General features: G+C 39.1%; 1 protein-coding gene across 1 annotated transcript; it reads right to left on the bottom strand.

Moving 5' to 3' along the window:
* Positions 1-48301: 48301 nt before the first annotated feature.
* On the bottom strand, positions 48302-99020 carry Scsalpha1 (Succinyl-coenzyme A synthetase alpha subunit 1). The gene is made up of 7 exons (XM_067136070.2): positions 98897-99020; positions 97876-98096; positions 71763-71984; positions 71580-71684; positions 68974-69153; positions 68748-68882; positions 48302-50388 (listed from the first exon to the last, which is right to left on the bottom strand). The coding sequence occupies exons 1-7, from the start codon at positions 98931-98933 to the stop codon at positions 50308-50310; spliced, it is 981 nt and encodes a 326-aa protein (XP_066992171.1). The 5' UTR covers positions 98934-99020; the 3' UTR covers positions 48302-50307.
* Positions 99021-144179: the final 45159 nt, after the last annotated feature.

Here is a 144179-nt window from a genome sequence, read left to right as displayed (position 1 = left end):
ATGGATTCAGAATTACTTGGTAAGATAACCAGCTATGTAGGAAACGACATGGAAAGAAATGTGATTGTAGCAGAAGATCTTAATTTACCAGATGTCAATTGGGAAGGAAATGCGAACGACAGGAAGCATGACCAACAAATGGCAAATAAGCTGATTCAGAAAGTGATGGAACCAACGAGAGGGAAAAATATCCTGGATGTCGTGCTGGTAAAACCAGATGAGCTCTATCGAGAAACCGAAGTAATAGATGGTATTAGTGATCATGATGCTGTTTTTATCGTAGTTAAAAATAAATGTGATAGACAGGAAGGCCTTAAAAGTAGGACTATAAGGTAGTACCATATGGCTGATAAAGCAGGCATGAAGCAGTTTCTAAAAAAGTAACTATGATAGGTGGAAAACGGTAAATAAAAATGTAAACAGACTCTGGGATGGGTTTAAAGCAATTGTTGAGGAATGTGAAAACAGGTTTGCATCTTTAAGGTGGTAAGGAATGGTAAAGACCCATCTTATTATAATAGAGAAATAAAGAGACTAAGAATGAGGTGCAGACTGGAAAGAAATAGAGTTAGGAATGGCTGTGAAAGTCAGGAGAATTTGAAGGAACTTACTAGAAAATTGAATCTAGCAAAGAAGGCAGCTAAGGATAACATGAAGGCAAGGATAATTGACAGTCATACAAATTTTAGTGAAAAATGGAAGTGTATGTATAGGTATTTTAAGGCAGAAACAGGTTCCAAGAAGGACATTCCAGGAATAATTAATGAACAAGGGGAGTGTGTATGTGAGGATCTTCAAAAGGCACAAGTATTCAGTCAGCAGTATGTAAAGATTGTTGGTTACAAGGATAATGTCCAGGTAGAGGAGGAGACTAAGGCCAAAGAAGTAATAAAATTTACATATGATAACAATGACATTTACAATAAGATACGAAAGTTGAAAACTAGAAAAGCGGCTGGAATTGATAAGATTTCTGGGGATATACTAAAGACATTGGGTTGGGATATAGTACCATATCTGAAGTACTTATTTGATTATTGTTTGGTTGAAGGAGCTATACCAAATGAATGGAGAGTTGCTATAGTAGCCCCTGTGTATAAAGGAAAGGATGATAGACATAAAGCTGAAAATTACAGGTCAGTAAGTTTGACGTGCATTGTATGTAAGCTTTGGGAACGCATTCTTTCTGATTATATTAGACATGTTTGCGAAATTAATAACTGGTTCGATAGAAGGCAGTTCGGTTTTAGGAAAGGTTATTCCACTGAAGCTCAACTTGTAGGATTCCAGCAAGATATAGCAGATATCTTGGATTCAGGAGGTCAAACGGACTGTATCGCAATTGACCTGTCTAAAGCATTTGATAGGGTAGATCATGGGAGACTACTGGCAAAAATGAGTGCAATTGGACTAGATAAAAGAGTGACTGAATGGGTTGCTATATTTCTAGAAAATAGATCTCAGAGAATTAGAGTAGGCGAAGCTTTATCTGACTCTGTAATAATTAAGAGGGGAATTCCTCAAGGCAGTATTATTGGACTTTTATGTTTTCTTATATATATAAATGATATGAGTAAAGGAGTGGATTCAGAGGTAAGGATTTTTGCGGATGGTGTTATTCTGTATAGAGCAGGGTCAGCCACCTGCGTGTACGTGTGATGTCAGGTAACACGTCACACACTCTGCTTGGGCAGCGAAACGAAGTACTTAGTACTGTAACTGAGAAGTGATGGCTAGAGGGGCGAGGGGAATCACAAAATCATTCCTAAGGGGAGGCCCAAGGGCTGCACGTAGTACAATGCGGTTATGTGTAGTACATATTTATCTCCACATAATTAATTGTAACGTAACTTTGTTATGAATTAACATAAAAGTTATAAAGCAACTTTATTTCTACATGTACAAACTAAACTAGCTTTTTCCGGTGAATTTCGGAACTGATATTGAACACAAAATTGCTGTGTTTTACAATATCACCCACTGTAAAAAATAGTGCTAATAGTGACAAACAGCGCAGTTTTACAACAAAAATAGTACAGAGAGTAATCTGTAAACTCAAAACATACGACCGGGCGAGTTGGCCGTGCGCGTAGAGGCGCGCGGCTATGAGCTTGCATCCGGGAGATAGTAGGTTCGAATCCCACTATCGGCAGCCCTGAAAATGGTTTTCCGTGGTTTCCCATTTTCACACCAGGCAAATGCTGGGGCTTTACCTTAATTAAGGCCACGGCCGCTTCCTTCCAACTCCTAGGCCTTTCCTATCCCATCGTCGCCATAAGACCTATCTGTGTCGGTGCGACGTAAAGCCCCTAGCAAAAAAAACTCAAAACATACGTTTTATATCATGATATCGATACTCAGTTGCCACTTGTGGGTTTCCTTGATTTTTGTAATCTTGTTTCGTTTACTAGTTTTGCAATATTTGGAGTTAATGTTTGAGGAAACACTAAGTCTAAGAGCACACTTCAAATCGTGATCTGACGACTGGCTTCAATGTCTTGGTTTTGTTGATTTAAAATAGAAAATATTTGTTCACTGGCATACGTGGAACCGAAAATACTCAACATTCTCGCTGCAAACCTATGCAATCGGGGAAACATTTTTTAAAATATTATGAGCCCAACTACTCCAAAATTGCGCCCTAACATATAAGGTGCACCATCTGTTGCTATTGAAACTAGTTTGTTCCATGGCAAAGAAGCATTTTCAACAACATTTATAATGCAGTTGAAAATGTCGATGCCTTTCATGGTATTCTTCATAGCCATTAAATCCAGTATTTCCTCCCAAATTGTAAAGTTTTTGTCAACCCCTCGTATGAAAACGGCTAGCTGGGCCGTGTCAGAAATATCTGTGCCCTCGTCAATTGCTAAGGAGTATGCTCGGAAGCTTTTTGTCAGTTCTAATAATTGTAGGTGGACATCATCAGATAGGTCTTGAATATTTGTCGACACTGTGTGCGCGGACAAGCTGGTAGCTTCCAACTCTTGAATGATATTTAAACAAAACTCCTCACCTGCTAGAATTAAACATTCCTTTACGAATTCACCACCACTGAACGGTTTAAGTTTCTTTGCAATTAAATATGAAATTTTATAACTCAGTCGAACTGCTGACTCACTGATCGAATGCTCGACATGGTTATTTAATTTACCTTTTTTAGTTCTGTAATTACACGTACCCTTTCGTCGCCTTGGTACTGATCATAATCTGCAGCGTGATACAAACTGTAGTGGCGTTGTAAATTATATATTTTTACATACTGTAGCTCTTTTCTATAAACTAAACATTTAGCTGTAGCAATCCTATCATTTTCAACAAATAAATATAGATCTTCCCATAAAGATAAAAAGATCGGAGGCGTAGATAGCTCTCGCACCGTGGTGTGCCCGGTTCGTCCATACTTAAGTACTGTACCACTAACACCATACGGCTGAGGATATTGATAGGTATGTCAAAATCATAAAAAACTTTTTTTCGGAATTTGATCTTAGATTTAACATTTTGGAGTGTCTGGAAACTTATATTCACATTTTAACCACGCCATTTTCAGGTGTTGAAGATAACGTTTATCTGGACCTACAGTTAGAGTTATTAGATTTACAGTGTGATAGAGAACTAAGAGATAAATTTTTAAATAAGAAAGATTTGTGTGGATTTTTGTGAAAAGTGTCTATAAAAGCCGTAGCCGTCAGCATGTATGGCACTTCACGTGTTTACTACAAAGCGAGGCTGTCTCTTCGTCTCCAGTCTACGACAGCGGCTCCCTACCATCTGTGCTCTTACGTCACATGGTCTCTCCGACGTCACACGGTCTCTCTTACATCACACGCTAGCCAGTTGGCCGACCCTGGTATAGAGTAATAAATAAGTTACAAGACTGTGAGCAACTGCAACGTGACCTCGATAATATTGTGAGATGGACAGCAGGCAATGGTATGTTGATAAACGGGGTTAAAAGTCAGGTTGTGAGTTTCACAAATAGCAAAAGTCCTCTGAGTTTTAATTACTGCGTTGATGGGGTGAAAGTTCCTTTTGGGGATCATTGTAAGTATCTAAGTGTTAATATAAGGAAATATCTTCATTGGGGTAATCACATAAATGGGATTGTAAATAAAGGGTACAGATCTCTGCACATGGTTAAGAGGGTGTTTAGGGACTGTAGTAAGGATGTAAAGGAGAGGGCATATAAGTCTCTGGTAAGACCCCAACTAGAGTATGGTTCCAGTGTATGGGACCCTCACCAGGATTACCTGATTCAAGAACTGCAAAAAATCCAAAGAAAAGCAGCCCGATTTGTTCTGGGTGATTTACGACAAAAGAGTAGCGTTACAAAAATGTTGCAAAGTTCGGGCTGGGAAGAATTGGGAGAAAGAAGACGAGCTGCTCGACTAAGTGGTATGTTCCGAGCTGTCAGCGGAGAGATTGCGTGGAATGACATTAGTAGACGAATACGTTTGAGTGGCGTTTATAAAAGTAAGAAAGATCACAATATGAAGATAAATTTGGAATTCAAGAGGACAAACTGGGGTAAATATTCATTTATAGGAAGGGGAGTTAGGGATTGGAATAACTTACCAAGGGAAATGTTCAATAAATTTCCAATTTCTTTGAAATCATTTAGGAAAAGGCTGGGAAAACAACATATAGGGAATCTGCCACCTGGGCGACTGCCCTAAATGCAGATCAGTATTGATTGATTGTATTTCTCCACAATCACAAAGTTCTGCATGTTTTTCTGAATATCCCCACTTCTTGAGGTTGTCCCTAGATCTTCCAACAATACTCGTCAAACGATTAAGTGACCTCCTACTTCACCGCATATCTCGGCGCACTGTTGCTGGTGATTTTATTAAATGGGTGAGAGTTTAAGGAAGTTCTTTCATGATCTTAATCTTTTAGGAGGCGGTGAAATACCAAATAACGGCGGACTCCGGTTGTTCTCCACCTTTCTCCTCTCATACCTTGCCGCCACTTCGCTCCGAATATCAGGGGGAGCGATCCCAGCGAGGCAGTAAAGTTTTTCAGTAATGGTTTCTGTCAGCTGAAGGGTCTATACTGCGATACCAGTTATGTGCAAAAATATATAATACCAGTTGACAGTTAAAAGACTCATTTTTCAGTATCAACAAGAAATTTAAAACTCTTGTTTGTCGGATGGCACAGAGCAAATAACCTGGAAGTGTGTGACTGGAACAATACGTTTAAATAATTGTACTTCTATATTAGTTCATACAAAAGAGTTGTGTTGGTGATCAGTTGATAAAACACACATCACTGAAGGTAGAACAGAACTGATGAGGGAATATTGTTGATGGGGACAACTTGATAAGAAGAGATATTCTATATTAAACAGAAAATTCCATTTTTACCACCTGGTTAAAAATCTCCTCTGTGAGAAGTTACAAGAGCAAGTTACAACATACAGCCTTAAATCATTTTCTCTAACTACAGAAATATCAGCAAACATCAAGCTGTGGTGATGAAGTTCCTTAGAGCAGGAATCTTCTTCTTCTTCTTCTTCTCCTTCTTCTTTGTCGTGTTTCCTTTGCTGTAACTGTTGCTAGTACTAGCTAATCCCTATGGGGTTGGTGGATCTGAACGGAGAATGTACCGGTACTCATTTCTTTGTTATACAAAATCTTGGGGTATGTTTCTGTTTCCGAGAAATCTTTCGCAGAATCTCCTTCATGTTCTTGAGTCTTCTTCTCCTTCTTCTGATTACAGATGGTTGAACAGAACTGACGAGGGAATTTTCTTGAAGGGGACAACTTGACAAGATGACTTTAATCTCTGCATTGGATGTCTCCGATTCGTATCAATTGTTCTTCGTCCATCTTGTCTGTTTTCACAGAGCTTCCAAATGAGCCACGAAGGTGATCATTTTTGATCCAATACTCCCTTGTTGATGTCATTGACCAATAAAGCATCTCACTTCAGCAGTGTGCTGGTTCTGAATACACTTAGCCTGCCTGCCAATGATTCTGAAGTCTAATATAGAGATGGGAAGATTCATTCGTGGACTTAAACGTCGCTCTGAGTGACATGCATTACGACTGCGTGTGTTTGGCGGAGTCCTGGCTCGACTCTTCAATCGACAATAGTGAAATACTGCACGGCAATTATGTTATTTTCCGCCAAGATAGGCAGAATATAATTACTAGTAAGAACAAGAGAGGTGGGGTTTTAATAGCAGTGAACTCTGCGTACGGTCCAGTGCAATGGCCTGACCTAACGGGAGACTGGGAGTGTGTTGTTGTGGCCGAGAATACGTTAGATTAGTACCAATCAGTTGCGGCTTCACGAGGTGAAAGTACGGCTCACAGACTTCCGAGAAACTCTGGCTCGAATCAGTCGTGTAGCAAAACAAAATGACACTATTATCGTGTGCGGTGATTTCAATATAAGCCAATTAGCCGGGGCTTCAGACGATTCGGGACCTATTAATCCTAACCTCACCCATGTCAACGAGGAAAGCCTGCTTTCTTTTAGCGAACATCAATGAATTTAACCTTCGCCAAGTTTGCGGTTTTCCAGCACGAGGAAATAACTTCCTGGACCTTGCTTTCGTGTCTGAAAAAGTCACTAATAATACCATGTGTGAAGCAACAGAACAGTTAGTACAATCAGATCATTCTGCGCTTGAGCTCAGACTTCATATTTCCCGTCATCCTCGTTTACCACAGACTACAAAATCATTATTCGTTTGGACAAAAGCAGACTTTCCTCATCTACGAAATATCTTATCCCGCTGTCCGTGGAACTTGCTCGAATCCTGTCCATCTCTTGATGCCGTAGTTGACTTATTTTATGACTTACTGCACAGCGCTCTTAAGGACGTTGTACCTTCCCGCATAATGAAGACTAGGCATCTTCCCTCTTGGTATGATTCCGAACTTACACACAAAATGCGGCAAAGGAAAGAGCAAGGAAACGAGCTGCAAGGTCTTCACTTCCTTCAGATTACATCGAATTCGCCAAGCTAAGAAAGGAATACAAACAAATGCAGCGGATAAAGTACAGGGATTATGTCGGGTCTGTTGAGGAGGATATTATCAGATATCCACAGAGATTTTGGAAATTTATTAATTGCAAATCAAAATCTAGGCGGCTACCCTCTATGATGATTAATAAAGACAAGGAAATTAGCTCACTGAAGGAAATTCTGGATAATTTTGCTGACACTTTCAAAACATTCCATCCATCCAGTGTTCCCTATAATTCTCACACCGAACAATTCGGGGAAATTAACTTATCATTGGTAACTTCGGCATCGGAAGTCTGCAACATCTTGAAGTCGATGGATTCGAAGAAGTCTTGTGGTCCAGATCACTTTCCAGGAATTGTGTTACGTGAGTGTGCTGAGGAGCTGGCAACCCCACTATCCATGATAATCAACTGGTCTCTTCGCACAGGCAATTTCCCGTCCGAATGGAAGAAAGGATATGTTATTCCAGTCTTTAAGCAAGGTGACAGATCTTTATTTGTCAATTACAGACCAGTAGTTCTTCTTTCACTCATTTCCAAAGTAGCGGAAAGAGTCGTATACAAAGCCTTGTACAGTGCAGTCAGTGATTTACTTAATATTAACCCGCTTGGTTTTGTCCAGAAACGCTCAACTACCACCAATCTTGCTGTGTACTCCCACTTCGTATCTAGCGCTCTGGACAATTGCAAGCAGGTTGATGCCGTGTACACGGACTTTTCCAAGGCTTTCGACTCTGTGCAGCATAATGCTCTTCTGAAAAAATTGTCAGCATATGGTATTCATGGAAGCTTGCTTGAATGGTTTAAATGCTATCTTTACCACAGGAGGTATTCAGTAAAATACGAGGGTATAATTTCTCGTCCTTATCAGCCTATGTCTGGCGTTCCACAAGGTTCACTACTGGTACCTTTATGTTTCCTCTTATTTGTTAATGATCTGCCATCACAAATCCATTCGAGCAACTACCTGCTCTATGCTGAGGATCTTAAAATCTACAGAGTGATTGAAAAGATGAGTGATTGTGTATTGTTACAGTCTGATAGAAATAATATTAATGATTGGTGCAAAAAGTGGCATTTAACCCTAAATATTTCGAAGTTCAGTGGAATATCCTTCACGAGAAAATTGCAAGTTAATGTATTCAATTATCATATACAGGATCGAGAAGTGAAGCGTGTTAATAAAATTAACGATCTTGGTGTTATTTTTAGCAATCAAAATGCTTTCTTTTAATGAGCATGTGTTAAATATCGTTAACAAGGCATTTAAAACGTTAGGCTTCCTCAAAATAAATTGCGAGAGTTTTAAATCTCTTGTCCCATTGAAAAACCTATACTTCTCACTTATACGATCTAGTCTAGAATACTGCTCTGAAGTGTGAATCCCCTCACAGCAATACTTAGTTAATGCCTTAGAGCGAGTACAAATCCGATTCTCAAAATGGATCAATAAAAATTGTTTGGGTATCAAGCTGCCATCGACAGATTATGATTTGTTTTGTACAAACATGTGTATTGAGTCTCGTAGGACTAGGCGCAGGTGTGTCAACGCACGTTTCATACATAAATGTATCGGTGACTTCCTTGACTGTCCCAATTTACTCCAGTTGCTACCAATTCATGTTCCTTCCCGCAATACCCGACAGGCTGTCACCTTTCACTTACCCAGGTGCAGAACGGAATCACACAGGAACTCCTGGTTTATGCAGACCCTAAGATCCCTGAACGAAATTGTCGGGATAGTGGATATATTTCACTCTTCAGCTAGTGAAATTCGCAGACATCTTATGGTCGCCTCATAGACAGAGCGATCCTTGTATCTTGTGCGAATTTGGTAACTGAAAGTTATACTTCCTTCCCTCGGTCATTTCAAATGTATAAACACTTTCCTGTTTTCATGTCTTTTTTTCTTCCTTACGTTTTTGTAAATATGTATATATCATATATTGCTTAGTTATAATCAGTAGTAGTAGGTGCTGTTAATATTGTTATTATTTGAATATATTATATCATCTGTAATTGGAGAATTAATAACTCTGTTGATGATAAATAAACAAATCAATATAGAGGATGGTTGCCTAGTTGTACTTCCTCTTAAAACAATAATCACCACCACCACCACCACCCCCTGTGGGTGGGGGCGGTAGAATAACACCCACGGTATACCCTGCCTGTCGTAAGAGGTGGCTAAAAGGGACCCCAGAGGGTCTGATCTTTGGGGGGGGGACTGGGCTGGCGACCACAGGGCGCTGAGCTGAGTCCTGGCATCGCTTCCATTTACTCGTGCCAGGCTCCTCACTTTTATCTATCCTATCCGACCTCCCTTGGTAAAATCTTGTTATTTTCCGACTCTGACGGTACCGTATTAGAGCACACGAGACCTAGGGAGTTTTTCATTTTCCCGCCCTTCGTGGCCCTTGTCTTCATTAGGCTGATACCTTCATTTTTCGAAGTGTCAGATCCGTTCCATTGTTTTTCTCTGATTAGTGTTATATAGAGGATGGTTGCCTAATTGTACTTCCTCTTAAGCAATAATCACCACCACCCCTCTTGTTCTAATATAATATGTTTGGCTGCATACGCCTGCCATTTTAATGATTCTTAAATCTGAGGCAGTATCGAGAATGAAAGCAAGGCCCTGAGGGCGACAGTCAATAGTGTTAACTGTTATGGAGGCGGACTGTTTAAAAACAGTCTTTTTCAATGGCAACGATCCCACATCATAAGAATGGTATTGCCACGTGACTTGGCTTGCTCTGTCACTTTTGTGACATCTTTACGTGTTTGTACTCCGGATATTATTGTTACTTAATCAGTGGCTGGTTTACAGTAGGCTATTCCTAGTTTAATTCTTGATGTGTACCATTAACAATTAGTGTGAAATAGTACAAATAACAATTTGGGTAATGTTCTGTTTTATAACACTACTTCCTTATGGCTGGCTTATGGATATTTCCTGACTGTAGTTTTTTTTTGTAATGTTGTGCATTTGTTGATGTAATTTTCAGCATTTGATGATTTTGTTATTGATTATGAGATCTCATAATTTTTGGCAATGAGGTGTTCTGTCTTAAATGCTGAAATTATTAGCATGAACTTAGGAACGAGTCAAAGTTTATTGAACTACATTGTTCTTTTTAACACTCAACCTATACTGAACGATGATATGAGTGGCTCAACGTTAGAAGTACCGAGGGGTCAAATTATTTTGCTTTTGTCTTCACTCAAGCATTACTCTGCAGACCATAAGATTTCATGACTTTTCAACGTTTTATTAATGTTGAAAACATGTCTTAGCAGGCAAACCGTAAAACATAAAATTAAGCAATTTCCTCAATTGTGCTAAAAGATGACGGGCTAAAGTACCTGGAAAGGTTTCAAATTGAGTCTTGGATAGCTCTATCAAACTAAAAAAACAAAATTCGAAAAATCACTTCCGACTTAAATACAGTTCAAGGAAAGCAGCCTTAAACCGCATGTTTCTTTACTACATTTCTTTGTTATTCAAATCCTAGGTAAATTAACTTATTTACATAATTATTTCTGCAACGTGTTCCTTGGTTCAATACCGTCAGGTGTTCTTTGATTTTTTGAAAAATATTCACACTGAATGTACTCATAAGGGCTTAAGTGAAACTCTGCATTGACTCACATTAGCGCTCGTAGTGGTAAAAGAAGGAAAATTGCTAATCTAATCGATCAGGTAACGATGATTAAGAAAAGGATTGTAATTTTTAGGAATAATTAAATAATATATTCTCATACTGTATTATGTTTTATTTACCTAAAATTCGTAGCTCATATCTCTAGAATGTTTTCGACATTGAGTTGCTTACCTAAAGGATTTTTTACTTTGTTGTTGTTTTGTAAGTGGTAGATCAAAGTATGATCTAAAACAATGGGTGCATCGTCAGCATATCCACACGCTTTTGGTGGGAAATTTGAATTTTTGCTGAGCCAGCAAACAGTTTTGGTGCAGGCAAGGTCATTGGCCCCTAGTCAATGCAAACAGATGAAGACAAAAGGCAGACACAATGGATACAAGAAATTAGGAATGCAGTGGGAAGAAAAAAGAATACCTTATCGCTTTCTAGCTATGATCATGAAGGCTCATTTGTCAAGAGCAGATCTTGTTTCTTTTAAAGGGTTATGAAAAGAAGGAATGGTTGCGTGAGTATCTACCATCAACATGTGGAATTATTGACTTGCATGAATTAGGATGTCCATCATTTAAAACTCTTCTGAAGGAGCACAGCGGAGAAACGAACAGTCTTTACGTCATGTGTGCATGCCGCAAGGTGAGCAACATATGTAAACTGCAGTGTTCAAATGACGACAGTACGAAAGAAACATTTGTAAAGACATCGTGTCATTCCTGTCTGATACTAAGTGTAACACAGTTGAACAGGCTATTGTAAAGTTTTATGCTTGCAATAAAAACTAAACACTTTTACTGAAGAAGAGTTAAAGGTATTACCAAAAGCATTTCTAGTAAATGTAGCTGCAAATGCTCTGAAGAAGGTTTGAGAAAAAGTGCCTCGTGAGTGGACGCAAGATCCTGTTTTGCCAGAGCTTCACACGTGTAGTCTACATCACGAACAAGTAAAGTTCGTCTAAGAGACCTTCAGAGAGACAGTGTCGTGCGTGTCAGCTGATTAAACTGTATCACGGACATAAAACTAACGAGTTGACTTTACTTATGAACACTTACCATGGCCGTGAAGAAAGCAGACAAGCAGACACAGAAACACATGAAGTGACATGCTGGGAGAAACATGAAGAATCACGCTGAGCATGGGCTCATTAATAAAGCGATTGATCTTCTTCCCCTTGAGCTTCATCTTCCTGCCTACCGATACTGTGGTCCTAACACTAAACTCGATGTTCACTTGGTGCGTGGTAATACGTAAGACAAAAGCATTAGTAATACTTAAGATAAATGGTCGATAATTTGTAAGTGTGACGGTGGCGACACCTATGAATCGATTAGTAATGAAATGCTCTTTGAAATGAAATGTTATATCTAAGTTTTTAATATGTTGGATGTTGCTTGCAAAGACCATGATCTTGCTTACCATGCTAGTAAACGTAAAATAAACCTGAACTTAGACGTGTAGCTGATAAAAATCTGCTTCGTAAAGCTATGCAGCGTGTGACCTCACAAAATTCTAGTTTTATGCAGCAGTTTTTTTAATATAGAGTACTTCATTTCTTATGTCCATTTTAATTTTAGAAATTTTAGTTTTATGTACCATTGTTAATTTAGTTTGTATACTGATTAAGAAAATTTGTGTTCTTTTGTTATGTTGTTTGTTGTGTGTTGTAATGGCAAATAAATATAGTATGATACAGTAAAATATCATAAAAGCATCAAAAGAAGCCTAAAACAAAACAAAACATTATAGAAAAGCAACAAATCAATATTCAGTCAATTTTAAGTGATGTTTCCCTCAAGCGTAATTGTGCAAGACAACGCGCGCGTCTTCACGTACCCGCGAGTTAAAATATCATACACATAAAAATAGGCTAAAAGTAGACAATATTGTGCCGTTTCCATGTGGAACGAGGGCGACAGCACGAGTGCCGATGCAGGATTCTAGACCCGAGAACATAGCGCTGGAACGGTCAGGACCTGTGTTCATCTATACATTTCGCACACGCAAGAAAGTGAAAGTGAAGGAATGGACTTTATATTCATTTTTAAGCGTGAGGATGTAAAATACTAGGCACATAAGGTTAATTGTAAGTAGTATGTAGTTTATAACATGTATTGTATGAGACGAAACCAAAGGGAATACAAATAGTTTAGTAATACGTTAGATAAATGGTCGATAATTTGTAAGTGTGACGGTGGCGGCACCTATGTATCGATTAGTAATGATATGCTCTTTGAAATGTTATACTTCTGTTCCATGTCTTTGTTATAATGAGAAGGCGGGATGCAGATCATTGTCATTGTTGTTGGCTTGTTGTCAGTGTGTGTGAAGCTTGAAATGGTGGTTGTTAATTTAGGAAGATTTTACGAAAGTATTTGTAGAAAATCGAGTGTATATTGTCAGAGTATTGGAAAGAAATTGTAATATACGTCGGGTATCTTAAACCCGTGTCATAACTGACAAATATTGAGTAAATATTGGAAGTTCTATGAAAGCCAAACCATTACATAAAATCAACGACGCATATAAGTATTTCAAGTCGGTATCTTGTAAAGAGGTATTTACAGCAGTGTCGGTTTCTGGTATAGCGCAATGGAGCAATGAACCTCCAGTTTATATCAAATTTTATTCAGCTACTTAATATTCATAACTCCCTTGTCAATCTCGAAGCTCTTGCTTAGCCTATCTATCCGTAATATACTCGTACTGGCTTTCAATTAATCTGAACTGCGCACGTTCCGTGGCTGGATACTTGTCTGGAATGAACCCCCTTCGAAGGCGCTCTCTCCGTCCGTACCTGGGCGAAGGGAGTGGCGAGGTGCGGGGGGGCATCGGCCGGCACGTAGACAAGACCAGGATATCGCAGAAACAGATATCCGTGGTTTATGCATGCGCAATATGCCACTCTAGTCGTGTTGTCGGGGGTGTTGGGGCAAGGTAGACTGACCTTGTGTTGGGGTATGTGCCTGCCATCTGTTGCCCTTACAGGAATTCAACTACGTAGCAGAAAATAGTGCACATAATTAGCGCTAGTGTTGAAGAGCATCATTACTGCCAGCAGTCACATTAAACTGCCAAATTCCAATTGATGTATTTTCCAAAATGTTGCCTTCTTTGGAATAATTACTTTTTGGAGGGAAAATTAACTTAAAAATCACCGAGGCAAAGAGTAGCGGGAATGTAATACCAAAGAAAACGCTAATTGCCTAGCCACAGGAGTTCTTAAAATTAAGTTACCAACATTGCGAACATACATCCCTAAAGTTTACTCTGTTTTTCAAGTGTGATGCTAGTGTTTACAACAGTTTGCAATAGTTATCATAATTCGTAATACTATTGTACGCTGTGCAAGCGTGTGAGTGTTTTTCTGCACTGTTGTGCCGTTCAGAAACTTAATTTTTAGGACATAAAGAAGTTACAATATTTTCTCCGTGTGTGTATTTTTGTGCACTGTAGTTGCGTCCATAATTTTTGTTGCCGGGAAAGGTAAGGAGCTACATAATGAGTTTGAACAGTGATATGATACTTAAGAAGACAACCTTTCCTTCTCTCTCCCTCTCTCTCTCTCTCTCTCTCTTGAGCGTAAACTTAAGATTAAGATTAAGGATGCCGGACGCCCAATGTCTGATCTTGATATAACGAGGCATCCTAAAAGTAAAAGTAATGAAATCGTGCGTAAATTCAGATTGGATTTATACCGTATAAAATAATCGAGTGGATCTGTAGGTGCGAAATTACTAACATGTTGATTTGTTTTCCTTTTTTATGATTCATGAGTGATGAAAGCGAAGGGACTTGGACCAAAGTCGGAGTGGTAGATATAGGATATCTGTCCAAAAAATAATAATAAAGAAACACAGAATTTCTAAATCTCATATGCTTGCCCAGTTACAATTCGATCTCCAGGGAAGACACGATAACCGTCATTAATTTGACTGTGCTTACAGGCAGTCTGTGGAAAGAGACAACGGCCAAGTACGGAAAATTCGTTATGTGCTGTGTAAAGTATGTGGCGCGTTTGAGATAGCATTGCGCGGGCATGACGAAAGAAGTGAATCATCGAATCCTGGCATATTTCGAGGCCTCGTCAATTTTAATTCTGAAATTGACGTTGCATTAAGAGACCATCTGTTCAAAGCTACTGTTTTCAAAGGCACCTCGAAAGACATTCAGAATGATTTGCTTTCGTGCATGTATGAAATTTGTCGTGAGAAAAAAATCACCACAGCGCACTTCATTTCGGTAATCGCAGATGAGACCACCGATATATCAACTACAGCACAATTTGTTATCATTCTTCCCAACGGTAAGCCAGTTGAAAGATCCTGGGGTTTCCTCTACCCTCTAGTCATGATGCTAAGACAATAGTAGAATGTTTAAAATTTTCTTTGAGCGAAGTTGTGGATAATAGAGATAAGTTGATTTCACAAGGTTACGAGGGAGCAAATGTAATGAGTGGTCACCATTCAGGGTGCAAGTTCTCATCAAGGAAGATTTTAGGCATGCACATTATGTGCACCGTAATGCCCATTTTCTGAACTTAGTCATGGCACAGGTGACATGGGGGAGAGGAGATATTAAGGGGGGTGGGGATATTTCCTTCTGTTGAACCTCTAGTGACGAAAGTCACGCGCCGCCACTGATTTACAGCAAGGAGTGTGTGTTATTGCTGAGCATAATAATGGTATTGTGTGAACTTGTTGATCTAATACTAGATTATTTCAGGTCTGATCTGCTTGAAAGTAATATGACGGGTTGGAAGATGTATTTCTTTAACAATATGCAAGGCAAAGATGTGAAAGTGGGCTCCGGCCGTGGCAATGGCGTGGTTACGGGGAGGATTTCCTGGACCATGCGTATCCACATACCCTGGTCTGCAAGTCAGTAAACCACTAGATTATTATAATGCTTTTTATTGGTAGATTTTATTTTCTTTCTTAGTAGTAAGATGTAATTTTATAGTGACAATTGATGTCCTGAGGTTGTTCGTTGAAACGTGTGGGTAAGCACACAATAAGCAATTGGGTTTATTGAATTATTTTGACATTTGGTGATCTATATACGCGTTTGACGATGAGATATTGGAATCCACACGGTAATACGTGCGTGTGTGATTGTTTATTGAAGCGAGTCGACTTCGATGTTGTTCATCTCAATTTGTATCATAACTGTAGCTTGGTTAATGATGCTACGCGAGCATATGTGACACGTGTTAGTGTATAATTTACGTACATTTGTATTTTGAAGAAAATGCTAGCTACACACAGGTAATAGTAATGTAGTTTGTTGCGTGTGATGTTGTAAGTGAACGTCGCGAATCGAATGTTGAATTATCAGTTGAATATCAATCACGGCATGGTTTCTAAGGATAATTAAGCAATTATGGCATATCGTGGTATTCTGAGAAGATAATATGCGTCGTGGTATTATGAGAAGATAATATGCAGGTAAGTAATGCATTTAGTGTGAATCTACGAGTGATAATGAATATATGAAACGACGTTACATGAATCAATAAGTGATAATGTGCATGCCAAGTGAATGTTAATGGGATTGGTACAGTAAACAACCTTCAACATTTGGACATTTTAAATAATTTTTATATCAGCTTCTGCTGCATGTTCGACAACGAAACTTTCTAACTGAAGCATACTACATTTTTACTATGCAAGCACATATCTCAGAATTGATTTTGGCATTATCCAATTCATCAATTAATTATTCAAAATGGCGGCTCTTTGTGTTTCTGTGCTCACTCTTTCCTTCATAGCTGGGCCATTTATCAATATACTAGTGTTCTGCTTTTTTTAAATGTACTGATTGAAGTTACAGGTACAAAACTGACCACTTCAAGAACTATATTTGCAAAATTAGTATTTAAATTTTGTATGACTTAAATATTGCATATTTAGGTCATTTGTTTTGCATGTAGATATTTTTTTCCAAACAATTATCAACCCTAGGGACATAAATTTGCTCAGTTTTGTAGACACCATAACTAAGATAATGAGAGAAAAGTGGCATTGTAATACACCGTATAATTTAGGAGTTACAAGGGAAATTGTTTTGAAAAATATAGTTTTGAGAAAATGAGCTGCAAAGTTATATGACCCCTGTAAAGACACAGCAGCCTTTCAGTGGCTACTAAAGTGCTCCTGGGGCATAGGATGTTCCCTCTAATGCAGTTTTCTCAGCTTCATTTTCCAGTCTTAATCTTCTTCTGCTTTTTCTGGCCTCTTTTGTGGCTTCTCGTACTCTTTTTCAGCAGACTCTTTACGCATCACGTCCTCTTGCAGCATTGCACGTTCAAAAGACACCAGGATTCATGCCAATATTTTCAGCCCAGCCAACCTACTCTTCACTCCATCATTACATGTCATAACTGCAACATTTGTGGCAACCTTCACAATTGTCTTTCCACAGATACCAGTTTTTGGGCACATTTTCCAAATCCTGGCATTGAGAGACTCATTGGCATTCTGTGTATAACCTTCTAAACACTTTTTAACAATTCAGTAGCAACTAAATCCTTGAAAACAGGCTTAATCACATCCTTAACAGCTGAAGGTAATGTGTTTTTGTGTTTGTATTATTGAACTGTGCCTGCAGTGACAGCTCGCTGGTACGGGCACCAGGAATTTTCTCTTTCTGGGCAGAAGTAATGAAGGGATTTTCATCAGATGAGTTTTTATGGTACCAGCTAGTCCATATAGCAGTTATCATATCATTCACTGATGTTGAATTACTTCTTATGGCATTTCCACAGTAGGACATCAGAGTATTTATTGCAGAATCTGTCAGTCTGTTTTTTTTCAGATAGTAATTTGCCATCTGAACGCTTTTCCCCTTGAATTCTTTCTTCAGATTTCTCAGTCATGTGCCCATACATTTCTGAACATGATCAACACATTCAGCTTTGGTGACTGATACACTAGGACCATACGGTTGCATATCTGACACAGCTTTTAATGACTTTGTGTCACCATCAGCAATGTATGTTATAAACCGAACGTCATATCTTATCTCAGAATGTTCAGAGTTCTCTAAATAGCCTATGCAATCTTAACTCCTAAACCAAGGCAGATATTCAAATAATTCTTTCACCAAAATAAACTAGAGGAGTGCAGTTAAACATTAAAAACTACTTTGAAATATTCAATTCTTAAAGGTTGTTTACTGTACCGATCCCCTTAGTGACAGTGATGCTGATATTTGTCGTGATAGATGATAAGTCAGTGCTTAGTAATACTATGAGATGCGACCGAAACTTGTGGTGAGTTTGAGTATATGTAACTTGTCTTTGTGTTGAGGTGTGTTGTGTATTAAGATTAACAGAATTCGTGTGAGATGTGCTGATAGTTCACTAAATAATCCACCATGAAGCACTAGCCGTTCATGTGTGAGGTGTGTACTTTAGAGGTCATGCGGCTTAACGGATGTGTATGTCAATATGCAGGTGTTTATATTGGGGTGATGATGGTGATGGTTATTAACTACGAAGCTGCGTCGACTATTATGGTATGATTTGTTATCACGACGTCATGATTGCCGTATTGGAGTTCCAGACCACGTTTGTTTATGCTTTACGACTGGTTTTGAAGCGGTGTACATGCGACATTTATGAAATTCACCACACACATAGAGGATGTGTACCATGGTACCTTGTATAGGTTAAGAATAGCACTTCATGGACATATTAGTTAATTAGTACGTAGATTAGATGTCATGTGATGCTTTGACTTTGCTATTTGAATGTGATTATGCTGTGTTGATATTGTGTCATGTCATTTCATTTTCCATGTCATCGATTGTTTGTTATGTTAGAGAGATCCTCGTAGGTATGAGTGAGGATTGTTGTGCATTTATTTTCGCGTTGATGCAGGCGTTTTCAGGACAGCATAGTTTACTCAGGATGTAGTCGTTATCATTTAATGTCATTTCATTTCAGTAGATCCATGAAGAAGCATTATTATCGGGACCAAACCGACGAGAATATATGTTAAAATTCATAATATGTACGACATGTATGGTATTGAGTCTGACACATATGTATCAACGACAGCACAATCAGAAATGAGTATTATCTCGTAGGTTATTTCACTCAGACAGATTGTGTTCAATGAGATCTCATGATGTTTGTCAATCTCTGAGATTGTGAAGTGGTGTTCGTATCCACGATTATATTTTGAGATATGAAAATTACGCAAAGCTATCACTGCATTACATTGAGTCAAATTTGGATAAACGATTGGTTGTGATTGCAATAGACATGTTTGGGATATTAACGCACGCTTTGGTTTCGTCTTAATCTAGTTAGGAGTTCTATCTTGAATAAACATGATCCAATCCAGAATATCTCACTTCTCTTCATTATTATTTAGCTGTAAGCAACCATATTTGTGAATTAGTTCCAACTTCGTGTTCATTATGAATCATAAAGTAATACCATCGTTAGTAATACGCTCAACTTCAATGCGAGCATCATATGATCTATAATAATAGGGCATATCAATAGGATATCGATGGACGTGAAGCCGTATAACATAAGCAATTCATGTAATTGAATTAATACTTCATATTTTATATCTGAAATCTTGGTCGCCCAATAGGATTCCCAACTCGACATCGTGTAATCGATGTAGTTCACCACCATTCGAGATCGGGGATGCGAAACATCATAATTATGCACCAACCAACCACCCTAGATAGCTGTGGCGTCGCGGTTCTCTGAAGTAGCCCCATAACGAGAAAAGCCCGTCAAGATCCTGAGTGTAGAGGGCTCGTGCTGACATCCATCCCGGGCACACGCATGAAAGGGCGCAATATAATAAGAAAAAATCATATAAAATGTGAGGCACTTCTGAATAATTGATCCACATCATACACAGCCTTCTAGAGTAATATACAGTACTCGTAAGTGCAGTTAGGAATTGTAGTGTAGTTATTAGACATGGTATTATCTTGCTTACATTCCGTACTGTTGTGCAATTCTTGTGTTTTCCTTTCAATATTCAGTAATTAACAGCAGTTTACATTTCTGTTAGGACGTAAGTTTAGTAGGATAAAATAATACGAAGGCGGATTAATTATAAACGGGAATTTGAATAAACCGCTGCTGTTGGTAATAATTCTGAGGCGGTGTCTTTGCCGGTATGTTAGTGGGGGTGTCTGGAGAAGGGGTTTGCTTGCGCAAACGGCGATGGAGAGCTGGGTTGCTTCAGTACGCCATGAATGAGCAAGAGGTGCACACGTCTGTTGCGCAGCGCATCATTATCAAATTTCTCGCAGAGGGCACCAAACCTTCCGAAATTTTGAGATGGCTACACGTACAATTTGGGGAAGAAACACTTTCGCAGACTCGACTGTATGAGTGGGCTAAAAAATGTGTGGCAGGAAGAGCTGTGGTAAATGAACCTCAGGAAAGGAGACCATGGACAAGCATCACTGGCGACAACACTGTTGCCATTCGTGACATTATTGGTGGAGATCGGCGAATAAAAATTTCGCAAATTATTTTAACCGTACGAATAAGCTATGGAAGTGTTCAAACCTTCACCTGAGGTGAACTCCATTTCAGAAAGTTATCTGCCAGAAGGGTTCCTCGTCTCCTTAACTAGGAACAAAATACTTTACGCCAGGAAGTTTGTCAGAGACTCCTGCGTCACTACAAGGTGGAAGGAGAGGATTTATTGCGTCGTATTGTGAGTTGTGATGAAACTTGGGTGTATCATTATTACACTCCAGAGTCAAAGCGAGCAAGCAAGCAAGCATGGGGTCGCGGCGAAGAGACGAAGCAGGTCCGGTCAATGCCAAAACACGCCCATCTGCTGGAAACGTGTTTGCAACTGTTTTCTAGGATTCCACGGGCGTTCTTCTGATGGATTTTCTTCACGAACAAAGGAAAATTAATGCAGCCTGTTACTGTCGCCATTTTGGATGAAGCAAAAGCTGCGTATCTCAACAAGCGACGCCGGCAACCGATTCGAAACGTTATTATTCTCCATGACAATGCAAGGCTGCATACTGCCGCTTTAATGCGGTAAAAACTGGAGGAAATTCACTGAGTACCTCTGGAACACCCTCCGTAAAGTCCAGATTTATTGCTCTGCGACTACCATTTATTTGGACCACTCAAACAAGACCTAGGTGGACAGTGGTTCGATGATGATGGAGGTGTTGAAGAGTTCGCGTGCAACTGGCCCCGCACACGTCCCTCTTCTTCCTATCAGGGCGGCATCAAAACTTACCAATCGGATGGAGAAAATGTGTATCGAAGGCAGGACACTATGTAGAAAAGTGATTTCCATACGTGTATTTTTTGGCTGATGCAATACATTTTTACAAAATAATTCCCGTTTATATTTGATTCGCCCTCGTAATATAGTACGCTTCAGTAGTATTGTAGTCTAGTTATTTTATTAGTTGGTATTACGCCCTTCCCGCGTCCAGGATAGGTGACGTAAAGATATCTCGACTAGATCTCAGAGTTCATTATTTCTATCTTCTTAAATATTTTTAACGTGGGATTCAAACAATGCTGATAAGCTATATAGATCTATCTATCATCGGGACTGATGAACGTCTCCATCTAACGTATCATGAAATTGTAAGAAAATGGATACCTAATTCTACAGCTTAAATCTAAGTTGACCTTTCTTATAATGGAAAACATCAATTAACACATCATATAAACCTTAATTAATGGCATTTATTCAAGGAAATAATAATTACATAGATAAAAAGGTAAAATTGTGAAAATAATTAATGTTCGTTCGTTCTTTTGATATGTAATGTTCATCTGTGCTCATATTATTTGCATTGATCATGCTATTAGGTTCATATATCACAACTGAAATAGGTTATTGATTATATTCAATGAAATACTCACAAAGGCAAATAATAAATTACATCTTAGCATAGGAAGTTATTGATTATATCGATCTGAAGGATAGTTCTATACATCATTTTTCGTTAATTTTTGCTTAGGTCAAGCTTTGCTAATTCAATATTGTTATTTTGGTTTCGTAGCATTTCAATATACGCTTCTGGAAAAGATAAGTTTCTCACTCGACAGCACAAATCTGCTTCTGTTCAAATCAAAATAAACACCATCATATTTTATATTAATTCATTTTAACGTAAATTATCATTGGGTGTATATAACAAGGTAATAAGATTCTCAAATGTGACCAAATACATCGATAAATGACCTAATGGGCGAGTTATTTTAAGTATTTTGCCTAAGGAAAATAATTTTTGAAGACACTATGTTATATCTATTCTCAATTATATTTATCACACACCTATGCCATCATTATTTGGAAAAAAATGGATTTAAAAATAGAAATATTTAAGTTAGAATATCCAAGTGCATAACTAGTCAGTCTTATAAGAGTCCCTTTGGATGATCTTAATCTACAATAACATTTCACGTATGTATAACCACGTCACCATTAATACAGGATATGGATTATCAGACAATACGCTGTCACTGCATAATAAACTTATGTGATCCTACTGTGCGTCAATATTGCTTTCCTTACTCTTCAAATAAATCATTTATATCTCATATTTCGTCATAGCATTAGGCCTACATATTCATTCAATACATTCTTCTTCATTCTCAACATATAACATCGTTATGTCTTCATCATAACTCATTTTACCTTACATCACTTCATATTCTTTCATGTATTTCATCTATATAGGCTATCTTACCTGACGCTCAAATAACCTTCCAAATATTCGTGGTATCGGATCAATATCTTCTCAAATAACATTAACATGTCTTCAATCTGCCATTATATCCATATTTAACACATATCCTAATTTATTACGGTAACATATAACCTCTACATATCATAAAATCACTTGGCATTGCGCATCGAAGATCCTAAAATTATCCCTCTTACAACCATTTCACATATTATGGTACAGAATGGCATGGCTAATTGCCTTCATAGGAACATCATTATCACTTTATTACACTCCCTAACTGGGGTTTGTCTCCTTTTTGATGATGACTATATCATTGGCATAAGCAATCACTCGCGAGAATCTAACTCATTCTCAAGACTAAACACATATCTATTAATGTAGGATTTAACTACAAACGCTCTAATCTTTGTTACTACTTACCAATATATCATTTTATTACAGAAACGTATTTTTCCGTCGCTTTCCGGAATGATATCTATCATTTGGTCATCATCTGCAGCTCTGGATTCTGGTCATTCTGCTTGGCCGGTCATCGTGATGTCATCGGGATCCAGGGGTCACCTTTGTAATGTCGGCCTAGCTCGGAATTATCCAGATAGTCGACTTCAAATTTTCTTAGCAAGCCATGGTTTCCTTCAAAAACTCGATTGAAAATACAAAATACAATGATGAAATCAGCTGTGACATAATAACATTTTAAAAACCTTCTAACATGATTTATCTACTTGGTTCCGCTTAATATTGCTTCATATAATATCAGTGTCACTATTAGATCTCCAATATGTCTGCAATTATTTCAATTTGTTCTCGTACAGAATGGCTTTACTAGTTGTTAATTGTTTATATTGCGATATGTTGAGAATTCTTCCTTTTAGTCACGGCCTTGTCATTACACTATTGATATGCCGCTGCGAATCAATTTACAAGTTGCGTGTTTTAATAATCTTTTATATCTTCTATTGTGTGCTTATTTATATGCAATAAATAGCTTTCCTTTCTTAATTTCTTCTTTCGTTTAATAATTTTACGCGTTTATATATATATATATATAGGAACACGTCCACTCCCTTGAGTTAGACTTTCATTTGTGATTTTAAACAGTGTTGAATTTAACAATTTGAATATCTATTTTGTCTTGATCACTACCACCGCGATCTTATTCATTCCGACTTTGCTTTATTCTGAACTTCTTTGATATTTTATATGATTTATTCATTGTGTCTAACTTCATTACTAGTAATTGCGTTCGTTTTAATTCGATTGAGCTTGATTACTGGAATGGCACAGTATATAGCTTAATTTATTGGCATTTGACCCTTGTGTAATATTTCTGTTAGCTTCTAGGAGTGAAGAGACAGAATTTTCTTTTTTTACAAGTGGCTTTACATCGCGCTACACAGATAAGTCTTATGGCGACGATGGGGTAGGAAAGGGCTACAAGTTGGAAGGAAGCGGCTGTAATCTTAACCATATTCAGGGCTGCGAACAGTGGGGTTCGAACTCACTATCTCCCGAATGCAAGCTCACAGCTGCGCGTCCCTAACCACACGACCAACTCGCTCGTAAAAGGAATTTCTAATACAGATTAAGTTTTAACTACATGTCTGTTGTTTCAGTAACCTATTGTATTCAGGATACGCAGTAATTTAGTTGGAACAAAATATTTGCAGGAACTCACCTTATTAATTCAGCAATTTCCAAATGGACTCGTATTGGGTGTCAAAATCAGCGGTCTCATGTTTCCGACAAGTTGTTTCATCAGCTGAACGTCTCCCCTTTCGTAGCCATGACTTGACATATGGTTGTGGGTTAAATATATGCACAGGAGGTCAAACGCTGCTTATAAAAATAAGTCCGCTTGATCTTGCAACCAGCAGCCTATTTCTGTTTTCGGTGTGAATCTCATTCATGGTACTGAAAGCTCTTTCAGCTTCTGCTGAAGAGATGGGAATGGTCTGTATTGTCTTGATTAAAGGCATCAGCTCCACTGGAATTTCCTTGGTCTTGACATACTTTCTAAAAGCATTAATGTACCTTCCCTTGTATGACATGTGGAAAAAGTCACAAAGGTTGCCAACACTCTCATCACCATAGCAGATATCAAAGTAGAAGTGGAGGGCCAATTATTTTTGTATAGTACCTTTGAATCACTGATAATTTTTGTCATTCTCTCATGTCTCTGCTGACTAGAGCTGGGGAACCAAGATGAGATGATGTGGACAATTTTCCATAAGCCTCTTATTTAATTTGTTCACAAGACTTCTGAAAAACTGCTTTCTGTCAATTTTTACAACTTTTTAGAATCACGTAATCCTATGTTTCTAAACTTTTTGTTTTCTGCTGCTTTAAGAACTGCTCTGTAGTATTCTTCAGAAGCTGAGTTACACATAGATTCAAACACTTTTATAGTGCGCTCGACTGCATTTTGAGCCTCTGTCAGACTGGTCTCGCTTTTCTGCAACTCTGATGACAAATCAGTTAACTCAACAAGAGCATCATACATAATTGCAATATTTTCTAGAAATTCTACACATGTTAACATATTTTCTAGACCTTGGAATTTTGCCCTTTCTTTGGAGTCTCTCTGGTGGTCATTTTTGGCCTCACTAAAATGTGCACTATAGTTTTCCCAAACAGCTGTTACAGTTCTCTGGCTTGATGCTACTCACCTTATTGTAAATATTTTCCCAATCTTCTTAACTCTTTGTTTCAGTGAAGCAGCACAAATGTTGAGTTCCCTTTGATTTTTGGGAGACATGCTGTATAAACAATAAAATTTGTCAAAGAAAGAATGGAAATGGTTAACACCTGTAACTTCATTTCTTGTATCAGAAACGGCCAATTCCAAGCGATAGTTTAAACAGTCCCAGATTACTATATCTGGAAATAACTTTAAAAACTGTGCTCCAACTCCATTTTTTCCACCTAACATTACAGAGACCCCATCACATGCAAAAAGCAAAGTCACCTCCGTACAGGCCATGAAGGCCCTTGGAGGAGTGGAAGGTAAAGGCTTCCACCATTGTTAACCTCGGCGTGATGGGGTAGAGCGGTTAGCTTTACGCCCGGCCGCCTTTGCCCCCAGGAATTAACCTGGTACTCATTTTTTGGTGTAGGCTGAGTGAACCTCGGGGCCATATGCACCTCCGGAAGTGGAAATCTCTTTTCTAAAATTTTACGACTTCCTGACAGGGATTCGAACCCACGTCCTTCCGGGCGAGCCGAGCACGCCTTTACCGCCTCGGCCACGTAGCCCCTCCCCATCACATGCTAGACCAACTAAATGTTCTGCCAGAAAGTTTTCATTCATCCTATATGAAAAAGATTCTTCAATATCTCTCGAGTAATAACACCTGCTGTAGTTGATTCAAGTTCTATCAAATCCCAGAAAAAAGAAACAACTTCAGAATTATCTGAAAGAGCACATTTCAAACACAATACTAAAACAGATTTTACACTAACTGTTGTTGATTCGTCAATCATAATACTGATTCTCCTCTGATTTTCTGTCATAGATTTTGCTATTTTATTTCTCATTTCCTATGAAATGTGTTCAATAATATTGGCACAACTAAAATTTGTATGAAGAATTCGTCCCATATCTATACCATTAATTGTTGAAGTTCAACATAAGCCTGTAGGTCTACGAAGGGTCTATTTCTTTTCGCAATTGAGTATGCTGTTCAAAATACTTGAACGGTGGTTTCTAGGTGTTTGATATTCATATTGTTCAAGCTACTTTCAAATATCTTTTTATTAGATTCTGATTTTTGTAACATAGCTTTTGTGTGAGATTCTAAACTTTTGTGCTCAAATATTTTTTTCGGAAGGCTTGTTTGTTGTTGATTAATATTATTTCCGTTGGGATGAACCTTGCATTCTACCCATGACTGCATTTTGAGCCTCTGTCAGACTTGTCTCTATTTTCTGCAACTCTAATGACAAATCAGTTAACTCAACAAGAGCATCATACACAATTGCAATATTTTCTAGAAATTCTACACATGTTGCACCATCCTGAGGGGATTTCTTTCTTGCACCATATTAGGCGACCCAACAATTGCACCGGCTATTTTCCCCTCATCCAACCATCACTTCTACGGATCATTAAATGGATCAATGCATTTAAGAAGAACGATGCTAAGTGTCGGTAGCTATGCTCGCTTCTAACATTCATTGAATAAACAGTGCCCGCATTATAAAATTTAAGCGATATCGCACTCTTCATTTCTTATATCACATTTATCGATAGGATAATCCTTAAATTGCCACACGACACCTCTCAGGGATAATTAAAATGCATCTGTGAATAGTATTATTTTTACGTGAGGTCAACTGGGAAACCGCATTTCCTTTTTAATAAATTACCATCGATACCATCCATCCATCCATCCATCCATCGGAGTCAATGTTAAGTTGTCCAAGTCCAATCATTCGAAGAAAAGAAAAGAAAAAGAAAAGAATATAATTTTTTAAAATTAATTAATTCAAAATCATCTATACCATAATGATATTAGCCTATCTTCAATAATAACCTCTAAATTGGAAAATCTATAATTTATTTCATGATTCTAGAATCATAAAAGAAAATCTGATAACATTTATTTACATCAATTATCTTCCTCCTCTCTATATAAAAAAAATAAATTTATTCTTCCTACAATCTGATTCAACTGATCCTCTTGCACTTATTATCCGAATCATTAAAATAAAGAATAAATTCTCTTAATCACATAAATCGTAATTACATATTCTATCTGTTGAAAATGTAGCTAAATATTGTCTGAAATTAATTATCTCATAATAATAATGACAAAGAATTGTTAAGCAGAGAAAAAAATAAATATGGGTTAAAAAAATCTAAGTCCCTAAGCCTTAGTAAACTTCATAACAAATATGCTTAATCTGAGTCCATCAGCTCTTGTTTCTTTCTAAAAAAATAAAATGCTTATTTTCGTCGATATTAAATTAATATTCTGTCACTAACACATTTATTTCTTCCAATATTATAACGTCAGCAGTTGCAAGTAAGTTCCAAGTATATAACAGCTCAAAATGGCTATTTCAAATATATATCGATCATTAAATGAAAAATATTGGTCACTTTGACCATGTCATTTGGTTAAAATATTCAGATAACATCCTAAAATTAAATGTAGGTATCGTATAAAGAACAATTATTATCGTAATTCAAATAGAAAATATACCTATCATGATTTATGGTTTCACCAATGTCCAATCAAGTATCATAAAATTCGTAGGAAAGTATTTAGTAACCTATTTTATTTAATTGTGGTAGAGATGTCCGCCTCTGTGGTGTAGTGGTTAGCGTGATTAGCTGCCACCCCCGGAGGTCCGGGTTCGATTCCCGGCTCTGCCACGAAATTTGAAAATTGGTACGAGGGCTGGAACGGGGTCCACTCAGCCTCGGGAGGTCAACTGAGTAGAGGTGGGTTCGATTCCCACCTCAGCCATCCTGGAAGTGGTTTTCCGTGGTTTCCCACTTCTCCAGGCAAATGCCGGGATGGTACCTAACTTAAGGCCACGGCTGCTTCCTTCCCTCTTCCTTGTCTATCCCTTCGAATCTTCCCTATCCCCCGCAAGGCCCCTGTTCAGCATAGCAGGTGAGGCCGCCTGGGCGAGGTACTGGTCATTCTCCCCAGTTGTATCCCCCGACCAAGAGTCTGATGCTCCAGGACACTGCCCTTGAGGCGGTAGAGGTGGGATCCCTCGCTGAGTCCGAAAGAAAACCGAACCTGGAGGGTAAACAGATGATGATGATGATGATGTGGTAGAGATTCAAATTATGAAATTGCTCTATCAATTAAAGACATTCTCGATAGCAAACTTCAAATAACATTCAGTACAATGTTGACATATTCTCTATGAAGACAACAAGTTTCCCCTTATTTATTTCTTATTTGGATATTTAATCTGAAGACAGTTTACGGTAACCCACATACGAAATCTACGATGTATTTCATTGTATTCATGTACCACTAACCCAATATATCTCGCATTACCATTTTAATATCTTGCCGCATATGTCAAACATCACCATTGGCCACTAATACATCGTATTTACCACCAAAATTATCCATAAGCATATCTATCTCTCCATTTACCAATATTAATTACCATAATATCTCTTTATTCATTCCCATAAATATATCTCAGCTAATAATTATTCGTAAAACCATATCAACATGTCACTCAAATCCTAACTTCCCTACGTAAACATTTATCATTTCCAACTACGCGGCAAATCATCTTAACATATCATTAATGTACTGCAACGGTACATTTCTGGGTTAAATGTCATTTGTAATACACATGAACACGTTATCCTGTAAATGAAACACATGTATAAACTAAACAAGTTAATATTTACTCATGTGTCATCGCGTCGTAATAGTAACCAGATCTAAGTTACTCAGAAATCAACTATCTTCTTTTAAACATTACGTCTGGGATATGTCTTTTTGTATACGTTGTTTCAATCCCGTAATGGTTGAAAACATCACTTTAAATCTCTCCTTGTTCAATTATAAACATTCCTATACTATGACATTGATTATAAACTCTGGAAGAAATACCTATTCCCATAATGATAAATCAACTAGGATAATCTCATTGCAAAGATAGTATCGACTGAGATTTCATCACGAAGAACTCTGTAACAAGCAACATACCAATGTTCACTACAAATACATAAATACTACGTCTACGATACATTAGTCTCAAGATAATAAATTAATTCTTTGGAACTTAGCTTGCGGCTGCTGATGTTAGATGACTGGGTTATAGCTCCGATGTTGTCATCTTAGGGCTGCGTAGGAAGTCCCCAACATCCGTTACGTCACCATCAGGTTGTAGTCTCAAAACCCGGGTTAGCAGGAGCAGCTGGGCGGTCTACGTCGGAAAGTCGGCTCCATCTCCGATTTAGCCTCTCATGTTGTAGCCGTTAGTCATATGTGAAAGAAACATTTCCAATATGGCAATTAATATCACGTCCATATCCTTCAGAATGTTCTACAAAGAATCTAGATTATATTTCTGTTTCAGGTTATTATGTCAGAAATTCAATGTCAATTCCTTGTGACAGATTTTAACAGGTAAATTATCAAGTTTGCTTTAATTTTTTTATCCAGCCAATCAACCTATAATACTTTAAATTTGACTTGGTATTTCGTAACGGCCTTCGGTCTTTATTCCGACCACTGTCCGGATACTATTCAACTTCTTCTGAATTTCCGCCTCGATATTTGATCAGATATAGGCGTAATTCTAAAATCTCTTCACTGTGCAGGTTCTTCAGCTCTTATTAATTAAAATATCTCCCTTCTTCTTTCCGCGAGGATTTTTTTTCGTAGATAAACTTACTTCGAAGTTTTGCGTACCAAATGTTTTTATTGTTCACACTCTTCCTTTTTTTAACAATTTTAAAAAACTTTCTATTATTTTTTATCACGGCCGCATGGATCCTTTATAACTTTACGTCTTACTCCATGACCTAGGCATACTTAATTCGCCAAATGAACATCTTTGCCGTCACATGCATGGCCTCCTTGATTTTATGCGTCCGTATTATATATACTCTGAAATCACGGCCTATTTCACTTAATATATTCGTTCTTTTTTAGATGTATGGCTCAATTACATGATCTTTGCGATCTCATTACCGTGCATGGCAAACTTTAAACATCGTATGACATCCTTTATTCCGTTATCAGGACGATGAAAACGGTACAATGTTAACATATTTTCTAGACCTTGGAATTTGGTGTCTCTCCGGTGGTCATTTCTGACCGGTAGCTTAAGTCCTGCCCCTTTAAAAACTCCTAATCCTAATTTACTTTCCTCTTTACATATATTGCAGCCTAAATTTTTATTTTCTGCAAATAACCACTAGTTCCCTGACAAAAACAATAACGGTACTGAGACTCGTTCCAACAGTCTGGAAAATCCTGTTTTCGGTAGCTGGGTCCATGAATTTCACAGTCGATGGTAGAAGGTGTAGAACCATAATCTAGATTCTCCCTTGAATCTGCATCACACGTTTCAGCAACATTTAACCCAGGCTCTGTCTTTATACTCACGTCTTTAATGAAACTAATGTTCTCGGAACGCCATTTAGTTTCGTTTTCACTTGAGCCATCTCACACCTTTTTAGTATTCTTTGATTCTTCATCTTCATCCCCAGCAGGAGCGATTTCTCCGAGCATGCTACGCTTGCTGCGCAATCGCAATATTTTTCTAAAGCAGGCGAGTTAAAAAAATTACGATATGTACCGTATCTGTAATAGACCTGCATTATACAAATCGCATGATGCGTATATCTTGGCGAGTCCAGCGAGGCTTGCTCGTGTCTTAGGAGCTTCAGCGGAGCTGTCGACACAGCGAGAAATGTATGCGCGCGCAGGTTTCTTCTCTCCAAGGCCGGTTGCAAGCTGTCAGGCCCCATTCACAATGCAAACGTAACCGTAAACTTAACGACGTAACGTAACCGTAAAATTAACGTAAAATTTGTGGTATTCACAATGGAGAAACGTAACATTAACGTAAAGAGTACACAGCAGCCAATCAAAACACTGCCATGTTATTTAGTACGGAAGTCAGGTTTTGGGCTATCTCGCAGTTTTATATTTCAATACCTCGATGGAATCAAACAACGTGGTAGCGGAATTCCTATTACTTCAAACATCTATTGCTTTGCTCCTGGGAGCTGTGTAGGCCTACGGTACCTGAAAAAGCGATCTAAACAACGGTGCAGAAAATGGGTTCATCCCTTGAATCAAAGAAGGTTATCTCAGGGCGATTTCTGTAATCTACTGTAAGAAATGACCCTCATCAGTTCGTTTTGGACATGCGGATGAAACTTGAACTGTTTGCCTTTCTTACGATTTGCTTCCCCTTTTGTAATAAAAAGAAATGTAAGGTCTCCTTTACCGACATCTATGACCCTATCTATCACACCCCGATAAGATGTTTGGATCTATTTGTTTGGATGATATCGTTTTCGTAAAATAGTAGTCCGTCATAATGTTAAGAAATATGCAGGGACACTGTTTTATTTATGACAGGGATTGTCTCTCGTCCGTTTGCCAGCGCTGCGAGCTTGTCCCCCGCCATTTATTGTCAGATTTCATTACTACAGGATATTAATTTCCACCTATTATTTTTCGGTACAGCGTATTTGTAATTCTTTTTCCTTCTATCATACATAGCCTATAGACAAAGACTATTTTGAAAGAGAATTACAAGTGTTTCGTCGAAAGAAGTCATTATATCGTGCACAACACACAATGTTTACCTCTGCTCTGATTGGCTGGTTCTTAAAGTTAACGTAAAATTAACCGCAAGAGCTTGGAATTTGCAATCCCTTAATTTTACGGACTCGCAGTTAAGTTTACGTCGGCGCATTGTGAATGGATCCATTAGATAAGATGGCCGCTAACTTCTAAGTTAACGTTAATTTTAAGTTTACGTTACGTTACGTTTGCATTGTGAATGGGGCTTCACGTTTATAATGTGTAGTTGGAAGTTCTGGTCTGAGAGCTACAGATCTAGTGTGTTGTGTCGGTGAGTAGTGTACTGTAAGTTCCTGATCATCTATTCTGAATAATTTGACGTGCTGCAATGGGTTCCGAACCGTGCATTATTGACAGCTTGTTATCAAATCCATTTTCTCGGAGGACTATCCAAGAGAAAACAGACATTATTAAGAATGGCAGGCCCTGTCCGGCGCTGCTAGATTTAAAGACACAGCACAGGGAGGAAAATAGTGAATATGTACGTTAGTTCTCTGTATCTCAATATAAATACGCACTGGTTGACAGGGTCCAAGAAACTGAATAGACTTTTTTGCTGGCCGTGTTCACTATTTTCTGCTGATAACGGTGTAAGGTGTAAACGTGGCTTTGAAAATTTGAACACCTTGACACTGTCCATTACAAGAAATGAGAAATCTGCAAACCATATGAAGTGTTTCTTGCAGTTAAATAGCTTTGGGCGTTCAAGGTTCGACCACGAGCTGGATGAACAGAAACGCATCAGTGACCAACTTCATAATGAAAAGGTAAAGAAAAATCGTGACATACTTAAACGACTGATCGATGCAGTGTGTTTTTTTAGCAAAACAGGAGCTACCATTTCGCGGACATGGCGAGTCTGCAACTTCCGTAAACAGAGGGAATTACATCGAACTTCCACAAATTATAAGTGAATATGATCCTCTTGTGGCAGCTCATTTGAAAGACTCCACCATTCTTAGAGGGACGTCGTCTGCAATCCAAAATGATTTAACAGCAGAAATAAGTTCAGTAATTGTGAGAAGAATAAAAGAGGAGCTTAAACAAGCAAATTTTGTGGCAATGATGTTGGAGGAAACGTCCGATATTATTAGTAAGTCACAACTCTCTACTTTACTCCGTTTTGAAGACGAAAGTGGTGAAATTCAAAAGAGGTTTGTTGATTTTGCTGACGTTAGTAAAGATCGCACTGCTGGAGCCCTCTTAAATCATGTTCGTGCTATTTTAAAAGGGTTCAGTTGTGAGGAAAAGATTGTGGCTCAAACATATGACTGTGCTGCTATCTTAGCCGGTCATGTGAATGGGCTTAATAAACTACTTCAAGACCCAGTATCCATATGCGACATTTGTGCATTGTTATAGCCACCTATTGAATTTAACACTACAGTAGTCTGCTTCAAAAATCAAAGAATGTACAATTTTCTCCCAAACAATGTCAGGACTTGCTGCTTTTTTCTCAAAGTCTACAAAGAGAACGGCTGCTCTTCGAGATTTTGTTCAGAAGAAGTTGCCAGCAGTAGCACCAACGAGATGGAATTTTGCTTCACGTCTTATTAATACTGTGAAGGAATATTATGATACGCTGGTGAAATTCTTTCAACATGTACAGGATACTTCAGACGACTGGGATGAAGACACTACATTGAAAGCACAAGGATTTTTGTTCTTCTTACTTAAGTTCAACACTAGATTTCTGCTGGCAGTGTTCTCCAAGAATTTTTCATTCTCCGATACTGTGTTCAATATTTTACAAACAAAAAGTCTGGATATTCAGTACTGTGGCCAGAAGGTTGAGGAGCTCTTTTTAAATATCCATTCTATGAGAGATGAAGATTTTGATAGTTTGTATGGACATGTTGATACTGAAATTGACATTTATGGAGGACAGCCGTGCTCTAAAAATCGAAGAATTAGTGATGAACCAGAAAAATCAAAATACAAACGTCTATTCAATGAAATTATTGACAATGTACTTGTCCTAATAGGAGAGCGTTTTAAATGCATAAAGAAATTTGTGTTCTTCGCGCTGTTGGATTGTGATTTGTTTGAGAAGCACAGAAATAGGTTTCCAGACACTAATGTTACTGCCCTAGAAAAGACCTATGGGTCATTTTTCGACATTGTTCGCTTAAAAACCGAATTAAGTGTGATGTATTCATTTTCTGATTTTAAAGAGAAAAGTGTTTCAGACTTAATGCAGTTTATGCATATTAATAAATTGTACATGAGTATGCCAGAAATTTTCAAGCTCATAGAACTTGTAGCAACTATTCCTGCTACTACATCCTCTGCAGAACGTTCTTTTTCAACACTGAGATGCATTAATACATATTGCAGATCGACTCAAGGTCAGGAGAGGCTATCATCATTAGCTATGTTGTCGATTGAAAAAGGATTGCTTGAAAAAATTAGATTACAGTCCTCTTTCTATGATTAAGTTATTGATGGTTTTGTAAAGAGAAGCCGCAGAGTAGAGTTTGTTTTCAAGTAGGAAGATCTAATAAATAGTTGCAATTTTTCTGTGTAAGTTATATAGTTTGACGTTTACTTGTTTAAATTATATAATCACTGGCTTGTCATGATTTGTTAATGATTATAAAATGTGTCTGATTGTTATTCTTTTGGCCATTCTTGAATGTGTGACGTAACTAGTTTGAATGCATGTTCATGTGATTTAGCGATTATTGGGTTTATAAATTTTATTCATTCAGAACTATGCCTGTCCCACCCTACCAACTTTCACGAATGGAAGAGCAAGCCTGACTTTCATGACCAGCATTCGCCCCTGATTCCCAGCACGTTTCTTTTGAACCCAGCCAGTTCAGTAAACTCATGGTCACACTCACAACTCACTTCCACAGCCACTGGAAAACTTGGAAGGTACTAAGGGGCTACTGATGTTCATTAACTGCATCAGTAACAGCATCAGATTCCATAATATCTGCTTCATAGCAACACATTGAGCAAAACATAAAATAAAACTTGGATTCACACAAACATAACAAGTGGAAGAAAGTTGTGCTCACTTCCCACTCTCCGAATCCAATAGCAGTGTAGCCAACTTTAGAGAACCAGAAAACCGGCCAAGAGTGTAAAAGCCACCGAATCTTATGACCATAAAACACCGCCGTCTCGATCCTATAAGAGGATCGAGACGGCTGTGCCATAAAACCGTAAGGTTCGATATTAGTCCGCTAGAGTACACCCATGACGTTTCAGCGCTATGTATAGATTAAAAGATTTTCTTACTGAATGTAAAAATGTTACGTAATTCTAAAGCGGGAAAATATTTTCCGGAATAGCATTCCGGCCCGTTCCGGTCCAACTAAACCACTGAGGATACGTCTAACCACCGTTTAGAATTTTGTAGTGTACAGTACCGGTAGTTATTTTATTAGACATTATCGAGTTTACTTTGTTACTGCAAAATATGTCTGTAGTAGTGGAAAGATCTCTCAAGGAATTTAAACTCTTACTATAATACTATTGTTATAATTAGGATAGGCTTAACTACAGTTTAGAAGTGTAGTGTAACTACTGTATTATTATTAGATAGCATCTTGCTTGCTCTTACTGTTTGCAAATAATGAAAAATAACGCCTCTGTGGCTCAGGTGGCAGCGCGCCGGCCTCTTACTGCTGGGTGCCGAGGTTCAAATCCCAGTCACTCCATGTGAGATTTGTGCTGGACAAATTGGAGGCAAGACAGGTTTTTCTCTGGGCACTCCGGTTTTCCCTGTCATCTTTCATTCCAGCAACACTCTCCAATATTTAATTTCATCTGTCAGTCATTAATCATTGCCCCAGAAGAGGGTGACAGGCTTCGGCAGCTGGCACAGTTCCTATCCCCGCCGCTAGATGGGCTTCATTCATTCCATTTCCTGACCCGGTCGAATGACTGGAAACAGGCTGTGGGGAGGAAAAAAACTGTACATATACTTTATGTATTTAGTACAGTTACACGTTTGTATAGTTAGGCTACTATTCATAGTATTTTAAAATTAATATGTCTAAGTAGAATCATGTAGTGTAGTGATTTTATAAGTTGGTTTCTTGCTTGCCTTATTGTCGTGAAATCTTTGTGTAGTATACATTTCTTCCTTAAAACAAAACTGTCTATACATATACTGTATGTATTTAGTGTAGTTACACGTTTCTATAGTTAGGCTATTATTCGTAGTATTTTAAAATTAAGATGCCTAAGTAGAATCATGTAGTGTAGTGATTTTATAAGTTGGTTTCTTGCTTACCTTATTGTCGTGAAATCTTTGTGTAGTGTACATTACTTCCTTCTTCTGTCCAACTCGGCTGAATGGCCAGCGTTCTGGCCTTCGGTTCAGAGGGTCCCGGGTTCGATTCCTGGCAGGGTCGGGGAATTGAACCTTCATTGGTTAATTCCAGTGGCCCGGGGGCTGGGTGTTTATGCTGTCTCCAACATCCCTGCAACTCATACACCACACATAACACTATCCTCCACCACAATAACACGGAGTTACCTACACATGGCAGATGCTGCCCACCCTCATCGGAGGGTCTGGCTTACAAGGGCTGCACTCGGCTAGAAATAGCCACACGAAATTATTATTACTTCCTTCCTCTGACATATGTACTTCTATTCGTAGAATACGCTATATTATTTGTTGTTATTTGCATATTATTTCACAATCTTTTAACGAGATAAAATTATGGCTGAGAAGGCAGATGTAGGGATTTTGAATGCGAGTGGGAACTAAGGAAAATGAGGGAAGAACTAGTGAGTTTGAGGGAGATAATTATGCTTTTAATGGAGGACAGGAATGAAAGTAGGTCTCCCCCAATCAGTATAATAAGTAGGCAAGGAGGGGAAGTTGTGGAAAACAGATGAGCTAATGTTTTAAGAAGAAGGAAATGAGGGCTTAGGGTTTTCCTTACGGAGTGGGGCCAAGAAAGGAATCAGTAAGGCACTACAGATAAAACAGCAGAGGGAAGCTGGAGATCAGGGAAGTGTTACAAAGGAGGTGTGGGGCAAGAGGGAAGGGAAATGTAGAGTAGATAGGGAGATGGAATAGAGTAGTAAGAGGGAGAGAAGGGATGAGGAAGTAGGTTCTGCAAGTGTCAGGGAAGTTAAGGGAGATGAGGAGAGGAGGGGTCTAATGAGAAGGGTGGGGTTGAGATTCTGATCACGGGTGACTCAACTGTCATGGGGAATGTGTGTGGACAAAAGAGAACCATGATAGTGTGTTATCTAGGAATTGTCCGACTGGTTGGCTGAATGGTCAGCGTACTGGCCTTCGGTTCAGAGGGTCCCGGGTTCGATTCCCTTCATTGGTTAATTTCAATGGCCCGGGGGCTGGGTGTTTGTGCTGTCCCCAACATCCCTGCAATTCACACACCACACATAACACTATCCTCCACCACAATAACACGCAGTTACCTACACAAGGCAGATGCAGCCCACCCTCATCGGAGAGTCTGCCTTACAAGGGCTGCTCTCGGCTAGAAATAGCCACACGAAATGAAAAATTAATTAAATCTAGGAATTAGGTTAAGACAGATGTTGAGGAAAATAGAAGGGAAGAAGTAGTTTGTAATTTTCCATGTAGGTACCATAAAACGATGATGATGATGCTTGTTGTTTAAAGGGGCCTAATATCTAGGTCATCGGCCCATAATGGTACGAAATGAGACGAAGTGTTATGACAATTTAAAAATCCATAATCCTCCACTGACCAGAATTCGAAAACGTGAGGACGAAGAATGAATGGATGGATATGAAGTTAAAACAATCAGTGGATCCGACCCGCAATGCTCCACATTCCCAGAAACTAGTGTCAAACAATAGTATTACTGACCAAGGGACTGCTTCTAAAGCACAATACTGAATTGATGATGCTTGTAGTCGAAACGGGTCCAAAATCCAGGTCATCGGCCCCTCATAATGGTACTTATTGCTAGGAAAAAAGAACCATGCTATGTGCCGTGTTGCGGTACTAATCAAGAGTAGCGTAGACTCGTGGTAGGTATTCCACACATTATGGTACTATTCACAGGTAATGAAATTTGCACATGTAACACAGGCGTATGGTGTTTCGCACACTGCGGTACTATTTACAGGCAACGCAAACCTATGGCGTTCCTCACATACTGGGTGAGTTGGCCGTGCAGTTAGGAGGGCGCAGCTGTGAACTTGCATCCGGGAGATAGTGAGTTCGAACCCCACTATCGGCAGCCCTAAAGATGGTCTTCCGTGGTTTCCCATTTTCACACCAGGGCAATGGTGGGGCTGTACCTTAATTAAGGCCACGGCTGCTTCCTTCCCACTCCTAGCCCTTTCCTAACCCGTCATCGCCATAAGACCTATCTGTGTCGGTGCGACGTAAAGCAACTAGCAAGTTCCTCACATAAGTGGACTAACCGCAGGGATCCGCACTATCCCGTGGTGTTCCTCACATAGTGGGTACTAAGCATAGGCAAGGCAGAACCTTGGTGTCGCTCATCCCATGGTGTTGCTCATATAGAGGTACGAATCGCAGCTACTGTAAAATGCATTCTGAGCCACACACCGTCGCTACTAATTACAAACCTTTTTTGTACCTAACATAGTGGTACTACGCGCAAGTAAAAGCGACCCGTGGTGTTCCCTGTGTGATGGTACTAATTACAAGTAGTCTCATGGTTCTAATTTGATAATCCGCCCCTTTTAGTCGCCTCTTACGAAGACAGGGGATACAGTGGGTGTATTCTTCATCTGTGGCCCCCACCCAGAGGGGGTACCATAAAAAGCAGACAGCACAACCAAGGAAGGCTTTTCTTAAGAAAATAAATTTGCTCACTTCAAACATTGTTATAGGAATTAGGATGTTTTTGAAGACTTTTGTCTGGAGAGTAGCAATGTATGGAAGTGAAACATGGACGATAACTATCTCAGAAAGAAAGAGAGAGAGTAGAAGCTTTTGAAATGTGATGTTACGGAAGAACGGTGAGATGGATAGATCGAATTATGAACGAAGAGATACTGAATAGAATTGGTGAGAGTAGATTTATTTGGCTAAATTTGAGAAAAAGAAGAAGAGACAGAATGTTAAGGCATAATTTAAGGCATCCAGGCCACGTTCAGTTAGTTTTTGAGGGAAGTGTAGGTGGTAAAAGTGGTAGGGGTAGACAGGCAGATTAGAGCAGATGTAGGATGTAAAGTTATGTAGAACTGAAATGGTTAGCAAAGGACAGGGTGGCATAGAAGTCGCATCAAACTAGTCAATCGACTGATGACCCAACAACACTACCAATAAAGCACAGCAAACAGGAATGGGTACTAAAATAATTGGGGATGTGCTGATCTAGTTACGGCAGCACGAAAGATATTTAAGGAAGCAGATATTATCAGTGGGGTAATGTGTAGGAGGGATTCTGACTGGAGGGTGATTGGGGATTTATACGAGATTATGGAATGGGTATGTGAGACATTGGGAATGAGATTTTTTTATCCTAATGGGTGGGTAGGAGATAGGAATCTTGTCTCATTTGTTTTCATTCTTTTCTTCATCAGGTTTTAACACTTTTTAGCATCAATTATGTAAATAACTTTAACCTTTTTCATTGAAGATGTCTCAAACGAATTGATTTTTACTCCATCTAATGATGGAAATGTGTATAATTGAATTGTTTTTTAATTCCATCATGTCTCTTTTGTTTTTCATCTTTCCTTCATTATGTTTTAACACATATTTTAGCATCAATTATGTAAATAACTTTAACCTTTTTTCTTTGAAGATGTCTCAAACGAGTTGATTTTTACTGAAGATGGCTCAAGAGTGTTGAAACATGTTTGATTATTTTTACTCCATCTAGTGAGGCAGATTGTATGTATTGAATAAAGAGGACATATTATATTTCCTTTGTAAAGTGATAGAAATCTACGTTCAAATGACCTTAGCTTGAACTGCAATGGTACGTATAAGTTAGGTTGTTTGTTTAGAAGAGTTATAGGGAGGTACATTTGGGGAGACAGAGGTGGACTAAGGAGCGGCAATGGCAGGATAGGAAGCATTAAGTCAAGTAAGGATGACATAAAATTGTTAGTGGTAAACTGCAGAAGTATTGTAAAGAAAGAAATAGAATTAATTTATGCCAGATACTGTAACAGGACTTGAATCATAGCTGAGAATTCATATTATGGATGCAGACATTTTTTCACATAACTGGAGTATTTACTTCGGAACAATAGGAGGATTTGACTCCCGTAGGCGACCTGCGCATCGTAATGACGATGAAATGAAGAAGGCGACACATACACCCAGCCCCCGTGTCAGCGAAATTAACCAATTATGGTTAAAATTCCCGACCCTGCCGGGAATTGAACACGGGACCCCTGTGACCAAAGACCAGCCTACAGTACCTACAGCCATTCCTTCCTGGTGACTGCTTTGAGGTTATTGGAATATGATCCTGATATATATTAAAACCTCCTATTTGTCTAGGATGTTTAAAACAGCCTACTGTAAATTCTTCCAGTGTACATACAGCTGACTTGAATGAATGTAAGAATGAATAATAATACAGTAGAATCTCGATAATTCAAAATTGGTTAATTTAAAATCCCGCCTAATTCGAAGAAGCTCTCGTCCCCGGAAACATAAAGTACGGTTTTGAATGTTATTTAAATTGTTTAATTCAAAATACGGATAATTCATAATTCGAAGAACAATGTCGGTCCCATTACCGAAATTCAGACTTTTAATTCAAAACTGACTTTACATTTAAAAAACACTTCTTTCAGAGCAATTTAAATTTGAAATTTATCGGCGTCATGATAGCATGCGTATTCCGGAGCATGATGGTGTAGATTTCAGTACTTTCACTATCGGTGTGTCTACAGTGTGCTTCATATTTGCTAAGTTCGAGTAAAATCGTAATTCTTTTATATTCAGCGTTTTGCGGAACACCATATCACGTAGCAGGCACTGTGTGGATTACCAGAATCCGCAAACACCGGTGATGCTGACAATTGGCGAAAAAGCGTGGCTCATATAATCAGTTCGTAAGCACCGAATAATATTGTCAACGCCGATGGAACTGCATTTTTTCAATGCCTATCCCAAACGGTCTTACAGTTTTATAGGAGGGAAGTGACAGCCGGGAAATCGTTCAAGGGGTTCATGCACTGTGTTGCAATGCACATGGAAGCGAGAGACTTCTTCCCCTCGTCATAGGGAAGTTTAACAAGCTACGATATTTTAAGGGCGTCGGGCACTTTCCGTGCAAGTACGGGACATCTAAAATGCATTCAGTACAGTAATTCAATGAATGAAGGACTTGTACAAGGGAGCCAGTATAATTTGTCCTCGTCTTTGAATCGTGCGTTTTTTATTTCGATGCGTGAGGTTATGTGCATTATTTGATTACTGGTAATATAAATGCACCTTGTTGGATACATCTCGGGAATAGTTTTTTCCAAGGCAGTTGAAAGGTTTGAACCATGAGTAAAGGTGATTGTGCGCATTAATGCGTCTTAGGATACTTTGTGACGCGGCAAGGGTTCGCATTTCTGAATTACGAGAGAGAAGTACCATGGCGAGAAATCGTACAAGGATAGAGTCACTGCACTGTGTTCTAAGGCAGACGGAAGCGAGAGTTTCTCCCCTCGTCATAGGAAAGTTCGATAAACCACGATGTTTTAAGGGCATCGGGTACATTCCGTGCAAGTACAGGACATCTAAAATGCATTCAGTTCAGTAATCCAATGAATAAAGGACTTGCTCAGGAGAGCCAGCGTAGATTTCTACTCGTCTTTGATTCATGCTTTTCATTGCGTGAGGTTATGTTTGCCAGTGAGTTATCCAAGTGAATACTGTACAGTAGAACCTCGATAATACGTTCCCTGAAACTACGTTTTCTCGCATTATTCGTTCAAATTACGTGGTCCCGCGAGCATCCCAATTAAATCACGTTGTAAAATCCTGCATTATCCGTTCCTCGAAGAAACGATTTCCCGGATCAACCGCCCAGAAATTTCAGTCCCATCAACGCTAAATCCTCGATAACGCGTTTTTCAAGAAACTGTATCTTACGAAAGGACGTCTACGGCATACTTAAGGATCTTGGTGCTGACGTTCCGTCATTGCAGTAATTTGAAGAAGTAGGCCCTACTGTACTGGAAAAGCGATCGGCGGTGAACTTGCATAAGGGATCATCTTAGCATCGCATTAGGGTAGTATTGTTTAGAGAATCCTCGGAAATCATAAAGCAGAGAGTGCCCACGACAATTGGAAGGAGACAGAGCGCATTTCGACAGCTGTATTTGAAGACGGAACGAGTTTCGCCGAATGTTCGTACTTGCAAAACGTCTACATTATGTCCAGGGTTAGATGTTTATTTCTTTACTTTTTTCGAGTGTACCGCCGAACAAGTTTTCGGCATTTCCCTCAGGGCACTGTGTAGTCACTGGGCTTCCAGGCAGTAATCGAAACTGCTCCTTCGTAAATAACATAAATTTAGTATTTTAATATTATCGTATACGATTATGTTATCGAGACCAGAACAGATGTTGCACCTTATATGGATAAAGCCACGGGAGGTTTTGGGATTGCCTATTACTGTTTTTTTCCTAATATGACTGGGAATTTGATGATTTCGTGTTAAATTGTTAATAAAGCCGCAGTCGTTTTATTTGCGCACGTTACATATGAAAACTTTGTATAATTTCTCACTCATACCGACTTCTACAGCTAGCGCGCTTTCCAGCTGAGCTCAAGGTCGTGAATAATCGTAATTTCGGAAGTGTTAATGATATTTTTTCTCTTTCCAATTTGATTGTGGTTAGTGACGAGCAGAACTAAATATAATGCATTCGAGAACTTGAGAATTGATACTTTCGAAACCATATTCTCGAGTTCAACATAACCTTTAAAAGTCGATGTAGGCCTAATTTACGCGGTACAAGATTTCCATGAACGGACTGCGAACAGTATACCGATGACCAAATAACAATGGCAGAAAAAAAAGATTTTGCCATCATGTTGGACGCTTTTGTATCTAATGTGCTTTATTTTATTAGATTAGAGAATGAAAAACTACTTGTGGTCGATTGTTGTTTGGCTTGGCGTTACGGGTATTAGATTTTTCGGAGAGTTTGGCTGATCAAAGTTGCTGAACTGAAAGAAGTTTTCAGAGGAAACTGACGAAGTTTCCCCGGTAAAACTGAATGTAAAGTTTCGAGATTTTTAAGTCGCGTACCGGTAATAAACGTTTGTAGCCTGCTCCGCGGTCTAACTTGCCGCCTCTCACCCGGAGGGCCCGGGTTCGATTACTGGTCAGATCAGGCATTTTTACGTGAATATGAGGGCTGGTTCCAGGTTCAGTCATTCTACGATTACGGCACCTTTAATTGAGGAGCTATTTAATGGTGATATGGCGAACCCGGTCTACAGAGCCACGAATAACGGCCGAGAGAATTCGTCACTCTGACCATGCGTCACCGCGTAATCTGCAGGGCTTCGGACCGAGGGTGGTCGCTTGGTAGGCGGAAGTAGTGACGGGCAGTCTGAGACGAGGTCTCGAGATTTCTCGAGACTAGCGCAGGCATTATTTCTCGCGAGAAATTTCGAGAAATCTCGAGAGCGTTGTCCTCACAATGTGCGGCGAGCAGCGTGTCGTAGGCCTGCAGGTAATCGGAGCTGAATGTTGTTTGTTCCGAATATGCGAACAGCCAACCACGGACCTTCTCATTTTTGTAAATACGTGTCAACAAGCGACTAGGGCGTTCATTTATACCGAGGTCTATTTTGACGCAGTATAACATAATTATAAAGGATACGCATTCTGGCATTATATGCACTGGTGGGTACACGAATGAGTGGTTTAAGTACAGAACTTGACGGCTACTGTAGGTACACGTAACTGGATACTACTGTCGGATTTTTTATTATGGATACTCGAGTTTAGGCTTTAATTACAAACGAACCAATAGGCCTATTGCAATGCGAGTTATACCAGTATTTTCCTTGTTTAATTCTACATTAGCGTATATAAGACACATTGTTTTTGACGTCCATTAAATATTTTTTATTTGTGGTTGTAATAAATATTGCCCGTGTTTTTGGCTTCTTCTCTAGGAAGCGCTCACTTAGGAATATATACAAGGAAAACTACTTGTCTGATGGTAATGAAATTTTTATATGTTATAACCACATGTATTTGTAGTGTAATACTAAAGTTATAATTTTTTTCAATCATCCCGAAAAAAGTTCTTATCATTTTTCTAAAGCAACTCTTTCTCAGCCCAGGATAAACGTACAACAGCAAAGTTGGGCTTGTTTTGAAGCACTCAGTCATGGTTATCAGAAACTACAACAACTGTAACCGTACAGTTTGGTACCGAATTTATGAAGAGTAATATTGAAAGGAGGTTTTGTGTACGCCGGACCGTGCGATTAACAGCAGGCCGGGTGGTGAAAACGGGCGCAGTGTTGCCGCGTTCAGTAGTAATCACGCGCGCAACGAACACAGTACACTCGCCCCGGGCAGTTGTGGAACGGAATGCCCATGACCTTGGTTTATCCGCAAGCTATTTTCAGTTTCCTATGTTCTGCATGTTGGCCACGTCACTTGAAGATGCCTCCAAGACCGCTGTTATCAGAGGGTGAACTTGCAATGATTTTGAGTGCTATTTGTTTCTTTCAGTGTGAGGGGGAAAAAGTAGGGGACAAGAGGTTCCCTGTGTACCAGAAGGTGGCAGATTGTCTTGGATTATCGCTGTCGTCAGTGAAGAGAGTAGGAGCCGCTTCAAAGGAGAATGATGGAAATACGTCATCCAGGCCAAGAAAGAAGCAGTGTGTGAGACCGGGGCGTCCGAAAATCCATCTAGATCATTTTACTTTGGGCACAATACGAAGAAATATGCACGATTTTTATATGAATAAGATATTTCCCACAATTAAAAGCCTCCGCATGAAACTGTTAGAAAATATGCTGGATTTTCCCGATATGTCAATTTCTACGCTTTTGAAAGTAGTTCGAAGCTTGGGATTCCGATTCAAAAAACTAAACAGGAAACCAGTGCTAATGGAATCTGTGACAGTTGCTGCATCCCGACCTACCTACCTTAGACGAATTAGAGACTTAAGAGCACAGGGCTACAAGATCTTTACAGACGAGACGTGGTGCGGACAGAACCATACTATGAAATATGGGTGGCAAGAAAACGTGATTGAAGCTTTAGAAAACAACTTTGACAACTATAATCTGTACAGAGAGTACATTCAGCAAATTTATGGATGACGTGGAGGGTTCAAAACACCGTCTGGAGCTGGGAAACGCATCATAATTTTACACATCGGAAGTGAAGAAGGATTTCTTGACGGTGCAGAACTTTGTTTTATTGGCAAGAAAGGCAGTGGTGATTACCACAATGAGATGAACTCGACTCATTATGAAGAATGGTTCACGAAAGTCCTGAGTTTATTGCCTCAAAAGTCGGCTGTCGTTATAGATCAAGCTCCATATCATACGATGGTCAATCCTTCATCTAAAAACCCGAACATGTCATGGCTGAAACCTGAAATTATATCCTGGATAACATCAAAGAATATTTCACTACCACCTGGAGTTGACGATTATAACAAATTAACGAAATCAGAGCTGATTGTCCTTGCCAGGCCTTATTTTCAAACACCGGTAAAGAAGCTGGAACAACTGACTAAACGACTTCGACCAGATGTACAGCTTGTTTGGTTACCAGTGGCCCATTGCGAGCTTAATCCAATCGAGCTCATTTGGGCTTACGTAAAAGGGAAAATAGCAAAAACAAATATGGCTAACACATTAGAAAATGGTAGAGGTATGGAAGCAATTAACGCTTTATGCCGAGAAGCCTTACGTACCGCCACCCCTGAACTCTGGAAACAATGCATTAAACACGCTAAGAAAATTGAAGACCACTACTGGGAAAAAGATGGACTGTCTGAAAACGTCCCTTATTTCGAGCCAGTCATAATCAACATGAATGACAGCAGCACCGATTCATCGGAATACAGTGATTTTTCAGACGAAGAAAATTGATAGAATTAAATATTGTAAATATATGTAAATAATAATGCAAATAACTCTTGTAAAAATTGTACAGTGTGACATTTCTAAATAAGTCAACCATTTTTAAACCTGCCTTTGAAGGTCCAAAGCCCTTATGAGAAAAGGTGATGGGAAGTGGAATTTATAAGAGGAAATAAAATTTAAGGTTGAAAGTAAACGAAAAGCTGTGTTCGTTGCGCGCGTGATAATACTGAACGCGGCAACACTGCGCCCGTTTTCACCACCCGGCCTGCTGTTAATCACACGGTTCGGCGTACACAAAACCTCCTTTCAATATTACTCTTCATAAATTCGGTACCAAACTGTATGGTTACAGTTGTTGTAGTTTCTGATAACCATGACTGAGTGCTTCAAAACAAGCCCAACTTTGCTGTTGTACGTTTATCCTGGGCTGAGAAAGAGTTGCTTTAGAAAAATGATAAGAACTTTTTTCGGGATGATTGAAAAAAATTATAACTTTAGTATTACGCTACAAATACATGTAGTTATAACATATAAAAATTTCATTACCATCAGACAAGTAGTTTTCCTTGTATATATTCCTAAGTGAGCGCTTCCTAGAGAAGAAGCCAAAAACACGGGCAATATTTATTACAACCACAAATAAAAAATATTTAATGGACGTCAAAAACAATGTGTCTTATATACGCTAATGTAGAATTAAACAAGGAAAATACTGGTATAACTCGCATTGCAATAGGCCTATTGGTTCGTTTGTAATTAAAGCCTAAACTCGAGTGTCCATAATAAAAAATCCGACAGTAGAGGCGTGCATTATTCGAACTCGAGACGAGGCAAGATGCGCCTTGCTACATATGCAACCACCATTACGCATGAGTGGAATGTGCAATCTAAATTGCTAAAGAGTATTCGCGTCATAATTAGGTAGGTACTTCGATATACGACGGTGCAATGTGAACTGGGTCGAATTGTACGCGACACCTTGAAGACGATGTCCGAAACGCAACGTAAGTCTTGGATGTCAGTTATTTTGAAGAGATGTCACATAGCACAGCCCACTGTGTTGCTTATTCAAAAGAAGTAAAATACATCGGCAGAAATACTTCTGGGATGATCCGGCACTTACAAACACATAATATCAATGAAGAGGAATCGTCACAGAACACCTCCGGCCCGGTCTGAATCACACGAAGCTACCCTGCCGACAACGATTGTGCGGCATCCAGATAGGTTTACATCTTAATAACAGTTATTAACAAATTATACTGGTTATTCAGCTGAGAAGTCCACCTGACATAACTCGTGAACAGTTTAAGATACTGGCATTCTGTATTCACTTTTGTTAATGGTAAGGACCTCATAGTTCAACACGCAGTGCTCTCCTAGGCTTTTGACAAAATTTATCGTCACACACGTTTCCATATGAGAACTGCTGATGATAACTATCAAGCTTACACTCGTAGTTACTGGGACGTCGCACAGCTCGCAGCACACGAGAATTGATCTCGAGAGCGTTGCCCATCACCCCTGCTGAAAGAATTGGTGCAAACTCGGGCATTTTAGATTACACGTTCCACTCGTGTGTAATGGGGGTTGCATATGTAGCAAAGCACATCTTCCCCGTCTCAGGTTCGAATAATGCACGCCTCTAGTATCCAAGTACGTGTACATCCTATCTACAGTTATTCACAAATTATGCATGGTTATTCAGCTAAGATGTCTATCCTAAATAAGTCGTGAACAGTTCGATATACAGACATTCGGTTTTCGCTGTCGTTAATGGTATTAAGGGGTTCATAGTTGAACATGCAATACTTTTCCAGGCCTTTGACAAAATATATTCTCGTTTTCATATGAGAACGTTATTTCACGCAATAACTGCCAGTGATATACTATCAAGTTTACAGTGGTACAGTAGTTACTGGTACGTCGCACAACGTTTACTACAGGAGGATCAGTCTCGAGATCTGCGACGTCAGTCTTGAGAGACCGCATTGCCCATCACTAGGCGGAAGGCCCATTGGGGCTGTAGTTTGGTTTGGTTTAGGGGCGTTTGTAGGATTATAAGCATACACATTTCATTTCTGTGATGTTTAGCCAAATTGTTGTCGGTCCATTCGTTCCCGGATTTTCAGTTTTCCCGTATTGTACGTTTTTTCCCGTGGTCCCTCCAAAAACGGAGAATCGAGGTTCCACTGTATTGTGAATTTGAATACGGCAAATACACCTTGTTGGATACATTTTGGAAATAGTCTTTTTTCAAAGGCATTTCAAAGGTTTAAACTGTGAATCAAGGTTAATTTCATGCAGTACGGGTCTTAGAATATGTTTTGATGCGGCATTTCTGAATTAAGAGTTGGCGGTTAATTCGAAATCACGTAATTCGAAGTCCGATTTATGAGTCCCAACGACTTTGAATTAACGAGGTTTTACTGTAATTACCACTTGTCCTGTTCCTTTCCCACAGTGACTTTTCTTTGTGTTCATCCTCTGTGTTCCTTTTCATTACAGCATGCCACTTGAGAACTGGAGAAAAATTACATGAGACAGGAATATCTGTAAGGAGGAATCAGGAAATCCAAAACTTACAAAACAAAAACGTAACTTACGGAAAAAAATACTTTTATTATCAAGCCAAGATATAATGGTAAAGTTTACAATGATTTATATACATTTATGTGGGAAGGGTATCACAAAACCATACTCAAATATTGGACAATAACTTCCAGATACATTGAGCGATCCACGAAAGATTCCTATACATTCTCCAGAACAACTCATTGGCATGGAACTTAACATAGCCAGGCACCTTGTGAAAAGAACACGTTGGCAGAAGAACAAAGCATAGCAATGAATCAATGAGTCGATAAGTGCCTCGTCTTCACGCCTATGAAACTTATATTTCTGTATCACTCCAACATGACGCACAACAAGAATTAATCTTGAAGTTGTTGCATCTTTCATAAAACATAACGTTGCTATTCTATATCAAAATATGATTTTTAACCAATGATGATCAGTCAATAACAGGAACACACATTTATGGCCAGGCTTGGAACCTTCTTCAGATTTGTACTCAACCACAAAAATACTATAAATACAAAACATGAAGCATCCCATCATAACAGGTATCATTAAGATACCTGAAGGGCTGCCATCAGAACATTTTGCGAATACTTCAGTCTGAAGACTTCTCTCATATTTTGGGGAGATATGCCTAACCAAAAAGGAAAGGAAGAAATCTCACATTTAAAACTCTCTATCAATAATTGTGTCATCTCATATACTATAGTTCTTCATCTCTGTAAGAGAAATACATTTAAAAGAATGTATAATTACATATGGTAATTAGTTTACATTGACATATAGACTGTTGATATCATGTTCTTTAAGTTGAGGAAAGAAATGTTGAAAAACAAGCTTATTTAATTGTTTTGTAACAATGACTTAGATGATTATAGAGTTTCAGAATGCCAAGGTGCTGGAAGATCTACTGAACAGAGTTTCACACAATGGCAGTACCTTTATCTATAAAAAGACTACCAATACAATGAAAACTACTTAACGTATCTACATGTTAACATATAGTCACAGGACAACAATACACCACAGCTGATTTCTCTCATACCTTTTACTTCAAAAGATCGGAAATTTAGCACAGTAGAAGAAAATATATTTGTGAAAGAATAGACAAAGTTATTGTTTGTGTCCATATCATTGCACAGAGGGTCAAATTTATGTTTCAAATGCTGAACGAAAGCAGTAGATTACAGCCATAGTATTGCACCAAAAATATCCCTGATAGGATTTGCAAGCTGAATGAAAGGTAACCAAGATGTACTTTCAGATTCAGAATAGGTATGAGAATCAACGGAAATTCATGTAAAGATACTAGAACTCAGAAATTTAACTATTTTAGGTTGGAAGAGAAGTTTACAAATTATGAACCAAGATCAACTTTGGATCTACTGCTATTTACATTTTAGTGGTCCTGAGTTCCTGAAGAATGAAAATGGAACATACGATGAAAAAGAATAAAGATACCTATGATGAAAATGAATAAAAATAGTGAAAGATGAGAAACCAAGATTACATCTAAAAATTCACATGTTTTAATCTTAACAGAAGTGACAAGGCTGCTGTAAATAAATATATTTTATTTTTACAGGATAAAATGCTCAGAATGATTTACCGCTATTCAACAGAGTTAAAGAAGTAGATTAGAAAAAAGAAAACACAGCAAATAAGCAACATACAACCTGACAGGAGGTCAATGTAAGGTTGTTAATCAGTTCCAGGGACGGAGATATACAAGACCGAGGTTCAGGATGTCTTCTACTTCCCTGTCCCCTGATAGTAGCCTTTTCAACACACTTTCCAGTATTCTCAAGGATACATGATATCAAAACAGGGTTTGCAAGAAGATATGTTCCAACCAGTTTTATTAACAAGTATATTAAAAGGATAACCAAACGGGGTCTTTCTAAGTCTATATTTCTGATGGCAATGCCTGCTAGAACTACACCACAGACGACAAGGGTTAAGACTTGAAGTGAAGTCACACTTCCATGGAAAGAATACACAGCAGCAGACTACAAGACAAAATGGAGCCTAAGCCAGGTTCCGTCGTTTCATCTCCTTCATCAGCGTCACGCCCATTTGAGCTGGACTCTTGGATATGACCACACCAGCCTGTGAACAAGCAAGAACAGAGAACTTCACTCAAGAGACACACACATACCTGCCAAATTTTAGAAATAAAAAAATAGTAAGGTATTTTAATTCTTGCATTTGATCAAATATATTGCGCCACGGTCTGGGTGAAAAAAAAAGGACAAGATAAAAGGCATACATATCTTGTTACAATACAAAATGACCGTTAAATTTAAGATCTTAAAGTAAGAAAACATACAAATTGTTACAAGAAAATGTAACGAACATGGAAGAAAATGCATAATAGTTTCGTTTATTAGACTGTAAAATGAAAGGAAATTCAATTTTATAGATTTTGTGGCCATAATGTGAAGAGAAAATACCAGAAATTGTCACAGAGACAACTCTCTGAAATACGTGAAACTACCACATACAAAACAGATCAACATGTTTCATACATTATCAACATATGACCAACAGGGGGGAAAAGCACAGAACCGCAAGAAAAAACACGTGAACTACGCAGAGAAACAATGTTATTGTGTGGTTTGCGCGCTGTTAAACTAATTCTTTCATCCCGATAAATGGAGTCCCTAGCGCACGCTAGCCTCTCTCATGTGTAGGACGATTTCCATCCCAAATTCCCAGCTGTAAAGCACACACGCTGCTGTAGTGAGTGCGATACACGATACCCTGCCAAATAAAGCATCAAATAAATACTCTTAAAAATTACACAGGCGCGTAAGAATTTAACCTAGAGGAACTAACCGTACTGAAGGTTATATTGGTCAAAAATAGGAAGTAAAAATAAATCAGAAAATCACAAGAGTAAAAAAAAAAAAACAGAACGTTTCCAGGTAAATCGGAAGGGTTGGCAAGTATGCACATATGAATACGAAACATCAAGCTTATTTGCAGCAGGGCTGGTGAAGTACAGAAAATTTTCTGAACGATCAAGTCAGATTTTGATTTACATCAGGTTCTGCAGCTACTGATACTTTTCTCTTTCACCATTAATTCCAATTTAACCTGTACACTGGGTACTGTATGCTTGTATATTTTTAAACACGACTTTTAAAAAACCTGACCATATTGCTCTTCAATGAAATGCACCAAAAGTACATAAAACGTTTCACATCTGATGCTGCTGTGAAATATTGTCTGTTTTCAGTTATCCTATTACACTAACAACACCAGTACTGCAAAAAAGACAAACCAAACAATCATAACCATTCATAGTGCTCACAAAGTCAAACAGTGTCCCTTTAACAGTGGTAGATTAGCTTGGAATTTAAAAATCATATTGAACTATTGTGAGCTGATATTCAAGCCCTATTCAAGGTGTAGTTACTATACTCTTTGCTAGCTCAACATGGAAGGACTCTCAAAGAAAGTAATCAAATGACATTTAGATACTGTTCGCATTTTCAAATCACTGAAGGAATGCTCTTGAGACACTGCACAATAGACTTAAATACTGGCTGGAATAGAAGTACCATCATGATATAAGATTTGCCCTTACTTTGTTATTAGTCATACAAAAATATAACAAACAGGAAATAATTGTCTACTGAACCAGAAGAAGTTTTGTGTCTAATAGTGTTAGACAATTCTTGAATCTGGATCACTATTTATTTATTTATTTATTTATTTACTCGTGTCAGAAGCATACTTAATCATACAGTTAAAATAAAGTGATAATTAGACTATTTACAAAACTTACAAAAATGGACAAACAAAGGAAAGTTGACCAAATTTACTACACATCTAGATGGTGTTTTTCTAAAACTGAGCCACACCTATGGCATTGTCATCAGCAAGCATTAAATCTTACTCTGAACATGAAAATGGGCAGAGAGGACATTTATACATGTCGATTACTACTGTTTGTTCTTCACTGCAGTCGCACTTGCTGTCCTCTGATGTGAAGCCCCATAACTTAAGTGAGGACTTAGCCCTGCCGACACCAGTTCTTAATCGGTTAAGGGACCTCCAAACACTCCACTGACCTCTCCTTTCATCATAAATGATTTCAAGTACAGACAGTTGACGTATGCATTTCATATATGTGTACCATTTACAAAGCCTGGAGAAGTATTTAAATTTCTAAATGAAATTGCTGCAGCACCATTTTTTAACTGTGAGGGTACACAGCAGCAAACCATGTAATTACAAACTGTTTAAAATGAATATTCTACAGGAAAGTAAAGACCTTCAGTTATTCAATTGTTTAAACTGATGTATGCCTTCGGTGTTCAAGGAAGATGTTCAACACCCCTTCAACTTTAAAGAGGTGCTGAAGTACCAGAATTTCACTCTGAAAATGGGCAGTTTCCCAACCTCATGTAAGGGAGCAACTGGTTAACCTATTCACCATGGATGAAGAGGCAGGCCCATCATCCAAAAGTGATAAATTATGAAAATGTGCAAAAAAGGATGATCCTGACATGACAGTATAAGTGGGAAGCTGATTCTAGTTTGGTTCCAAATAAATGTTTGAATCTATTAGTCTTCTGTTCATAGTAATTTCTGTTGTCTATTTTGCTCACTGTCAGTTTAAATTCTTTCAATTTTATGTTCCAAATAGTCATTTCTCCTTCTTTGGTTTCTTCTCGTATCATACATTAGCGGCAAACACCAAGATGTTTGCTTTATTGTCCATTTCCTTCACAGATTTTGCGATCCAATCCATTATTATATTAAATATAAATATTTACCATTTCAGGCAGCTACAATTCACAGCGAGAACCTTCCACTGTATAAAAATTATTTTTTTACAGTATTGAGCCTATGAATATGATTTATTCTCATTTTACTTTAAACTATAGTTGTACTGGTTTAAACGGAGCACTGAATGAGCTCTCTTGCTTAAGATTCAATGGAAACATTTTAATAAATTGTGTTTGTGATGCAAAGACATGTGGCAATAATGGTCTAGCCCACCGTATCCAGTGGAATTAATGTTTCAAGATTGACAGTTTACAAGTAATTCTATTATAATGGAAACAAATGTGCCATATCAGACAGAAATGGTTCCTGTTGGATGTTAATGCTCCATTATGTTTCTTAACAGTGTCACTGGGTCTTAGATGCACCAACTCATGATTAGGGCACTTATTTGCATTAAACTCAGAAACAAGATACTCCAGCTTTAACCTTTTGCACTCCTATGTTGAGTGGGGCTCAACATTAAAATATTAGACTTCCGCTCCAATGTTGAGCCCCACTTGTTCTTTCAGCGCTTGTATGACAGTATTGTAGAGCTGTCTAATGATCTCAGAGAACACCTTTCCCTATTTACTATAATTTTTGGGAATTGTAATGACTTTGTAATCTCTGTCATTCTCGAATGTTTATGACAGTTTACTGATGACAAAGACTGAATGTAAACGTGGCTCCTGTTTTATCTTTGCTCACAGAAGTGGATATTTGAGAACAGTTAGTGGACAGTACTGATGCTTGCAATAACTGGAAACAATTCAACTTCAGTATTTAACAGAAGAAGAGAAATTGTGTTGAACTATTTGAGAAACCAAATATTATTGACTATACATCAAACATGGGAGGCGTTGATCGCCTGGACCACTACACATCAATCTATGCTTTTGTAGTGAAAAGCTTTAAATGGTGGCAAAAATTGTACTTCTGACTATTGGATGGCAATAGTCAAGAGCTTCTTGCTCTGCACCAGGAATCGCAGAGACATTTCTGGAAACAGGTGATTGAAGAGTTGGTTGGGGAAGTACGCAACAAAGTTCAAACGCGAGGAAGACCATCTACATCTGATGTACAACATTAGGACTGTGTTGTCTGTTCCAACAGGGACAAGAAAGGTGGTAAAAAAGAGACAATTTACTATTGCAAAACGTGTTCGAGAAAACCAGGTTTCCACCCAGAAAACTGTTCTGAAAAGTACCAAACACTGCGAAACTACAAGGATTAATGTAATGTGTGTTTAAACCGTAAATATCGATGGCTTAGTGCATACATGTGGTAAGTAACAATTCGTTCATTTTATGTGAATCAATTCTTAATGTTTGATACTTTGCAGCAATACAATTACAATATAATATCAACAAATAGAGATAACACCCAAATGACACATTGATTCTTGTAAGAATTCAATTAAACAAGTGGATCTCCTAACAATTGTTAAGCAGTAATAATGAATTAAAATTATTGTTGCATGCACTTAACACTTTTGGCATCAAGACTGGTGTACTTATCACTTTTGTGCATCATTAAGACAGATATGAAAACGAGTGTGTCTAGCTGGAGGAGGGAAATAAACACAAATATGGGCAGAAAGCTTATCATCGTTAAATGAAATTTATAAGTTCATCATTAATATCAGTCTTCCTCCTCAGAAATTTCACACGAAACCCTTTTGGCTGTCGGAAGCTTTTCGAAGAAATGCCTGTATTCCTGAGGGATCACTCCACTTTGCAGCAATGACAGGAAATCTTTTTTCTTATTTTTACTTACAGTGTCCACAGAATGTTCTCTCAAGTTTCCCCGACTTTCCCTGACCTACTAAGAAAAATTTCCCTGACTCACGTAAACTGAGTGACAAGTTAATTCACTGAACACCATGTTTTACACGGAAATAAAAGGAAATCCCAGCTTCCACCATGCCCATAGCTGGCCTAATTCTCTCTCTACTTCCTACTTTTCAGTTATATATGGAAAAACAATTACATTGATGAAATTTTACATATAAACACGTTGTTTAAATGTAACATGTAGACCTAACATATACCTTTATTTTATAATTTCCAAGGAACAAAGTAAAACTAACTTATTAATAGAGTAATTCAAATATGAAAATAAAATTATTTTACCACCGCAATCTAATATCATTTCATGTGGATTTAAAGCACTCTTGAGAGAAAAAAGCGATGAACTTATATTTCTAATGTAGCTCCAATTAGTCTAGGTCTATATTCAAATTTTTTTTCAAATTTGCTGACAAATCAGCCAGGAAACATAGGAATGATAAAGAAAAGTTTGCACTATATCAAAAAGATTACTGCTTTTGTTTTGTGTTTTCCAGAACTACTTTCTTCCTTTCAATTTCAGCAACCTGCTTTTCTCCTTCAAGTTTCAACTTTTTCTGTTTTCCTCCAAATTCTTCAATTGTAATTCAATTTTCCTTTTCTCCATTTTCTTCTTTTCTTTTTCCAGGTATGATCAATACCTTCTTGAAGCTCAGATAGAGGTCAACATACTTCTATTGATAGTAATATTCCTCGAACCACCAATGTGTTTCAAAGTGTCAAAAATTATTCTCAGGGACACAAGTGGTTCTTCTAAAAAAATTTCAACTCGTAAAGGTTTATTGTCAGAAAAGCCTGTCTCAACAAATGCATTACCATGGAACAAAATGAATCAAAGTTTCATTACAGACCAGAGATCTTCATATTTATCATCCTCTCCTAAAAGATTTTAGTAAAATTCATCCAATCCCAAGTCATCCGTTCTTTTAGAAATGAAGTCATTAATTTGTTGATTCCTGCATTGTTTTGAGCTTCCTCGGTTAGCAGGCAGAACTGTCATTTGCACTTTCAGCACTTCACATATTCTTGTATGGCTGTGAAAGTTATCAACAAAATCAATCCTTTTCATTGCCAGACTGGATTTGAGCAATATTTAGCGAGACCCCTTGCTAAATGTGAGTTTTTCTAACATGGTGAGTTTTTAACTCATTTTTACAAGTAACTTTTTCCTTTTCAGAACATTTAACTTGTTTGAGAAAGCTCTTGGCAGCATAACCAATATCTACTTTATCTACTAAAGCAGATTGACACTACCTTGTAAGTCTAAATATTTCAACTTTTAGGAAGCACTTGCTTCAGCCATCTTTTCAGATGTCCTTCAAGCGATGTAAAAAGGTAAGGCACCATAGGTTTCTGACTATGAAATCTTCTGAATAAAGGTTCAAGTGAGAAAATACTTCTAAAAGCACTTAAATTTGCCTTAAGTAGTAGATTCTTCACAGCTTCTCTAAGGTATTGAAGGTTTTTTTACTTCACAAATTTGTGTGTGATCATATATTTTAAAAGCTAGATCAACACAACGTCCATTTTCCAACCATCTTACTGCAGTGAACTTTTAAGGAAATGTGGTGCTTGTAGTTATGTCTGTATATTTAGCATGTCAAGCAGGTTTTCATCTCGGTATGAACGAAACGTGTTTGATTTTCCTTGACATATGAAAACAGTTCTTTGTTTTTTGACACAATGTCATTAAGTTCTTTCAAATTCTTTTGCAGGACATCACCAAACAAATTGAATTTATGAGCCCAGCAAGTGATGTGAATTAAATGTTCTCCCATAATTCACTTAAGCAGTTTACAACATATACATTAAAATAGTGCTTTCCGAAAAGTATGCTTTATTTTCCCAGGGTTAGTTTCAAAATTATGCAAAACATGCAGGATTGCTTGAGAACATGTTCTGTTCGCAGCATCTAGAAATGCACATTCTAACAAAAATATTTCCTGTTCAGATACTGGATCTTGAGTTTTGACCAAGATTGCAAACACACAGCGGCCTGAAGAGTCGGTAGTTTCGTCGCAGATAAGAGCCAAGTCCATTTTCTCTTCCAAAGACTGTTTGATGCTTGTTAGTACTTCGTTTGAGCAACGGGGGACATATTGTGTCCTTAGTTGGTTGGCTGTGGGAAGGTCTCCAGATCCTAACCAACAGAAAAAAGAAAAATCTTTATCAGGTCTTAGTAAACCTAGTCTTACTATCACTGATTGTTGATTGTGTAGGTTTAATTGATAGGTTGTACATACCTGGTACATACTTTTGAAGCCATTTCCGGACTGCAGGGTCGTCTACCTTCTCCAGAGGGATGTTGGCTTTGAGTAGCATCGCTGTTGTTTCATGAATAAATTCTTTTCACTCTAAGCTTTCTTTTGTATATCTAATGAGAGTTCTGTTGTTGTCTGCCGTTTCACTGTTGGAGTGCTAAATTTAAGTTCTGAATGTTCCTTATCTTTAAAACAATTGGAGTGCTAAATTTACGTTCTGAATGTTTCTTATTTTTAAAACAATGTTTTGAGACAGTATCTTTTTTCTCCCACTCGATACGAACATTACAAAATTTACACATTGAAATATTGCTTTCCGAAATGTATAAACCTTCACTCACAAACAGTTTAGCTCTGCTGTGCACCGTAACACTTGTCGAGCGACCCATCTTCGCTACTGTCTGCGATCACTTTCTTAATTTTACCTGACCACGAAGCTGAAATACACCAGTCAATTGTGCTGCTTGTAGATGTCATTAGGGATTCCAGTACTGCACAATGCTGTGAGGAGACAGGCTGGCGGGGGGGGGGGGCAATACCAGCCACCACAAGAACAATATTCGAAATATTTCATTCGGCAAGAAGCCTGGAGCCAACACCTTTTCTTTGATGTCATGTCTTAGATTTTCCAGAACATTAATGATAACACATTTCTTTCCTAATGATGAATTTTTATTAGCTCTTCCTTTTCTTTTCATACATAATCTTGGACCAAATATCAAGTTCGTTATTCACTACAGATTTCTCTGTAATATCACGCCATAGCGTATCGAAGAGGAAGTGCGACATCTTCTCTGGTCCTCAAGAAGTTGGTGGGACACCCGCTTGGTGGCGGCACGGGCGATTGTGCTGTCAACAGAGACCCTTGGCCATTAGCCCGCGTTATATTCGCCTTCAGTTGTAGTAATTTTTACTGCTCATTATTGTCGCTGTCAGAGATGTTTCAACAGTTCGCATTATTATTCTATTCACGATTGAGTGATGTGAGAAGTGGTATGTTTTGAATACCTTGGTCTTTGTCGCTATTGTACTATGAGGCAACATATATCAGTGCGGGAGGAAAGTACCACATCATGCCCTCATGTTTTGTACCCGGCTGCAGATCTGGATATGACCGATCGTCTTCAGGTAGGTATTTCTTTAGACCCCCTAAAGAGAGTGGTGTTTTACTGAAATGGGAGAAGGCTATCCATAGAAAAGATCGAAAATTAACTCATAACTAGACCTGGGATTTTAAGGCAAATGCCTATTTCATTCCTTACAAAATAACATGATTTAAAAAAAGTATGTTGACGTTTCATGAAAAATCCCTTACATTAAGAGAGTTTCATTGTGCCCTAAAATGCCTATTTGGAACTTTGGAGCCTATTTTACTATTTTAGTGCCTAAAAATACCTATTTTCTACATGGAAAATAAAATTCAACTTCTGTCATTTTTACAATCGCACATTGGACATCCTTGGAACGAGCAGAACAGAAGAGGCGGGTTTTTCACAGAAATGTGCTCTTCCTAGACAACTGTCACCAAAGGAATGCTGAGTGAAGGGTGGAGGTGGAGGATTAGCTCAGAAGAACGAGCAGGTAGTGAAGGACGTACTGTGTTGAGTGACGGGGTGAGGGGGAGGATTATCTAGGAAGAACAAGGAGCAGGTAGTAAGAAGATCATCTGTTTAAGTGAATATAGTTCATCATGCCTAAAACGAAATCATCTAAGAGTGCACTTATACAACAATGGCTTGTACAACTTCCAGGGATGACTTCTGATGGCAAGATTATTTACTGCCAGTACTGCAATAAACAGGTATGTGCATATATCTTAAATTTAATATTAATCTAAGACTAACGTTTTGATAATGGCTCCTCTTATTAATTGTAGAGACCTAGTCCAGGCGACCTGGGTTCGATTTCCAGTACCGGCAGTAATTTAGAAATCTATATGACGTCTCTGGAATGGTGTTGATCCAGTATTGTGAGGACAATTGAGAAGCTACAGTGGGCAGGGGTCACGGAGGCAAGACAATACGGCTGAGGGATGTATTGTACTGACCACATGCCACCCAATATTTGCAGGCCATGAGCTGGGCAGCAATCGTTAATGAAAGCCAAGGCCTTTCGGGGACTGTAGAGGTCTTGTTCTTCGCACGTTATTTGCTCCGTTAATAGGAGCGATTAGGCACGCGTGATGTCTTCCGTTATCGATATTTATGCACCCCAGCGATTATGTTACATGCAATCGATTATCTTCGGTATCATTTCCTCGCTATGTCCACTAGCGAATTCTCTCGTCGACATTCGAAGGCGATGTCGGAGTCTGTTAGTAACACGCGTCGACTGCTGTTCCGTAAAGAAAATTATAATGAAAGAGAACATATTTTCATAACAAATGCGTAAATAACGTGTCCGATAACAGTTCTTAACTTGTTAAAAATAAAGGCCGACTAAACGGTCGCGTAATTTTAATGCTAAATACTGTAATTAAGTAAAAATGGGATACACCTGGAGATATGGCAGAGTGCATACCGGTAATTGATTTCACAGGTTAGTTAATATTATCTAACGTCTGGTTAAATTACGGAAAGGCTATTATCATGTAAATTTATAGCGAGTAGTATAGTGGCGTTTGAAGTATGTTTTCATCATATGTATAGTAGGTTAAGTTAGGATAGGTGACGCTGTTCCAATAAGGAACCTGAAATGTTTGCCACAAATTGCAATCCATCATCTTTGGTATGGTATAGTTTTCTTGGTACGTGCATTTGTGAGCTCTCTCATCGACATTCGAAGGCGATGTTTGAGTCGATTATTAATACCCAACGACTGCTATTCTCTAAAGAAAATTCGAAATGAAAGAGGATAACAAGTTTTCGTAGTAAATGCGTAAGTTACGTGACCGAAAGCAGTTGTTAACTCGTTAAAAATAACGCCTGAAGTAAAGGATCTCTTAATTTTAATGTTATTTACTGAAATTAAGTAAGAATGTGATACACCTCAAGATATGGCAGAGTACATCACTGATTTCAGAGATAGTTCATAGTTTCTCGCGTCTAGTTACATTTCGGAAAGGCTAGTCACATGTAAATTTTTAGCGAAGATAACTCATTTCTCTGCATTCGTTTCAAATATATTTTCACGACATACGATTAGGTTAGGTGACACCATTTGAAGAAGAAAACTCTGGAGTGATACCGTATTTCTCCGAATCCAAGATGACGTTTTTTCCCCTCAGAATCTCATGCGAAAAATCAAGGATCGTCTTGAATTCACAGCCTAACAGTAATGAATACCACTGGCAACTCTCGCGGTAACCACGCTGCTTCTTTTCACCCCCGCATGCGCACGCACACACCAAAATTCGTTGACAAACGACCACCTCTTTGAATGTGGCTTTAAATGTTGGGGAGCGCTCGCTCATGCATGTAGCGGGGAATCTATATGCCAGATGATCGATTGCATTCCATATAAATGCTGGAGTAGCATATGAATATTGATAATGGAAAAACTAACACGCCCAAATTTCCCCATAATAACAGATAAATCAGTAAAAGGGTTTTTACTGTAATTGAAGAATAATACTCTTTATTATACATCGCTGCTGTGACAACCGATTGTACAGTGCCTGTGTGTAATGTCAACAGACCTTGGGAAATAGTGAAGAGAGAATAACATTCCATTAGCTTCTACAAAAATGTTTCTCTAATCTGCAGAATGGAATCAAAACATGCGAGCCTTCGAATTCTTAGAAAGGCCACGGTTACCCAGTGCCAGAATTATAATGTGTCTACTGTACCTGACTCTTAGTAAAATTAAGTTTTATACATAGCAAGAGTATTTTCGTGATGGATAGTCATAAAGATACGTGGAACAGGTATTGCCAGCAAATTTTCAACGAGTTCTCGTCGATATCATGGTAAAATTTTAAGTTAGTGGTTGTTAGCACTAGAACAGCCAGAGCGGTCATTTTGACCGTTAGCGAATTTCAAAGTATTTACACGCTCGTAATATTTTATGCACGAGTTTGTGCTTTTGTGACTTTTAATCTTTTAGGTTTATGTACATTCATGCCAAAAATTACATCCGTAGATGATAAGGGAAAACCAACATTGTCCCTTATACCTAGGAAGGCCATAAGCGGTCATTTTGACCACTTCACTTCCTTGATACGGAGGGCTCTATTCTGCTCACTGCTTGCTTCCTGTGATATGTTTACAAGTAGTGCTATAGGGGCATATGATGTAACGAAATAGTATGCCTCTAGCAGTGGTTGCGAGTGGACGAGTTAGTGCCTGTCCCTTGTGTCGTATAGTGCGTAATAACGGCTCCGCGGCAAAAACTTACTCCTTAATTAATACTTTATTAACGGTAATACCATTTTACATAACAGTAGAGAGGAATAAACAAAACACACTAAAAAGAAAGTTCAATGGAGTATATGTAGAAAAATATGTACAGATATATACACAGGTTATATTACAAGTAATCACAGGAAAGTAATAGTCAATTCTGGAGATTATGTAAGTGATTTCTCAATTTTGACAATGAGCAGTTAAATATATCAATATCCAGTTTGTTTAGAGATCTTGACATTCGTTTAATTGGCCCACTGAATGCGTAGTTAGTTCTATGCCAATTTGTAGACAATGTATTGTTGAACCTTGTGCGTCTGGTACATGTACGTTAATTTTTGCAAGGAGTTGTGGACAATTCATCAAGGAATGAAGCAATTTAAAAATGAAGAGCGTATCCAATAATTTACAGCGTTGTGACAGGCTATGCATATTTAAGGACTGTTGTAAGGATGTATAATCAACATTATCATATGAGAATCCTGCTCTAAATGAATATAAACGAAGAAATTTATGTTGTACTGAATCTAATCTATGGATAGAGGTCTGATGAGAAGGGTTCCAAACAGGTGTACAGTATTCTAGTATAGGGCGTACCATAGACACATACAGCAATCGATAGGTAGCTAAGTTTGAAAATTCTCTAGAATATCTAGTAATGCAACCCAATCTTTGAAATGCTTTCTTACAAATATTTTCAATACGTTCACTAAACGATAGGTTATAACTGAATAAAACACCAAGGTCATTAACTTGTGAAACAGGAGTTACAATGTTGTTATTACTAAATTTGTACTGAAATGATATTTTCTTCTTGTTTTTAAAAAACTATACTATTTTACATTTCTCATGATTAAGTTTCAACCCATTTTGAATGCATTACTTTTCCAGATGATGTAAATCTTCTTGAAGTTTTAAACAATCAAGTGGACAATTAATTTGCATAAAAATTTTTGCATCGTCAGCAAACAAAAGCAATTCAGAATTCTTAAGTATATTTTTAATGTCATTTATGTAGAGAGTAAGAAGTAAGGGATTGAGGAACTCCTCTGGTAACAATAATAGGTGCAGAAAAATGATTCTTTATTTTAACAACCTGCAGGCGATTTTTAAGATACGATTCAAACCATGAGAGGAGAGGCCCATTAATTCCGTAGCCTGTTAGTTTTTGCAGCAAGATATCGTGGTCTATAGTGTCAAAAGCTTTTGAGAAGTCTGTATAAATGCAGTCCACTTGGGAGTGGTTCTCTATTGCATCCAAGAGGAACTGATAGAATAAAAGAAGATTGCTACAGGTTGACCGTCCTGAAAAGAATCCATGTTGCTCATCAATGATAATGTTTCTAAAGGGAGGTGTGATTTTGTCAAGAATTATTGAGTCAAACATTTTAAGAAATTATAACGGGTCTATATGGTTTTATGTCAGTTTTATCACCATTTTTGAAAACTGGACTAACAAATCCTTTCTTCCATTCCACTAGAAAAACGCCTTGGTTTAATGATAAGTTGAACAGATAAAAGAGTGCTTCACATAAAATAAATGAGCAGTACTTGAGCAGGTACGTTGAAACACCATCAGGTCCGACAGTTCTTTAATTCCAGAGATATCAGTTTGTTGTAAATTTCTGCCTTACTAATGTTTATAACTGATAGATTGACAGAGAAAGGATAATCATATGACATACTACTACTATTCTGATAAGAAGAATAAACGGATGAAAAGTGGTTAGCAGAAAGACTGGCAATATTTTCTCCAGTATCTGCTGTAACTTCATTAAGATGCATTGTTGAAGGAATATTATTACATGACCTTTTAGAACTGTGTGTCACTTTAGAGGATACTATCAAAATGTAAATGGACTTCGAAGCAAACTAAATGATCCTAAAATTTCTTCATGTTTAGCTGACTATGACTTCATGGTATTAACCGAAACAAACTTAAATGATGAAATTAGTGATGTGGAACTCGGACTCGAAAAGTGTTCAATTTTCAGATGTGATAGATCTTCTTTAACGAGTATGAAGGCATCCCATGGGGGGATAATGATCTGTATTAACAAGAGGTTTAAACCTACCCTGATATCGTGCATTAACACAGTTGAACAGTTGTTTGTGTTCCTGACTTAACACCACAAAATTAATCACTGGTGCTGTATACATTCCACCCAAGTCTCCTGTCCAAAAATATTTCGAACATTGCAGAGCTGTTGAAAAAATTATGTCAAATCTTGACAACCATTTATTGCTCATTGTTGGTGACTACAATCTACCACATCTTAATTGGATAGTAAATGAAGAAACATCTTCTGGCCTTATGTCAGAAGGTAACCACACTATGCAGTCCAGTTTAGTTATAGACACTTTCTTATCTCTGTTTAAATCAGTTTAATGCTATCCCAAATTTTCTAAATCACTTTCTTGATTTGGTTTTCAGTAACTCCAGTTCCATTGAAGTAAAATCTAGTAATGAAAGCATTGTCCCCCTCAACAGACACCACCCAGCATTAGAGATTTCTTTACCTATAAATGAGCTATACAATTCCTTGCCTGCTGATAGTTTTTATTTTGACTTTTTAAATGGTGACTATAATGGACAAAATTATTATCTGTCGCAGTTCAGCTGGGAGGAGATGTTTCAAAATGTATCAATTGATAAAGCAGTAGAAATCTTCTATTCAGTACTACATTATGGCATGGAACTTTACATCCCTATACGGAATTTTAAGACTCCCAAATTCCCAAAGTGGTTTAATCATAAATTGAAGTCCCTGATTATTGAAAGAAAGCACACAAGCGATACAAAATATCAGGTCTCAATGGTGATTATCAGCATTTCTCGAAATTAAGAAATTAATGCAAGTCTAAATCTAAATCTTGCTATACAATGTATGTCTCCAACTGAACGAAGTATTACTTCCAATCCACAGAAATTCTTCCATTAATTGTGGGCAGGAGCCAGTTGGGCTTAGGTCAAATTTACGGCTTTCTGGTCTCAAGGCTCTTTATATATCACTATTCTCCCATACCAATGTCAAGGGTCGCCTAACCACAAGAAAAAACAAGACTATACCTAAGTGAAAATAACTAACCCTCTCCCGCCCATAGCGCAGTAATACGTAACGTGAAAGCTTAGGGGCTCCCGCCCATAGCGTAATAAAGCGTACTTGTACTTCTAGTCGCATGTATGAGCCATCTATCGGCCGATAGACAAATATAACTTACTGTTACTAGCATGTGCACTTCCTAGAGACCAAAGATATTAGTTTTCTTCTTTTAAAACCTTAGCAGGCATATTAGAACACGAAAAATGGAAGGCAGTGACACATTGTAAACAAACATGTCGACGCTTAATTCGCGTGAAAATATTTTATGCGATAACGACACTGAACGTTTGGTGAACGATAATTCTAAATGTGAAACTGTTAGTAGTGGCTTAAGTGAACTCAGTGAAGTGGAAAGTGAAAAATGAAAGTGACGATATTTCAGGAAATGACGACGTACACATGCGTGATGACGTAGATTGTAGGCCTCACTTTCAGTGGACAAATACATTGTCTTACGTCGAACCGGCAGACTTTACTGAAGAGGTAGGACCTTGCTATTCTCTTCCTGTGGGTAGTACAGCATTAGAGTATTTCTCCCTTATATTTGATGAAAACATTTTCGATTTAATTGCCCAGAAAACGAATGAGCATGCTGCTTACATGTCTGCATTATCATAATGATAGCTGAAAAGAATTGCTTTAATTCTGGGGAAAACATGCATTTTAATATGGGCGGGAAAGGGCTAAACATCGTTATTTTGAAATTATAAGCAAAATTATTTGCACTGCCATACAGTTTGTATCCGATAAGACACTAACTTCGCGGATATCCGCATCCATGCAGGGCTCTATCCATGGGGACTGATAATTTGTTCCATGTGTGATGGCATTGACACGTATAAGGCACAAATGGCGTCCTGGGGTATAGCCATCCATGCTGCATTCACGTGGTTCCACAGTTCATCTTTGGTGGTTGGCATTGGGTCACAGCGCCGCACCCATCGTTTCACCATATCCCACACATTTTCAATTGGCGTCAAGCACAGTGATCGGGCAACACAGGGCAACAATCTGACATCCCGTGACAACAAGAAGGCATGTGTTTGTGCAGCAATATGTGGTCGTGCATTGGTGACATGCACAAATGGTATGGTTACGGGTCGCAGGATGTCATTCACGTAGGTCAAACGGGTCACAGTGCCCTGGATACACGCTGTGATTTGTGGTTGTACCCAATAGCAACCCACACCATAAAACCTCAAGCTGGCGTTGTATGTCTTGTGCGAATGCAGTCGATGTGATACCTCTCCCCCTCTCTGCGGCGAACCAAAAGGCGGCCATCATTTTCAAACAGTTTTGTCTGAAAACACTATCTGCTGCCATGCCTGTCCCCAGTGACGTTCCATACACCATTGCAGTCTAGCATGTTTATGCACATTAGTCAAAGGTAGGCGGAGAAACGGATAACGCGCTGGTAACCCAGACCGAAATAAATGGCGACGGACTGTCACTCCTGATAGTGTATGATGTGTTACACTGTTTCGCCACAGCTGAGGAGGAAGCAGATCTGTCCTGCAATGCCATTTGGATGAGGTGCCGATCTTCTCGGGGAGGGGGGTTGGTTGGTTGGCGGTGCTGGTGGTCTGAGCTTACATCTTCATTGTACACTGTTATGCCTTTTAGCATTCAGTTTGCAAACCTCTGCAAATTAACTAAGTGTTTCCATAATCCTCCATTTGCAACCAGCTCTGTAGCTTCTTAAAATTGCACACCTCTTAAAACTTGGTCTATCTCTCTCTTGTTAAGAAACTGTTTTCAATGTTATTTAGGAAAAAGATTGCTATTATTCCTAATAATGGTGAGCCCATGCTTAACCCTTCGTTTTGACAGTGAATGCAAAAATGCTTTGATTTAGGTTTTTTTTATAAGGTTATACACAATTTTTCATAAAAATCAGAAGAGATACCAAATTCGCACAAAAACATTAAAATCTGTAGGAAACAGCAATCAGTTTTATTTAAAAATTTTAGTGGATGTTTTCCAAACAAGGGCTTATGCATTAGCACAGTATTTTCTAATTCCAATAGTCTGAACACACATGTTCAGTTTCATTCTTAATAGTAACACTCCAGAGGCTTGTGGCAAATTACTTCAAACAGCATCACCTAACCTAGGTTTACGTGCACGTATTATGAAAACATATTTCGAACTCCCTGGAGAGTAATGATAACCTTTTCACTATAGACTTACATGGGAACAGCCTTTCTGAAATTTAACCAGACGCGAAAGTGCATAACCTAACCTCCGAAGTTAGTTTTGCACACCACAGTATCTTGAGAAGGAGAAGTATCTCATTCGTATTTTATTTCAGTTCCTAGCATTAAAATGAAGCAATCGTTTACTTCAGGCTTTATTTCTAAGAAGTTAACAACCGCTGTCAGTGCACTTATTGCGAAAACATGTTCTCCCAATGTTTGTTTACATAGGTAGACAGCAACTTGGATTTGAATGTCGGGGAACGCTCGCTCATGCATGTAGCGGGGAATCTATACGGAAGATGATTGATCACATTCCATATAAATGCTGGAGTAGCATATGAATATCGATAATGGAAAAACTAACACGCCCAAATTTCCCTGCAATAACAGACAAATCAGTAAAAGGGTTTTTATTGTAATTGAAGAATAATACTCACTCACTCTGTAGGCTTCTGAGGGACGTGAAGTTTCTGTGCCGATCTCACAATCCTCTTCCATCATTTTCGATCTTGAGCCCGCTCTTCCCCGTCATCAATTTTTGGTTTTTGCTAGAGGCTTTACGTCGCACTGACACAGATAGGTCTTATGCATACAATGGGTCAGGGTAGGCCTAGGAGTTGGAAGCGGTCGTGGCCTTAATTAAGGTACAGCTCCAGCATTTGCCTGGTGTGAAAATGGGAAACCACGGAAAACCACCTTCAGGGTGAGCGACAGTGGGATTCGAACCCATTATCTCCTGGATGCAAGCTTGCAGCCGCGCACCCTTAACCGCATGGCCAACTCGCCCGGTAGAGTTATCAATTTGGAGGGTCCGGCATACCTTGTTGATCTCCTTCTTCCAGGTGCTTCGGGATCTTCCTGAAGGTCTTTCTTTATTAAGAGATCCCTTGTATAGATCTACCAGTGCTCTGTTATCCTGCATTCTCAGTACATGTCCAACCCAGCGCAGTCTGTTAGATTCTATCACACACATTAGTGTGTTGTTGAGAGAGGGTGTAAATCTCATAATTAGATCTTTTCTGCCAGTTTTGAGAAATAGGATCGAACCATGGGCCAAATATTTTTCTATGAACTTTATTCTCAAAGACTTGCAACTGCTGCTGCTCTTTCTTGCTTATACTCCAAGTCTCGGAACCATACTGAAGTACTGGTTGAATGATTGTATTGTAGATAATCATTTTTGCATTCCTTGTTAAAAACTTGGAGCCTATATAGGGCTCATAGAGTAAAATACCTTATTTGCATTCTTAATTCTAGCTTGGCGTTCCTGTTGCCTTCGTTTTGCTCATCAATAATACACCAAGGAATTTAAACTCCTCTACTCTTTCCCAATCTTCAAAGGCAATCTGTCAACCTCCTCATGATTCGGTCTCTATACAACCATGTAATGTGTCCCTTTTATCATTTATCTGCAAGTCAATTTTTGCTGCCATTTCCTCTAATTCCACAAATAATTGCCTAATTTCTAATTCATTGCGGTCAATAAGAACAATATCATCCGCATATGCCAGGACTTTATGTTGTCTCTGCAATATGATGCCAGCAGGTACAAGAGCTAATTTCCTGATCGAAGAATAATGCACAGATTAATATAGGAATTTTCGAAGGGCATAATATCGTCATTATCATGTCTTTTCCATAGGTAACAAACCGTAACAAACAGAAATAAATACTTGAAAACTTTAACATTCCCTTACACTAAATGCAGGTTTTGTCTAATTTGAATTTACGTTAAATCAAGATAAAATTGCATTGCTCTTATGGAATAATTTTTGGGACTTGAAACTTCTTCCGTTAAATGCGGGTTAACACAAAATTGGGGTAATGGTGTATAAGAACTACTACAGATTTTGTAGCTATCTTTTTTTTAACACAGCAGAACAGCAGCTTGCACAGGTCTCTAGTTTGTCAAATAATTAAAATATAAATTTTATACCTTCTCCAGAGCATTAATTTTGTCTTGTGCTCCACCTCGTCCACCAGAAATGATTGCACCAGCATGTCCCATTCTCCTGCCAGGAGGAGCTGTGAGGCCAGCAATAAAGGAAACAACTGGTTTCGCTTTGTCACCCTTGAAAGAGGTAAAATAACATGTTACTAATGCAAATGGAATAGGACAGGCCTTCCATGGTGAACTGAAATTACTGCTTAAATAAACTTACAGAGTTGTGCTTAATGAGGAATTCAGCTGCATTTTCTTCAGCTACTCCACCAATTTCTCCAATCAGGATAATTCCCTTTGTTTCAGGATCTTCAAGGAACACTTCCAAACAGTCAATGAAGTCAGTTCCATTAAAAGGGTCTCCACCAATACCAACACACAAAGTCTGCCCCAGACCAACCTACAATAATGAAGGATGCTTTAAAAGGTTATATTAATGGTACTAGTTTAACAAGAAAAAGGAAACATATACTAGCACTTCAACCACAGCTTCCGAGACTAATAAAGCCAAAAAAATACCCAACTTGAAGAAGTATCTGTAAAGTTAATCAAACTTTTAATATGCATTAGTCTGCAAAGATAATTCAATTCTGTTTATTTTTAAGATGATAAAAATCTTGTAGATTTCAAGGCTAGGTTGTGACTAAGATTAAATATTATAACTCACAGTGAAGGTACGTAAATTAGTGAGATGCCAGGCGATATTGCCCATGCAGATCGCTCAGTATATGCCGCAAATTGCGATTCCAAATACAGCAGAGTGGAAGCTTTTGCTTAGTGATAACGAAGACGAAGGTAACATTCATAAGAATATCCAGCAAGCAGACTACCTGGTCCATTGTTTAAATTCTGTACAGTATCCTCAACAAAATAAGGTCTCAATATTCCATGACCAGACATGGCACAGCAAACTGTAATCAGCACAAAGTGTAGTGGTTTCTGCATAGTGATATCATATTTGTTTGTCGGTTGAGATAGCCATCAAGAAAAGCATGTTGTGAAAGAAATCTGGATCCTCATACATAACAGACAACACACTGCTGCAATACTGTGATCAGGCTTGTTTATTCCTTTCTGCTACATACTGAGCAACTTTAATGCAGTGTACAAATCCACCCAGAAGCTTAAATGCCCACCAAATAGACCCATCACTCAAACCCAGTTTCAGCGATGTTCATCGCAGACTGCGCTTCAGGAACTGTAAGATACGTGTACAAGTCATCCACTTTCTGTTGTACAAGTTACCTACGATTCTAGTTTGTGGTTACAGTTCTTGTGTGCCCTGTTGTCCTCTTTCTTTCCAATAAGACTGCTCCCGTCTTGTCAACGACACTTAACATTGTTCTGTTCTTTGGTGCCACCATATTAACACTTACACACCGACCTCCATATGTCATATAAACCACCTTTCCTTTACGTGCTGCTGACCTCCATGCGTGGTATAAACCCCTGTAGGCCTACCTTCATTTTGTTATAGCTTGTAAAGTTTTAAAGTTGTTGAGATGGAAATGGTATATCTTCCTATCTTCCTCTTATGTATAAATCAGCCCAAATGTGTTTCTTTTTTTTTTTTTTAACTAGTTTGAAAAAGTTTCCATGTGAGAGCATTATAGACTAAAATTTCTGCTGCATTCTAGCAGATGTATGTTTCATTACAGAATGTTTCTTTATGTAGATTGATAGTATAAATCACCACCTTTCCACTGATATTAATGCTGACATCATCTGGTGAGAATTTCTATACTACTTTCAACGCTTTGAAACCTCTTACGACTCTTAATTACTTGACTCGCTGTCACTTTGAAATACGATGTTGCGTGGTGCAGAAGCATGGCACGATGCAGTCTGAATAAAGGAGAATGTAATTAAGTTTTAATAAATCAGACGATAACAGCACTACACCAGACTGAACTGAGCAAAGCAAGGGTGGAAGGATAACATAAGGAATGGGAGGGCATGGTACGCAATACCAAGTAATGGGCAACAAAACACGTCAAAGTATAAGCTCTCTTTCTCATGAACTAATCGTCCCATTAATCTGGGATTTATGTTTAACAAATCTTTGAACTATTGTTTCTGATTCTTCTGCTAAATATTCCCGAGGCAACAATTACCCTAGTTTTCATCGCATTGTGAAAGAACCCATGCAAATACAAGAACATTACTTTCATTCCGTATAAAATGTAAAAGATCTCTTCTCCATTACTATACTATAAGGTAAATATAAAGTCAATGAATGTTGACTACATTCTTTTGAGTCTCTACTGGAAACATGTGAAAATAATCTGAGCTAAACTGTTGTAACAATGAATTCTTAAAGAGACCTCTGTATTTTTTTTAGTGCTCACTTCTGAATCATCTCTGTCCGCTGGGTAAAGCGGCATTCAATTGTTCCTTCTCGCTGAGGGGTTAAATAACTCCTCGTACTCTTCTTTATCACAAAGCAAACTTTGCTCATTATGATGCTCAACTATATATGACTAGAAACATTGTTCCACGATAAACAGCTTCTCCTCTATTGAAGAAATGAGAACTGAATTCACAATACATCAAACTAATGTATACAAGAAATAACCACTTTGCTGCTAGGGAAATATGGACAGCAGTATTGTTTGTTTTGCTGTAGACCATAACAGTACCTCAACAGAACATTGTGTAATGACTAGGAAGCACACATGACCAACGCTGCAACATAAGATGAGGCCTTGTTTAGGCGGGGTTAGGAAGACATAACAGTTGGAAACCACTGAAGTCACATATCCCCCACTTCACAAAAACTTCATACTACACTAAATTTCTCATATGAATACTTGCTATGATTATTACCTGCGTTGTCTGATGAACGGCTTCATATGTTAATGTGCCAGAGCGGGACACAATACCAATACGCCCTTTTTGATGAATATGACCAGGCATGATACCAATTTTACACTGCAAAAGAGGAAAGGAAATAAATCTTGCTTACTAGAAACCAACATAAAACAAATACGCGAGTGAAATGTAGTTCACCTGTTCTGGGGCAATAATTCCAGGACAGTTGGGACCCACCAACCGAGACTTGTCCTGTCGTAACAGGCGATGTTTCACACGCACCATGTCCTGCTGGGGAATACCTTCTGTGATGCACACTATCAGTGGCATTTCGGCATCTACTGCCTCCAAGATGGCTTTGGCTGCGCCCGGAGGAGGAACATAGATCACCGTAGCATCTGCTCCTGTAGCTGCTTTGGCCTGAAAGAATCAGAATTTGGCAAGTATATTACATATCCAAAGATTAATACTGTAATTTTAACAAAAGTACATCTTCATAATAGAGTTATGCCCTTCCGCATTCAGCCTGGAAGCCACTGTGAATTTACTAATGTCTCCACAATCCTCTGTGGCTTCATTTAGTTCCACAACTCTTACCTTTTAACACTTTCCCATGGATAATCTGCTTGTCAGGTACACATGGTGGTTATAATTAAACTTCCACTACTTGAGAGAGGGCCCCATGAAAAACGAGTGATCTTAGGACAATGAAACTTCATGGAAACGTTTGTAAGGATATGCGGAAGAGAAATAATAAATAAACAATTGAAGTAAACACATTTTAATTTCGACAGGAGAGGATAACATTTGTTAATTGCGTACCATGTTTATGTTCCAGGTTACAAACGTTGCTCAATGTGACAACCATCTGTATCCATGACATCCTGGACCAGACTACAAACTTATCTACTGCTGCCCAAAATGTCTCAGGTGGGATGGTGGCTACCTCCCTCACTATGCTCATCTTCAACCTCCAATGTGCTTTAGTACCCTGTTGACAAACCCCTGTCCTTCAGGTAACCCCACAGCCAGAAATCACTCAAGTTCAAATCTGGTGATCTTGGTGGCCACGCAGTTTGGAATGATCAGCCAATGATTAGGTCTTCTCCAAATGTGTTATGGAGTAACCGAGTGACCTCAAGAGCAACATGGGGTGGAACTCCTTCGTGCATCAAAGGCACCTCTCTCCTGTAGAGCAGGGATCACCTGTTCGAGAAGCAGATTACAGTAACTTGTTCTGTTCACACTGCATGTCCTTGGTGTCAGAGTTCCTCGAAGAGAAATGACTATTATGAACTGTGCCGTGAAGCCACACAACAGAGTGATGCATTCACTATGCAGAGGAAATTCATGAACATTCGTTGGTTGTGACAATCCCCAAATGTGGCAATTGTGAGCGTTCACTGCTTCAGTGAGCGTAAAGTGTGTTTCATCACTTCACAAAATGTTCCATGGCCACATGTCAACTAGAACCCTTGCACAAAACGTAAGAGCAAAGTCTACTTGAATGTGTGCATCACGTGGTAACAGTTGGCAAGTAGGGTGAAGTCTGTATGGATACCATTTTACAATTGATCGCAGTACTCTTTGAACGGTGGACCATGGAATGTTCAGCTGTCGTGACACAGTTTGTGCAATGCATGAAGATTGTACATTGCATATAGCAATCACAGCCATGGCAATAGTAACTTCAACAATCTGTGGTGCAACTGGCCATCAGACTTTCCCAGGAGCAACTCCCAAATCGCCAGTTAATTTGAGCTTCACAATCATGTTCTTTAAACCTGGTGCAGAAAGAGGACCTCTTCATATTTTCCTAATGCGTTGATAGTTGTGAAGAGCACCAAATGCTGTTGTTTTTATAAGACAGCTTTACAAGTAAAGCCCTGCTCACCTTGTCCAGACCCATGTTGACTGTCTGCAATTGTAATACACACTGATGCTATGTCATCTTACCAGTACGGCGTATAACGGCAAGTCATAACACTAACAGTATCAATACTAACACAAGTCCTGCAGCACAGTCTGAACATCATTCCTATAAAGTTGGGTGCCCGTACAGTACATAGTTTTCCGTCGACATTGGCTCAAGCAGCAAAAGTTCAATTATAACCATCCTGTAATTGCAGAATACCTTCACCACAAACTTTATTTTGTAAAAACCAGTTAAGATATTAGTTTCAAATTTTGCAACAATTGAAAATATACTATACTTTAAAACTAAAACGATACAATGAATACACCTCTTTACATGAAAGAACCCCCAATTCAGTATGACACGTCGAAAAGCATCGAACATCGTACAAGGTCACGTCACAATACTTGGACTTAAAAGTCAGTCTGAATTCCTCGACTCGATGGGGTAATGCAGAGAACACAGGACTCCACCCTAAATCCCTCCGATTCTTTCAACTTCAGGGTCTGTTGGACGAAGGTGTTTAGATAGCAAATCATACCGCCTCTCAGACATACAAATTAAAAACTAAGAGGGCCATCTGATAAATAAGTTTCGCTATTAAAAACAAAACAAAACACAAGCGGGTTATTTACACCTGTGAAATACTTTATTTTCAATCTACAACTCGTACACTACTTCTCAACATAGTCACCGTTTCTGTCCAAACACTTTAGGTATCTTGGCAGCAGTTTTTTGATACCTTTATGACACCAGGTCGGGTTCTGGGTCGGCGGTTGCAGAGTCGGCTTCGGCTGGTCCGATGGTTCTGCACTCCGACCGACCAACCGAGCAGAGGACGGGTGGCCGCAGCTCTACGCCTCTGCATTCGAGAGACGGAGAGGGAGTGGTCCCCACCATCGGCTGTCCTGAGAACGGTTTTCCATTCTCCTGCACTAAGGGTGAATGCCAGGACAGTTCCTAGTATAGGCCACGGCCGCCAACCCTCGCACCTTCTCCGTAACAAATCTCCTGGCCTGAGAGACTGTGTCACTGTCCAAGAGGTCTGCCTCCCCCTTCAGAGGAGGAATGCAAAACATTTTAGTAGTAGTAGTCGGGTTCTGTTTCCGTAGCCGGTGGTTCACCTCCGCTTCCACCTCTTCATCAGCCGCAAACTGCTAACCTCCAAGGTGCAACTTGAGTTATGGAAAGAGATGGAAATCACTCGAGGCAAGATCTGGAGAATAAGGTGGATGGGGAAAAAGGTCCCATTTGATGTCCTTTCAGCTGAATGGGGGTCCGCTTGTCATGAATGAGCAACACTTCCCGAGACAGAACAGCAGGATGTTTTTCGTTTGATTGCAGCTCTGAGCTTCATAAGGACAATGCAGTACCTCTCAGCTGTGACCATAGTGCGTTAAGGCAGGTATTCAACCAGTAGAACACCATTACAGTCCCAAAAGACAGCAGCCATAACTTTGCCCGCAGAGGCTGAGGATTTGGCCTTGCTTGGTACAAGTTCACAAGGTTTCTTCCATACCATGCTTTGTCATTTTATTTCTGAAGATGAATGATGCATCCAGCTTTCATCTTTAGTGACAATGAAGCATTTGCAGAAAAGCTCAGGCCACCTCGATCCGTTGCTGCTTGTGAGCATCAGTAAGCAAACATGGGACACATCTTGCACAGACTTTTTAATATTGCAAGACATCTTGACAAGCTCGTCGCAATAGAGCGTCCAATATCCATATCAGGAAGCAGTCAATTCATTATCTATCAGTGCTGATGCGTTGATCTTCACCCACCACATTCCAAACTGCAACAGTGGCTGCATTGTGTAACGGACTCTTCACTTCATCGGCAACTACTGTTATGAAACTCGCCACGCACATAACCTTTTTTCTACGATTAGTATGGACTTACCGTCATCATGATATAAACTGCATTTTTTCTCCAGCTGGAACTTGCATACTTCATACTTTGCATGAACTCTATTCATCTTCACCATCTTCGATAAACTAATTTCCTTTTTGCCGGCTGAAGTCATGTGACCGCCTGGTTTATTCGCGCATGCTTCACTAATCTCTGGAATCTTCTAGATATATTTCTCATTCTACTCCACACTATAAATACCTGGCCTTCCTCTGGAAACATTGAGATGGACTTAGGCCTGTGTGGAGGGAGCAACATCCTACGACAACTTCGTCCTTAATTACATGTGCCCAGAAGTCTTCATTTGCGGGCGGTTCAATTTGCTTCAAGATGAGGTATGACAAACTGATTTCTTTACTGTAAATACTTTTAATTGCATTGGGATAGATTTTCCCTGCAAAATTAAGCTGGAAGCATGGCATTTCCAGGCCGAAATTTCACTTGCCCTTTTTGTATTTAAAACTTTTCATTCACGATCTTCGTAACAACTTTCTTTTGAAATGTGCGTGTGGTGTATTGGCAACTGTGCGACTTCTACTGTACACGTACTTCTATTCGTTCAGTGCTTCAGGATATTGTGAAACTGGTTCAATGAAACTACATTGTGATTATTCGGCTGTAGAACTACGTTACCTAGTGTTAATCTGTGGGATAACAGAAGTGGTGGTGACCTGCATATAGTATTTGCATTTTGTTCAGATAATTTTTTCTGCTGGTGTACTCGAATTTGCTAACTGAACATCTTCCCTTTCTTGTCGTTCTGGATTTCTCTTTTTATTGCAGTATTCATCCTTTCCTTGTTTGCCCTTTTCCTTTCCTGCGGCATCTTCTCTTTTTCCTTTCTTTCTCTTGGATATCTTATCTCTTTTTTTTGACATAATCAATTTGTAATCCGTGTATGTGGTTGGGAAAATTTTATATTTGTATAGTTCTCATTTCATGTAAATTGTCAGAGGTTCGATTTATGTTTCAATATATATATATATCTATTTTAAAATCTTATACTGGTTTCTGATCTATTTTCACTTATGTCCCTTATTCCTCTGTATATTTCTCCTTTCCAGGTTATGTAGCATACTTTCCTTTGCCCAATATCTTGTTACTCTGCAATGTTTGATGGAGATTTCTAAGTCCACGGCCTCCATTCTTAATTTGATAGTTACTCCACTGCATAAATCTTACTACTCGAGGGGAAACTATTCTTAGATTTTCCATTGGCACTATTATACACAATATTTGTGTATTACTCCCATGGGCCCAGTTACACATGGTAGCAGAGTATATATCGCAGCATAAACCCGAATTGTGTAGTCCATTACTACTTTAAATCTCCACTTTGTTACGGCCTTAGTTGCTTAATATTTTTTCTTGGGTGGTTTAGTATTTCACCTCGCTAGACTTTGCCTTTCTTTTTCTCCTCTTTTTCAACATGGCTTATTTCTCCGACAATTTTTCTCCCTATGCTTCCGATACTTCTGATATTTTGTTTGATCCTCATTTCAATTTTTCTGATCCCAATCCTTTTAGTAATTTGTCTTATAACCCTTTTGTTACTTCTACATCTTGTACCTTTACTACGACTGTTTCTTCCAGTGCAGGCTCTGAATCTCTACCACCCCCACTTCCACCTAACACCCCTCTCTATCCTGATCTTTCTCTTTTTACTGCCGAGTCGAAACCTCCACTTAACCAGGCACCTCCGCCTTCTGTCGATAAAACTCAATCAGCACAGCACTACACTCCTGATTTGCGAACTCCACCACCATCTCCTTCTCAGCAATATTTTTATGAATCCCCATATCATCACAACCCCTCTTCACATCAACCACTTAATTTCCATATTCTCACTAAATGTCTTGACCAGGTACCCGTCATTCAGTCTACTGATCCTGATACTTTGACACAATGGCTTTTTTTAGTTCGCAAATTTCTACAAACTGACTTAGCTCCGTTTTCCCAATTGCTTTCATTGCTTTACCCAAAAACATCTGGTCATCTTAGTAACTTTTGGCTTCAATATATGAAGTCCTCTCACGATTGGGCTCATTTTCGTTCAGTTTTACACACTTATTTTTTGCCTTATGAGATCCGACAACAACTCGGTAACAAGTATATCAGACGTCATCAACGTCCCGATGAATCGGCTTATGATTATCTTGACTCCATCATCGGCTATTCTGACGTGTTAGCTATTGCTCAACATCCCCAGGAAATCATTTCTCTTATTCGATTTTATGCCTCTCCAGCCTTCCGTCAAATCATTAATCCCTTTTCGCCACCCACTACTGTTCCTCAGCTTTACAGTATCGCTCAACTAGATGTTCTAAATACCCATAGTAACTTTTCTTATTATTCTTCCACTCCACCTCCCCAGTTCAACATTTCAACAATTCGCACACCTTCTACCACTCGTCTACCTTCTCAGGGTAATATCTCTCGTTTCCGTTGTTATTGGTGTCAGGCTATAGGGCACTTAGCGCGCGATTGTACCAATTTTTCCTTGGGAAACTTCACTTCCTGTCGTCAGTAGGCAGCTCACGACCTCATGGGCAAAATCTGCCTCGTGTTTCTTCAGCATTCTCTTCTGGTACTCAATCACAGTCCTATACTCTTGTACAGTTACATAATACTCCCTCCTTAGCCTTATTAGATTCTGGTTCTGCGATTTCCCTAATCAGTTTCTCTTTTACCCAGCAACTTTTACAAACACATCCGCATCTTCAATTATGCCCTTCTACCCTCAAATGTCTCTCCATATCTCAACACTCTCTTGAAATCGTGGGTCAACTAAAACTCTGTGTTAAAATTTCCAAATTTTCTTGGCCATTTGAATTTCAAGTGGTTAGCAATTGCTCACTCCCTGTCATACTCGGTTATGATTTTTTTGCTCATACTGGCCTTATTTATAATACTGCTATGGCTTCTATCTCGTTTTTTTTCAATCCACATGTTCAAATTCCTTTGGTGGACCCCCTTGATTTCCCTATGAACCACGTCTTCAGTCATCAGCATATTTATGCCACTGCTCCCCAACTAGATGCAATTGATGCCTTAAAATCTGAATTCGCTGATGTTGTCACTGATAAACTAGGCTCTGTGGTTACTTATCAGGCTCACATTGATTTAATTGATCAAACTCCTGTTCGTTCACCTCCTTACCATCTCAGCCCTCCTCGGATGGCAAAAATGGATGACATTATTCACAAAATGCTTCAGGATGGTACCATTGTTCCGTCCTCTTCCAATTACGCATCCCCGGCATTTCTTGTCGACAAGCCTGATGGTTCTTCGCGCCTGGTAGTTGATTACCGTAAATTAAACTCCAAAATCCTCTATGATTCCTATCCTATTCCTAAAATGCAAAACGCTTTCCACTTTTTTTCTAAAGCTAAATATTTTTCTCTTTTAGATCTCAATTCTGCTTACTACCAAATCCCCTTGGACTCACGGAGCAGTCAGCTTACTGCTTTCATCACCCCAAATGGCCTTTTTCAGTTCACAAAAGTTCCTTTTGGATTGAACCTGGGGTCACAAATCATGTAGAGATTAGTAGATTCTTTATTCTCAGATTTCAAGTACAAATTTCTCTATCCTTATATTGATGACCTTTTAATCTTTAGCCCAGATTTTGAGTCCCACATGTCTCATCTCCACCAAGTTCTTTCCAGATTACGTTCTATTGGTCTGACAGTTAACCCCTCTAAAATTTCCCTAGCTCAAACTTCTATAAAGTTCTTAGGTCACATTGTGTCACCTCAGGGAGTAGCCGTCGATCCCGAACGTACTTCTGCTATCTCTAATATTCCACCTCCCAAAAATCTCAAACAAATGCGCACCTTTATAGGTCTGGTTTCTTTCTATCACCGGTTCATCCCTAACTTTTCCCACATTGCTGAGCCTCTCAATTATCTGAAACGTAAAAATGTTCCGTTTACTTGGACTCAATCTCAACAGGATGCCTTTCTTCAGCTTAAATCTCTTTTGATGCATGCTCCCATTCTTCAATTTCCTGATTTTTCCCTACCTTTTGAAATACACACTGATGCATCTAATCTTGCTGTTGCTGGTGTTTTAACTCAGATTGTTAATGATGTTCCTCTGCCTATCGCCTATTTCAGTCGACTTCTTTCTCCTACTGAAAGGAAATATTCTATCTTTGAACGTGAAGCCCTGGCCCTATTAAATACTATCGAACACTTTGCTGAATATTTGGAGCATAAAGAATTCCTTGTAAAGACTGATAATCAGGCTCTTTCATGGTTGTTGCACAATGCACCTAAGATTGGTAGAACTGGCCGATGGCTCATGCGATTGTCCAGATTTAAGTTCTCCCTTAAATTCATTTCTAACTCTGAAAATTCTGTAGCGGACGCTCTTAGCCGTTTATTTGACACTTCTGCTCCTCTGCCTAGTACCACTAATGATTTACCCCTGAACGTCTCTATGTTGCCTTCACCTTCCTCTGTTAATGCTGTTTTTTCCTTAACAGATTTTCCCCTTTCATTTCAATCTTGTCAGTCGCATCAGCTCACCGATCAGTTCTGCATCCAACTCAAACAATCTTTATCTGACCCCTCTTACCAGGGTCCGTTTACTATTTTTAAAGACCTCTTGGTCTACAAACCCACCAAGAAAGCTTCTCCTAAAGTGGTGCTCCCACAGGCTCTTCAACCCATGATTTTGCAATATTATCACTCCTCCCCTGTAGGTGGGCATCTCGGCATCACCAAAACGTACAACCGTATAGCCTCTCTTTTCTTTTGGCCTCAAATGCGTAAGTCTATTCGCAACTTTGTTCACACTTGTGAATTGTGTCAAAAATCTAAACCTTTAAACATAAAGTCTGCTGGTCTTCATTCTGCCCTTCCACTTACTCACCCTGCCCAAACCTTTTTCATTGATCTAGTTGGACCTATTGTTCGGTCTTCTCGTGGCAACTTGTATATTTTCACCCTGTTGGATGCATTTTCAAAATTTCTAGTCCTCCGACCCTTACGTAAAATTTCTACCAAGATTGTCATCAATTTACTCACTGAACAAATTTTTCCTATTACTGGTTTGCCTGCTAATATTGTTTCTGATAATGCTTCTATTTTCACTTCCGGTGTCTTTTTTAATATGTGTTTTCAACTGGGTATCAAACGTATTTTGACTTCTCCCTACCATCCTCAGTCCAACTCCGTGGAAAGGTACCACCGTAATCTCAAAGTTGCTTTATCTATATTTGATAGTTCTTTTCAGAAAGACTGGGATTCTTATCTTTCCTCTTTGGCGTTGGCTTTTAATTCCAGCATTAATAGTTCTACTGCTCAAACTCCGGCTAAGCTCTTTCTTGGTCGTGATCTTCAAACTCCTCTTTCCCTAAATTGGGATTTACACAAACTTTTTGAATCTTCTGATCAGCCATCCTCTTCATCACTCTGGAAAGACACCTTTAATCAATTGCTAAAAGCTCAACAAGTGCACAAAAAAGTTTATAATCCTCGTCATAAGCCATCAAACTTTAAAATTAGCGATTTAGTCCTCGTTGCCAATCATCCGCACAGCTCGGCAATCAATGCCACCTCTGCTAAACTTGCTCTTCGATGGCTTGGTCCATACCGTATTTTGTCTTTCCCTACCCCTGTCACTGTATTTTTGCAATCTACGACTGATTTGTTCGACACTAAGAAACTTCATCTGAGTCAGCTCAAGCGATTTCATCCTTCTTGAACTTTCACATCTTGCTTTCCTTTGCACTGTGTTTTCCTTCTCTTGTTATTACCTCTTTCTAAATTTTTTTTCTCTCTCTCTCTTTTCTGTTTCTACTCTGGAAATGTCTACTGCTCCCAGTGTTATTTTTCTTTGTTTTTTTTTTCTTATTCTTTGTTGTTTGTCTACCTCATCACTTCCTTTTGCTCCCTTTATGGATTTTTTTTTCTCTTTCTCCCCCTCCACACAGGTCTCTCCAGTCTCCCTCCCAGCCCAGCCGGCACAGGTTGTAATGGGAGTGTAAATATGCTTCCCAACCATTTTCTTTCTCTCTTTTAAAATTGTTCTTCATTTTTATTGTCGTTTGTGATATTTACATTTATATATCTATGTATACATTTCTATTTATAACTACTCTCCTCTCCTTCCCTTCTCCCCTTGCTAACGCGTTAGCCCTTTCCTTTTTCTTCTTCCCCTACCTCTGTGTGTTTTCCTATTTTTCTGACTACGCATGTTCTTTGTGTTTGGATATTTTTTCTGCCGCCCTTTGTTTTGTTTTCCAGTACCTTTCCTCTTTGATATACTGTTGCGGCTGCCGTCGACCCCCGCTCCAGCTTTTGGAAGGGCCCTCCATCGCTGTTCCTGGGGCCGTCTCGCCGTCGCCATTCAACTGTATCTTCGGCTTTTCGTCTCCTACCACCAATCTTCACTCTTCAATCATATCAACTACTTCAACTTCAACTACAGCAACTACCAAATAACAACCAACAAGGAAAAAAAAAATCCTTGGGATTTTTTTTCTGGTGCCCGGCGGATAATGTAACGGACTCTTCACTTCATCGGCAACTACTGTTATGAAACTCGCCACGCACATAACCTTTTTTCTACGATTAGTATGGACTTACCCTCATCATGATATAAACTGCATTTTTTCTCCAACAGGAACTTGCATACTTCTGTGAACTTGCATACTTCATACTTTGCATGAACTCTACTCTATTCATCTTCACCATCTTCGATAAACTAATTTCCTTTTTGCCGGCTGAAGTCATGTGACCGCCTGGTTTATTCGCGCATGCTTCACTAATCTCTGGAATCTTCTAGATATATTTCTCATTCTACTCCACACTATAAATACCTGGCCTTCCTCTGGAAACATTGAGATGGACTTAGGCCTGTGTGGAGGGAGCAACATCCTACGACAACTTCGTACTTAATTACATGTACCCAGAAGTCTTCATTTGCGGGCGGTTCAATTTGCTTCAAGATGAGGTATGACAAACTGATTTCTTTACTGTAAATACTTTTAATTGCATTGGGATAGATTTTCCCTGCAAAATTAAGCTGGGAGCATGGCATTTCCAGGCCGAAATTTCACTTGCCCTTTTTGTATTTAAAACTTTTCATTCACGATCTTCGTAACAACTTTCTTTTGAAATGTGCGTGTGGTGTTTTGGCAACTGTGCGACTTCTACTGTACACGTACTTCTATTCGTTCAGTGCTTCAGGATATTGTGAAACTGGTTCAATGAAACTACATTGTGATTATTCGGCTGTAGAACTACGTTACCTAGTGTTAATCTGTGGGATAACAGAAGTGGTGGTGACCTGCATATAGTATTTGCATTTTGTTCAGATAATTTTTTCTGCTGGTGTACTCGAATTTGCTAACTGAACATCTTCCCTTTCTTGTCGTTCTGGATTTCTCTTTTTATTGCAGTATTCATCCTTTCCTTGTTTGCCCTTTTCCTTTCCTGCGGCATCTTCTCTTTTTCCTTTCTTTCTCTTGGATATCTTATCTTTTTTTTTGACATAATGAATTTGTAATCCGTGTATGTGGTTGGGAAAATTTTATATTTGTATAGTTCTCATTTCATGTAAATTGTCAGAGGTTCGATTTATTGTTTCAATATATATATATATATCTATTTTTAAATCTTATACTGGTTTCTGATCTATTTTCACGTATGTCCCTTATTCCTCCGTATATTTCTCCTTTCCAGGTTATGTAGCATACTTTCCTTTGCCCAATATCTTGTTACTCTGCAATGTTTGGTGGAGATTTCTAAGTCCACGGCCTCCATTCTTAATTTGATAGTTACTCCACTGCATAAATCTTACTACTCGAGGGGAAACTATTCTTAGATTTTCCATTGGCACTATTATACACAATATTTGTGTATTACTCCCATGGGCCCAGTTACAATTGCCTGCAGCGGCAACGGGCCTGCCGCTAAACTCGTCATCATGCACATTTTCCTGTCCTTCCAGGAACCATGAACGCCAGCGGCGAACCATTTGGATGCTCATGCATCATTCACCACACATTAAATAGCGACGATTATTCATAGCCATTTTATTTTTTGCCACGATAAAGCGAATACCGGAACGGAGCTCACAAGCGGACACACTTTCAAGCGATAGCTCTATGGCAGCTGGTGCCGTACTGGTGAACGCAATTCAAGTACGTGTTTTTAAAGGTCAAGTGCACCCACCATATCCCAATGAAAGTTTCTACAGTACAAACTTCATTTTAAAACGTGGTTTGCAGAGGAAAAAAAATTGGGAAAGTTATTTATTGGATGGCGTCCATGTACTGCACTGAATAAGCTTGGAAGAAAAATTGGCATCAGTTGGAAGATTAAGTATAGGACCAATAACCTGAAACAGAATTAACTGGAGGACTGAAACTGATTACACAGACCTGCAATGGTTTCATTGCAATATCCTGTAATATTTTCTAGGAATACTTTTGAATCCTGAATCCAGATCTTATGTTAAATTTTCCTACACCACATTTCTTTAAAACCTGACATTTTTAATGCACATGCACTCTTAAAGTTGTTAGCAGAAGTGTTGCTTCAAATAACATTTCCAGATTCATTTATTTATGCAATCTTCTGCAGCCATCTTGCAACGCTGTATAATCAAGCTCACAACCTGAGCCAACAACGACAGGTTTTGCTCAGTGGCACCATTCTGTTGCAGAACATCGTGCGCCACAGTCCCGAGTCGTTATGTCAGTTGCCAGTGAAAAGAGAATCTTTCTATTGAATTCTGTTATGGGTGTGAAAGTTTGATGATGATGATGCTTGTTGTTTTAAGAGGCCTAACATCTAGGTCATCGGCCCCTGAGGGTACGAAATGCAATGACAAAATAAAAATCCAAAATCCTCCACTGACCAGAATTCAAAACGTGAGAACGAAAAATGAACGGATGAAGTTAAAACAATCAGTGGATCCGACCCGCAATGCCTCAGTCTCAGAAACTGACGGAGAACAAGAGTAATACTGACCAAGGGACTGCTTCCATAGCTCAATACTGCATCGATGATGCTTGCAAGCTAAAGGGGTCCAAAATATAGGTTATCGGCCTCTCATAATGGTACTTATCACTTGGAAAGTAGAACCATGGTATTTGACATGGTGCGGTACTAATCAAAAGTATCGTAGACTCACGGTATTTCACACATTATGGTACTACTCACAGGTAATGAAATTCGCACAGGTAATACAGACCTATGGTGTTTCACACATAGTGACGCCATGTACAGGCAACGCAAACCTATGGTTTCCATCACGTAAGTGTACTAACCACAGGGACTTGTACTATCCCGTAGTGTTCGTTATACAGTGGGTACTAATCATAGGCAAGCCAGAACCCTGGTGTCGCTCATATAGTGCTACTAATCACAGGTACCGTAAAAGCCTGACCGCACGGTGCTCCTGATTGCTACTAATCACAAACCTATTTCGTACCTAATGCAGTAATACGCGCAAATAATAGCGACCTATGGTGTTCCCCATGTGGTGGTACTAATCACAAGTAGTTTCATGGTTCTAATCCAATCACCCCTTGGTCGCCCCCTTTAGTCGCCCCTTACGACAGGCAGGGGATACCGTGGGTGTATTCTTCGTCTGCGTCCTCCACCCACAGGGGGTTGTGTGCTTGGTCTGCGAGAGGTATTTTATTTCCCTCAAGTCCGCCGGCAAGCCGGTTAGGACCCCCCTATCCGCCACCTGGGATGCGTCACGTGGGAATGTCACCTCTCCCCCTGCTACGCCAGCGTAGTAGGTTCGTGGGGTATGAAAGTTTCATGCTGATAAAACAGCAGAGCAAAACAACAGACTTTGTGAGGATGGCCTACTATGTGTACTTCGGCATCAAACTTGGAGACCAACACAGGCTACGAGCACCACATAAGGCTTGTAGGACGTGTGTAGAGCAGTTACGACACTGGGTGAACCATGATCGAACAGTGTTAAAAAACATTTGGAATTCGAATGGATTGGCAAAAATCTACGGACCATAGTATGTACTGCTACAACTTCTGTTTTGTGAATGTGAAGGGATTTAAGTTCAACATTCTTTACGTTGCACCGACACAGATAGGTCTCATGATGACAACCATTGGTCTAGATTGGTTAGGTCCAGCTAGTGACAAAACCATTGGATTGGGATCAAGTAAAAGGGGTCTGGGGGCGTAAGCCCCCCAAGATAACAGCCACTTCGTGCCCTTAGGCCTCTAGCATTCCGTATGGTGAGAGCAGCGCATTCAAAAAGCTGAATCATGCCTGCCAGTGACAAAGCTATTGGTCCGTATTATACATTGTTTTGTTACAGATTTAATTTAGTTGTGTTTTTATTGTGCGTGGGTTGGTAACGGAATGCATTTCACCGACACGTGCGGTTCGAACTCACTAACTCCCAGATGCAAGCTTACAGCTGTGCACCCTTAATCGCATGGCCAACTCACCCAGTAGACAGAGGTGAGCTTTGCCACTGCTTCAGACCCAACACCCAGTCTTAAATACTTAATTTTTCTAGTAAAATATAATAAACCTAGATATAAGTCCAGGATCCACCGGCAGGGGCGAGCACGGGCTTCGAGGCTACGAGCCGTGCGTTTGTGTGATGTCAAGGGTGATGGCATTTGATGGTTGAGATTTCCAGTAATGGTGGATAATTTGAAAGGAGACTGACGACCTGATATCTTTTGGGTCTTTAACACAATGTATACATATAATATAGATCAAACGTAGCAAATCAAGTGTCCACTATATTGGGTAAAAATTTAATACCTGGTTTGTAAAAGAGAGGTTTATATCATGGTTAACATGACATAACAAGAACATGACAGAATATGAGATACGACCGGTTATAAAAATAGCGATCAAACCATTGCTCTGCATCGGTTAGGTCTAGCTAGTGCCAAGTCCATTGGTCTGAGGGCAGGCAAAAGGGGTCTGGGGGTGTAAGGTTAGTGCCGCCGGTTGGCTTCTAGCATCCCTTGGACAGTATTTGCTAGTGACAAGACCAATGTAATTCAGTGAAAACCACTGACAGTGACAGGTTAGGTTGTGATCTACAGAAAACCAGTGATAGTGACAGGTTAGGTTGTGATCCACAGGAAACCACTGCGGAAAACCCTCTTCAGAAACTGAAAAGTAAAAAAAAATCAGGAGAAATTTGGTAGCGAATCACGACAAATCACTGATGGCAGAACTTATACTAATTCAATACATTAACAACTCTATTTGACCTACATATTTATATATATATATTTTATTTTTATATGTGAATACTAAATACCGGACAAACCTGAACAGTAAGAACATACGACTTCTCATCCTTCAACATGCTGATCAGTGATCACATTACGACTATTCATGTTTCTTTCATCAAATTTATGTAAATCTTATTGCCTTTTTCTCTCACGTTTTGGATATCTTTGAGAATAGTCGTTCTTCACGTGACAACGCATGGCTCTTAGTGTCATCAGTAGTTTCATTTTTTTTTAAAATAGTGAAACATCTGCACTTATACTGTGTGAGTTTGTTAAGTCCTCAAAGTTCCCATCTGAGAATACTTACAATTTTGCTCCCGAATAAAGAAACCAAAGGGTCCCACTGCAGTAAAATCCTATCTAAAGACTTCTTAGTGACAACCATCGAGTAGTCACATGCTTCAGAATTTTCCTGATCTCTGTGTTGTGTAAAGTCTGAAATTCTCTGAACTTTTCTTTCCTCTTTGTAGTCCTTTCCAGATAATAAAATATATCAATTGTACTTTCATCTACATTTACGGGCAAGTACGCCACGCCCTTCTCTGAAGCAAGATTAATTAGGTGACAAGAGCAGCCTATGATGATTATGTTACTATTTTCCCGCTTTAAACATCCTGCCACACCATTCTTTGATTCTAACATTACTGGAGCATTATCAGCACCAAGAGTTAGGCAGTTTCTTAATGGAATATAGAATTCCTGAAAATTTGAGAGCAAAAGCTTGGCAATGTTAGCTCCAGTAGCATCCCCTTCTAAATTAGGCACAGAGAGCAGACAGCTCTGAATTTCATTGAGTTCAGGCCTAAAAAATATAACAATAGGATATATTTTCCAAGTCGCTTTTATTGCTACCGTCAATAGCAACAGAAAATGCATTCACCTGCAAATGTGATACAATTTTCGCCCTTTCTTCCGTGCACATTTCTGTAATGATAGCCGCTGTTTTCGTTCTAGCACACCCATATCGTTGAGCGATTTCTGAACCAGGACACATTTTGCGAAACAAAGGTCCTGCGTGGTCGGCACAATTAACAGACAGGTTATGTTCTACAACAAAATGACGTAAATAAAGCCTCGGCATTCTTCACAGGATTTACATCTTGTTTTTTGCATGAAAAGTTCAGTTTCTGCTCTGTGTATGGCTACTGGTACATTCCCTGACAGCTGGAAACAAGCTGATATCACACCTATTTTTAAATCTGGCAACAAACATGATATCTCATCATACCGCCCAATATCTGCCGTCCCAATATTGAAAAAATAATCCACCGCAGACTCCTTTATCACTCAGCCGTACCTACCTGAAGAACAACACTGATTCACTCCCGGAAAATCATGCCTCAATAACCTCACAGTTCTCAATCACCACATCATTTCAGCAACAGAAAATAAATCTCAGATGTAATATATACCTATAGACCAGGCCAAAGCATTCAACTCGGTGGATCACACACTTCTTCATAAGCTCGCTACCAGATTTAATATCCATAGTCCCGTCTTGTCATTGGTAACAAGTTTCCTCCCCGGCAGAAAACAGAGTGGAACTCTCTGAATTTGCCTCATCATAGTTGGTTATCTATGTTATCAGGCGTATCTCATGGCAGTATTCTGGGACCCCTACTCTTTGTTGTCTATATCAATAACATAATTCTCACCACCCAAAATAGTCAGTGCTCCCTCTTGTACGCCGATGACCTGAAAATCGTAAGAGAAGTGTCTACACCTGATTGTGATGAATTACAGACTGTTCTCAATTTGTGTGGTGACTAGTTTAAAAAATGTAATCTTTCTCCCAATGTTAAGAAGTGCAATACAATCTCCTTTTCATCGCTAAAGCAAGGAATGAACACTGCCTATACCATCCAGGGAAATACATTGGAATCAGCTTCTCAGGTAAAGAGACCTAAGTTTTATAATAGATTGTAAACTAACCTTCTCTGCTCATATTTTGTCTATAAAATCCTGTGCTTTCTTTACAGGTTCACTGTAATTAATTATATTAACGCCTTAAAATTAAATTTTGCCTCGTATGTTCTCCCCATAACTGACTTTTGTTCCCCTATTTGGTCCTCATCTGCTATCACAAACATATCTCAACTAAGTAGTATTTTTAACTTTTTCACTTTCATTGTTAAGACTCGTAATCCTGTTTTTAAGAACAAAACGAAATCTGGCATTTTGAACTATCTGGATATACTTAATCTGAGAAGCAGTTTACAATTCTTCGATTTATGTTACCTCCATAAAATAATTAATGGCTACACCAAATGTAATACTCTTTGGCGTACTTCCCTTTACACGTTCCTTCCCGCCCAACACACAACTCATTATGCGTCCACCGGGCAAGTTGGCCGTGTGGTTAGGGGCGCACAGCTGTGAGCTCGCATAGGGGAGATAGTGGGTTCGAACCCCATTGTCAGCAGCCCTGAAGATGGTTTTCCATTTTTACACCAGGCAAACACTGGGGCTGTACCTTAATTAAGGCCACGGCTGCTTCCTTCCCATTCCTAGGCCTTTTCTGTCCCATCGTCGCCATAAGACCTATCCGTGTCAGTGTGACGTAAAACAAATAGCATCATGTGTCCCATCTGTGCCTAACCTTACAACAACGCTCAATCTTCCACCGTCTCCCTACTCTTGGTAACTCACAACCCGATATCAACATATTCACACCTTTCACACCCTTCAAACAAAAAATTAAAAGATTCCTTAGAAGCCCTCTTCAGGTTTCCATTTTCTTCCGTCCATCCAGCCCTCGCCCTTTCTTTTTCTGATTTCTGTAACCGACACTTGCCAGTTATTGTTACCATTGTTGTTACATTGTTATTTTATTGTTGATAATATTGTTTGTACCTTTGTTATCTTTTACACTTATTTAAAATTATTATTACTAGCAAATGTACCCGAGCTTCGCCACGGTATTCTACACTGTATACGGAAATCGAAGTAAATTACTGTAGCCTACATGCAGTGAATAAGATATTTTAAACTGCATGTCTCCTAGCTTTATCCGAGAATCAGCATCGGGATGTCCCGATACGTTATTTTCAATGTAAATTGTGAGTTACGGAGTAGTGATGGTAACGGCAGGTTCACTTGCCTACTGCCATTCACAATTGAGTTGAGAAGTTTGTATTATAATGGCAGGCCCCACTGCCTATTCCACGGTCACAATCGATTTGGGGACTTTTCGTTACAATGGCAGGCCCCCTTTCCTACACTCAACCAGATTACAGTTGACAAGTTGTCATAATGGCAGGCTACTTCCCTACAGCCAGTCAAAATTGAGTTGTGCTGATATCATTATGACAGGCCTATTCTCCTACTGTCAGCCGGCATACTGTCAGTCACACCGAGTTGGTGAGTTTCCATTAAAATAGCGGGCCACAATGCCTAATGCCAGTCATATTTTAGATGGGCACATTTGTTTATAATGGTGGGCACCCTTGCCTACAGCCAAACACAATCGGGTAAGGAAGTTCTGAACAAAATTGCATACTCCTTGCAGTCTGCAAGTCAAATCGAGAAGGAAATTATTAATGACAGTGGTAGGACATCCTTACTAATGCCAGTTACATAGAAGTTGGAGAAGGACTCCATTCCTATTGCCAAAGTCGATGTGGGGAGTACTGATTACAATAGCAGGCATACCCTTTCTCGATCACTACAAATCGACATCAATGAATATATATAGTTCGACATACGAAAGTATATGCATGCTTACAATATTACAGACCTTCATTCGCAGATTAACTGCTGCTAAATGGTAAGTCATATCGACAAACGGATTGTACCATAAGACGCCGTATTTAGAGCTGTAAATGGCTGGTCCTATGATATCCTCTCGTATCTATTTATGGGTCAGATTGGGTTAGAATCGTTGAATAGAATGAAAATTTGGGTAAGATTGTCTCACAGTGCATTACTTTTCGGATAATTATGTGACAGCTACAAACGTAGCATTCGGCTCACATATGGCTACTGGGTGGGCCAATGTTTGCGTAGAATTTGATGATTCTGTCTTATAAGTGATTCAAGGTATGAATGATACGTGTAAAAGTGCAAAATTTACTTACAGTCGAGAAATAAGGATAAAGATAACGTATAAGGGATAGAGATTAGTTGTAGATCACTCCAAGTTGAATGGAGATTGTGCCATCCGTTTTGTGATAGAACTTACCGTGTAGCCACGAAATACCTCGAAACAAAGGTCTGCACCATCATTAAAATTGCCTCCATATTTAGATTTTCTTCGGGAATAAAAAGTGAAAAAATTATAGATCTTGGAAGTTTTCTGCCGGTTACAGACTAAAACGTATAATTTTGCCAAATTCCAATTTTCTAGCTCGTCTGTAGATTATGCTGCAATCTGGATGTAGGGGAGGGGTGTAAATATTAGGACTTACAGGAAAGTAAAAATATGCAGATGGTCATTATTACCCTTTAAAGGACAGCGGTACAAAAATTTTGCAAATATAGTGAAAGTACAGAAACACGGTCGTTATGATTTTATTTATATACATAGATTATTAGTGTAAGATGGCCCTCCATAGGCTGTACCTAATCTATACTAATATTATAAAGAGGAAAAATTTGTATATTTGTTTGTAATGGATAGACTCAAAAACTACTAAACCGATTTAAAAAATTACTTAACCTATAGAAAGCTACATTTCCAGTGAGTAACATGGGATGCATTTTATTTTCAAAACAATTCGAGGTGGGGGACATGGTGGGGGAGATATAAAAATAATAGGCTAATATAGACAAAATATCAAATTTGTCATACAAGGACGAGACAAAGCTCAATTTAAGCCTCTTGACGCAAAGAATTAAAGTCGGTAAGCCCTATGGGTCCGAAAAGCATGTTTTAAGGTCCTAAAACCAACCGTTAAGGAGATATTGGCACCACACTACCCCTGCTCTAGGAATCGGTTAAAGTAATGAACTGCTGTAACCATGGCAACGCCAGCTCCAGGATTCTACGGCAACAAAATTATCTACAATATATCTACAAAAACCTAACATGTTACAGACATGAAAATTTGTATTTGGAATCTCCTTTAAAAATAAAAAAACACAACTGTTCGTTTTCAAAAACATCCACTTAAGGGGGGAGTGAAAAGAAGTGAGGAACGAGTTGAATTAATTATATGAGGATACATCTCAGAAAATTAAGATGTTACAAACGTTAAAATAGGTACATGGAATCTTCTTTAGAAATGAACACACTTTTTTTTTTGAAAATCCATTTAAGGGTGTGAAAAGAATAAAAAAAGTGGGTGAATTTTTAAAATGAGTATCTTCTTCTAACGCTTTACCCATACCAGTCGGGTTGTGGCTGCAAACTGTGTCGCACACATGAATTTGACCCTGTTTTACGGCTGGACACCCTTCTTGACGCCAACCCTATGTGTAGGGATGTAATTACTATTGCATGTTCCTGTTGTGGTTGGTAATGTGGTGTGTTGAGTGAATATGAAGAGGAGAATGTTGGGACAAACAACCTGTCCCCGAGCCAGAATAATTAATCACACGTGATTAAAAACCTTGACCTAGCCCGGAAGCCTGTGAACCGAAGACTTCAACGCTGACCACTCTGCCAAGGAGTGGGGCAGTTTTTATAATGAGTATATCTACTCATCCGGGGTAATTCTGGGACAAAAATGAAAACTTTCAAATTTTAGGGCACTAAATCTCAAAGTGGAAAGTTGGCATGATGTTAAATTAATGTAATTTGGCACCCACAGTTCATTTCCAAGAAGAAATTTTATTAAAATCTTATAGCTGTTTGGCAATTCCACAAAAACTGTGTCCCACAATTACCCCATGGTTTGGGGCAATGTTGGGACAGGCATGGGGCAAAAGAGGGACACAGTTATAATTCAACGAGAAAGCTTCTTTGACAGATACTGAGGCAGTAGTGGGATAGAGTGTATCGATATTATGTGACTGATTAAAAAAAAAAAATAGGTACAATATTATGCTATTTTTCGTTAGTTAAAAAACAGGCTTCTTAAGTGGTAAAAATTATCTGATATTTAAAGCAAGAAAAATCACTTTTATTTCCCACCAAAATACACAACACTTGGGATAAAAAATGACCACTGTCCATACATATTGCCCAATTAAAATTTAGGTAAACATTTATATCAAATACTTCTGAAATAAACAAAAACATCACACACTACACATTATCAATGTTAAACGTCACAGGGCACCTAATAAAATATATGTTTGGCAAAGAGTATAGGCCTATGCTACTATTACTATCTACAATATGTGAGAGTAGCCTAATCCAATGATCTAGGCCCTATTTTTTCTCCATTATATCTATGGACTCGGAAAATTCATAACGGATCCGGTCCCCAATACAAACAAATTTAGGTTGTGGCAGTTTCTTTATAATATTATCATGGCTAATTAAAGTCACATCATCTTCATCTGGCCTGAATACCGTGTTTTGTTTGTCTACACACTTTAGACACATCACTTCAGCATCATTATCATCAATTACATTTTGAATAACACACGCATACCTGTATTCACCGATTTTTTGCTTCCTGGCTACTTCGAATTTCACCAAAACAAAATCTGACTGGTGTAAATCTAAAATACCTAATTTTGCACCTGATATCTCCTTTTCACTGATTAAGTTACAGCTGTCTTAAGAATCGCTTAATATCACAAACTCATCACTACTTTTGCTGCTTTCCCATTCTTCCATGTCTTCCTCACTATCACTGCCGATTTCTTTTCTTCTCCTTGATGTTTTAGGTTTTGGTCTAGCCTTCTCTTTCCCTGGTTTATTCAATTTCTGTTTACTGCATGGTGTCCTATTTATTTTGTCTAAAAATTCTTCTGTGGCAATGACCTTAGCACTGCAGTCAATTTTTCTCCTCTTCGTTGGAGGTGCAGATGTTTTCCCAATCCTTTGAAGCAACAAATTTTCAAAACATTGTTGATTTTGTTGTGAATCAAATGATGCATCAAAATGATCTGCTTCTGCAATACTGGGGCCAGCTTCAGCCGCTTGTAAAGATTCAGACAGATTGCGAAATGGCTGGATTTCTCTGTTATTGTACCTTTCAAGCCTGATCGGATCTAGTCTGTCAATGGGATATTTGTTTCGATTTAGGGTGAAAATCCCAGTACTCTCAAAACCTTTCTTAACTGTCTCTGGTGTGAGAGCAGTATGCCAAATTTTGCAAAAAATGTCAACAAATTCAGCCTTCTGCATTCTTCTTTGATTCATTCTTTGCCACTCTGTTACAGCCCTATCCCAGTTCTGTTTCAAGGGGCGAAATCCACATTTATCCAACGGCTGCAGAAGATCTGTCGTGTGAGAAGGGAGTTTAATAATGCATATGTTTTCATCCATAGCTCTCATGATAGTTTCTGGGTCTAAATGAGTCACATGTCCATCCAAGATTAACAGAAGAGGCCTTTCTTTCACTGTTTTGCAGAACTGTGCAAAGTAGTCTTGAAAAATTTCTGTAGTGATGTATCCTTTTTGTGACACTGCATACATAGTTCCAGGGATATCTTTCGCTCCTCTCCAGGCTGACCACATTTTCTCAGCCTTATATATTACAAGTGGTGGTAGAAGGTCCCCAGCGGCTGAACAGCATTCCATGACAGTGGTGTTTTCCTTTCCAGATCCCATAATAGTTCTGTGAACTTTCTGGCCTTTGGAAGTTACCCCTTTAATATTCCTAGGGTCACCTGAAAACCCAGATTCATCCAAATTCCAAACATGTTTTGGTTTATTATGTAAGTTCATTTCTTTAAATTTTTCCTCCAGTAAATCAAAGAAACCATACACCAAAAAAGGGTCAGAAGTGTTTTGTCTTCTTGATTTTTCCAAATCTCTTTAAACATAACCCATTCCTTCTACAAAAATTCTGAAACCAATCATCTCCAGGTCTGTTATTTTTGAAAGGTGTTTGCAATTCATGCTGTTCTATAAATTCATGTACAGTATTTTTTACATCTTCCTTTGATAATGCAAACCCCCATTTTGCTAAAATATTCAGATGACTAGCTAGTTTCTGTTCATGTTCAGGTGAGTGCTATTTTTCTACCTCTGTTTTTGGTAGTGGGATCCAGTATCTTCCTACCCAACACTGATTTTGATATGTTATACTTTTCTGCTACAGCTCTTATTGGTTTCTTATCATTTATTACTTCACTAATAGCTTTAGATAGTGTTTCTGGAGAATACAGTTCACTTTTCTTCTTGTAAGTACGCACCATTTTATCACTTCAGTAACTTTTTAAAATTCTTCATACACTACACACACCATGTGGCAAGCTACACATAACCTCAAACATACAATAAACAGAAGAAAGTCAGTGCCAAGCAGAATGAGCAACTGTTTTAAAACTAAAGTACCCAAAAAGCAGGTCCAACAACTGTCCCAACTTTACCCCAAAACATGTCCCACAATTGCCCCGGAAATGAAAATAAGAATTTCTTTCTTAATATTGATCTTACAAATACTTAGCTTTAGAGACAGTTTCTGCAATGCTTTCTTTCAATGTGGGTTAAAAATTAATTGAATCAACATCAATTACGAAATCCTCGCGAGCAGAGCCGTGGGTAACAGCTAGTAATTAAATAAACAAATAAAAGAAATCAGAAAAATAGGATATTAACTGACGGTATGCACTTTCCTTTAATGATAATGAGGTTATTTGCTTTATGCACCACCAACTACTTTTATGGTTTTCGGAGACACTGAGGTGCCGGAATTTTGTCCCACAGTTCTTTTACATGCCAGTAAATGAAGCCGCTAAGTACAAAGGTGCCTAGTGGAGTGCAGTCTGGCGTGCTACTTGTTGGGACGATGTTCACTTTCTGCCGAAAACTTACCATAGGATTATTTTTAGCTTATATGCCAAGTAAAGTGAGACATAAGGGGTTAGACATTTTAAGATACTGTATGTATCATAATTTATCACCACCACAGGTTTATCTGGTGCCATGACTAAATGGTTAGTGTTCTGGTCTTTGGCCCAGGGGTTCACGGATTTAATTCCCTGCCGGGTCAGGGATTTTAACCTTCACCAGTTAATTCCAATGGCTTGGGGGCTAGGTGTGTGCGCCATCTTCATAGACGTGCAGCTCACCAGTATGGCGTCAACTGGAGAGAACCACATCGGGTCTCTTTGGAGGCCACACAACATTATCAACGGTTTATTTACAGCATATGGAATTAGTGAAGTTATCACCATATATGTCAAGCAAAGGTGGGGGTAAGCAGTATTACCAATTTATCACCACTGGTTTAGGAGTTTTTATTGTGCATCTTTTCTTTTTACAATTGTGTTTATGTTGCTCCGACACACACAGGTCTTATGGTGTCAATGGGCTAGGAGTGGGTAGGAAGCAGCCGTGGCCTTAAGGACTACTGACAGTGGGGTTCGAACCCACTATCTGCCGAATGCAAGCTCACAGCTCCATGACCCTAACTTCATGGCCAACTTTCTTGATTTTTTTAAAAAATTGTGCTGTAGATGGTAATTACACCTATCTGGGTTGAATTCTGGGAGTGACCTCATGCATGTGATAACATGTGATAAATATCATTTATGTGACCTCATGCTGTATGAATTTCAACAATGGCATAGGCTATTGACTCTAGCAGTATTGAAAATGCCCTATAAATTATGATATTAGGTTATAAAAGTAAAAATATATCAGGGGGAGGAACAGTTCCCTTGCATTGATAATGAACACATCACTCTTCTAAAAGGCTTACGAAAACTTGCAAGGTAACAATATATGAATAAAAGGGGTGTACGTAACACAAGGTAAAATTTCTGTAATTTACCTTCCCTAATTTACACTGAAGGGACGTTCCCTAGATTTCCTATGTGTTCTTCCTGGGTTTGGAATTGGGTACACTTCTTGCACAGTTCTAACTCAAGTTATGGTAACATTTTTTAGAATGTCATTTTTCTCAATTTCATACAAATGTTGTCACTAAAATAATTCTTGTTTCCACTCACGTCCAATGGTGTATTCAGTTCATTATAGAATAATTTATGTACAGCAACATTATTTTATCGATGATATAGATGTTGATTCCCATAAGGAACATGAAATATTTGTCCTGAATGAGTAAATTTTATAATACCAATATAATGGTCCGTTATTGGACATTATAAATTTTCCAGCTAACTCATTCTTGGTTGCCTGCGTTTCGCCCTCGTGTGCTAAGTTGGGCTCATCAGTTGGTACTTAGCACACCTACCAAGACACAAGGCTAGTGCATACCAACTTAGCACATGAGGGCGAAACGCAGGCAACCAAGAATGAGTTATAATACCAATATAATGGTCCGTTATTGGACATTATAAATTTTCCAGCTAACTCATTATAAATTTACTCATTCAGGACAAATATTTTAAATTCCCTATGGGAGTCAACATCTGTATTATTTGATGGCCAGGCAGGCATCAATTTTTGGAAGTGAGACATAGCTCTCTTAGTGCATTGGCACTGCTGGTGGCTTCAAGTAGCCTATGCAGTGGCCTCCACGGTATGCACTAGCCTTGCGTCTTGGGTGGTGTACTAAGTCCCAACTGATGAGCCTAACTTAGCACACGAGGGCGAAACGCAGGCAACCAAGAATGAGTTAGCTGGAAAATTTATAATGTCCAATAACGGACCATTATATTGGTATTATAAATTTACTCATTCAGGACAAATATTTTTAATTCCCTATGGGAGTCAACATCTGTATTATAAGAATGAGTTAGCTGGAAAATTTATAATGTCCAATAACAGACCATTATATTGGTGTTATTATTTTATCTATTCGGGGAATTCTCACTTGCGCGGTTGCCTGCGCTGTGAGCTTGTCTCCCGCCAAGCAATTTGCTCAGTATATTATTCCGATATTTTCATTTCACGAGCGTGTGTGTATACACATAATACCTTCATAAAGTACAGGAAATCTTGTGCATTATAGCAAAGTGCTTGGTGGCAGACAAGCTCGCTGCACAGGCAGCCGAGTGAGTAAGAATCCCCCAAATTAGTAAAATAATATCCCTGTATTTAAATCTCTTTTACTTTTGTCTTACAATACTTATTCTAACAGGATTTAAATTTATGTGCCAGGAATTCTGACAAGTCTCCTTATGTATGCTGGGGAGGCACTGTTAAGCTTTGCCAATAATTTAAAGAGTACATTGGCAGATAATACAACTGAGTTCTTACCTCTTTAACAGAATTGAATACTGGTAAATTAAGATGTGTCTTCCCTCCTTTTCCTGGGGAAACACCACCAACAATTTTCGTACCATATTCAATGGCTTGGTTGCTATGGAAAGTACCTTGCTTTCCTGTAAAACCTTGGCATATAACCTTGGTTCCAGAATGTAGTTTCAAGTTCGCCCTTGTTGAAGTGTAATTTGATCTGACACAGCTGAGCCTCTGAACTGTAACAAAAGGCCATTTAAAATTTTTATCTGGTTGAAAGCTAGCAGGAGAGCAATTCAATAAAGACAAAATACAATTATCTGAATTTATAAGGACCTACTTATTCTGAAGAGACTCCTAATACTTATGAATTAAAAACAAGTGTTAATGAACACGGTCTCCTCAATAAATGCAGCTCAGCTGGAAGAATGTTCTTACTTTACTGCTGATGGATTGAAAGAGAGAGAACACAGATGTCCTAATTACATCAGGTATAAACACATTTACGACGAGCAGAACACAAGGGTGATATTTGGGATGAATTAAATTGAGGTCCAACTGCCAATCAGTTTACACGACAAAATGACACAGAAATATTGCCTTAGCTATTGCTTAAAAGTGAAGAGTCACCGAAGACTGAGTTTCTTTCCCTTGATTTCTTAGCGCTGAGGAGCATACGTCACAACATTCAATGACCGACGGCCAATTTAAAGTCATTATAGCAAAGGTCAATTTAATTAATGATAACGATTAAAACGTCACGATCTAATCAGTCAAGCACTGGGGCCTATATAAGACGAAATAACACACAAACCTACATTCTACGTTTTATATTATTATCATTAATAAAATACTACACCCCTGAAAATTAAAATAAATTCAATACTACTGTATTCGATCGAAAAATATAAGCCACAAGAAATAAAATTAAATACGCTTGAAACATAACCTTCAATAGTTAAACCAATGTCCTTCTAAGAATCTACTTCACTTTACCAAGTAAATATATACAAATATGATGAAAAACTCAATACCACACCTCCCAGTCTTGAGAACAATTTCACGGACGCAGCCATTTTGCCTCTGACCTTCCAAAGAGAATATGGGATAAGACATTCTTCATCAAACCAAATACAGTAGAGGATCAAACATCACATAACACCGCTCTCAGATTCCAAAGCAACTCAATATAAGACAAGGTATTTATCTATCGTAACTCGAACTACACACTTTGCGCATACTAGATATGTCAAATGTATTAATGTGTAAATTCTACATAGTTATCAAACACAATTCTTAGATGTGACACTTTCAGGGTATGTAGAATTATTTAATTCTTCCTCCGGGTTGAATTGTGCTGTTGTTTTTGTTGTTTTCTTTACAATGCGTACAGTTTGCCGACATTTCGAATACATTACAGTATTCGTTGGCAATGTGACTGAAATACAGTACCCAACGAGCTAGAATAACATAGAGGAGCTGTTTGCCTGACATCAGCGCTCCTTGCGGAGGAAAGTTGATGAAGGGCAGCCATGTTACTAGTTGTCAAAACAAAGCGAGTTGCCGCGAGAACATGTGATAAGATGACATGGAGATCGTTTGCGGCGATTCAACATCGTTTGTTTTAAGAAGTGAAAAGTTAGATTCTCTCCTTCAAGAATGCCAGCCAGCCGTAAAGTCAAAGTACAGCTGCCCTAATCGGAGTAAAGTGATTGATAAATTCAGACTTATCAAAAGTGATAATTTCTTGGTACGGTACCTATTTATCTTTGCCCTTGAAAGTTCATTTTTGTTGCCATCTGGTATTGGTGTATGATTCCTTGAAGTTTAATTGTCATGTTATTATTTTCTTTCTCTCCATTATGGTCGTGAAGACTTGTCTTGTGCATGGGCATTGGTTTGATCTAGGCCTATTTCAGTCAAACGTACATCAAGCATGGTAAATACAGGATTTTACTGGTGTTCGTGAAATTTATGAAGTGTTTCTTGTACACCGAGCGAATTGGCTGTGCAGTCAGAGGCGCGCAACTGTGAGCTTGTATTCGGGAGATGGTGGATTCGAACCCCATTATCGGCAGCTCTGAAGACGGTTTTCCCTGGTTTATCACTTTCACACCAGGCCACAGTCGCTTCCTTCCCACTCCAAGTCCTTTCCTATCCCATTGTCACCAAAAGACCTATCTGTATCGGTGCGACGTAAAGCAGTTGTAAAAAGAGAGTTTATTGTAGACATCAGTCGCATTAATATTTAAAACTAGTATTCATTTCATGAAGCCTCGTGGCTCAGGTGGCAGCGCGCCGGCCTCTCACCACTGGGTTCCGTGGTTCAAATCCCAGTCACTCCATGTGAGATTTGTGCTGGACAAAGCGGAGGTAGGACAGGTTTATCTCCGGGTACTCCGGTTTTCCCTGTCATGCTTCATTCCAGCAACACTCTCCAATATCATTTCATTTCATTTCATTTCATCTGTCATTCATTAATCATTGTCCCAGAGGAGTGCAAGCTTCGGCAGCCGGCACAGTTCCTATCCTCGCCGCTAGATGGGGTTTCATTGATTCCATTCCTGACCCGGTCGAATTACTGGAAACGGGGTGTGGATTTTCATACATTTCATAATGGACAATTTTCAAGGTTACCTTTCAGCTGGTTATCCCAGTATGATACGGTAAAAGAAAAAACAAGTATATATATATATATCCTACAGTATTATAAATAGTTTTTACGAGCGAGTTGGCCGTACTGCTGTTATTCAAAGTAGTTTTAATAATTTATTTGTGAACAATAATGTCCCTTTCTAAATGTAGAAAAGTGGACAGTGAGTGTCGTGTTTTTAAAGAAAAATGGACTGACGACTATTTTTGTATTGAGAATAGTGGGAAAGTAATGTGTCTCATATGCAAGGAAAATATCTCAGTTTTGAAAGAATACACCATCAGGCGGCATAATGATTCTAAGCACTAATCTGTATATAATAAATACGATGGGGTATTACGGAAGGAAAAGATTTCAAATTTAAGGAAAGATCTCACCGCTCAAAAACATATGTTTACGAAACAGATCGAGGAAAATATAGCGGCAGTCCGCGCTAGTTGTGAAGTTGTACATTTATTAGCCACGAAAGGGAAACCATTTTCTGATGAGGACTTTGCGAAGAAATGAAATGTATACTTTCTGTAATAGAAGAAATGTCCTGAAAAGAAACAACTGATAAATTCGGTCAGATTATCTCGGAGCACAATGACGAGAACAAAAGAAGAACTCGGGGCTAATTTATGCTCATAACTATGAGAAAATCTAAATAATTCGAGTGCTTTCCGTTGGCTTTGGATGAAAGTAATGACGTCCGTGGTACAGGACATCTTTTTAATTTTTGTTCGTGGGATTGACGAAGCGTGTGAAATAAGTGAGGAACTCGCATCTTTAAGAAGCATCCATGGAGTTACAATTGGTGACGATTTGTTTTCCAACTGAGTGAAACATTGAAGGATCTCGGTTTAGGATGGGATGAATTAGCAGCTATAACAACAGATGGAGCAAGGAATATGAGTGGTACGAAACTGGATTGATTGGAAGAATAAGAAACGAATTTACTGACAGAAATACTGATATGCATCTTGAATTACATTGTATTATTCATCAACAAGTGCTATGTGGAAAAGTATTAAATTTACAACATGTGGAGAACACAGTGACATATACAATTAATTATATTCGATTGCATGGACTCAATCATCGGCAATTCCAGTCATTTCTGATTGTGATTACGGCGATGTAATTTATTATAGCGAGGTACGCTGGCTAAGTCGTGGTCATATATTGAAACACTTCTTTCATCTTCGTGAAGAAATAAACACATTTATGAACATGAAACAGAAAGAAGTGACAGAATTTGAGGACCAAAACTCGATGTGAGATTTAGCAATGCTCACAGAGTTAACGCAACATTTAAATATTTTGAATAAGGGATTACGAGGGAAATGGAGTGAATCGTTACGTGTTAGCGCTCCAAAATAAATTGAAATTATTTCGACAGCAATTAGAGAAGGGCACGTTCCCACACTGAGCTTCAAGAAGCGAAATCAAACAGTTCAGTGCCATGCGATCGGTTTATGAACTTGATTGATCTACTGAAGAATGAGTTTGAAACCAGATTTAAAGACCTTTCTGTGAATGCTGAGAAACTAAATTTGTTCGAAAATCCATTTCCAGTTGATGTCGGTGATGCACTTGTGCAACTACAGATCGAATTAATTGAAATTCAGTGCTGTTCCCAATTAAGGGACAAGTTCGTTTAAGGAAATCTTATTAACTTTTACATGAAGCTTAACAATACAAAATTTCCGGCTTTCTTAAAATTTGCGAGAAAAATCTTGTGCGCGTTTGCGAGTAGTTATATTTGTGAACAAACATTTTCAAAAACGAAGTTTATAAAATCAAAATTACGTTTCCGGATCAGTGATGAACACCTACATTCCATTCTGAGGGTGGCTGTGTCAAATCTATCTCCAGACATTTCAACACTGTCACTTCAAGGGAAGGCCCAGGCCTCTCATTAATTGGTATGTTTATCCGAAGTTACAGAGAATTGTTTACGTTTCTCAGTTTGTTTTGTATTGTGGTTCAGGTTATTGTTTATGTTGCCGGATAGCCGTGTGAGAGCTTGGTTGGTTAATTGGTTGGTGATTGAAGAAGGGGGCACCTGGGTGTGTGGGTGTGGGTATATTTGTGTTTGGAAAGGTCGGGGGGGGATAGTAAAACGTGGCCAAAGGTACGTTTAGGAATCTGCCATTCGGCCCGCCCGCAAATTAATTTGAGCACCCCTGCTCTACACGAACACAACTAGTCTTCAAGTCTTCCGCTTCCATCTTCATGGCACGTATCCTCTTCAACTGCTAACGGCCGTCTCACCACATCTATTGAGCGTCGTTTGTTGCCTTCCACCAGAGGTAGTTTTATATGTTGAGCAGAACTAATCTCTTGGGTTGGTTTCATTATTTCTCTCCCTGCCGTCTCGACTTCGACCAATCGAACGTGACCGTCTTGACCTGGAGCAATTCTGTCACTCTCTCGACTGGCCGCTCAAGTCGTCTCTTCTTATCGGATAAAGTAATTGAAATATCCCCAATTTTCAGCGTCTGATTGTTTCCACTTCCGGGATATAAGGCCACTAACTCATCTCGGAATCTTCAACTTCCTAAGACACTATTAGTATCTCACCCTGTTCCTCATACCTGTAGCGACAAGATGGTCCGGATGGGGACTGTCCTCCAAGACCATAGCAGGTATCAAGGGTGCTCATTCGTCTTGGTCTAGAATTTTTCACTGAATCAACGTCACAGAGCACGGCTAGCAATTTATTCTTCATATTGAATAGAGGCTCTTCTTTGCCTCCTCCTGAAAAGTTTCTTTGCTATTTGAATTTACTCTCTCCCACAGTCCTCCCCACCGTGCAGCAGTTGGTGGGATAAATGTTTACTGGATTCCCCGGATAGAAGATAATTCTTTGATATCTTCAAGTATAGCGATCCATCTAGACTTACTCTACTGACGTGGAATACTAAAGCATAGTTTACACGGTCTCCAGGTAGGAATGCTGGTTCAACCCCCATCTTATCAGATTTAAACCTCTGGCGTAAGATAGAATAGGAAGAAACGCACTGTCTTCCTACTCCTTGCGATCCAGTCTTCTTCACTTAATATTACTGGTAGTAATTGTACTCTAACATGTGAAATTCTAACATAAAATTATTGTACAAGAACTTCGAAGGTTCTGCATTTGGAAGGCATGATATTGGGCATCTGAAATTCTTGTCGTGTTACTTTCGTGTGATTTTTTAGTTTTCACTCTTGAAAGTTCATTGTGATCTCTAAATGTATAAAGTGGCTTAAAATGTTCTCCATCTCTGAAACTTCTGTTTGGACAAGCTCCAGGAGCCTTTATTCAGTTTTTTTCAGTTCATCAATAGAAAAGGCATAATTTTCATACACTGCCTTTTGCGGATGATGTTATTATATACCGAGTAATGAATAAGGTACAAGATTGTGAGCAACTGCAAAACGACCTCGATAATGTTGTGACATGGACAGCAGGCAATGGTATGATCATAAACGGGGTTAAGGCGACACTCCGGAGATAAAAATCGACATTTTGGTCATTTTCGTGACATTTTTTAATGACTGAAATTCAAAAGATTTTCTTTTTTCATGTCACGATGTTATTTCGCTGAATTTAAAAATTATCATGTAATAATGCTTTATTTGCCAATTGTAATTCTACATTAAATCCCACTTTCTCCCATAATATTCTGATAAATGTAACAAAAAATTTATATGGCATATGTATCACAGCTATATTAAGAAACCTGTGTATGGAATTTTTGATTGCTTTTTTTTAAGTAGTAGGAATTTTCAAGTCCAAAATTTTAGAACGTAAAAATTCCACAAAATTTAGTACGATTCATCTCCTTATATGAATTATGTACAGAAAATTCGATACCTAGTGCTTTTAATTAAAAGAAGTATTATCTAACTAATTACGAATTTACATTAAGATGTTAATTAAATGTAATGAAAAAAGTGGAATTAAAAATTTCAAAACTATATTTTGGAAAACCTATTAATTGTATACAGAAATGTTCATGATATCTTTACTTTTATGTAGGTGACAATCCCACAAAGTTTCGTGAAAATCCATGGAATAGGTAGAAATGTCTTTTTATCTCCGGAGTGTCGCCAAGTCAGATCATAAGTTTCACAAATAGGAAAAGTCCTCTCAGTTTTAATAACTGCGTTGATGGGGTGAAAGTTCCTTTTGGCGATCATTGTAAGTACCTAGGTATTAATATAAGGAAATATCTTCATTGGGGTAATCACGTAAATGGTGTAAATAAAGGGTACAGATTTCTGCACATGGTTATGAGGGTATTTAGGGGTTGTCGTAGGGATGTAAAGGACAGGGCATATACGTCTCTGGTAAGACGCCAACTGGAGTATGGTTCCAACATATGGCACCCTCACCAGAATTACTTGATTCAAGAACTGGAAAAAATCCAAAGAAAAGCAGCTCGATATGTTCTGGGTGATTTCCGACTAAAGAGTAGCGTTACAAAAATGTTGCAAAGTTTGGGCTGTTCGACTAAGTGGTATGTTCCGAGCTGTCAGGGGAGAGATGGCGTGGAGTGACCGTCAGTAGATGAATAAGTTTGAGTGGTGTCTTTAAAAGTAGGAAAGATCACAATATGAAGATAAAGGTGGAAATGAAGAGAACAAATTGGGACAAATATTCGATTTTAGGAAGGGGAGTTAGGGATTGGAATAACTTACAAAGGGAGATGTTCAATAAATTTCCAATTTGTTTGTAATCATATAAGAAAAATGTAGGAAAACTACAGATCACCTGCCACCTGGGCGACTGCCCTAAATGCAGATCAGTAGTGATTATTCAACAAAGATATTGAAGCACCCAGAGAAAATGGTCGGATATCATTGTAACTTCTTACACATACAGACCTTGACGGGTATGTAAATGACTACAATTGCAATCTCTGTGACAGCTTAAAACGGCCACCAGAGTGCATTAGTGTCCTTCGTGTTTGGTGTTGTTACGAGACCTGGCAGTGTACATAAGGGACGTGAACAGTGTCAGAGATTGAGTGATCACTGTGAGGAACGCTGAGATGCAGCGTTATCAGCACCTGGGAGAGTTTGAAAGTGGCCTCATTTTATGTCTCAACTACCTGATGTACCCGTGCTTCGCTACGGAATTCTACATTGTATACAGAATTCTAGGTTGGGTAGTGTACACGCTGTGAGCAAGAATGTATTGAATTGCATAGCTCTTAACGTTATCCCAGAAACGCGACGGGGAAGTCACCAAATGTCTTTTTTTAATGTCAAGACTGGGTTAGGAATTATTATTGTAATGGTAGGCCCTCTTGCCTACCATAAGTCACAATCAGGTTGGGGAGTTTTCATTATAATGGCAGACACTCACTCTCTACCTGTCTTTATTCATCCTCAGAAAGACTGTCTTTGTGGTTTTCCCAACTGAAATCAACATAGGTCATTACAATGACGTCAGTAGGAATGGTGCGATTAAAAGCAATGCTTTCATATGAAATACTCGATGAAATAAAAAACCACACATTTTCTCACTTTCAAGGAACAGTACTACGCTGCCGATCCAACAGTCCAAAGTTCCAGAGCTGGAATGACCAGGCCGCAGACAGCCGTGATCCGTAAACACTCTTCGGTTTTCGGGGGGATGGGAGGTCGAATAGTGGAGAGTCCCAAGGCATGAACTATGCCCTTTTACTAATCTGCTTCCTAGGAGTACCCGATGAGTCAAAAAGTCTCAATTAACTACACTGGGGGGTGGAGGTGGGGGGGCTATCTGATGTGGAGGCAAACTTTTCCTCCAAGCCAGAGGAGAAACCACCCTCTTCGCTACTAATTTGGAATAACATGAATGTACAATTTAACAAAAGTGAAGAGGAAGATGCTTTTCTTAATAAACGGCACGTTTCAGGGTTGAATTTTGAATTATTTCGTGAATTGTGGTGCTATCATTTGGAATAGGCCGAAATATTAATTCTAGACCAGGTCATACTACTAAGTGAGCCTCTGCGCTTCAGAGTAGGGATCTAAGCTGGAACACTATGATGAGGCAGTGTTTTAGGAACCAGCAGTATCAGAAAATGTATGAACCAGAGGAAAGAAGAAAGAATAAATTTATCGAACTCCCCAGCTATTTCCCGCCAAAATTCAGTCAGGCTGTTATACTCGGCACGCAGCAGTAATCCCATCCATCGGAGTTGAGTGGCAATACATCACAACAAACAATGGTCAATGTAATATTATTATTTATCAGTGTTATACGCTTTCGATATTGTAGGCCTTCACATTTAGTTTTCTTCCGACTCTGAAACACCACACTTATCATAGTTGGTACGGAAAAAAACAGAATAAAACATTAATGATCGAAAATTGTATTCTCTATAACTTTTGTTATGTAGTACTTTTCGATAGGACTAATAACATAGGTATTTTAAAATTCAATTTTAGGCGTCTTCCCCTAAACTACCATTTCTTCCTAGGTGAAATTTGTTTATAGCTTAGACTGTAGATTATTACTCCACGGCTCTATATTCCGATTTTCATTAAATTCTGTTTACCTATTTTCTCGTGGCTCGGCGTTGATGAGGGCTTGGCAACAAAAATACAAATTCATGAATAGTCCTATCGGTGTTATCATAGCCGGTACGATAAACATGCATAAGACATAAATGATCGGAAATTTAATTCTATATAACTTTAGTTATGTAGCATGTATCGATAGGACCACCAATAATATAAATATTTGAGAATTCAATTTTAGGCCTTCCCCTAAATCATGGGCGCCCATATGACAGTTTCTAGAGGGGGGCCCAGACCTGGGGATACGTAGTAGTTTTAATATTTTGGAAGATAAATGGCGATTTGTATTCTGCGGTAGAATAACCCACGTTATCCGCTGTCTGTTGGTGGTGGACGGTACTATCGCTTTTACGTAATACTGACTTTTAAATCATTTGCTTGAAAGGAAAACACGTAAATACTCTAGATTTTTGCCTTTCCCTGAGAGCTAGAGGGGGGCCGCGGCCCCACCTTGCCCCCGGCTATGGGAGCCCTTGCCCTAAACTACTATATCACTCACCATGACTAAAGTGATTTATAGCCTAGATTGTAGTGGTTCATTCCCAGACTTCACATACCGATTTTCATTAAATTCACTTCAGCCGTGCCGGGCTGAGTGGTTCAGACGGTTAAGGCGCTGGCCTTCTAACCCCAACTTGGCAGGTTCCATCCTAGCTCAGTCCGGTGGTATTTGAAGGTGCTCAAATACTACAGTCCCGTGTCGGTAGATTTACTGGCACGCAAAAGAACTCCTGCGGGACTAAATTCCGGCACCTCGGCGTCTCCGAAGACCTTAAAAAGTAGTTAGTGGGACGTAAAGCAAATAACATTATTATTCACTTCAGCCGTTTATCGTGATGCGTGTACAGACAGACAGACAGACAGACAGACAGACAGACAGACAGACAGACAGACATTACGGAAAAAAGTGCATTTCCTTGTTACTGTGGACATGGCCGATACAGATATAGCATGCTTCTAAAATTGTGGCAATGTACAGATAAAACTCTTAATTGTTATATAAATAGATTTTACCTTGTTGTCGGATCGTGCAATATCCGGAGTAGTGAGGCATTCGGACGTGACAGTGGTCCTATGTTGGACTGCATGGGAACGTGAGGGCAGGCATACTCGTAGTCAAGGTTCCGGTCTACCGTGTCTGAACGCCACAAGGGATCTCGCCGTATTGTGCACCAAGCATATCGTCACACCTTCACATCTGCGCCTGCCATCCGAGAACAAGTGGTGTACTCTATGCAATATTCTGTGTCATCCCGCATTGTTAATAGGAGAATATCAGCAGCCGGACTAGGAAGCTCGGATCGAGGTCAGCATACTTCTATTGATGGTACCGATCCTCGAACCACCAACGTGTTTCATATTATCGAAAATTATTCTCTGGGACACAAGTGGTTCTTCTAAAAGAATTTTGACCCTTAAATGTTTTGACAGAAAATCCTGTCTCAAAATGCATTACCTGTCTGTTAGGTTATCAGCGCAGAAGCTGGTTGGATCCACAAATAGCATCATCAAAGGCTATGCAGTTATAAGGAAACCACGAAAACCAATGGCAGTACTAAAACGAGGCTTACTAGGCAAGATGAGAAGTAAGGTAGTTTGCCATTGCTTTCCTCACTGGGCCAGGCAGTGCTATTTTAGCACGACTGACCCTATGAGCAACACCGGTCATGACAATCAAATGCACAGGTTGTGCTCTGAATGTCATTACTCAGCACCACCCATAGCCCAGCAGCTTCAATGCATTACCATGGGATAAAATGAAACAAAGTTTCATTACAAACCAGAGATCTTCATATTTCTCATCTTCTCCTAAAATATTGTAGTAAAATTCATACAATCCCAAGTCATCCGTTCTCTTAGAAATGAAGTCAATTATTTGTTTGTTGATTCCTGCATTGATCTGAGCTTCCTCGGTTAGGAGACAAAACTGTCGTTTGGCCTGTTCAGCACTTTTATCGCATATTCTAGTATGGGTGTGCAAGTTTTCCAGAACGACGTAAATTCTTTTTATCGCCAAGCTGGATTTGAATAATATCAATTTAGGGTCTAGGGCAGTGAGGCCCCTTGCTAAATGTGATTTTAGAGGACTTTCCTCTCTGAGTTTTTCTAACATGGTGATCAAGAGATTTTTGAACTCATTCATAAAAGTTAACATTTTCCTTTTCAGAACATTTGACTTGATTGACTAAGCTCTTGGCAGCATAACCAATATCCAGTTTTCTACTGAAATCAGATTGGCCCTATCTTGTAAATCTAAATATTTTAACTTTTAGGAAGTACTTGCTCAGCTATCTTTTCAAATTTAACAAATCTCATCATTATGTTTTACATAAGTTCTTCAAGTGACGTAAAAAGGTACGGCACCATAGGTTTCTGAATTTGAAATCTTCTGAGGAAAGGCTCAACAGCTGACAAAATACTTCTAAAAGCACTTAATTTTGTAGTAAGTAGTAGATTTTACACAGCTTCTCTAAGGTATTGAAGGTTCTTGTTTTTTTTTTTCAGTCTACTTTTTCACAAATTTGTCAATGTGATCATATATTTTAAGAGCTTGATGAACACAGCGTCCATTTTCCAACCATCTTTTCGCAGTGAACTTAATGTGCTACTTGTTGTTATGTCTATATATTCAGCACGTCGAGCAGGGCTATCTTCAAAAAGATTGTACAGACACCTGAAAAAATGAAAAAGTCTCGGTCAGTTTTAGAGATCCCAGTTTTCATAGCTCCATTCCCTGTATGCAAATTGCATATGAGATTTGCCCTCGGGGTTTAGCACTTGCAAATTATTTTCAAGTTCATCTAATAAGTGATCCCCAGTGGCCCTGCCTAAAGGTACACTATTCCAATGCCTTGTTGCAAAGCTATGAAGATTTATATCCTACAACCTTACACACAAGTCCATTTGTCCTCCTTGGACAAATTTGAATAACGATTCATCAAAACAAGCAACGTAGTCAGAGCACTGTTTAAAGTCATTTTGCAAAAGTTTCTTTAAAATATGGGGTTGATCCATGATTTATATCATAGGAACACTTGGTCTTCCCCATAGTAAAGTTCTGAGCAATTTTGTTGTCTGGGAACATTGTTTTAAATGCTTGGAAGGTTTCATCACAAGAGTTGAGAGACATATTTCCAGTGACAACCTGGAGATCCCGTACGGCTACAGCCGGTATAACATCTTTATTCACACTGTAAGTCTTTAAATTAATTTGACTTGTTCTTGGCACTGCTAATTCCTTTGTAGTTGTGGATGTAGTGCTGAATAATAGCTGCGTATTTTCAGGTGGAGATGGAGTAGAGGTATTCTTTGCAAAGAAAGAAATCGTTGGCTGGGAACACTTAGCTTTAATGTACCGTATTTTATATGAATAGGTCATTTAACATGCGAAGTGACTGCTTGCTTACCCATATTAATAAGTTTGAACGATTTAAAACACACTTTAAAACGTCCGTCCGTCCATCCATCCATCCATCCATCCATCCATCCATCCATCCATCCATCCATCCATCCATCCATCCATCCATCCATCCATCCATCCATCCATCCATCCATCCATCCATCAATTAGTGTAGCTGTCCATGTGGGGTAATAATATCAGAAAATCCCGCATGTAATTCCTATTTCTGTCTACCTCTGACCTGAAATGTGGTCGAACCAATCTGCCTGTATCACTGAGGGAATCTTATCTAATAATTGCGATGTATTTGTGAGTACGGCTCCATTTATTGTAGCTGATGTGTTATTGATCTACTGAGAGCGTGTGCTAGAGTTTAGAGGAAAAACTGTGTGTGTTGTCCTCAACAATCAGACTGAGGTGACAAGTATGTGTGCAATGAATTTGTGAGTCAAAGGACAAAGCTTTCATTTACTGCACGACATCTGTTACGAATATATTTGCTCCCTGTAAACACAGAGTGTGACCGCAAAGTGAAACTACGCTGTAAAACTCGCAGATTTCTGTCTGGGTACTTGTTCCTTAAAATAACAGAAACACAACATTCGACTGGATTTGGAGCAACAGCTCCGAACGTGAATTCGCGAATGTCTTTAGGAGACGTTAGGTTGCTATCATGCAACAAAGCACGAAACTCCTGCATTACTGAATGTGCGGGCTTGGCTGACTGCATCAGACTTCATGGCGCTGGCCTCTGACTCCAAGTTATGGAGTTCGATACTTCCTCAGTCTGGTATTGTGTGAAGATTCTGAGTTACACCTGACTAGTGTCGATAGATTTATTGGCAAGTGAAAGAATGGTCACAAGACAAAATTCCGGCACTTCGGTCTCTCCGGAAACCGTATTAGTCAGTGTAACTTGGGTGGCCTAAAGTAACAGGGCCTTCGGAGAACCCTCGAGATGTAAAGTGTTTTGTGTGGAACAACTGGGCTAGTATTTTGAATACATTTTCTAAATGAAAGAGTACCATTCGCGAGGAAATTGCACAAAGTATTTACGTTTTTCTGAATTTCTACACTCGAGACTTTCGCCTGCGAAGTAGACTCCCCCCTGCACAGCTAAACCAGAGAGGTTGCCTACCCGCGACCTTGGGAGACCTCTATCGTCCCCGTACTCGAGAATGGAAACCCTGCAATACACACATTTCCATTTGCATGAAATTAACTGCGTTTCGCCCCAGTGTAGCAGTGGCCTCCTGAGTTGGATTGCTAAATCTTCTCAAGACGCTGCTGGCTAGTGCGCCGTTGAGACATAACTGTTCAGCCTCCTACGCAGGTCAGTGCAGTGACGGAGTTAATTTTTGAAATAAATACATAAATAAATAGGAGGTTAGAACCTATTTACTTCTCACGTAATGGGTGCTTCAAATCCATTCAGCTCAGTAAGTTGAGTGAAAAGTAAAGATGGACGTCGATATTATTCTGCCCCAAACCCCGACGTGTAGACAATCTCTCTGGTTTACCTGTGCAGTGGGACAGTCTACTTTACAGGCGAAAGCTTCGAGTAAAGCATGAAGAAAAACGTAAACAAACAGTGCAATTTCGTTGAGAATTGTACTATATTTAGAAATGATATTAAAAATTCTCGCCCTGTTGCTCCACACTAATCACTTAATATCTCGAGGAGTGTGACATCTCGCGTGCTGTCTAAATCCTTCGCACAAAGTCAGCCGTGTTACCAGATAATGTAAGACATGTACGGTAGCCAAATGAAAAGAAATCCATGCGTGTGAGCTTAGGAGATCTTGGTGGCCACTCGTGTGAAGAACTGTTTAGATCAATCCACCGAAGGGCGTAATTTTTATTTTAAAATATTAACATGTCCTTGATCCTACTCTATATGCCGCATGACATTCTCTTGAAATTTGAATTTCTGTCTAATAGTGAGAGGGCTGCAGTGCTTCATCAGAATGGCATGATATATTACGCCCGTGATATTTCCATTGTCCAAATAGGGCCCAATAACCTGATCGTTTCTGATACCCATTCTGACATTGACGGTAAAGGGTTCGTGAGTATCCACCTCCTTTCTGCAGTACTCATTGGCCTTTGCGCACTGGTGTTCGCTGTTGCTTTTGATACTGCCATCACTCCCCAATATGCACTCCTTTGTCAACAGAATTCATCTTCGTATGCTATATCAACCTGGACGATTAAAAAGGTAAATAATGAAACTCCAGAAACTGCTATAGAAATACTGTAACTAATTGCAATCTAACCTGCTCCAGTAACCTCTCGCAAAATGCTGCACAACGGCCTTGGTCACAGCTGCAGTTACAGAAAAGGATGCCACCTAAGATCCCATTTAAGAATTCAATTGACCTGAGATGGACCTGTTGTAGTGCAGTTATAGAGGTTTGCACTTATAGCCTCTCTAACTGCATTAACCTTCTTGCTCTTAGGTCCTCTTGGATGGTATGCTTGAAGCGTGTCAGTTATTTTCTCATGAAATTACGCAATATTTGTTTTTAAATCTACAACACCTACACATTCATAGATATCACGTGAAGAATCACAGACACAGCATAAATACCAAGCATGTAGGGAAAATCTACTTCAAGGCCGTATGTATGTAGAGGTTGAACAAAAATTAATGAAATATTAAGAAACATTTTTTATTTATGAAAAGGCAATTTTTGAGAAAATAATACCGGTGCTTAAGCATGTCGTAGTTTGGATACTTATGCAATGCCATTCTAAAGACAACGTAAGTGTACACAACTCTCCTTGATCTGATTACCTTCTGTGCTCTAGTTCCATAAGTATTAGATATTTTACCGGTAGTTAAGAAATTTAGGTTAAGTCAGCCGTCATAAGTCAGAATAAAACAGAAAACATCCGTTATTAAGCTTTGAGTTATTAATAACATAGGTAATTGCGTTAATTTACTTAACACCGAAAAATGTATGCTGTTATACTTATCTGCATACTTCATAATATCACCATTATTTAGCCGAGATGACGACACGTTCATAATGCAAAATTATTCGTACGAAGACTTTTATTTACCTGCGATTACCTATGACAAAGGTAATTTAAACTGAATAAAACACATAAAAATCTTCAAAAGACTGTTCTTATACAAACTACTTACTGACTAAATTAGACGTATATACCAATAAAAAAACCACCGCTAATTCACGATTCAATATCAGCTAACCACGTTTTCGAAAACATATACAAACTTAATTTCCGTTGTAAGTAAACGAAAAACACGGTGTAAACTAATAAATGAAGCCGACGTTTGGCTGCCGTCTGACGAGGAAATGAAAACATTTAACGAGCTTTTAGTAAGTGCCACTGTGGTGCCGATAACTTATATCGTTAACTGATTGTCTTCGCATCGGACATTGGTAACGAAATATCGATATCTTGAGAGTAAGAAGCAAAGCAGAGTCTTCTCCGTACAGGCCATGAAGGCCCTTGGAGGGGTAGAAGGTAAAGGCGTCCACTATCCGTAACCTCGGCACTTGATGGGTAGAGTGGTTAGCTCTACGCCCGGCCGCCTTTGCCCACAGGAATTAACCTGGTACTCATTTTTGGTGCAGGCTGAGTGTACCTTAGGAAGTGGACACCTCATTTATTAAATTTTACGACTTCCTGGCGGGGATTCGAACGCACGTCCTTCGGGGCGAACCGAGCACGCCTAGAGTCAGGAGATATGTAAAGCCCCATGTAGACATAGTCTGTACTGTAAATCCTCGTCCTTTGGATGTCGACTCTGAGGATAAAGTGTGTAACAATAAGGCAGGTGAAACTTTTAGAACACGTTGCTCACACGTAGGAAAAGAAAATATGTAATGCTTTATTACCACGTTAGAAGTCACTTCCTACTTAGTACATTAATTATGGGAAACACACAGGAATAGAACGTGCAAGCATATCACATCAAGTGTTCAAAACGATCTGTCCTGATGAGTGCAGTGATCCGTTCTTGAATCGCAACTCACTTTGCAAGTTAGAAGTCTATTTGTGATCTCTCACGCTGACCTCCTTTATACCGCACACCTGTTCACAGTCAGATGTTCTTAGCATTAGCAGCTAATACAGTCTAGTCGTGCTGAGCTTCTTCTCTATAAACGAATAGACACCGAGAGATATTGTTACGTGGTTCAAATCGCGTGGGTGTGAGACTACAGTGCCAGTCAAAAGTTGACTACCACATAAACAAATCATAAAATGTCATCTTCAATCTAAAATTTTGCCACTACAATACTGTACTTTTTTCTGAATCTTAATGGGATGTATGTTGCCCGATCGTCTATTTGTCCTTGTTAGGAAATATGTTCTAGGATGCCATCTGTAGAATGCAAGTCAAAGTATCAGGGCAGATAAGTCTCACACCGATAGCTCGCCATACATAACAAGAACAAGGAAACATCGACCATCTTGACGTCATCAAACAAAGTAAAGCCAAAAAAAAAAAAAAAACAAACCCTCACGTAAGCCTTAACTTTTATTTTCAACAAACTCTCAGTGATAAACTCAGTTTCCACTTTATATATACTGTATTTCTTCAATTTTTGCTTTATTAAATGCGTCTTCCCTTCTACACATAATTTAAATTGTTCCGATTTATACGGCAGAGAACGTCACGACAAGGACTCCCTTTCTGTGGTGGACGGTAGGACCCATACATGGTGCCCCTTGTCTGTAGTATGAGATGATCAACAGGGAGCATAGGTTGGCTACCAGGGATCCCTTAGCTGAGTCCTGTCCCTGCTTCCACTAACTTGTGACAGGCTAATGACTCTTATCTATCCTATATGACGTCACTTGATCAACTCTTGTTGTTTTCTGACCCCGACGGTATTAGGTATCGAGGCCTAGGGAGTCTTTCATTTCCACGCTGTTTGTGGCCAATGTATTTCTTTGGCCGATAACTTCATTTTTCAAAGCGTCAGACCCCTTCCATTTTTTCTCTCTGATTAGGGTTATAAAGAGTTTGGTCTCATAGTTGTACTTTCTCATAAAACAATAATCAGCACCACCGTCTAGTCTACGTGGAGTGTGTGTTACAGTACTTCAAGGCCAGTGTAGGCCTATGTACACTTGGGTGCAGGATATGAAATCCATATTGATTCGGCTAATTTAAATTGAACCAAGGTGTAATAAACTTAATTTAGTGAGCTCGTAGTTGTATTCAAGGTTTTCCTGTAAGATTTTCAGATTGATTTTTCTGTGCAGGAGTGAAACCTGGGTGGACTTATACAACAGACGTGCCCGGTCCATTGTCTACCTCTTTCCTCCTCCTCTTGTATACTTATAGGGGAGGGTCGGGCAAGCGATTCCTACGGAGCAAAAGAGTCCACCCCAACTAATTTTGACAACAGTAGGATTTTGAATTCTGTGCGACGTTACACGCTGTAAACTTGGATTGTGAGGTGTGCAAGCTGTGTTACGAGGCCCTCTGTCGCGAATATTCGAAGTTACTAGTGTTTCCGTATTTTAGTTGCTTTTATCTAAGAAATACAATTAATTTTTTACCAGACACGCATATTCATAAAAATGTGGAGCTAATTTTAAGATAGCATTTCTTAAACACATTATATGTGGTCTCTCAGGGCTGCTTGGTAGCAGCGTTCACTGAATAGTCTCAACGATAGGAGTCGATCTATGTGAAAGTGTAGTGCGGCCACGGGAGTCCAGAGGAATGTTGAAGTGGACTCACTTGCTGGACTGGCGTCTGAACTAAGCAAAACTTTGAAACGATATATTGATATCTGAATTATAACACTCGAGCAGTTTTATTCATTCCTTTCTCTATGTCTTCTTTGTAATAATGGTCCGAAATTACGTAATGAAGACAGATAAGGAAGTGCTCTCTCATGCATCATGTTCACTGCAGTGGACGCCTACTATTGGCTGATATTAGAGCTCAGTAGCACTTTATCCGTATGCCCTATTGCAAGAAGTCCACTCTGGTGGACACGCTCTGTTCAGTACTGCCCTCTCACGGCGGAAAAAGCAACTATTCTAGCTGCAGGCGCCTTTCTTCTGCAAGTGTGCGACCAAAATGGCGGTGAAGAAGGATGGCTTTGTACATGGTCCTACAGTGACAACTAAGTCCTTCTATGGAAGAAGTAAATATATGGTAAGAAAATATAATATCTTTTATCGTAGTATATATGTTGTTGCGGGACATTACCTTTCTTCAAAAACTTCCTCACTGTATGTATATTGCGCTATATGTTCACGCCCACTGTCGTGGAGGAATGAATGGATGGTTACAGCCATGCGCTTGCCTTTATCCACTGTGGTGTACGTCATGCATGTACAGTAATCGGGATGATTCTGATTTCTGTAGTTAGTATGGTATATGTATCACATTGTGCATTTTAAATGTATTTTAATACAGTATCTATCTATCTATCTATCTATCTATCTATCTATCTATCTATCTATCTATATATCTATCTATCTATCTATCTATCTATCTATCTATCTATCTATCTGTGCACTGGTGGAAAACATATCCAAACACCATGAAAGAAGTAATGTAGAGTATGAAAACTTTGGCTAGATAATTGTCGAGGTAACATATTTAATTGATTAAAGGTACAAGACTACAGATTAAAATCCGTGCGAGAAAAGCCATCGCAAATGCGCCATGCTGGTCCAATAATAACCGGTGTAATCGCCTGATTGTTGAATGCAGGCATGAAAGAGTGCATGCATTGTGTTGTACAGGTTTCGGATGTCAGCTTGTGGGATGGAGTTCCATGCGTGCTGCACTTGGTTGGTCAATGTAGGGACGGTTAAAGCCGGTTGTCGTCTATTGATATTCCATACGTGCTCGATTGGTGACAGATGGGGGATCGAACAGGCCAAGGCAACATGTCGACACTCTGTAGAGCACGTTGGGTTACAACATCGGCATGGGGGCGTGCATTATCCCGTTGGGAAATACCCAGGGAATGCTGTTCATGAATGGCAGCACAACAGGTCGAATCACCAGATAGGCGTACACATCTGCAGTCAGGGTGCGTGGGATAACCACGAGAGCGCTCCTGCTGTCATAGGAAATTGCTCCCCAGACATGAATTCCCGGTGTAGGCCCAGTGTGTCGACGCGTAGACATGTGGACTGCAGGCGCTCACCTGGCCTCCTTCTAACCAACACATGGCCATCACTGGCACCAAGGTAGAACCGACTATTGGAAAACACAACAGACCTCCACTCCATCCTCCAATGAGCTCTCGCTTGACATCACTGAAGTCGCAGACGGCGGTGGTTAGGGGTAAGTGGAATGCACGCTCGGAGCTGTCCTTCAAAGTAACCGATTTCGAACAGTTTGTTGCGTCACTGAGGTGCCAACTGCTAACTGCTGCTCGAAATGCTGCTGCAGACATAGTTCGCTGCACCATAGCCATACGCCGAATACAGCGGTTTTCCCTCTCTGTGGTACCACGGGGACATCCGGAGTCCGGACGTCTTGCGAGTGTACCTTCTCGTGACCACTGCTGCCAGCACGCATGTACAGTGGAGACATTCCTGCCAAGTCGTTCTGCAATAGCGCGGAAGGAAAATCCACCTTCACGTAGCCCTATTATACAGCCTCGTTCCAGTGCAGTGAGTTATTGATTTTAGCCTCTTCGTCGTCGTAAAGGCATTCTTGACCCGCTCACAGTCACTCCGTCCAAACTCAAAGGTAACTAACGCTCTCGCACAGTACATCCCGTATTTAAAGCAAACCTGATGTGCAACATCATGGAGCCCCTAGTAGTGCCATGCTAATGCGATTTGCGAAAAATTTGAATCAACGCCATCTTTCACATGTATAAACATGCCTACCAACATTCGTTAATCTAGCACAGCCCCTTCTTGGTGTTTGCATATTTTCCCCCAAGAATGTATATAAAAATAGACGTGTGTGTCCGTATATTTCACATTGCAGCCAAAAATATCCAGCGCAGACCACTGAGGTTGTGTGTAGTAGTAGCCTCAAGTTTCCCATCGTGCACTATACCTTTCCTATAAAGTGGTTTCAATTAAAACCGCCTTAATATTATTTTATTCTGCTGTCTACAAAGAGGTTTCATTTGAAACGATGCTTGTAATGTTTCATTGGTGGTGCCATATTGTTTGTGAAGTAGAAAACACTTGACCAAAGGTTCAAATAGTGTTTAAAATGATTGACTGTAGTGAGACATTATTCTGTGTGGTGTAACTTTCCTTTTGCGTCATATTTTTATTGATATTGAACCTGTATGTGTTTAGTTATTTATGAGATATATGCATAATATGAAATTACCGACGTGTCCAATGTGATATATATAAAGCGATAAGAATAAAGTTAGGATCTTATTTTATGTTTATATATTGTGATTTCATATGAAACCACTGTGGGGTAAAAGCGCTTGTGATACCTCTCTTTGTAGTTCATAGCGTTGTTTTCTCGGTGTCTGGTTGAGGAGGCTATTTCCCATATTCTTGATGAAATTCATTTGATAACGAGTGTGACAGTGAAAATGAAGACATATGTGATCCAACAGCGACTAGTGCACACTTAGTATTTTCGGAAAACAATGGAAGTGAATCGGTGGAAAAAGGACGGCACAATCATGCAAATATCTTGTCGTTAAGTGGTGAAGGAGTATAATGCTAACATAGGCTAAGTGGACAAAGCAGAGATGAATAGCTTCTACTGCATGGACAAGAAGTCAAGAAAGTGGTGGAATAGATTGTTTTGGTATTTTGTTGGTATATGTATTGGCAATGCCTACATTCTTTATTGCCTTAACAGTGGGAACAAAAAGATTCCTCTAAAGGACTTCCGGAGGAGAATTGCCACAGGTCTTGTAGGAAGCAATTCCTGCAAAGGAAGTCCTGGAGTACAACCCAGCTCATGAGGTGAACCGAGGATGAAGAAGTTCAAAGCTGTTGCACCCGTTGAACGAAGGACTGAACCGAAGCATCTACCTTGTGCATACGACTTCCAGACGCTGTGTACAGTGCAGCGCAAAAGCTCCCCATAGAAGCAGGTGGATGTCCAGTACTTACTCAGTGGGACTCTGTCTGTCTGTCTACAAACAGAAGCTGCTCTCTGTCATACCATGGGCAAAATTAGCCATTTGAATCACAGTGGTTCCAAATGAAACCACCCCATACCTAAACAAAAAAAAACCTGCTAATGAATTATTTTTCGATTAATTCATATTCTTTGTATAAGGTCAGGTATTAACGAAAATTAATAATTTTGAATTGTGTGCCTGAAAGGTCTATAGTTGTTGTGTGTAGGTAGCTGTGGTGGTTTGGGAGATGTGGGGGTTGAGAGTGGCCCACTACATACATAAATAAATGTGTGTGTTCTTATATTAACTAACCACAACCTCGAGTCTCTCATCCACTATAGTGGTTGCGTTGGTGTGGGAGATGTGGGACTTAAACTGGGCTGACTTCATCATTGAATGTATAAAATGAGTGAGAATGTAGACTAGAAGGCTGTGATGTGTTCTTCTTGGTTTTATATACCATCTTTGATTCATTTCGCAGGAGTACGGTGATCGCAGAACCATAAGAGTTTGCTGCTTGAATACATCTGTGAATATTTTGTGTAATTCTTGAATATAAAGCAGATACTTACCGAAACGGCTCCTTAACAATATTGTTGAGGCAGTAATCCTAACTGGCAAAGAAAAAGGTAAATCTGTTTTCATACCAAGAATTTCATTGATCTCAAATGATTTGTCACTTTGTTTCAAACAATTACAATTTCCAATTAGATTAGCTTGGTATGACATGACTATGAATAAGGCTCAAGGTCAGACGTTCCACTATTGCGGAGTTAATTTGAAGGATTCCTCTTTTACACATGGTCAGATCTACGTTTCTTTCTCCCGTGTCAGACAAGCAGAAAATCTGTTCGTGCATGCGCCAGACAACAAGACTTCAAGTGAAGTGTGAAAGAATATATGTTTATGAAATGACTTAGAATGTAAGATATTTATGTACCCAGGAAGAAATAATAAAAATAAGAGAAGAAACAGAAAAAGAGTGGTACTTTAATGCACGTACGGATGTACAAAAGAAGGAAATCCAGCGAGGCAGGTTATCTTCAGCTACTTTATAGTAATATCCTAATAATAGATGAATTATAAGCATAGTTGCTCACTGTATTGTAATATCATAATTAAGTTACTGTCAATGATCATATGCTCATTACTATTATTATTTATACCTTTTTTCAATGCAGGTGATATTGGAAAAAGTTACGGATGGCTCTGACTGTACAATTGTTGTTAATGATAGTGACGCAGACGAAAACAGGGAAGGAACAGCTGTGATCTCCCGCAATGCCATTTCCGAGTCCAGCTAAGAGGAAGAAATTGAGGAGGAGAGCGAGCTGTTTCTTTATCCCCTTGCTGCAGATAAAGTAATCCCAGTTACATATGGACAAGGACAGACGATACTTTTTATGGTTCTATTCCCTCATTTCTGGGAGAACATTATTTCAACATCCATTGGGAACGTCCAGTAGAAATTTTACTTCGGCTTCTTTTTCCTAAACTGTTACAAAATATGTTAGAACAGGAAGGAAAATCTCCGCCTTGCTGAAGCTGAACTAAAGAAGTTCCTTGGAATTAATCTAGTCATGTCATACATCAAATATCCGAGGATGGCTTGCGAATGGATTTTATTGCGGAAAAGCAAAACCTGTTAATCGGTTTGACATTATTAAGCGTTTTCTTTCGCATTTGGCAAATGACACTGTTCGAGACTTGAACAATTCAGATCGTCTTTTCGAGGTGCAAATGGTGGAAGGGAACATGGGGTATGTGCTGATGTTGTGCTTATTTTATTTAATGATATTCAACAAACAAATTTTTTTGACAGTTTATTTACCCGCGCTTCCTTGCTTGAAGAACTTTAAAAACAGAGGAACTTGCCGTACTAACAGGCTTGAAGGGGCTCAGCTCTTGTAATCTTCCGAGAAAGTGCTAAAAAAAATCGGCGAGGCTCGTTTGACTCGGTAACGAACAAGAACAACATTACAGTTACTCGATGTGCCTCAGCATTTGCAGGAAGCCAACCACAAGACCTTATCCAACGATGGAGTAAGAAAGACAAAACAACAATTATTATACCACGGCCCTTTGGAGTTAGATTTTATAATACACACACGGGAGGAGTAGACCTTGTAGATCAACACGTTGCTCTTTAACCACACAGTCGCTGAAATAAGAGATGCTATTTTTGCACTTGTTAGACTTAAGTGTTGTCAAATTACTTACATTACTCAATTCCTCCGTCCTTAAAGTGGGAACTAGTTCAAACCTTCTTATACTGTATTCAACGTTCTTTCTAGACAGGAGGTTCGCTGAAGGAAATCGACTTACTCAGAACAGTAAGATGTCGGGAAAGGATTGGCGACAAGTATTTCTGCAAAGGCGGGGATCTTTGGAGGGACTCAGCGACTATGTATAAGCCACGGAAGTTCCTAGAACAGATCACGAGAACATCCCATCGATTTATAACATAATTTGTTGAAAGAACTTCTTGTTTAAACTGTATATTTTAGCCGTTATTTGGGAAACTATACATTTTTAATTTTTGTTTCGTATAGGCCTGAACCAAAATGAAGTGAATATTTCTATAGACATGATATGAAATGAGCTGTTGGGATTATGGCGTGTTAAGAAAACAAGGTGAAACTCTTTACGTTTCGCAGGGAACGTTGCTCCGAGTCTTCAGAAGAAATTCTCACTGTTCACGAGGAATACTCCAAAAATGAGGGTTTGAATTTAAGAATGCTTTACCACTGCCTTCGTGATGTTCAGGCCGTACTGTAGCTCTGATGACGCCACGCTTTGGGTGGGACTTGGAGGCGATACGCATCCGCTCCGCTTGAATAACACATTCGTTTAAATTAGTAAAAAAATACTGTTAACACATTATAAAACCAAAAACTATTCATAATTATTTGTTAATTCTGACATGCAATGCATATCCTTCCCCGTAACGTTCTATTTGTCGCATATACACGTTCCTTTCCGTGAGTACAGGCTAACACTTTGAGATATATTCTTGCGATTTCTATTAATTTTCTAGTCAACTGGAACGTTCACATCATAACTGATAGAAAACAAGCAAGCATTTACCAATACAATATACTATAAAATATAAATTATTTCTGTACCACCAATTCCGTATCTACAAGAAAGATTACGAGTAAGCTAACCTCCAACAATAACAGAACATTTACCGTCACTGTCATGATATTCAGTTATTGTTTAAAAAGGTAGATATTTAAACAGCAAATAATGCCTATACAATTATTTTCATGGAATAACCATATTCCATTGCCTATGATATGAAATTTGATAGGAAAAATCTCAGCAGTGTTATTTCACAATACATTTCTACCTAAAATCGTAAAATGCACAAATTGGACTTGAATTGTCAAACACTCCGAATTCAAATAAGCCGTATGTCTGATTACATAAAAATATATCTAATGTTACCCATGTTTTTGACATCCTTCTTCCATAACCTAACTCTTTCTTCATCAGAAGGAAACACAAATACTGGAGTGTACTCTGCTCGTTTAATTTTGGCTTTGCAGCCAGGCACATAGCAAGTCTTAGCATGGTGATTTCTCTGTTAACCTTAATTAAGTTATACGTAGGTCGAGTCATAAGTCATGGGAACTATTTTTCTTCTCGCGAACAGGAGACAACACAGGAAATATAAGATATGCATTTGGAAACGTACGGTATGTACTTGTGTACGATGCCACTAGATGGTGTATGAAAACAACAGTGTGGGTCTAAGCATGCTCCCAATTTCAGTGTGTGAGTGAGAGCGTCACAAATTGGAAGTCAACAAGCAGGAGTAACGATCGTACGAGTATATTCAAATAGCAGTTCTCCGCGGCAGAAATGTACGCCAATGCCATGCAGAGCCCATGTGACTATGATATAATCCCCAAAGGCAAGAAGCCATTACGCAGACAACGGTTTGCTAACAAAGAGGACATCGTAACAGCATTTCGGAGAGAGGTGTCACACGTTAGCAATACACATGCAGCGAATGGTATTCAGCGCCTGCCCACCGCTGGCAACACACAGTGGAAACCTTGGCTGATTATTTCGAAGGTCTGTAACCAGTTGAGACATGTCCTTTGTAAGCAGGCTTGTGTATTTGCTGTCTATACCATAATAAAATAATGTTTACCAATGGCCTGTGTTCTGTCACTTTCTTACGAGAATCTCCTGAAGTCAGAATTAGTCTTGAGGCACTACGCATAAGTACGTGCCCTATATTACCAAATCCATATCTTAGATTTTCCGTGTTGTCTCCTGTTCGCGAGAAAAAAAATACTTGCCATGGCTTATGACTCGACCCTCGTATACACATTGTGGTTGATTATAAGAATTCATTTTACACTATGTATATAACATTACACAAATAAACTACAAAATTAAAACACTGCAGAGCGATATTCTTAACCTATAGCCTCACACGAATACACGCTAACACTGAGCTTTCTTAACTCACTTAATAATGCAGTCGATAACGACTCAGTCTGATATATATCTGAGTAAACATGTGGCCAACGTGAAGAATTTTAATAAAACAGTGAAGAATTCACATGCAACTCAACTAACTCACGCGCTAAACTTCCCCCCTAACGATCAGCTGATTGCTTTCCCGCGCTTGCTACAGTACGGCGTGTACTTCACGAAGGCAGTGGCTTTACCGTTGGACCTGTAGTGGTACGCTCGTTCGTCACCAGGTGGCTCGCTGTATGCTGGCACAGCGCTCTAAGCGGGAGATGATGACAACATTAATCTCCAATTAAGATGTTCTATCAGACCGTTTGTGTGTGAGAAGTAACTGAGAGAACATCAAACAAATCAAGAACGATTGCGGTAGCAGAAGTAAATGGAATATAATAAAATAAAATAAAATAAAATAAAATAAAATAAAATAAAATAAAATAAAATAAAATAAAATAACAAAATAAAAATAAAATAAATGCAACGAAAGACACCAGGATAGAATATAATGGAGCTGAAGAAGGGAAAGAAAGTATGTGGAGAAAACCAGAAGACGATAATGATGTTTGACAGTGTGTGGCGGGGCGGAGGGATGGGGGGGGATGGGGGGTTCATAACCGGGGGTTCATAACCGGTGTACCCACGTTATGAAAGTTTGACACAACCCATAGCTTGGAATGAACCAGCTGGTGATGACGAAAGAACAAATTTGGAAAACACCGAAACGAAATAACAATATGGAAAGGCCAGGGAAGAGAACTACCTACAAAAATCCTTAGTGGCTGGCAACCACGTATTACTTAATTGATAGCCAGTGTTCCTATTGAAATTATTAGGATTTCCACCGCTTCCCGTATAATCCTAGATCCGTTGTGTTTCGTGTGGGTCAGACCTCGAATATCTTGGAACGCGACATATGACCCGACGGTAGGGCGTGCTCAGCTATTACTGACTTGTCTGGCTGATTGAGGCGGACATTTCTCGGGTGTTCCTTGATGCGAGTCCAAATGGACCGGTATGTTTGGCCAATGTAAACCTTGCGGAAAGTACAGGGAATTTTGCACACCCAAGGGTGTAATATTGGGTGTGCAAAATTTGTCCTTGCTTGCTTATTCTGCTCCATAGCACGTAGTCGAATGAGACTCACCCTGAAGGACACTCTTGACCTACTAGTAGTAGCAAGTGTTTAATATTGTTGATTTTATTATTTCAAGTATGCCTATGTTTTATTTGCTCCTTTTGATTGATGCGTATGATTAAAAAGATCTTAAGCTGCGTTAATTTCAAACAATATTTCTGGTCATTATGACATATTTTGACTTAAGGGGAGGCATTACTGAAATTTGGCCAATTTTCATCACAAAAATTGATTTTTCAAATTATTACGTTAACCATACGACTATTTTTAAAGTTCCGAGTGAAACCATGTTGATCCATTGGGATGCTGGCAAGTAGTCTTTGTTCTATGCGTCTTAGCAGAAGTCTAGAGAAGAGTTTGAACGCTTTCCTGGGCAATTCCCCTGCAGAAGTTTGGGTCGATTTCCTGCCTTTGCCTCTGTAGAGTACGGTCATAAGTGTCTTCCTCCATTGCTGTGGTATTTTTCTGTTCTTGAGGCATTCGTTGAAGAGGCACGTTAGAGGTTTTGCAGGGTCTTGGAGTATCCTTCAGGTGTTCTATGTAGATCCAATCTGGGCCAGCCACCTCGTTATTCGTTATTCTTCCCGCTCCTTACAAGGTGAGTAACTTCTTCAGGTGTAAATGGGTCCGCGACTTCTGTGTTTGCCGTTTGCGGTAGAAGTTGTTTGACATTTTGTCCTTCTCCCCGAAGAGGTTATTGAAGTGTAGTTGCTATTGTTCCATGTTTACAAGAGGGCTTGAATTCGGCTTCTTTGACGATTTTAGGATTTTGAAAGATTTCTTCTCAGTCTCAGCAATTTATTTCTGTTCTTCTAGGAGGTCATGTCATCTTCTTTTCTTTCAGTAGGTGTTTGTACTTCCGACGTTCTTCAGCGCACTCCAATAATCCACGTTCCCGAGCAGCGTGGAGAAGTTGAAGCGTCCTTTGTCTCATAAAGTAACATTCTTCATCAAACCATGGATTCGCGGTGTGTTCGGGTCTGGTTACTTTGGCGGTGCCGTGGGCGATTATATCTTTTAGAGGTGCAGTAGCCTCGTCTAAGCTTCTCCGCTTCATCTTGTGGATTATTATTGGTCGCTTGCCATCTTTCTTCATCTATGTGACTTGATACTTGTGACTTGAGGGGTTTGCCCGCGTGCTTCCGGGTTCCTGTGATTAGTTGGACTATAGTTAATATTGGGAAATGTTTGCTGCTTCCACTTGAGCGTGACCTCGACTGTTCGTGAAGACTACGTCAATTGTTCTCCTTCCATTTGGTGCTATGTACGTGCGTTCCTCCTCCCGCTTTAGCAGTCTTCGCCGGTAGTCCATGAGAAAGTCTATGACCATATGTGTTCTTGAGTTCCATTTGTTTATGTGGCAATTTAGTTCTCCTACCAGAATGGTTGCTTTGTCATTTTCTGCATTCTCTAGTGCCTTTCCTAGTTCGTCGAAAATGATCACAGGTTCGCTATTGGATATGAAGTACTCGCCTATTATATTAATTTTACCCGTGACTAATTTTATAGTGTTATACGTTCGATCGATTAGGCTGAGGGGTTGTAGATGCGGTTTTATGACACAGCTTAGTCCTTCTGAGGATCATCCTCTATAGCCCTTCTTGGCTGATGAGCGGATTTCATACAAGCTGTTGATGTCTTCTGTACTGAGGGTTTCTGTGAAGGCTAATACGTCGTTCTCTTGGAAGCAGAGCAGTTGGGGGGGGGATCATGGTGATTACGGATTTCAGGCCTTCTACGTTCCATGTCATTAATCTTATATAGTCCTTATTATTATTATTATTATTATTATTATTATTATTATTATTATTATTATTATTATTATTATTGGCCAGAAGTCGGGGTTTGCTGTCTTCTCTTTGTGCTGAAAGGATATCCCCACTTTAAATGCTTTGTTTGTGCCTTTAGTTTCCAGTTATTCGCAGCAGATTCCTCCGGAGATTCCATTTTCCTTTAGAAATATTGTTACATCTTCCTGTACTGTACTCGGGCGCAATTTACCCACGTACAGCCACATTTTTCGTTCGCCCTGTTTCAGCACACAAGTCTCAATAGGCTTTGTTCCCTTTATTTCCTGCTCTCTGTTTCTTGGTCTTCTTGCAATTTCCGAGTAGTACGGAGGTTTATCAATGGTGGTTGATTCCATCCGTTGCTCTCCATGCAGTGATTTGCTTTCTTCTTCTCCACTCTCGTTTTTCTTCACTTCTACCTGTTCTGGTTTTTCTCTGCTTGGTGATTCCCCCCCTCATTCTTCTTTGTTCACTTAGTGACTGGCCAGATTCTTTGCATGTGGCGCTCATTTCGCATTTTATTTCTTCTTTCATTGTGCTTATAATATTCTGTGATCGCTCCCCTATCATTGCTTGAAGCCTTAGGTTTATTTTTTCTGTGATTCTATCATCGATTTCTTTGGTGAGCGGCGTATTGTGATTTCGGCCGCTCTCTATCGTTATGCTGTTGCTTCCAAGGGCGATTCCTTGTCAGTCCGGTTTCGGAGTGTAAGGTACATGTTGGTTCAGTCTTGTAGTTTCCTGCGTTTCTTCTGTAGATGGCATCGGTGGAGCCTTGTTCGCTCAAGGTAAGCATAGACTGACCTTATGTTCGCTAGGTTGGTCCGACTGGTGCTTAGCGCAGGCATGCCGTCGCTATTCCTCTTCGTTCCGGTAGTTGTCACCAGTTGCTGGTTGCTGCTTGTTGGTTCGTACCGTTGCCTACGTTATAATACAAGGCCTGGAAATAGAGCCCGTAAAACGCTATGGAAGTGGTTACACTGAAGTTCAATGCCGGGCCGCTAGGATCGCTATCTTGCCCCCTTTCTACCAGGCTCGCGCCTTTAAACGTGTTCATTAACTGAGTTGGTTGGGAATGTATTATGTATTCGTCTGATGTTGAGCATTCACAGTTCCAGTCATGGTTTATTCACGAGAAATTTAAGGTAGTGGAATTTCGTTTCACAAGTTTCCAGTGAATGTTCAATGTTCCAAACATTATACAGAGGAAGTATTACGCATGAGATACGACTTCAAGCTGATCGAAGTAGGCCTCTGTTCTTAAGTTTTGCTCCGAGTTACGTCATAAGAATCGGGCGATCCCAAAATTTGTCACTGGACTTTTTTTAAACTATACTACCGTGACCGGCAATCATTTGAGAGGCATCTTCAAACTCAGAAATCTTAAATTAGGTAACCAACGAGGAAAATAATTTGCCCAACAAATTTCACGAAAATGAATGTAGGCCTACCAAGAGCTAAAAATATTGTATTTTACCCTGAAACAATCTCTGGTTTGTAAGTATGGAGGTGGTTTTGTCCCGAGAGCATAAAATACAGTTTAAAATAAGCCATTTGTTTTATGGAGCATTTTATTAAATTGTTCAATGCGCATAACGTCTGCAACACCTCACATGGGACATATTCAGGAACGAGAGCAAACGAGCATGTTTTAACCGGGCGAGTTGGTCGTACGGTTAGGGGCGCACGGCTGTGAGCTTGCATCCGGGAGATAGTGCGTTCGAATCCCACTGTCGGCAGCCCTGAAGATGGTTTTCTGTGGTTTCCTATTTTGACACCAGGAAAATGCTAGGGCTGTACCTTAATTAAGGCCACGGCCGCTTCCTTCCAACTCCTAGGCCTTTCCTATCCCATCGTCGCCATAATACCTATTTGTGTCGGTGCGATGTAAAGTCACTAGCAAAAAAAAAAAAAAAAGCATCTTTTAGTACTGAAGATGAACTCCTCAGTTGGTTAATTAATGATTTCCTGTCATATATTAAGAAACTTAAAATGCATTCAGAGAAAGTATAAAAGAATCATGAGAGAAATATATCGGGCATAGATCTTGACTACCCAGTCCACTGTGGCCTGCGTAAAATACCTCATAAGTATACATTTTCATTATGCATTGACGAGGAACGTAACGAAATATGACATCGAGCTCTTCTTCAGCTACCTAAGACGCCAAGCGGAATATAATGACAGTATGGTTCGTGTGGCAAAAGAAAAAACAGACTGTAAAGGCTGTTTAGAACATATCTGTTCTCCAGCTACTCAAAGTCCAACATTGTGTCTTATTCGTTTTCAAGATCGAGGAGCCCTCAGATACCGAAAATCGTCTGTGGCACTTCTGCAGTGAACGACGGAATTTGTCACTTCCGCTACGCAGTACTTGTCCCGAAGAGAGTTACTAAGAGGTGTACGTTTATTTTTCCGAAAGACATGTTCAACAGTGAAATTAATTGTGGAAAGTGTAAAGGCGACAAACCACCTCTTTTTCTACTATGAAAATTTCTCAGACCTCTGTTAGACAATATTGCTTTGAGCTACTCAAGTAGAAGAGGAACGTAACGTTTTGAAAAAGAAGCCCTCAGAAGGAAAGTTTTGAAACTTCAATGACATATCCAAGCCAATGCAGCACCGCTCTATAAATAAAGTACTGTCAATACTCGCAAAAACATTCAGTTCTTTTTATTTAGGATATACTTTACTTATTGACATATACGGCCATGCGAATACAATGGGGCAAGACCGCGATCCTAGCGGCAGAATGGTGAACTAGGAAGAAACCCGTTTCCACGAGTGCATTTCAAGGCCTTGTATCATAGCGTAGGCAACGGTTCGTACATTTCACCAACAGGTGACGCCACTTGTCCCCTACAGGGGCTGTCTTCTTCCTTGTGGGAGGCCTAAAGATTCACCGCCATCTAGCACCACGCGTGATGTCACGCAAAGCCGAACATAGCCGACTCCGCTCCGACCCCAAACAGTATCTTACTCCAGCACACGATAGAGGCCAGCGGTTGCGCGTTTAATGGGACTCGCATTAGTCATAATTTAAGAAAATACTGAAATATACACTTTCACTGTAGTACACATTTTATACGTGATAACATGAGATCATCCCCAGTAGTAATAATTATTAAAAATAACTGGAGGTATATTTTAAAATTTGAAGTTTTTTCAGAAATATAAATACAAAGTACGCCTACACAATACATTTTATATTAAATATCACTTTGTCAGAAACATAATGCTGAACTTCAGCGGGATAGGAATATACCATAAAATAATTTTATTCAGAACTGTTCTGTTAGATTTTTGTCTTCAGACAGAATCCTTGGAAAACTCTCTGTAAATAAAGAATATTGACTGTTACAAAAGGAATATTTTCATGACGGCAAACGATATGTTTCAAATTCAGTGTAACTTTAATATTAAAATAAAACGAAGATTCGATTAGTTACCAGTTCTCAATAAATAATAAATTATACAAAGAAAATATACACAGTTTTTATTCGTGAATACTAGTTATCTCCCTAGAAATTATGTCTTTAGTTAATCTCCGTTTCAACCCAAACCTCGTAATTATCTCTATTTCTGTTTATATCTCCATGACAGTGAGAAGGTGGTGGTGATTATTGTTTTAAGAGAAAGTACAACTAGGCAACCATCAACGCTTAACACTGATCACAGGAAGAAGTTTGACACTTTGACAAATGAAGGTATCGGCCAAAGAAAGACAAGGATCACAAAGGGTGTGAAAATGAAAGACTCCGTAGCATTCGCAGATCTAATACCACCGGGGTCGGAACTGAACAATAGTTGACCAAGAGAGGTTGGACAGGACTGATGAAAGTGTGGAGCCTGGCACTACTAAGTGGAAGCAATGCCAGGACTCAGCTAAGGACCTCGTGGTCACCAACCCACGCTCCCAAGCTGAAAGCCCCTGGGACCCCTTTTAGCCGCCTCTTTCGGCAAGCAGGGGATACCGTGGATATTATATTCTACAGACCCCGCAACCTCAGAGGGCTCCATGAAAGCCGTTATATATTACCACCAATAAGCCTATACCGTACTTCAATGAAACTTTAATATTAAAGATTTCTAAACTGGATACTAATTCTGAATTTGGCCGATGACCTAGCCGTTAGGCCCCTTTAAACAACAAACAAAAAACAAATAATTCTGAATTTTTAAAAATAATGTGCATAGCTATAACAGATGCAATAGGAAAGCAATAGTGCCATGGGATTTTCCAATTCTTCTTCCGTTTTTCCCACATCCTTGTGAAGTCGGGTTCCAACTGTGCAGCACATGTGGACTGGAGCCTGCTTTACGATCGGATGCCCTTCTTAACGCCAAATATATGTGGAGGGATGTATTACGAGTACCGAGTTAATTGGCCATGCGGTTAGGACCACGCAGCTGTTAGCTTGCATGCGGCAGATGGTGGGTTTGAATCCCACCGTCGGCAGCTCTGAAAATGCTTTAATGCGACGTTAAACCATTAGAAAAAAAGAAAACATCCTGTCCCCGAGTTAAATTAACTAGACGCAGTTATAAAGCTACCCGGCCGGGAATCGAACCTATGACGTTCTGAAATAGAGGTCTTGATGCTGGCCAGAAGCTACGGAGCTAATAGCAGCGTAGGATAATATCTGTTAAATAAACATTTTTATTTGTTATAACTTAGCTATGCATATTATTTTTAAAAAATCTGAATTAGTATCCAATCTAGAAATCTTTAATATTACAGTTTAACTGAGGTACTGTGTAGGCTTTTTGTTCGTAATATATAACGGCTTTACGTCACACCGACATATATAGGTCTTATGGCGACGATGGGAAGGAAGCGGCCGTGGCCTTAATTAAGGTACAGTCCCAGGATTAGTCTGGTTGGAAAATGGGAAACCACGGAAAACCATCTTCAGGGCTGCCGACAGTGGGGTTCGAAGCCACTATCTCCCGGATGCAGGCTCACAGTTGCGCGACCCTAACCGCACGGCCAACTCGCTCATACCCTCTGAGGTTGCAGGGTCTGTAGAATATATCCACGGTATCCCCTGCTTGTCGTAAGAGGCTACTAAAAGGGGTGTCCGGGGCTTTCAATTTGGGAGCGTGGGTTGGTCCTTAGCTGAGTCCTGGCATCGCTTCCACTAGTTGTGCCAGGCTCCACACTTTCATCAGTCCTATCCATCCTCTCTTGGTCAACTCTTGTTCATTTCCGACCCCGGCGGTATTAGATTTGCGAATGGATCTTTCATTTTCACGCCTTGTGTGCCCCTTGTCTTTCTTTGGCCGATTCATTCATTTGTCGAATTGTCGGACCTCTTCCTGTTATCAATTTATTAAGCGTTGATGGTTGCCCAGTTGTATTTTCTCTTAAAACAATAATCACCACCACCACCTTTTCACTGTCATGGAGATATAAACAGAAACAGAGATAATTACGAGGTTTGCGTTGAAACGGAGATTAACTAAAGACATAATTTTTAGGGAGATAACTAGCTACTCATGAATAAAACTGTGTATATTATCTTTGTACAGTTGTATTATTTATTGAGAACTGGTATCTAAACGAATAAGCAGCATTATGTTTCTGACAAAAGTGATATTTAATATCAAATTTATTGTGTACTTTGTATTTATATTTCTGAAAAGGAAAAGAACTTCGAATTTTAAAATATACTTATAGTTACTTTTAATAACGACTACTGGAGAAGATCTCATGTCATCATGAGTACTACAGTGGAAGTGTATATTTCAGTATTTTCTGAAATTATTACATTAATGCGAGTCCCAGTGCGTGCGAACCCGCTGGCCCCTGTCGGGTGCTACAGTAAGAGACTGTTCCGGGTCGGAGCGGAGTCGGCTATGTTCGGCTTTGCGTGACGTCACACGTGGTGCTAGGGCTCTCTAAAGACTAGGTATGCTCGCCCGCCATTTTGGTTCATTCCTGTACTACGTTGGTAAGTAAGTTGACCGCCCCAGCCTTGTATATCCCTATTTTTTACTGTTCTCCACGCTACAAAATAATGCTAAAGTAACATACCTGCTATAAAAATACTCACTCTCAGTATTACTCAAACGGTTATTCAACAAAAATATTAGTACATTTCGTATATCATTGTGTAATTTTTACTCGGGACGGTGATTGTAAAAGCAAGGTCGTTGATAATTTGCCTTTTAACAAACAAACAAACAAACAAACAAGCTAGGCATGTACTCTCACTTCAGAAATGTTAGAAAAATTAGGTTACTAATACATCGGTTTATTATTATTATTATTATTATTATTATTATTATTATTATTATTATTATTATTATTATTATTATTATTATAATAAGTAGAATAGGATGTTCGTAAGCTATGCGCCGCGGTAGTGACAAATGAACTTAGGGACACTGTGGTATTGATATAGGCTAGTGTCATTCTTAAATCGTGGAATTTGACGTGGTAATAGGTCAGTGTCGAAGATATATAAATTGTGAAAGAAGATTTTGATACCATATGATCTCAGTCGGTATATCATACTTGCGTGAAATTGATTCAGCGCTATTTTCCATATTGTAAGAAAAATATTCTTCGAACAAAAATAACGCGCTAATGTGATGTACAAGGACGAACACACCCAGGTAACTGGGATTATTTAAGTTTATATCTTTCTTCTAAAATGTAGTCCCTTTCCTTATTTACCAGTATTTAAAAAAAATACATTCTACGTGAAAAATAAACATAATTTTTGGTGAGTGCTATGAATCTCATCAGGCTATGCGGTTGTAATGAACAGATGGATTTAGTTTATTCAACCGAACATTCATGAAACAAATGTTATTATAAATTACATTCAGGAAGAAAATAGGAATAGAGTAACTACATCCATAGCTGAATCTTCTCTCCCAATCTGAAGTACTGCACTGATAATCAGTTACCAGTCACTTGTAAGGGGAGTGAGCCACGAGCTGTAGAGAATATTGAAAATTTTTGACTTCGGTAAAGTCAACAGTACATTTTCCTATTTTTTTTTTTTTTTACAGAGATTCCTGTGGTTTGAGTAGAAGTAGTATGATTTATCAACACGACTCACCTTCTTATACTTCAAATTGTTGCAACATTGGTTAACTTGCTCAGACAGCACATTTAAAAATATATTATATTTAAGTAATATTTTACAAATGTACTCTCTCCTTTTACTACAGTATTTACAAAACAGTAACATTCCATTCCTTGTTTATATTTTGCTCTTATTTTTCGAAGCAGTCCCATACATTTTATCTTGTTTCCGTACATTCTTGTAAAAGTCCACAACAGCATAGGATCGAATTTTGAAGAAGTGTCTAAAAACTTTTTCTTTTAAATTACAGCACGTTGGATCATTTACTGATACATTTTTCATTCAAAATTTTCTCCATTACAAGATTTGCACCATTTTTCATTATATAATGCTTATAGTCCCTATAGAAGACTTCACAGTTAGAAATTAATTTCATAACTTCAAAATTTGGTTTCTTTGATCACCCAAATTTAAAAAAAACACGAATTTTTCAGAGCTTCAGTCAGAAAGCTCATAGTTTAAAACCTGTTTGCATATAGGCCTACCACGGGTCTTGATTTTCAATAAGGCATTTGCTGTACTACCACCAATGTTAAACAAATTATGTTTGTCATTGAAGTTAGTTTTGACAAATATTGTAACTGTGGAGTTTGGATATTGAACTCGTGTTGCTGAACTTTGGGGACAGAACTGAATACTGTATTGAATGATCAATGTGACTGAAGTAAGGGGTGCAGTAATGTCAGTGGGAGCTGGATGCAGTTTTAAATCAGCAGTTGAAATAGAAGGTGTAGCAGAGGCAGTGGAGGCATAATGCAGATCAGAAGGGAATCTAAACCACTTGTATCCCGCAGTAGAGACTTTACTACAATTAGGCGCAGAACACCCACCATTATGTAATATATATCCACACAAATATAGCCATTGATATAATAAAGACGAATTACTTACTTACTTACTTACTATTTTGTCTCTGCACGCGGTGATTAAAGCAATACGTTCAATGTGACGAAGCGAGCGCTGGTAGAAGAAACTAGAGTTTGATCACATTGCCCATTGCGCATGTATGAACCAAAATGGCGGCTAAGCATACCCATCTTATAGAGCCTTACGTGGTGCTAGATGGCGGTAAATCTTAGGCCTCCCCTTCCTTGTGAGATGCATTCGTATGCTGCTCCCTGTTTATCTGCATTCTGTCAGGTGTCGCTAGCTGTTGGTTGATGCTTGTGATTTTATGCGTTACACCAATAGATGACGCCACTTGTCCCACACAACGGCTGGGAGTTGCGTTTGTTTGGCATTCCTTATCTTCGGCCAGTGATATGGTAGGTATTTCTCTTTGGGCTGTCGTTTAGCATATCTTTCATTGATGCAGAGCATATTCTAATGAGACTCACCGCTTTGTGTATGTCTTCCTTCACGCCTCGTTTCAGATAACCGTTCACGTCCATGACTTTCATTAAAGTTTGAATAGCACTGTCGAGTTTTCGTGGCCATCTTCCCCAGGTAGATCAACAGTCCATGCTATTCAAGATGTCATCCAGGAAATAACAACGACCCTAGCCAAACCCGCCACCCCACTTTACGGTATCTTCATAGACTACTCCAAAGCATAGGACAGCATCAGCAGGAAGATACTCATCCACAAACTAGAGAATGTACTAGGTTAATCAAGCAATTAACTAGAAATAATCAATTCAATTCTAAACGCTAAGTACATGGCCAAATCGATGTCGAAGGAAATCACTCAAACAAGACGAGTCCTAAAAGGAGACCTGATTAGCCCGATTTATTCAACATAATGACGGCGGACATCGACCAGGTCATGGTCACAAGAGACATTAAACTGTTCATGTATGCAGATGAAAAGGAGCTTAGAAAACTTACAAACTACCATGGAGAACATCAGGAAATGGGCACTAGAAAACTCAATGGAAATAAATAGCTCAAAGACAAAAGCTGTGAAATTCAGGATGAAGGCAGAACATCACAGAGGGACCATCTTACGTGCGGCGGATCAACATCGGAATTCGTACCCAGCTTTAAATACCTGGGAGTAACTCTACAAAAAACTGGAACACATTTTTCCTGCATATACAAGATAGAGTACCGACCGCTACAAAAGCCATTAACAACATCCCTAAGCTACAAAGCGTATCCCTGCCAACTGCGATACCGGTAACGCTGTTTAAACTCAAAGTTGTGCCAGCTGCCACATAGGCCTACGGCATCCAGCTAATATGGACTTACCTAACCGTGGAAAATCTCAAGAATCTAGAGAATGTTAAAGCCATATTCAAAAAGAGAGCTCTGTCAATCTCGAAGTTCACAAGAAATAGCTACGCCTACGTAATAGCGCAGAAATCTTTCTCCATAGAATACGCTTCGATCTTCCAGAAACGAAGCTTATAAAACCGTCATCGAGGAGAGACAGAAGAAAGCCAGCGAGGTACCGAAGGAAGTAATGGAAACAGAAGCGATGTACACAGATTCCTGGAAAGGACCAAACTTTCAATCCCGCCCCTATACACACGTTTCGCTGTCCATGGTTTCCATGGGAAAATATGTGAGAATGAAACGTATCAATACCCTAAGGAGTACTGAATCTGTAAACTTTGCAGCAAGCTTTGCTCCAAATATCATCTAGCGAAATGTGAAAGTAGAACACAAACGCTAAACACATTAAAAAAGACTGGTGAAAGCTTAACTCAAATGTAATACATATGTACAAATTGTGTTTAATAAAGTTGTAATTAAAATTCCGAGCGCCATTTTAAAGGGAGGTGCTGAGCACTGGAAGAGCGAGTCCACGCTCCATTCTTTAACGAAGAGAGGCTAAGGATATTTTGGTGTTAAATTGTACGTCTACGGAACAACTTCCCTAAGGGAACTTTTGTTTCCAAAAATAAACTGGAAGTAGCAGTAATTAAATCTGTGATGGAGTTCAATATGAGGTGTGTAAAGACCCTCCACTTTGTGACCAGCATGAGGGATGAACCTATTACCTTATCAGCATTCACCATCAGTGGCAACAGGACCACAGACTGTGCACCAACAGCAAGAAAAGAAACAGTTATACACAAAAGCAAGAAAGTAATTTGGTGAAACGGAGGAAAACATTAGAGGAAGATAGGAAAAGGGTGTCTGAAGGGGAAACTAATTGAAAGATCAGTTTTGAATTGAGTATGTTTGTCTGAACTTTCCATTGCTGTTTTCACACATTTATATTTTTCAGCATTTATTCCCATACAAAAGGCTCTTCGCGACAAAGTTCTTATGGAAGTCAAGTGAAACTTTCAGGAAATCTTCCAGTATACATAAGGGTTAAATGATACTATTGCATTTTAGGGTCAAATGAATATTACTAAAAAAAAAATTCCCTCTAACTTTACAACAAAATATATTTCTTCAAATTTTCCAAGAGAAATTTTAATTTTTTTAAATCTCCCACATACCTTATCTAATAACAAACATGCAAAGTATCAATTAATTCTATGAGTATTTAGGACTAGTTCGGAAAAGTTCAGCTTGAAAAGCAACAACAACAAAAAACGTGCCACATGGAGTTTTCCCACGTTGCATGGACATTTTCTGTCGAAAGACACATAACCCAAAAACTAATCAGCAAATCGCTTCAAACTTTTTGTGCCGTTATTTCTCTTAAGGGCATGTACAAGTGGTTGAAACTTGGCGGCGATTGGTTGAAAAAAGTAAAAGTTCAGAATTTTAGTGGACTCCCCTTGAGGTAACTCACTTGCCCCTCTCTCGCCCAATTTCCTACGTTCTCGTATTGGATGAGCGCTCCAAATCCCACTTCTACAAGGTGTAGTTTCTCATCTTCTTCCTGGCTGCGTTTAGTCAAGTCATAATTAGGTAAGAGAAGAGAAGAGAAGAGAAGAGAAGAGAAGAGAAGAGAAGAGAAGAAAAAAAGAAGAGATGAGAAGAGAAAGAGAAAACACTAAAGGTAGAGGGCCATATTCCGTCCCTGCACCTAATTTCGTCCCCCTAGGGATCTCCAGTTTGCACGGTTGGTACCTAATGTTTAGCCGCACGCACACGCGTAGCCTCATACCGTTGTCCTGTTGTGATAGTTGGTTGTGTGCACCACGTTTTGTTTCTGTGTACAAGGAGGATTCATTTTTCATGCTGAGCTGAGTTCTTGCAGCATTCAAATTAAGAGCCTGTTATTCCTAGAGTGAGCACTGATATGTGTATGAAATACTGGACTGCATTTCAGTCGCGTGGTGTAGTTCCTGGCGTGAGTTACTGTAGCGATCATTATAATAAATCAGGTAATGTTCGTAATTTCGTCCCCTTCATTTTATTTGTTATTTATGAAGTTTATTGTTATTTTCAGATGGAAAAACGCAAGCAGTGGGCTAAGAAGTGTTTGAAAAAGGCTATTAAGGCAGTAAGGGACAAAATAATGGGTTACAAACATGCAAGTAAAGCGGTTAACATCCCACGGGAAACGCTGAAAGACTATGTTAAAAATAAGAATAAAACATTTTCATAAATGGCCTTCGGTATTTCATTAAAGGGGTGTTTGGTAAGGTTAGAAAGAAAAAAATATATATTAAAATTAATCGTACTTTTCATAAATTTGGTGGCGGATGTAATTACGAACACACCTTTGGTAGTTTAGTTTTTGTAGTGTTTATGTTTAAGCCAAATATTGACTACCGTACGTTGTAACAGTTTCGTTGTAACTTGCCCGTAAGTAGAGAATGTGCAATTTTTCGCCTTGTTCATAATATTCCAGAATTTCTGCAAATCCAAAACTGCTAAGGGGACGAAATATGAGCCCCCTACCTTACTGTGATGTACGGGAAAGGGCCAGCCAGGTTACCTGCACACAAGGTCACCTAATATTTAATAAATTCTTTTTAAAGTTACTTTTAAAGGAAATTATACTTTACCTGCAGCTTAGATCTTCATACTTTACCTGACGGTGATATTCATCCGATTTTCTTGACGAAGACGTTCAAGGAACTTGGAATGATGAAGGTAAGGTAATTGCACATCAGAATAGAACTATTTAAAGCATAAACACTTTAACACAGAGGAGAGGGTTATTCACTGAAAAAAATTCTGCACAGTTCAGCACCTGTTATTCTTCTAGTAATTGGCAATCAGGTTCTTAACTCAAGAAAGCCCCGTTTTAAGGCAAGGGTATAAACATAAAGGGATATTTATTAATATGAGGGACATACTTTGGGGTGATTCCTCACAGGAAGAGGAAGAGAAAATGTTCCTTTAAATACCTACGGAAGTATTATTCATGTGCTTCGACACTGCACACAGGTTCCTTCGTGAACATTTCGTTAGCTCATGAACACTGAAAAGGTTGAGGCTAGATACTTTCCCTCAGCTAGGAAACGGTATTTATTCGTTATGTACTGTACCTTGTAGGTAGAGAGACGTGTTTTGGTGATTAAATTATTAAAATAACGTTCCCTTGATCAAACTCTGTTCTTTGTGATTCTGAAGGTGATCGGAATCAAATGTCGAGAAAGAATATTGTTCTCTATAATCTGCCAAAGTGAAACCGAAGTAATAAGGATCGAGGGTCATGAAAAAAAAACCAGCCTTCCAGAAAATAATGAAGCAGCGCTGGGGATTTACATCTTTTTCAAAAGTTCTGTAGAATAGGTATTAAAGAGGAATTTGGATTCACAATACTCGGGGAGAAAACCAAAACTCTGAGATTTACTAATGATATTGTTATTTTACCTGATCATGCAGAAGATCTGGAGAAATTGCTGCATAGAACGGACACAGCCTTGCAGAAGGAGTACAAGATGAAAATAAATAAATCCAGAACCAAAGTAATGGAGTGCAGTGGAATGGAATCACATGACGCAGCAAATATTAGATTAGGAGATGACGTGTTAAGGAAAATAAATATTTTTACTTGGGTGGTAGCATAACTAACGATGACAGAACTGAGGAGAGCATCAATGTAGAGTAGCACAAGCAAGGAAGAACTTTCTTAAAATAAATTTGCTCATTTCTAACATAGATGTGTGTACTAGACATTTGTTTTTGGGGGACGTTTGCGTGGAAGTATGACGTGAGCAATAAATAGCTCAAGAGAATCAGAATAGAACAATTTGAAATGTGGTGTTGCAGAAGAATGAGATGGGATATTGAATCTAGTTGGTGGTAGGAGGACGATTTGGTAAATGTAGACCAGAAGAAATGATAGAATTTTGAGGCTCTCAGGACATGTCTGAAGGAAGTGTACGGGCACACCATCACTACGAGGTTAGAGTACACGTAGGATGTAGTAGTTAAGGTAAGGATATGATGGGGCATCATATCAGTCTATGGGCTGATCACACAAACAATATTTTGCCTCCTATACTTCCTAATCAAGACTTTTGAGACAATATTTCGTACACTTCATAGTAAAAATATATTAACTGAATCATTTATCCTGAATATGTAAAGCACGTTAGAAAAGTGCTGTCACATTGTTTCTTGGGAACCTTCATAAACCGTTTAGGGACATTTTAGAATATTTTAAAGAGATTGGTATATGTTACAACCAGCAATGGAAAAGTGATTTTCCAAACGGTTTTTAATTCATCGCAGTTCATTGTAGTGAAACAATGATGTAAATATGTGCATTTGCTGTGACTAATGAATCGAAAAATAAGATCCTACGTTTCATCAGTCAGCGGAAGGTTAGCGTGTTAGTTCGTGTATGAATAAACTTTGCTGTTCATTTGTCGTAAACTACTGTGTATGTTTCAATTCCCTTTCCCTCAGCACTTCTAAACTATGTGTTATACCTCAATGATTCCATTACTTGTATTGTTGGGAATAATGTGCAGCTGCTTGGAAAATATTGACCAAAATATATTAGAGCAAGAAAATTTAAAATTACTGTTATTGAGATAAATTTCACGAAGTGCTGAGACCTATAGCTAAGACTTTAAACAGTAAAATTAAAACGTAGAATGCAAATATATATTAATACATTGCACAGCTTTAAAGGAAACAGTGAGTATCGATACGTAAACAGCCACCATTTTGAGAAATTGAATAGTTTGATATTGGCTATGTCAGTTCTGAAATATGTGATTCTATTGTAAACCTGTATTTTTTAATCTAGGACATTTCATTGATGTACCACGTGCTTCATATAAGTGCGAGTGGTACATGGTGTGGGTTACTGTAGTCGTGTCCTAGTTTGTGAACCATGGACAACGGCTGAGTGGCCTAGTAAGTGGTCCTGAGAGTCGGGATACCAGTTGCTATGGAATGGGAGTGGGCATCTCGGACATATTCTGAGTCATGGCCCTCCTTGTGCTCAGGCGGATAGGACTACAATCCACCGGTGGTCCCTAACCCGTTAGAGGAGAGATCCTCACTTGGAATGTGTATAAGTAGGGTGGCACCCTGCTTACGGAAGAAAGAAAATAGAACTGCCCCAGTCAGCAAAGAGGATGCATCTGGATGTGCTAGGAGTAAATGATATTCGGGTAAGGGGAGAGAACGAGGAAGAGATAGGAGATTACAAAGTGTACTTGACGGGTGTTAAAAAAAAGGAAGGGCAGAGTGTGGGGTAGGGCTTTTTATCAGGAATACCATTGCACGCAAAACAGTTTCTGTTAGGGACATAAATGAAGGAAAGATGTGGGTAGATTTGGCAGTTGGAGGAATTAAGACGAGTATAGTCTCAGCGTATTCACCATGTGATGGTGCAGATGAGGATAAAGTTGACAGGTTTTATCTAGCATTGAGTGACATCGTAGTCAGGGTCAACAGCAAGGATAGGATAGTGCTAATGAGCGATTTCAATACGAGAGTTGGAAATAGAACTGAAGGATACGAAAGGGCGATTGGTAAATGTGGTAAAGATATGGAAGCTAATGGTAATGGTGAGCTTTTGCTGGACTTCTGTGCTAGTATGGGTTTAGCAGTTACGAATATATTCTTTAAGCATAAGGCTACTCACCGCTACACATGGGAGGCTAGGAGTACCAGATCCATAATAGACTATATCTTAACCGACTTCGAATTCAGGAAGTCTGTTAGGAATGTACGGATTTTTCGGGGATTTTTCGATGATACCACTATCTCATCTGTACTGAACTAAGTACCTCTAGGCCTAGGATAGAGAAAATGAAATCTGTCTCCTAACGAATAAGGGTAGAAAAAATGAAATGAAATGGCGTATGGCTTTTAGTGCCGGGAGTGTCCGAAGACAAGTTCGGCCCGCCAGGTGCAGGTATTTTGATTTGATGGCCGTAGGCGACCTGCGCGTCGTGATGATGAAATGATGATGAAGACGACACATACACCCAGCCCTCGCGCCAGCGAAATTAACCAACGATGTTAAAATTCGCGACCCTACCGGAAATCGAACCCGGGACCTCTGTGACCAAAGGCCAGTACGCTAACCATTTAGCCACGGAGGCGGACAATAAGGGTAGAAAATCTCCAGGACGAGGAAATTAGACAGAAGTACATGGATATGATTAGTGAGAAGTTTCAAACAGTAGACAGTAAGCAGGTTCAGGATATAGAAAGTGAATGGGTGGCATACAGGGATGGTGTAGTAGAAACAGCAAGGGAATGCCTAGGAACAGCTGTGTGTAAAGATGGGAAAAAATGATCATCTTGGTGGAATGATGAAGTGAGAGCAGCTTGTAAACGTGAAAAGAAGGCTTATCAGAAATGGCTCCAAACAAGTGCTGATGCAGACAGAGAAGTGTTCGTAGATGAAAGGAACAGAGCGAAACAAATATTTGTTGAAACCAAAAAGAAGTCATGGGAAGATTTTGGTAATAACCTGGAAAGGCTAGGTCAAGCAGCAAGGAAACCATTCTGGACAGTAATAAAGAATCTTAGGAAGGAAGGGAAAAAGGAAATGAACAGTGTTTTGAGTAATTCAGGTGAACTCAAAATAGATCCCAGGGAATCACTGGACAGGTGGAGGGAATATTTTAAAAATCTTCGGAACGTAAAATGAAATCTTCCTGGTGGTGTCGCGAACAACCAAGCTCATGGGAAGGACGAAAATGATGTTGCTGAAATTACACTAGAAGAAATGGAAAAGGTGGTAAGTAAACTCCATTGTCATAAAGCAGCAGAAATAGATGATATTTGACCTGAAATTGTGAAGTATAGTGGGAAGGCAGGAATGAAATGGCTACACAGAGTAATACGATTAGCATGGAGCGTTAGTAAGGTACCTTTAGGTTGGACAAAAGCGGTAATTGCACCTATCTATAAGCAAGGGAACACCTGGCGAGTTGGCCGTGCGGTTAGGCGTGCGCAGCTGTTAGCTTGCATCCGGGAGATAGTGGGTTCGTATCCTGCTGTCGGCAGCTCTGATGATGGTTTTCCGTGGTTTCCCATTTTCACACCAGGTACATGCTGGGGTTGTACCTTAATTAAATCCACGGCCGCTTCCTTACAACTCCTAGCCTTTCCTATCCCATCGTCGCCATAATACCTACCTGTGTCGGTGCGACGTAAAGCCACTAGCAAAAAGAGCAAGGGAACAGGAAGGATTGCAGCATCTACCGAGGTATCTCAGGTATACCAGGCAAGGTATTCACTGGCATCTTGGAAGGGAGGGTGCGACCAGTGGTTGAGAGGAAGTTGGATGAATACCTGTGTGGTTTCAGACCACAGCGGGGCTGTCAGGATCAGATTTTCAGTATGCGCCTGGTAAGTGAAGAATGCTACGAGAGGAAGAGACAGTTATTTTTATGTTTCGTAGATCCAGAGAAAGCATATCACAGCGTACCGAGGGAAAAGATGTTCGCCGTACGGGAGGACTATGGGATTAAGGATATATTATTTAAATCAATCAAGGCATTTACGTTGACAATCGGGCTGCGGGAAGAATTGATGGTAGAATGAGTTCTTGGTCCAGGGTATTTACAGGGGTTAGACAAGGCTGTAATATTTCACCTGTGTTGTTCATAGTTTACATGGATCATCTGCTGTAAAGTATAACGTGGCAGGGAGGGATTCAGTTTTCTGGATATGTAGTAAGCACTCTGGCCTATGCTGACGACTTGGTCTTAATGACAGACTGTGCCGAAAGACTGTGGTCTAATGTCTTAGAACTTGAAAATAGGTGCAATAAGTATGGTATGAAAATTATCTTTCGAAGACTAAACTGATGTCAGTAGGTAAGAAATCCAAGAGAACTGAATGCCACATTGGTGATACAA

Source organism: Anabrus simplex, chromosome 1 (genome assembly GCF_040414725.1).
Source record: "Anabrus simplex isolate iqAnaSimp1 chromosome 1, ASM4041472v1, whole genome shotgun sequence".
NCBI lineage: Eukaryota > Metazoa > Arthropoda > Insecta > Orthoptera > Tettigoniidae > Anabrus > Anabrus simplex.
This window is presented reverse-complemented; position numbering and strand designations above follow the sequence as displayed.

Bases quoted from the DNA above. Each gene is read 5' to 3' on its own strand.
- Scsalpha1 (XM_067136070.2), bottom strand. From the start codon at position 98,933: ATGGCTGCGTCCGTGAAATTGTTCTCAAGACTGGGAG. The intron at 98,097-98,896 runs GTGTGGTATTGA...CTTTTGTTACAG, and splicing joins ATTGTTCTCAAGACTGGGAG to TTCAGAGGCTCAGCTGTGTC. The intron at 71,685-71,762 runs GTGAACTACATT...CCTCTTTTGCAG, and splicing joins GAATTATTGCCCCAGAACAG to TGTAAAATTGGTATCATGCC.